The sequence below is a fragment of the Dama dama genome, chromosome 4 (assembly GCF_033118175.1).
Source record: "Dama dama isolate Ldn47 chromosome 4, ASM3311817v1, whole genome shotgun sequence".
Classification (NCBI taxonomy): domain Eukaryota; kingdom Metazoa; phylum Chordata; class Mammalia; order Artiodactyla; family Cervidae; genus Dama; species Dama dama.
The window spans coordinates 67,807,136-67,948,393 of NC_083684.1; the positions used below are offsets into that span (position 1 = coordinate 67,807,136).

At 43.9% G+C, this 141,258-nt stretch overlaps 7 protein-coding genes and 1 pseudogene across 23 annotated transcripts in view; 6 read left to right on the forward strand and 2 right to left on the reverse strand.

Moving 5' to 3' along the window:
* The window catches only part of LOC133051836 (cationic amino acid transporter 3-like), a 5,641-nt gene extending 3,894 nt beyond the window's left edge, over nt 1-1,747 (forward strand). Inside the window, exons 6-11 of the mRNA XM_061136486.1 lie at nt 20-159; nt 260-362; nt 541-740; nt 941-1,107; nt 1,378-1,486; nt 1,653-1,747. Coding sequence (XP_060992469.1) covers nt 20-159; nt 260-362; nt 541-740; nt 941-1,107; nt 1,378-1,486; nt 1,653-1,747 — 814 coding nt within the window. The remainder of the gene's footprint in view (nt 1-19; nt 160-259; nt 363-540; nt 741-940; nt 1,108-1,377; nt 1,487-1,652) is intronic.
* Nucleotides 1,748-6,220: 4,473 nt separating this feature from the next.
* On the forward strand, nt 6,221-7,395 carry LOC133051842 (interleukin enhancer-binding factor 2-like; annotated as a pseudogene).
* A 6,334-nt stretch (nt 7,396-13,729) lies between these two features.
* LOC133055210 (cationic amino acid transporter 3-like) lies at nt 13,730-20,055 on the forward strand. The gene is made up of 11 exons (XM_061140637.1): nt 13,730-14,099; nt 14,687-14,845; nt 15,915-16,092; nt 16,293-16,405; nt 16,770-16,992; nt 17,172-17,311; nt 18,577-18,679; nt 18,851-19,047; nt 19,249-19,415; nt 19,687-19,795; nt 19,961-20,055. Exons 1-11 carry the CDS (start codon nt 13,730-13,732, stop codon nt 20,053-20,055), a joined length of 1,854 nt encoding a protein of 617 aa, XP_060996620.1.
* An 11,758-nt stretch (nt 20,056-31,813) lies between these two features.
* LOC133054846 (cationic amino acid transporter 3-like) lies at nt 31,814-69,283 on the forward strand. 5 transcript variants are annotated; one of them, XM_061140180.1, is made up of 19 exons: nt 31,814-31,949; nt 40,324-40,431; nt 42,147-42,283; nt 43,286-43,684; nt 44,687-44,845; nt 46,215-46,392; nt 46,596-46,708; nt 46,866-47,088; nt 47,239-47,378; nt 47,480-47,582; nt 61,918-62,117; nt 62,301-62,467; nt 62,739-62,847; nt 63,010-63,492; nt 67,327-67,465; nt 67,673-68,058; nt 68,254-68,423; nt 68,695-68,803; nt 68,971-69,283. In XM_061140180.1, the coding sequence occupies exons 3-14, from the start codon at nt 42,241-42,243 to the stop codon at nt 63,105-63,107; spliced, it is 1,932 nt and encodes a 643-aa protein (XP_060996163.1). In that variant the 5' UTR covers nt 31,814-31,949; nt 40,324-40,431; nt 42,147-42,240; the 3' UTR covers nt 63,108-63,492; nt 67,327-67,465; nt 67,673-68,058; nt 68,254-68,423; nt 68,695-68,803; nt 68,971-69,283. The 5 variants fall into 5 exon arrangements, with proteins under 5 accessions (XP_060996163.1, XP_060996160.1, XP_060996161.1 ...); XM_061140177.1 differs by lacking the exon at nt 42,147-42,283 and having other exon boundaries at nt 62,240-62,467; XM_061140178.1 differs by lacking the exon at nt 42,147-42,283 and having other exon boundaries at nt 43,289-43,684; nt 62,240-62,467.
* LOC133051849 (small ribosomal subunit protein eS28-like) lies at nt 35,153-35,470 on the reverse strand. The gene has a single exon (XM_061136507.1). The coding sequence runs from the start codon at nt 35,442-35,444 to the stop codon at nt 35,235-35,237; it is 210 nt and encodes a 69-aa protein (XP_060992490.1). The 5' UTR covers nt 35,445-35,470; the 3' UTR covers nt 35,153-35,234.
* Nucleotides 37,139-39,457, reverse strand: LOC133051858 (protein mono-ADP-ribosyltransferase PARP16-like). The gene has a single exon (XM_061136516.1). The coding sequence runs from the start codon at nt 39,453-39,455 to the stop codon at nt 38,487-38,489; it is 969 nt and encodes a 322-aa protein (XP_060992499.1). The 5' UTR covers nt 39,456-39,457; the 3' UTR covers nt 37,139-38,486.
* A 23,953-nt stretch (nt 69,284-93,236) lies between the features above and the next one.
* On the forward strand, nt 93,237-113,834 carry LOC133054848 (cationic amino acid transporter 3-like). Of its 13 annotated transcripts, none has more exons than XM_061140183.1 (15): nt 93,241-93,419; nt 97,274-97,351; nt 101,441-101,576; nt 106,621-106,725; nt 106,951-107,353; nt 108,819-108,977; nt 110,558-110,735; nt 111,146-111,258; nt 111,410-111,632; nt 111,800-111,939; nt 112,044-112,146; nt 112,335-112,534; nt 112,730-112,896; nt 113,169-113,277; nt 113,445-113,834. In XM_061140183.1, the coding sequence occupies exons 5-15, from the start codon at nt 106,981-106,983 to the stop codon at nt 113,546-113,548; spliced, it is 1,869 nt and encodes a 622-aa protein (XP_060996166.1). In that variant the 5' UTR covers nt 93,241-93,419; nt 97,274-97,351; nt 101,441-101,576; nt 106,621-106,725; nt 106,951-106,980; the 3' UTR covers nt 113,549-113,834. The 13 variants fall into 13 exon arrangements, with proteins under 13 accessions (XP_060996177.1, XP_060996176.1, XP_060996166.1 ...); XM_061140187.1 differs by lacking the exon at nt 93,241-93,419 and adding an exon at nt 96,995-97,058; XM_061140186.1 differs by lacking the exon at nt 101,441-101,576.
* Nucleotides 113,835-124,436: 10,602 nt separating this feature from the next.
* Nucleotides 124,437-130,286, forward strand: LOC133051864 (cationic amino acid transporter 3-like). The gene is made up of 11 exons (XM_061136530.1): nt 124,437-124,806; nt 125,388-125,546; nt 127,273-127,450; nt 127,656-127,758; nt 127,937-128,160; nt 128,330-128,535; nt 128,637-128,739; nt 128,935-129,134; nt 129,332-129,495; nt 129,767-129,875; nt 130,043-130,286. Exons 1-11 carry the CDS (start codon nt 124,437-124,439, stop codon nt 130,129-130,131), a joined length of 1,905 nt encoding a protein of 634 aa, XP_060992513.1. The 3' UTR covers nt 130,132-130,286.
* Nucleotides 130,287-141,258: the final 10,972 nt, after the last annotated feature.

A 141,258-nucleotide genomic window follows, 5' to 3' on the forward strand; every position in this document is an offset into this window, starting at 1 on the left:
TCTCCACTTTCTCTCCCAGCCTCCTGGGTGACATGTTCCCCATGTCTCAGTTAATCCATGCAATGGCAGAGGATGGGCTCCTTTTCCGGGGACTTGCCCGAGTCTATGGTCACACAAAAATCCCCATTATGGCCATCATGTATTCTGGAAGCCTTGCAGGTGAATAAACAAAGCTCACTCCTTCCTTGATCTGTTTCCCTTATGTGCAGATCCAGTGGTTTCTCAATCCCACCCCCTCCGTTTTTGTCCCCCATTCTAGCGATCATGGCATTACTCTTTGGGTTCAGTGACATTGTAAACCTAATGGCAGTTGTGTCCCTGCTCGCTTACTCCATGGTGTCCTTCTCGGGCCTTGTTCTCAGGTGAGACCCCCCTACACCTTGATCAGGGGGCTTGGGGTCATGGGGACGATGGGGAGGTCATCCTGGTCTCTGTCATGCTGCCTTCTGATTGTTCAAGAGAGGAAAGAAATGGAATAGACAACCTGATGTTGTGTGAATGGGGACTGCTGTTAATACTGCCTTTAAACCTCAAATTCAGGTACCAGCCAGATCAGAATTTAGGTAAGAATGAGAAAACAAAAGAGAAAATTGAGATGAAGTTTGGAGTTGAAGGAAGTCCTTTGGACTCTGAACCTGAAGCAAGAACCTCAAACATTCTAAAGAGTCTCTGGTTCCCTACCAGCACCTTCCCCACCCGGAAATCTGGCCAGATTGTCTATGGATGTGCCTTCCTGCTTGGTGAGCAGTGGGGTTTCCCTTTATTCATATTCTGAAATTGACTGGATGGAGTGAGAGTGTGTATTTTGTCAGCTGAGGAGTCTGGGAGATATGATGGCCCTTCCTGATGTTGGTGGTTTCAGGGAGGGGCTGTGACCCGAGGTCCTGACATCTTTGTCTTCTGGAGTCCAGCCTGTTCTCCTCCACCTTGACCCTTACAGTTCTCCTGCTGACCATCCTGAGCCTGATCCTGGCCCAGTGGCCCAGACGTGTGTTCTCTGGAGACCCCATGCTCACAACAGTGGCTGTGCTGCTGCTGCTGCTCATCACTGGGGTCACGGTCATCATCTGGAGGCAGCCCCAGGACCCCTCTCCTCTTATGTTCAGGGTAGGTGACCTATGTGTTCAAAGTGTCCACCTTGAGTGAAGCAGGTCTGTGTGCTTTAGGTCTAAACATCCTTCGCTGGACCAGGGAAGAAGGGGAGTTGCTGAAACCAATGGACTCTTCCCTGATCCACACTCAGTGCTTTAGAAACCAGGCTCAATAGGCACTGACCACACAGCCTGAATTGGACTGAACTTGTCCCGCCCATGTGGGGAAGGGTCTCCCTTTCAGACGTCTGGGCTGTGTTCAGGGATGAACTGACTCTGCCCACAGGTCCCTGCTCTGCCTGTCCTCCCACTGATGAGCATCTTTCTGAACATTTACCTGATGATGCAGATGAGCACTTGGACCTGGACCCTCTTTGGCATCTGGAATGCCGTTGGTGAGTGACTGTCTGCGATAAAGAGGCTTCTTGAGTGACTGAACCCAATCTTCTTCTAGCCACCTCTCCCCTAAACTGTGTCAGATGCCATAATAGGAGGATTACTGGGCATTCATAAGTGAGGAGAGCCCCTGTTTTTCTTCTTACTGTCTCATTTCCCTACTAGAATTTGCCATATATTTTGGATATGGGATCCGACACAGCTTGGAGGAGAACAATGAGCCACAGTCACCAGCCTCCACTTCCCAGACTCCGGACTAAAACGCCCCTAGTGATGAAGCATCTTAGCCACAGGAAATAGATGTGTGGAACCCCTCCATGCCCTGGAGGTATCTGCTGGTTCAAGGTGCACTTTGAGCCTCGATGGACTGTGAAGGTGGAAAGCATTTAGTATAAATATTTAGTATTTATTGCCAGTGGGCAAAATGACTTTGCTATTGTATAATTTTTAAGCAAACGTTTTAAAGCTTAGTATGCATACAGAAGATTGCATGCTTCATAAGTGTGTAGTAAGATGAATCTTCACAAAGAAAGTACTATGATGTAACTGTCAATTAGAGGAAGAAATAAAATATTAGCCGACACATAAGAAGCACCTTCTTGTACTTATTTCCAATAAGAACATAGAGATTGCCCCATGGGAAGGAAACTCAGGTAACTATGTATTATGTCAAGAGTTATACTTTGGGGGCTTTCCTGATGGTCCAGTAGTCAAGACTCTGGGCTCCCAATGCAGGGAGCATGGTTTCGAGCCCTAGTCAGGGAACTAAGATTCCACATGCCACAGCTAAGACCCAGCACAGCCAAATAAAGAACCAAGTAAGATTTTTAAAAAGAGTTACATGTAAACATTAGCACATGAATAGGCTAGAAATAAAAGAAAGGGAACAGATATTTTGTGCAAATACTAACAATAGAAACTAGGGTGGCTATATTGCTATCAGACAAATTAGATTTTAATCCAAAGAATAGCAATAGATAAAGTTGATCTTTTCATAATGATAAAGAGAAATGATGATTTTGGTATTCTCTCCCAACCTTGTTGAGACAAAGTGTAACATAGTGTAAATGGTTGGTTTTCTTTACATTTCTATCCCAGGGTCCTCGGGTCACACAGTAGTGTTGATGAAGAAAACGTCTTAATTGGAAAAGAAAACTTCCAGGATTGTCAGAAGTGGGGGGAAGGGGTCATATGTAATGGTTGGTTGATAAATGGTTCCAGTGGGGTTGAACTAAAACCTAGAAAGTAAAACTAGAAAGACAGGACAGAAAGTTGCTGCTGCAGAACAGAATGCTTGAAATTGAGATTACTGTCATGCAAGAAGTTGGTATTAATGGAGCAGAGGATTGTTTGTGGGAACAACTGAAGTAGAGTGAAGGAGGGATGGAGGTCAAGAAATCAAGTACAAGTTATTAGATGAATTTAAACAAAGATGGAGGAGAATGAATAGAATTAGGAAAATCACTACCTTGCAAGTTCTATTGAAATTACTGACTCAGGAAGCAATGAATGGAGAACGAGACTGTCAGGTGAAACTTTGATGGAAAAGTTGATATCACCTGATTGTGTTGACCCCTTACTGATGTGGGACAACCAGATATCACGTGATGCCCAATGTACCATGATAGGCAATCCAGAACACTTCCCATACAATAGTCCTGATGAAAAGTTGACTCAGAATTAATCAAGTCTCTACATCAACTGCTTTCCAGGTGGCCCAGTGGTCAAGAATCTGCCTGCAATGCAGGAGACCCAGTTTTGATTCCTGTATCAGGAAGATCCCATGGAGGAGGAAAAGGCAACCCACTCCAGTATTCTTGCCTGGAGAATCCCATGGACAGAGGAGCCTGGCGGGCTACAGGCCATGGGGTTGCAAAGAGTTGGACACAACTGACTGACTAAGCATGCATGCCTGCACCCTGGATCACCTAGGAGCTCAGAGCAGACATTAGGGATAGATTCACATTTCAGCTGAAAACCTGGTCACCCAGGGACTTCCTCATTGCAAGGGAGCACAGGTTGAATCCCTGGTTGGGGAACCCACATGCCTCACAGACAGCACCTCCCCCACCAAAAGAAAATCAGCCAAACCAGAATGTGGGTAATTCTCCAGGAAAGAAAACGATGCACTTTCTGTAACAATTAAATGATATGACCCAAAGTGGAGAGTTCATACAGGCATGTGAAAGTGTTAGTTTCTCAGTTGTGTCTGACCCTTTGCAGCCCCATGGACTGTAGCCCACCAGGCTCCTCTGTCCATGGGATTCTCCAGGCAAGAATAGTGGAGTGGGTTGCCATGCCCTCCTCCACGGGATCCTCTTGACCCAGGGATCAAACCTGTCCTCCTGCATTGCAAGTGGATAATTTACTCTCTGAGATACCAGGGAAGTCTTGGAGATATTACTGATTTGGTTCTACAGAGTTGACATAAAAGAAAGTCACAATTTTTTTTTTTCAGTTTCCCAGTGAACATAAAGGTTATGCTTATACTACACTGCAGTCTAGTCAGTGTGCTTAGAATTCTGTCTGAAAAACCCCAATATACCTACTGTAAGCCACTCCTTTGCCCATTTCTGTTTGCTCATCCCTGTTTTTCTTAGACCTTAATCATAAAGATGAGATCATTAGGCAACATTTAACTTCCTGCTTTTCTAATTACACACAACACCTCACCTAACCTGCTGATTCCTGGATTATAAGGAGTAAGAATGAAGAATTAAGTAGTTTAAGAATGACTGACTCTCTAGCCCTAGGTTCCCCTTAGTAAATTTGTAGGTGGACCACAAGGGGAAGAAAACCTCCAGTTGCAGGTGGATCTCCCAAGTCAGATAGTGTCCCAGGGAAGACGGGGAGAAGTCAGCAGGCTTGTAGCAATGGAGAAATGAGAGGGAATCTGACCTCCTGCCTAAAGGATTAACTGAGGCATTTAATCATCTTCCCTTTAGAGATTCCCTTGTGCCTCAGCTGGTAAAGAATCTACCTGCAGTGTGGGAGACTTGGGTTCCATCCTTGGGTTGGGAAGATCCCCTGGAGAAGGGAAAGGCTACCCACTCCAGTATTCTGGCCTGGAGAATTCCATGGACTGTGTAGTCCATGAGGCCGCAAAGAGTCAGACACGACTGAGAGACTTTCACTTAAAGATTGTCATGGCTGCGCAGAACCGGCAAGGACACAAGTTCACCTTCTCCTGAGACAGCTGGCTTTTCTGGAATAAAGCATCTTTTTTTCTCTGCAGAAGCTTGTTCCTTGCTTTATTGTCTGTTGAGTGGCAAGCGGCTGAACCAGCAATCAATTACAAATCTAACTGCTGGGCTAGAATAGCCAATGAATCCATGCTGGTCACCATGTTTCTGAGTTGACACACCCAGCGTGAGTCCTCTATCTTCACGCACAATGATTAAACGTGGCAATTTATAGTTAGGATGGCCTACTGCTGGAGCCTGGGCTACTGCAGATGTTAAAGCATTGATAGCCTGTTTTCCTTCTCTCATTCATTCAGCTGGGTCTGGTTGGGTAGAGTTTAGTAGCACATAGAGAGGGCGGGCAATGCAGGGATATCTTCGTACTCATTCTCTCAGTATCTGGTTAGACTTAGAAATCCCCCGAGTGATCGGGGACTGAGAAAGCCAGGGTTCCCTTAATTCTTTCAGAATCAATCAGCATTCTTCCTTAGATATGAAACAGCCTGAATATTTCACAACTGATGAGCAGAACTGCAGTTTGTCTGTGGAGGTATTATGTCTCTTAGAGGCTTATTTTTGTAATGGATAATGTCTAAACTCTCCACAACAGCTTAAGACACTTCATTCCACCTTGCATTGTTGGCTTTAAGAAAATTTGCAGTATTGTAAATCAACTATAACTCAATTAAAAAAAAAAGTTTTTGTAAGAGTCAATCACTACATTTAATTCCATTTTGATGGTCTGTGCCCAGTGTTTTGACTTTCTAGGTGGCTCAAGTGGCTAAGAAGCTGCCTGCTGATTCAGGAGATGAAAGAGACATGGACTTGATCCCTGGGTTGGGAAAGATCCCTCTGAGTAAAAAAATGGCAACTCACGCCACTGTTCTTACCCGAAAAGTCCCATGGACAGAGAAGCCTGGTGGGCTACAGTCCATGGAGTCTCAAAGACTCAGACATGACTGAACACACACACACATGCCCAGTGTTTTAGCATGAGAGTCTCTTGATACAGACCAGAATCTAGCCAACCCTTCACCAGTACCTCTGTCCCCTTACCACTCCACTTCCTGCTCTGATGTTTTCCTTCCTCAAGAGAAAAGCTCATGACCACTTACATTATTTCCCTTCCCTGCCATGGTGCTCAGCTCTCCCAACAAACAGAACTCCTTGAAGAAGTGGACAAGAAGGACACCTTCCCCTTTATCCTCTTCATCCCTTTGTGCAAGGCTGGATGCAGATGTGAAGCTTGTTAAATGCTTTTGTTGCTTGAATTAACAGCAGAGATTTTAAGCCCCCACATTCTGGTTGGCACACAGCTGGACTTGGGAGTTCCCCCACACTGGAGTCTCTCAGGTCATGTGCAGAATGTGAAAGGCTGAGTTGTGTAAGAGGAATGGGAAGGAGGAGGGTTGAGTGTGGTTCCCGGGTTAACAGCCCCTACTTCTCAGGATCCTTGATGATCAAATGAATTCGTGTTCATAGAAATAAGCAATAAACAATCTATAATAAGAATAGGAAAGAGGGCCTCCATTGTTCGGGATCTAGGACACCATGAGGGGTGACAGAAGTAGAGGTCATGGCGGGCACTTTGGTTCCAGAGGAGGCCTAGAAGGATGGTTCAGGCCCTTTGTGCCACATATTCTGTTTGACCTCTATTTGTGTGAAATGGCTTTTCCCCGGGTCAAGCCAGCCCCTGATGAAACTTCCTTCAGTGAGGCCTTGCTGAAGAGGAATCAGGACCTTGCTCCTAATTCTGCTGAACAGGCCTCTATCCTTTCCCTGGGGACAAAGATAAACAATGTGATTGACAATTTGACTGTGGCTCCAGGGACATTTGAAGTGTAAACTGAAGAAGCCCGACAAGTCAGACCATATAAAAAGGGAACGATGACTACAGGACACGATGTGGCTGACCTGGTGGTGATCCTAAAGATTTTGCCAACATTGGAAGCTGTTGCTGCACTAGGAAACAAGGTCGTGGAGAGCCCAAGAGCACTGGATCCTTCTGAAGTTTTGACCATGCTGACAAATGAAACTGGCTTTGAAATCAGCTCTTCTGATGCTACAGTGAAGATTCTCATTACAACAGTGCCACCAAACCTCCGAAAACTGGACCCAGAACTCCACTTGGATATCAAGGTGTTACAGAGTGCCTTAGCAGCCATCCGATATTCCCGCTGGTTTGAGGAAAATGCTTCTCAGTCCACAGTTAAAGTTCTCATCAGACTGCTGAAGGACCTGAGGATTCGTTTATCCTGGCTTTGAGCCCTTCACTCCTTGGATACTTGACCTACTTGGACACTATGTGGTGATGAACAATCCCACCAGACAGCCTTTGGCCCTAAATGTGGCATACAGACGATGCTTGCAGATTCTGGCTGCAGGACTGTTCCTGCCAGGGTCGGTGGGTATCACAGACCCCTGTGAGAGAGGCAACTTCAGAGTACACACAGTCATGACTCTGGAACAGCAGGATATGATCTGCTACACAGCTCAGACTCTGGTCCGAATCCTCTCACATGGTGGCTTTAGGAAGATCCTTGGCCAGGAGGGTGATGCCCAGCTATCTTGCTTCTGAATTATCTACCTGGAATGGAGTGATAGTGACACCATCAGGAAAGGCTTATGAGAACCCACCAGAGAAGAAGGAAGGAGAGGAAGAGGAGGAGAATACAGAAGAGCCACCTCAAGGAGAGGAAGAGGAAAGCATGGAGACTCAGGAGTAACCTCCTTATCTCTTCACCGCCCCCTTTCTGTCCCAGGGGGAAGACTGGAGCCTAAGCTGACTGCTACTGGGCTTTATGTGGTGGCATTTCTGAGGAAGTAAGGGAGATAGGAAGGAAGATTTTTAAAGAAAGACTATAGAAGGAAGTGTCATTCCACTGGGTTCTGAAACTCTTAGTAATCAGAAGTCTCCCGTTTATGACCTGTGCCATCCATCTACAGTGAAGCAAGATACTAACTTTTCTTCCTAATATTCTAGAATCCCCAGCTCCTGAAACCTCTCTCAGCCAGTACTTTGTTGTTGAAATGTTGTGAACTGTTAGTGTTTGGATTTTTTTTCCTAAGAAAAAAGATTAAAGTACTTCCTAGTGAAAGGTCACGCTGACCGCAGACGGCAAAGCGCCAGCCGGAAAATGCTGACGGAGAAGCCCCCACCGGAAAGTCCCGGATAAGACATCCACCAATCAACAGCCCGTTGCCAGTCAGAATGATGGACGCGAAGGTACCAAGACTCCGTCCAATCAAAAACTGACATGAGACTGAAAAGTCCAATCAGCACCCTAGAGCCCGATTCTAACCATATATGGAAAGGTCCCGCCACTTCCGCATCCGCCAGGCTATATAAGTGTTGCCCCGCTTCCCGCAGGTTGCAGACTCCCGCTTTCCCCCCTGCCTTCTCCTGGGAACTCTGCCTGGGAGCTATTGCCCAATAAAGCCTCTTAACACTCTGGCACTCTCTTCACTTGCCGCGGCATTTTTACACCTAGTAGGAAAAAAAAAGAATAGGAAAGAGTTTTCTTTGAGTCAAATTGAGGTCTATAGGAAGGGAGAGAGTGTCCCGATAGCTCTGAGGAACTGCTCTGCTGAAGGGTAGTGTCCAGCATCATCTTACACCTCATCCAAACAAAGAACTCACAACATGATGGGGTTCATTTCTTCAAGGTTTTGAAAGAGAGAGACTTATCCATTGCTGTACTTTTGGTTTTCTGGTCTTTATCATTGTCGAAAGAAATTCCTTGTTCAACAGCCTATATAAATTCACAGAAAGATCATTAAAGCACCCTTGCTCCATCAAAAAAAAAAAAAGAAAGAAAAGAGAGAGAGAGAGAGAGAGAGACTTAGTACAGAGACAGCAAGACAGCAGTTCCCTGGTGTCTGGGAAGGGAACCTTATCTCACAGGGAGTGTTAATACGGACGCCATAAGAAGGGAGTTGCTCATTCTTATCTTCAAAACAGATGTTCTTTACCTCAATAGTTAAAGCAGATGAGCTGTGAGGGTCAGACAGGCTGTCTTAGTTCACAAACAGTTCAGGCTAAGCCATGGATAAGCCAAAATGACTTCCCCATTTCTCAATATGTTTTCATCTTCTCCATCACAAGCAGACAAAAATCTTAGAAGTTTGTGATCCAGCAATTCTACCTCTGAGGATATACTTGAAAGAATTGAGAGCATACCCTGGAAGAGACATTTGTAAACTCCTGTGCATTGCAGCATTATTCGTAATAACTAAAACATGAAAGCAAGCCAAATGCTCATTGACCAAGAAATGGATAAGCCAAATGTGCTGTATACCCGTACGAGAATATTCTTCAGTGTTAAAAAGGAAAGGAAAGCAACCTAGATGCCCATCAGCAGATGAATGGATAAGGAAGCTGTGGTACATATACACCATGGAATATTACTCAGCCATTAAAAAGAATTCATTTGAACCAGTCCTAATGAGATGGATGAAGCTGGAGCCCCTTATACAGAGTGAAGTAAGCCAGAAAGATAAAGAACATTACAGCATACTAACACATATATATGGAATTTAGAAAGGTGATAACGATAACCCTATATGCAAAACAGAAAAAGAGACACAGAAATACAGAACAGACTTTTGAACTCTGTGGGAGAATGTGAGGGTGGGATATTTCAAAAGAACAGCATGTATACTATCTATGGTGAAACAGATCACCAGTCCAGGTGGGATGCATGAGACAAGTGCTCGGACCTGGTGCACTGGGAAGACCCAGAGGAATCGGGTGGAGAGGGAGGTGGGAGCAGGGATCGGGATGGGGAATACATGTAAATCCATGGCTGATTCATATCAATGTATGACAAAACCCACTGAAATGTTGTGAAGTGATTGGCCTCCAACTAATAAAAAAAAAAAAAAAATGTTAAAAAAAAAAAAAAGGAAAGGAATTCTAGCACATGCTATGACAGAGAAGAACTGAGTGGATATTCTACTAAGTGATATAAATTTCACAGGAAAGGACACATGTTGCATCATTCCACTTAACTGAGGAACCTAGGGTGGTCAGACTCATAGAGAAAGAAAGTAGAATGGTGAATGTCAGGAACTGGGAAAGGAGAAGGGGGAATTATTGATGAATGGGTACAGAGTTGAAGTTTTGCCAGATGAAAAGAGTCCTGGAGTTTGGCTGCACAAAATTTGAAGGTATTTGACATGGCTGAACTGGAAACTTAAAGATGGCTATAATGGTCAATTTTATGTTGTGGGTATTTTACCGCACACACACACAAACCCTCTCAGGACCTCCCCCTGAGGGTAACCACAGAGGAGTCAAGGCTGATAGCAACACGGCAGATGCTCCCCACCCACCCAGCTCCATCTCCACCCCAACAACCCAGGGATAAGGACTGTCTTCTGTGCTCAGGACTTTCCGCTTCGGTTCTTGGAGATGTCTCAGCTCCAGCCCCGCATGGCTTAACCTCAGCCTCCCTGACTGACCCAGTGCTCCAGGCTCTGCTCCAAGGATCCAGTAAGTCTCGGGTCACCCTCTCCTGTAGGAGACTGGGAGCTGAGTTCACATCCTCCCAAAGAGACCTTTGCAACCCCAGAGTGCAGGAGGTCAGCCTGGCTCCTGACTGAGGATGGAGAGACCCATTTTCTAGATGAAAGTGTCTGTGCTGTGTGTGTGAGTGTGTGTGTGTAAGGAAAGGTAGGGGAGATGGATCAGTGCTCTGAGGCTCAAGACAATTTTTACTCATGTTCAAATAATATTAGAGGGTACTTACGTGAAGAGTCGGATACGACTGAGCGACTAGGCACACAACACAAACACAACCCTTGTATAGGTCTTATGATGTGGACCACTGATTTCAGTCTCCTGTATACTGCTGGCCCTTTGGATCTATGGGCTTTTGTTCTGCTGACTTTGGGGCAACTGTAAGGGACTTGAACATCCACAGATTTTGGTAAACGTGGAGATGAAGACATGGTGACATATTCAGTCATTTTGGGGTTTGCTGCAACCAGTAATTGTGAAGCTGGTTCTGTTATTTATCATGGGCAGCAATTTATTTAAATGATGGTAAAATACATATAATGTAAATTTGGCCAACTTAATACATATGGAGTTGAATAATGTTAAGTATATCTACATTTTTATGTAGCCAATCTCTAAAACATTTTAAAACTGTGCCCTCATTTAACAATAACTTCCTAATTCGCCTTCACCCCAGGCCCTGCTGCTGCTGCTGCTGCTGCTGCTAAGTCACTTCAGTCATGTCCGACTCTGTGCGACCCCATAGACGGCAGCCCACCAGGCTCCTCCGTCCATGGGATTTTCCAGGCAAGAGTACTGGAGTGGGTTGCCATTGCCTTCTCCAACCCCAGGCCCTGGCCAATCACTATCCTGCATTTGTCTCCATGGCTTTGACTCCTCCTTTGATTTTACAGAAATGAAATCACACATTATTTGTATATTGGTGAATGGCTTATGTCACTTAGCATAATGTCCTCAAGGCTCCTCCATGTTGTTGCATGGGTCAGAAGTTTCTGCTTTTTAAAAGCTGAATAATATTCCACTGTATGCACAGACCACAATTGTGTTTATCCATTCCTTCATGGGTGAATATTTGGGTTGCTCCCAACTTTTATCTACTGTGAATAATGCTGCTATAAACATGAGAATGCAAATATCTCTTTGAGACTCTATTTTCAGTTTTGGGGGATGTATACCCAGATGTGCAATTACTGGATCACATGGTAAATCCACCATTAGTGTCTTGAGGAACTCTCATATTTTATCCATAGCAACTTCACCATTTTACATTTCTACTAACAGTTCCCAGAGATTCATTAGTAGCATTTGACAAAGAAGAAAACAGAGGTCCAGAGAAGTAAACAACTTGTTCAGAGGTAGTGGAGAAGGCAAGATTCTAATCATAGTTTCCTGGATTTTTGAGTACTTGCTCTCAACCAAAATGTGACATTGGACTTTTGAATATCATTAGGCAGAGACCCCCTCAAAATAACTGGTGGTCACTGTGTCAGCCTAGTCCTGCAGAGCTGTGTAATGAGGAAATATTTCAGGCCCCAAAGAAGCAGCAAAACAGAGTCCTGTCATTTTTGATTCAGAATGAAGTTTAGTACCCCCTTCCCTCTAGGCACTTGGGAGTTGTAGGGAAAGAGCAAATTAGCCAAGATGGCACGGTCAGTCTCACTCACCCCAAGCCCTCCCGCTCTTGCCACATGTTTTGCAAATAGTGATTATGTAACAGCAGAGATTACTTATAGCACTGCACATGCCTGTCACAAGGTACTCGATTGGCCACCAGTGGCTTTTGTTCTGTAAGTATATATATAAGCTCCCCCTGGAAAGCCCTGGAGGTTGTGTTCTGCTATGGCAGTGTTATGTCCACATTAGGGCTATGTTACATGATGTTATGGCTGCTGCATCAGCCAGGAGAGAACAAACACGTCTGCAGTTCCTACGGCTCCTTGCGTCTTCTTCCGGCTTTCCTGCTCCTGCCTTGCCTACCCTGGGTTCATCAAAGAGTGTGCACAGTGGGATACAGTGAGACAACTGGAGCTGGGAGCAGGTTCAGCAAGACAGGAAGCCAGTCTGGTTTGATGCTTTCACTGAACGGGGCTACACCTCCTACAAATTCCGTCTCCTTCTGCCTGGACTCAGAGTTCTAATTTCTTTTCACACTGCAGGCAGTGAAGTATAAAGCTACCAGGTTTCAGCATCCTTGACAACACAATGTATGGAGTCTGAGCTCTCTGATTACTCAGAGAGTCACGGCACACTTATAAAGGAAGGGAGGGAAAAATTATAGCAACAACAATAATAAATTTTCCCCAGTTCTGTAGAAGAAAAGAGGGTAATGAGTGGTGTAAAGCTTGTGCAAAGTCAGATAAGCTAATACAGAGCAGAGCTGGATTTGAACCAGCTGATGTGGTTGATTTCAATTCAGAAACCAGCATTCTTATCCACTTGTGCGAGTGTGCGTTGTGCATGTTAAGTCACCTCAGTCACGTCCGACTCTGCAACCCCATGGACTGTAGCCCTCCAGTCTCCCCTGTCCAATTCCCTGTGTGTGCATGTGTGTGTGTTAATCACTCAGTCGTGTCCAACCCCATGGACAGGATCTCTCCAGGTTCGTCTGTCAATGGGATTCTCCAGGTAAGAGTACTGGAGTGAGTTTCCATTCCCTCCTCCAGGGGATCTTCCCAACCTAGGGATTGAACCCAGGTCTCCTGCATTTCAGGCAGATTCTTGACCATCTGAGCCACCGGAGGAGCCTGGTCTGTCATTGAACTCATACCAATTAAGCATCTACTGTGTGCCTGGCACTGGGTTTGAGGCTTTTGCTTCTGTAGGGGTGGAAAACTTATCTTTCTAGGTTTGTTGGCTGGTCTAAATAACTAAATTGACATAAGACAGATTAATACATTTACAGAAGCCCCTTAAAAAACTCTGAGGCTCAAAAGCACTCAGGCATTTAAGGCTTAAATGCTCCCCTTGGCTAAGGAGAAGGGGGCCCGGATCTGGGGCTTCAAGGAGGAGGAAGACAACCCAAAGGAGGATGGGAAGAGCGAGTGCCTAATGAACAAATGTTTGCTCCTCCAGGCGGGTATGTTTTCCTGAAATTAAAGTTCTCTCCGGTGATAGCTCTCTTCCTGGCATAGGCAGTATAATCTACATTATTTTGAGCAGTTAAGGGAGAGGCAAGGAGCTTCTCCTGAGTCTGCTTGGTCTTAATCATCTTTAGCTCAAAACAGTCCACTTGCCAAAAGAGCACATTTAGAGGAGATTAAAAAAAGAAAAAAACAAAACAAAACAAAACACCACTCCCCCTCAGTTCTATTCAAGCAACGCTTCCAGTAACTTTGAAACATATTAAATGCCTGATTTATGTTTGAAAAACCAAAGCTCAGAGGTGGAGAACTTGGCCCATGTGTCCTTGTACCGCCTGACCCTCATCACTCCATTGCTCCGTGGAATTGGACTCCCAGGGCCGAGGGCGGATGGACCTCCTTGATGACTTTGTGTCTTGTTTGCTCAGCAGATCCTAACGTCCTCAACTCCCCTCTAGGATGCTGCGTCAGTATGTTCGCCAGTTTCGTCAGGGGCTGGTCCGCAAGTGGCCACTGGAGCCCCGGGAGGAGTCTGAGAGTCGCAGAGCTCCTCTGAGCACCTTCGACCTGGTGATCTTGGGTGTGTGCAGGACTCTGGGAGCCGGCGTGTACGTCCTGATTGGTGTCATGATCCTGCTCATAGCTGGACCAGCGATCGTCATCTCCTTTTTGGTGGTCGCCCTGTCTTCAGTGTTGTCTGGACTCTGCTATACCGAATTTTGGTCCTATGTACCACGCTCCGGTTCTGTGTATCTTTACAGCGTCGTTGCCATGGGAAAACTGTGCGCCTTCCTCATTGGCTGGAACGTCTTGCTGTATTTAATGGCTGGTGAGATGATGGGGAGGGGAATGATGTGGAGCTTAAGATCAGGAAACTAGGAGGGTAACTGGAGTCTTCACTCATTCATGAACACTGTTATGGAGCTTGTAGAGGGAAGCTCCAGAAAGCCACACAGCTTTGCTGTACTGAGCTATCCTGTTTTTTTTGTTGTTGTTGTTGTTTTTTTTTTTTGTTTTTAAACATGGGCCGAGAACCCAGAGAAAGGGAACTGTAGGGGGTGGGTGAGAGGGAGGCAGTTCCCACAGGCTTCTCCCCTCACCATATGGAAGTCTTTGCTCAGCTGTTGCCTTCATGGGATTTTCCTTTACCACTTGATTTAAAATTTCAGTCCTAATCTCTCAGCCCTCCTGGTCCCACTTCCAAGAAAAGTGTTCTTTTCTTGCATAACTTTGATCTCCTCCTAACATTAAATAGTTGACCTATTTTTTGAATCATCTGATTCTTCTCTCCCCAATCCCATGCAAAGAAACTACCTGAGAGTGAGTATTTTGTCTATTTTTCCCCTAAATACATCCCAGGGTGCACTGTAGGGGTTTAATTATTGTCCATTAATCTCCCTTCTTCTGCGTCTGCAGCCGCTTCCTGCGTGACCAGGGCTTGGAGCTATGCCTTTGACAGCCTCATTGGGAACCACATCTCTCAGGCGTTAGAGAGAACTTTCTCTCCACACATGCCCTCTTTCCTGGCCCCATACCCAGACTTCATTGCCCTGGGCCTGGTACTGCTGATGACTGGTGAGAAGGGGTCAGACATAGGATGGGAAGAGTGGGGTTTGGAGGGGGAACTGGTGTGGGAAAGTTTTGGGTTGGCAGAAGGTAGAATTAGGACTGGAAAGAAGGATCGGGGTTATGAGTAAGGGTGGCAAGGCACATAGACCATTGCTTTCCCACCCTGGCACCCTTGACAGTGTGTGATGTTTCATCTTTTGGTGTTGAGGGCTGTCCTGAACTTCACATTGTAGGGTTATTTTTTGTTTGTTTGTTTTATAAATCATAGTCGAATGTTGAGTTGCATCCCCAGCCTTACTCGCTAGATACTGGTGCTAAATTGTGATCATCAGAATGTCTCCAGACATTCTCAAATGTCCCTTGAGTGACAAAACCACCCCTGCCCAGAATCATTTACTTAGAGTGACAAATTTCTTCCTCTGTGTTCAGATCAGATTTTTTTTTTAAATTGAGAGGCTATTCTCATAGCATAAAACTGATTTATTGTCTTTCCCAGTTTTATTGAGATATAATTGACTTAAAACATTGTATATGTTTAAGGTGTACCAAGTGATGATTTGACAGACGTGTGTTGTGAGATGACTGGCACAGTAGGAAATTAGCCATTTTAAAGTGCTTGTGTCTGCATGGGTGCTCAGTCATTTCAGTTATGTGCAACTCCTTGCGACTCCATGGACTGCAGCCCATCAGGTTCCTCTGGCCATGGGATTCTCCAGGCAAGAATACTGGAGTCGGTTGTCATGCCCTCCTCCAGGGGATCTTCCCAATCCAGGGATTGAACCTGCATCTTCTTCTCCTGTATTGCCGGCAGATTCTTTACTGCTGAGTCACCAGGGAAGGCCCTTAAAGTGTAGCATCCAGAGGGACTTAGTACCTTCACAGTGTGGCAACCATCATCTCCGTCTAGTTCCAAACATGTTCATCTCCCCAAAAGGAAACCCTGTACCCATTGAACAGTCACAATCCACCCATCCACCCCACCCCCACCACCCTCAACGCCTGGACACCCCTGGCCTGCTTTCTGTGTCTATGGATTTAATTACATTGGATGTTTCATATTCCATCTTTCCCACAGGACTACTGGTTCTGGGAGCTCGAGTGACAACCCTGATTATCAAAGTGTCCACAGGCTTGAACCTTTTTGTTCCCATCTTCATGATCCTCTCGGGCTTCATTAAGGGAGACCTGCACAACTGGCAGCTCACAGAACAGGACTACAGAGCTAACATATCTGGATCCAGCAGCACCTTTAGGTCAGGAGGGTCCTCTTGGTAATACATGGGTGGTGGTGGTGCAGAGCTGGGGACATGGTGGGGACTGAGGACATCTGGGCTGATGGATCCAGATGATGGGGATCCTGGAGCCCAGGACTTGTGATGTGAAGGGAGGAGCCCAGTAGAAATGGCTGAACTCACTTCACCCATGTTCTTCCTCTTTCCTTCTCTCACCATAGCTTGGGCCCTCTGGGTTCTGGAGGGTTTGTGCCCTTTGGCTTCGAAGGGATTCTCCAAGGAGCAGCTATACTTTTCACCTCCTATTTTGGTGTTCATGGCATGGTCACTGCAGGTAACATGGTCATTATGTGTCCCATCAGAGCTGTGGCCGCTGGTTGGGCTGCCCCTGGGCACAGGGGTTGGTAGAAGGTAAGACCCTGATGCTGAGAAAGATTGAGGGCATAGGAGAAGGGGGCGACAGAGGATGAGATGGTTGGATGGCATCACTGACTCAATGGACATGAGTTTGAGGAAACTCAGGGAGATGGTGAAGGATAGGGAGGCCTGGCGTGCTGTAGTCCATGGGGTTGCAAAGAGTCATACATGACTGAGTAACTAAACAACAAAAGCCTGCTTTTGGACTTGCAAGAGGAAAGGGGATTTTCTGCTTTCATTCCAGTATCTTTCCTGACCCAGGACTTCCTCCTCTCCTGCAGGGAAGGAAGCCCCAAATCCTCAGTGTTCCATCCCCTTGAGCATGGTGATCTCCATCTTCATTGGCTTTCTGGCGTACTCTGGAGTTTCAGCGGCGCTCACCCTCATGGTGCCCTACTACCAGATTTACCCTTACAGCCCCTTACCACAGGCTTTCCTCCAGGTCGGATGGGACCCGGCTGCATATGTCATGGCTGTTGTCTTACTGTGTACCCTTTTATACAGGTCAGTGTCCTGGTTTTCTCCCCATCTACCATCAGATGCTCAGGTACCCCAGCCCTTGGGGTTGAGAGACAAGATGAAGGATATCATGTAGACCGGAACCGTGTAGACTAGGAACTGAGGGTGCCCTGGTCTCTCCTGCTTCTGCACATCCTCACACATCTTTCCATTTTCTCTTCCAGCTTCCTATGCGCCATGGTCTCCATGTTTCAGTTGACCTGCACAATGGCAGCTGAAGGGCTCCTTTTCCGAGTTCTTGCCCGGATCCACACCCGTACTGGCACCCCCATCATGGCCATCTTGGCTTCCGGAACTCTTACAGGTGAATAAAGGAAGCCTTTTCTTTCCTTTTTAAAAAAATAATTCTGTATACTTATTTTAAATGATTGATGATTGTTTTACAAAATTGGTTTGATATCTGTCGTACATCAACATGAACCAGGCATAGGTATACCTATGAACCTTCCCTCTTGAGTCTGCCTCCCACCTCTCACCCCTCGAGGTTATTATAGAGCCCCAGTTCGAGTTCCCTGAGTCATACAGAAAATTTCCATTGGCTGTCTATTTTGCATACATTCGTGTATATGCGTCCATGCTACCCTCTACTCATTTCACCCTCTCCATCTCTCCTGCCTTTTGTCCGTCAGTCTCTTTTCTATGTCTGCACCTCCATGGCTGCCCTGTGAATAGGTTCATCAGTACCATCTTTCTAGGCCATATATATGCATTAATATATGATGTTTGTTCTTCTCTTTCTGACTTACTTTGCTCTGAATAATAGGCTCTAGGTTCATCCTCCTCCTTAGAACTGACTCAAATGCGTTCCTTTTTTATGACTGAATAGTATTAAAAAGCAGAGACATTACTTTGCCAACAAAGGTCTGTCTAGTCAAGGCTATGGTTTTCCCAGTAGTCATGTATGGATGTGAGAGTTGGATGATGAAGAAAGCTGAGTGCTGAAGAATTGATGCTTTTGAACTGTGGTGTTGGAGAAGACTCTTGAGAGTTCCTTGGACTTCAAGGAGATCCAACCAGTCCATCCTAAAGGAGATCAGTCCTGGGTGTTCATTGGAAGGACTGATGTTGAAGCTGAAACCCCAATACTTTGGCCACCTCATGCAAAGAGTTGACTCATTGGAAAAGACCCTGATGCTGGGAGAGACTGGGGGCAGGAGGAGAAGGGGATGACAGAGAATGAGATGGCTGGATGGCATCATTGACTCGATGGACATGAGTTTGAGTAAACTCTGAGAGTTGGTGATGGACAGGGAGGCCTGGCGTGTTGCGATCCATGGGGTCGCAAAGAATCGGACACAACTGAGCAACTGAACTGAACTGAAATGAGTATTCCATTGTATATGTATATTCCACAGCTTCTTTATCCATTCATCCATCAATGGGTCATTCTTTCCTATGACCAATTTCTTTCTTTTTTTTTTTTTTTAATTAGTTGGAGGCTAATTACTTCACAACATTTCAGTGGGTTTTGTCATACATTGATATGAATCAGCCATAGATTTACACACCAATTTCTTTAACATGAATGTTTCCAGGGACTTCTCATTCCCTCCCCAACCCTCATTCTAGGGTTCACAGCATCACTCCTAGGGATCCTTGATCTGGTGAAACTCATGTCAGCCGGTGTCCTGCCTGCTTACACCCTTGTGGCGGTTTCTGTCCTTGTCCTCAGGTGAGACCCACTAACCTTGGCTGAGAGCCTTGGACTCTTGGCGGTGATCCTCTTCTACCTTCTTGCTGCCTTCTATATGTCTCACTAGGCTTAAGGCAAGAAAAGGTTATACTGTCTGATGTGGAATGGGTAGGGACTGCTGTGAATACTGCCCTGATATCCCTCTTTCAGGTACCAACCAGACCAGAATTTAAGCAAGAAGCAGAAAACAGAGAAGGGAAATGAGATTTCTGACCTTGAAGCAAGTCCTTCAGAACCTGTACCTGAAACAGGACCCTTAAGGATTCTAAAGAGTCTGTGGTTCCCTACCAGCACCACTCCCACCAAGATATCTGGGCAGATTGTCTATGGATGTGCCTCTCTGCTTGGTGAGCAGTGGGATTTCTCTTTGGTCATACTTTGAAATTGACAAGATAGGTTGGGATTCTGTGTCTTTGGCAGTTGAGAAGGGGTCTTGGAGATATTATGGCCCTTCCTGAGGTGGGCAGCCTGGGGAGGGGTGTGACCCCAGGTCCTGACACCTTTGTCGTCTGGGTCCAGCCTGTTCTTCTCCACCTTGACCCTTGCAGTTCTCCTGCTGTCCATCCTGAGCCTGATCCTGGCCCAGTGGCCCAGCCAGGTGTTCTCTGGAGACCCCGTGCTCACAACAGTGGTGCTGCTGCTGCTGCTGCTCATCACTGGGGTCACGGTCATCATGTGGAGGCAGCCCCAGAGCCCCTCTCCTCTTCTGTTCAGGGTAGGTGACCTTACGTGCCCAGAGTGTCCACCTTGAGTGAATGAAGCCTGCGTGCTTGAGGTTTAAACATCTTTGTTGGACCAGGGAGTAAAGAGAGTTGCTAAAACCAATGAACCCTTCCCAGATCCACACTCACTGCTTTACAGACCCAATCTGGGCAGGCACTGAACACACAGCCTGAGTAAGACTGGAGCCTTCCCACAACCATGGGGCAGGGTCTCCCTTTCAGACGTCTGGACTGTGTTCAGGGATGAACTGACTCTGCCCACAGATCCCTGCTCTGCCTGTCCTGCCACTGGTGAGCATCTTTGTGAACATTTACTTGATGATGCAGATAACCTCTGAGACCTGGATCTTATTTGGCATCTGGATGACAATTGGTAAGAGGCTTTTTTGGGTGAAGAGTCCTCTTGAGTGACCGAATCCAATCCTCTTCCTAGAAGCCCTCCCCAAAACTGTCAGATGCCGTAACAGGAAGCCTACTGGGCATTTGTAGGTGACGAGAGCACCTACTTTCCCTTCTCACTGTCTCATTTCCTTGCTAGGATCTGTCATATACTTAGGATATGGGATCCGACACAGCCTGGCAGGGAACAATCATCAACGGCCACCAGCCTCCACCCCCCAGACTCTGGATTAAAACATCCCCAGTGCTGATTCTGCCTAACCCAAGGAAATTGATGCTATGTGGACTCCCTCCATTCCCTGGAGGTATCTTCTGGTTTAAGAGGCACTTTGAGCTTCTGTGGAATGTGAACATGTGTTGCATTTATTGCCCTGTTTTTATTGCCATTGGATGTTGTATATTTTTAAAGCAAACTTTTAAAAGCGTAATAGACATACTTAAGAGTGCATGCTTTCTAAGTGTGCAGCAAAATGACTTTTCACAACAAAATTACCACAGTGTAGCCAGTAACCAGAGGAAGAAATAAAATATTAACCAGACATGTGAAAAACAACTTTTTGTGACTCTTCCCAGCAAGAACACAGAGACTGCCATTTAGGAAGGAAACACAGGTAACTACGTATTTTGTCAAGACTTACACTTTAAACATTACAACACAAACAGACTGGAAGTAAATGTGCAAATAGTCACACAAGAAAGTCAGGGTAGCTGTATTACTATCCAAGTAGACTTTGAGAAAAAGAGAAATAATACAAATAAAGTGAATTATTTCACCATGAAAAGAGAAATGATTATATTTCTATTTTCTCCCAGCTTTACTGAGACAGTGTAACATTGTGTAAATGATTGTTTTTCATTAACTTTCTATCTCAGACTCTTATAGTAACTCAGTTGAGCTGATGAAGAAAAGTTCTTAATTAAAAAAAAAAAACAACAACCAAACCAAAACTCCTACATTGCCAGAGGTGGGGAAATGGGGTCATAGGTAATTGCTGGCTGATAAATGGTTACTGATGGGTGTAACTAAAAGGTAAGAAGTTAAAAGTATAACTAAAAGAGAATTTTTAGTGTAAGAAAAAGTTAGTAACTTTTAGTGTAATGGAAAAAAAGAGTGCAACCAAAGTGTAACTAAAAGGTAAGAAGTTATCTTGGAAAGACAAGACAAAAAGATGTTGCTACAGAACAGAATGCTCAAAATCAAGATTATGGACATTCAAGAAGCTGGTAAGAATGAAATAGAGGATTGTTTGTGGGAATGAACAACTGAAGTAGAGTGAAGGGAGGATAGATGTCAAGAAACCAAATACAAGTTATTAGATGAATCTAAGAATAAATGGAGGATGATGAATAGAATTTGGAAAATCACTACCTTGCAAGAGCTAATGAAATTACAGGCTTAGATGCAATTAATGGAGACTGCACCTTTTGGGTAAAACTTTGATAGAACAGGTTGACACCACCTGGTTATCATTCTTCCTTATTGATGTGGGACAACCAGATCTCATGTGATACCCAATGTGCTGTAAGAGGCAATACACAACACTGCCCATAAAGTAGTCCTGAAGAAAATCTGGATCAGAATTAATCACGTCTTTAGATCAACTACAAGCTCATAGCAGACATAGGGATCCATTCACATTTCAACTGAAAACTTCATCAGCCAGGGACTTCTCTGGAGACTGTGGGTAGGGATGGGAGGGAGAGGGGGTGTTGAGGAAACAGGTTCCATCCCTGGTCGGGTAACCCACATGCCAAATGAAGCAGCCAAAACTAAAAGTCAGCCAGATCACAATGTGGGTAATTCTCCAGGAAAGCAAAACGGTACACTTCTGTAACAATCAAATGATATAATCCACAGTGGAGAGTTAATACGAGCATACCTTGGAGATATTGCTGGCTTGGTTCTACAAAGTTGACATAAAAGAGAGTCAGACAGTTTTTTGTCTGTTTGTTTCCCAGTGCACATAAAAGTTATGCTCACACGACACTGTAGTCTATTCGGTGTGCAATAGATTTCTGTCCCCTCCCCCAACAAAAACTAATATACATACTCTAAGCTCCTTGGCCCTTTTCTGTTCACCTTCTTAGACCTTAATCATAAAGATGAGATCATTACGAACCATTTAACTTAGCTCCTGATTTCTGCTTTCCTAAATATACACAGGGGCTTCCCAGGGGGCTCAGTGGTAAAGAATCCACTTGCCCATGCAGGAGATACAGAAGACATGGGTTTGATCCCTGAGTTGGGAAGATCCTCTGGAGAAGGAAATGGCAACCCACTCCAGTATTCTTACCTGAAAAATCCCACAGACAGAGGAGCCTGATGGGCTACAGTCCACAAGGTCATGGAGAGTCAGACATGAGTGAGATACGCATGCAAATATATGCAACACCTTAACTAAACTGTTGATTCCTCGTCTGGCCTAGAAGGAATAAGAATGAAGAATTAAGTAGTTAAAGTGACTTACCTGGCTCCGGTGGTGAAGACCCCATGCTCCCAATGCAGGGGGCATGGCTTCAGTCCTGGGTCATGGAACAAAGAAATCGAGTGCTGCAGGTTGTTGCCAAAAAAAGAAAAAGAAAAAGAATTAAGTAGTTTAAGAATGACTACCCCTAGCTTCCTCTTGGTAAATTTGCAAGTGGACCACAAGGGCAAGAGAACCTCCAGTTGCAGGTGGATCACACAAGCAAGACAACGTCCCAGGGAAGACAGAGGGAAATCAGCAGGCATGCAGTAATGGGGAAATGACAGGGAATCTGACCTCCGGCCTTAATGATTCACTGAGCTTTTTTTCCCTTTAAAGATTCTCATGGCTGAGGAAAACTGGCATGGACACAAGTCCACCTTCTCCCCAGATTGCTGGCTTTTCTGAATAAAGCATCTCTCTTCTCTACAGAATCTTGCCCCTTGAGTTATTGTTGGTCAAGAAGCAAGTGGCCAAACCAGCTATCGATTACAAAACTAACTGCAGACTAGAGTAGGGAATGGCTCAACGGAAGTCGGCAAGCCTTCGAATTTATATGCCCAGGGCGACTCCTCTATCTTCATGCACAATGATGAAACATGGAAATTTATACGTAGGATGAAGTAATGCTGGAGCCTGGGTGAATGCAGATGTTAAAGCATTGGTAGCCTTTTCTCCTTCTGACTTTCATTCAATTGGGTCTGGTTGGGTAGAGTTTAGCAATGCATAGAGAGTGTGGGCAATGCAGAAACACCTAGGCACCTAATTCTCCCAAAGTCTGGTTTGACGTAGAAATCCCCTGAATTTTCGGGAAGTGAGAAAGCCAGGGTTCCCTTAATTGTTTCAGAATCAATCAACAATCTTCCTTAGATATGAAATGACCTAAATATTTCACTGTTTTCACAATTTTGAATTGTTGTGTTGGAGAAGACCCTTGATAGTCCCTTGAACTGCAAAGAGATCATACCAGTCAATCCTAAAGGAAATCAATCGTGAATATTCACTGGAAGGACTGATGCTAAAGCTCCAATACAGTGGCCACCTGATGCAAAGAACTGACTCACTGAAAAAGACCCTGATACTGGGAAAGATGGAAGGCATGAGGAGAAGGGGACGACAGAAGATGAGATGGTTGGATGGCATCACCGACTTGATGGACATGAGTTTGAGCAAGTTCTGGGGATTGGTGATGGACAGGGAAGCCTAGCATGCTGCAGTCCATGGGGTTGTAAAGAGTCAGACACGAGTGAGCAACTGAACTGCAGTATTTCACAACTGGTGAGCAGAATTGCAATTTCTCCTTGGAGGCATTATGCCCCCTAGAGGCTAATTGCTGTGACAGATGGACACTGTCTAAACCCTCGACAACACCTTAAATCACTTTATTCCACCCTGTGTAGTTGGATTTTTGAAAAAAAAAAAAAAATTATTTACAGTATTATGAGTCAACTATATTTCAACTAAAACAAAGAAGTTAATATAAGAGTCAACTACTACATTTAAGCCCTGTTTTTTTTTGTTTTTTTTTTTTTTTCAATTTTAAATAGAAACCTTTATTTACAATGATGTCCAAAATGATCAAAGGAGTCATAGCTTACCACTCAACTGTCTCATAAGTTAGCCCATGTGGTTTGAATTCTCTGCAGTGTAAAGCACGATTTTTATTTTTTACAAACATTTAATGTAAACTTGTTTTAAAGTGAATTCATTCTCAATACTGTAAGTCAATTCCTGAGAATTTAAATCTTGCTCTCAGAATGACATTTCCATTTTCTTCAAAAGAGAGAGAGAGAAAGAAAACACCCTGCTCATGATTACACAGTCTGCCTTGGAGCTGAACAGCAGCTCCTGCTCTTCTGCAGAAGGGGACAGTTCATCTGTCCGAGCGGCTTTACTACTATGAATTTCCCACTTGCCAACAAATGCATGGTTAAGCCCTCTTCTGATGGTCTGTGTCCAGGGTCTTATCTTAGGGGTTACTTGATAGATTTCAGAATCTAGTCAACCCTTCACCACTGCCCCATCCCACTCCCTTCACCTCTCCACTTCCCGCTCCCTGGTTTTCCTTCCTGAAGACTGGAGCTACTTACTTCTTATATCCCATTTCCCTCCTTGCTTGTATGCTAAGCAAACAGAATTCCTTGAAGAAGAAGACAAGGAGGACACCTTCCCATTTATCCTCGTCCACCCCTTTGTGTGAGGCTGGACGCAAGTGCGATGCTGATTCAATGCTTGTGCTCTTGAATTAACATCAGATGTTAAATTCCCTTCCTCCTGGTTGGGGTCCAGCTGGCCTTGGGGTCTGCCCACACTGGAGAGTCTCAGGCCATGTGCAGACTTGTGGGGAGTTGAGAAGTGTAAGAGGACTGGGAGGGAGCAGGGTCTGAGTGGGGCCCCCAGTTGCACAGTCCCTACTTCTCAGGGTTCTTGGTGATCAAAAATTCAAGCAGCCAAAGAAATAATCAATAAACAATCTATAATGGGAATAGGGAAGCATTTCGTTTGAGCCAAATTGAGGATTATACTCTAGAGACAGATGCTCAGATAACTCTGAGGAACTGCTTTCTTGAAACATCTTTTTCAATACAGTCTTATACCTTGTCCGATCAAAGAGCAAACATCATGCATGACAGGGTGCACTCCTTCAAGAGATAAACTTATTACACAGGCAGTGATACGACAGGACCCTGGTGTCTAGGAAGGGAACTTTACCTTCTAGGGCATGGACCTGTGAGAAGACAGTTGCTCATCCTTATCTTCAAAACAGGTTTTCTTTTCTTTTCTTTTTTTTAATTAGTTGATTTATTTTAATTGGAGCCTAATTACTTTACAATATCGAAGTGGTTTTTGTCAAACATTGACATGAATCAGCCACGGGCGCACATGTGTTTCCCATCCAGAATCCCCCTCCCACCTCCCTTCCCATCCCATCCCCCAGGCTCATCCCAGTGCACGAGCCCTGAGCACCTTGTCTCATTCATCAAACCTGGACTGGTGATCCGCTTCACATATGATAATATACACGTTTCAATGCTATCCTCTCAAATCATCCCACCCTCACTTTCTCCCACAGAGTCCAAACAACTGTTCTTTACATCTGTGTCTCTTTTGCTGTCTCGCATATAGGGTCATTGTTACCATCTTTCTAAATTCCATATATATACGTTAGTATACTGTATTGGTGTTTTTCTTTCTGACTTACTTCACTCTGTATAATAGGCTCCAGTTTCATCCACCTCATTAGAACTGATTCAAATGCATTCTTTTTAATGGCTGAATAATATTCCATGGTGTATATGTAGCACAGCTTTCTTATCCATTTGTCTGCCGATGGACATCTAGGTTGCTTCCATGTCCTGTCTATTGTAAACAGTGCTGTGATGAACACTGGGGTACACGTGTCTCTTTCAATTCTGGTTTCCTCGGTGTGTATGCCCAAGTGTGGGATTGCTGGGTCATATGGCAGTTCTATTTCCAGTGTTTTAAGGAAGCTCCACACTGTTCTCTGTAGTGGCTGTACTAGTTTGCATTCCCACCAACAGTGTAAGAGGGTTCCCTTTTCTCCGCAACCTCTCCAGCATTTATTGTTTGCAGGCTTTTTGATAACAGCCATTCTGAAAAGGGTGAGGTGATTCTTCATTATGGTTTTGATTTACATTTCTCTGATAATGAGTGATGTTGAGCATCTGTGCATGTGTTTGTTAGCCCTCTGTATGTCTTCTTTGGAGAAATGTCTGTTTAGTACTTTGGCCCATTTTTTGATTGGGTCATTTATTTTTCTGGAATTGAGCTGCAGGAGCTGCTTGTATATTTTTGAGATTATTTTTTTATCAGTTACTTCATTTGTTATTCTTTTCTCCCATTCTGAAGGCTGTCTTTTCACCTTACTTATGGTTTCCTTCTTTGTGCAAAAGCTTTTAAGTTTAATTAGGTCCCATTTGTTTATTTTTTCTTTTATTTCCATTACTCTGGGAGGTGGGTCATAGAGGATCCTGCTGTGATTTATGTCAGAGAGTGTTTTGCCTATGTTTTCCTCTAGGAGTTTTGTAGTTTCTGGTCTTACATTTAGATCTTTAATCCATTTTGAGTTTATTTTTGTGTATGGTGTTAGAAAGTGTTCTAGTTTCATTCTTTTACAAGTGGTTGACCAGTTTTCCCAGCACCACTTGTTAAAGGTTTTCTTTTTCCTCTGTATATTCTTGCCTCCTTTGTCAAAGATAAGGTGTCCATAGGTGTGTGGATTTATCTCTGGGCTTTCTATTTTGTTCCATTGATCTATATTTCTGTCTTTGTGCCAGCACCATACTGTCTTGATGACTGTGGCTTTGTAGTAGAGCCTGAAGTCAGGGAGGTTGATTCTTCCAGTTTCATTCTTCTTTCTGAGGATTGCTTTGGCTAGTCAAGGTTTTTTGCATTATCATACAAATTGTGAAATTATTTGTTCTAGTTCTGTGAAAAATAACATTGGTAGCTTGATAGGGATTGCATTGAATGTATAGATCGCTTTGGGTAGTATACTCATTTTCACTATATTGATTCTTGCAATCCATGAACATGGTATATTTTTCCGTTATTTGTCTCCTCTTTGATTTCTTTCATCAGTGTTTTATAGTTTTCTGTTTATAGGTCTTTTCTTTCTTTAGGTAGACTTATTCACCCCACTCCAGTACTCTTGCCTGGAAAATCCCATAGATGGAGGAGCCTGGTAGGCTGCAGTCCAATGCGTCGCGAAGAGTCGGACACGACTGAGCGACTTCACTTTCACTTTTCACCTTTATGCATTGGAGAAGGAAATGGCAACCCACTCCAGCCTTCTTGCCTGGAGAATCCCAGGGATGGGGTCGCACAGAGTCGGACACGACTGAAGTGACTTAGCAGTAACAGTAGCATTCCTAAGTATTTTATTCTTTTCATTGCAATGGTGAATGGAATTGTTTCCTTAATTTCTCTTTCTGTTTTCTCATTGTTAGTGTTTAGGAATGCAAGGGATTTCTGTGTGTTAATTTTATATCCTGCAAATTTACTATGTTCATTGATTAGCTCTAGTAATTTTTTGGTAGAATCTTTAGGATTTTCTATGTAGAGGATCATGTCATCTGCAAACAGTGAGGGTTTTACTTCTTCTTTTCCAATCTGGATTCCTTCTATTTCTTTTTCTTCTCTGATTGCTGTGGCTAAAACTTCCAAAACTATGTTGAATAGTAGTGGTGAGAGTGGGCACTTGTCTTGTTCCTGACTTTAGGGGAAATGCTTTCAATTTTTCACTGTTGAGGATAATATTTGCTGTGCGTTTATCATATATGGCTTGTATTATGTTGAGGTATGTTCCTTCTATGCCTGCTTTCTGGAGGGTTTTTAATCATAAATGGATGTTGAATTTTATCAAAGGCTTTCTCTACATCTGTTGAGATAAACATATGGCTTTTATCTTTCCATTTTTTAATGTGGTGTATCACGTTGATTGATTTGTGGATATTAAAGTTTCCTTGTATCCCTGGGACTAAGACCACTTGGTCATGATGTATGATCTTTTTAATATGTTGTTGGATTCTGTTTGCTAGAATTTTGTTAAGGATTTTTGCATCTATGTTCATCAGTGATATTGGCCTGTGGTTTTCTTTTTTTTGTGGCATCTTTGTCTGGTTTTGGTGTTAAGGTGATGGTGGCCTCATAGAATGAGTTTGGAAGTTTACCTTCTTCTGCAATTTTCTGGAAGAGTTTGAGTAGGATAGGTGTTATCTCTTCTTTAAATTTTTCATAGAATTCAGCTGTGAAGTGGTCTGGTCCTGGGCTTTTGTTTGCTGGAAGATTTCTCATTACAGTTTCGATTTCTGTGCTTGTGATGGGTCTGTTAAGATTTTCTATTTCTTCCTGGTTCAGTTTTGGAAAGTTGTACTTTTCTAAGAATTTGTCCATTTCTTCCAAGTTGTCCATTTTATTGGCATATAGTTGCTGATAGTAGTCTCTTATGATCCTTTGTATTTCTGTGTTGTCTGTTGTGACTTCTCCATTTTCATTTCTAATTTTGTTCATTTGATTCTTCTCCCTTTGTTTCTTGATGAGTCTGGCTAATGGTTTGTCTATTTTATTTATCTTCCCAAAGAACCAGTTTTTAGCTTTGTTGATTTTGGCTATGATCTCCTTTTTCTCTTTCCCATTTATTTCTGCCCTAATTTTTATATCTTTCTTTCTACTAACCCTGGGGTGCTTCGTTTCTTCCCTTTTTAGTTGCTTTAGGTGTAGAGCTGGGTTATTTATTTGACTTTTCTCTTGTTTCTTGAGGTAAGCTTGTATTGCTATGAACCTTCCCCTTATCACTGAGTCCCATAGGTTTGGGGTGTTGTGTTTTCATTTTCATTCATTTCTATGCATATTTTGATTTTTTAAAAATTTTTTATGTAATTTGTTGGTTATTCAGAAGCGTGTTGTTTAGCTTCCATATGTTTGCATTTTTAAAAGTTATTTTCCCTGTAGTTGACATCTAATCTTACCACACTGTGATCAGAAATGATGCTTGGAATGATTTCAATTTTTTTGAATTTACCAAGGCTAGATTTATGGCCCAGGATCTGATCCATCCTCTAGAAGTTTCTGTGTGCACTTGAGAAAAGGGTGAAATTCATTGTTTTGGTGTGAAATGTCCTATAGATATCAATTAGGTAACTGGTCCATTGTGTCATTTAAGGTTTGTGTTTCCTTGTTAATTTTCTGTTTAGTTGATCTATCCACAAGTGTCAGTGGGGTATTAAAGTCTCCCACTATTATTGTGTTACTGTTAATTTCTCCTTTCATACTTGTTAGCATTTGCATTACATATTGTGGTGCTCCTATATTGGGTGCATATATATTTATAATTGTTACATCTTCTTCTTGGATTGACCCTTTGATCATTATATAGTGTCCTTCTTTGTCTCTTTTCATGGCCTTTATTTCAAAGTCTATTTTATCTGATATGAGTTTTGTGACTCCTGCTTTCTTTTGGTCTCCATCTATGCGAAATATCTTTTTCCAGCCCTTCACTTTAAGTCTGTATGTGTCCCTTGTTTTGAGGTGGGTCTCTTATAGACAGTATATATAGGGGTCTTGTTTTTGTATCCAGCCAGCCAGTCTTTGTTTTTGGTTGGGGGCATTCAACACATTTACATTTAAGTTAATTATTGATAAGTATGATCCCACTGCCATTTACTTTGTTGTTTTGGGTTCGAGTTTATGCACCCTTTCTATGTTTCCTGTCTAGAGAATATCCTTTAGCACTTGTTGAAGAGCTGGTTTGGTGGAGCTGAATTCTCTCAGCTTTTGCTTGTCTGTAAAGCTTTTGATTTGTCCTTCACACTTGAATGAGATCCTTGCTGGGTACAATCATCTGGGTTGTAGGTTTTTCTCTTTCATCACTTTAAGTATGTCCTACCATTCCCTTCTGGCCTGAAGAGTTTCTATCAAATGATCAGCTGTTATCCTTATGGGAATCCCTTTGTGTGTTATTTTTTGTTTTTCATTTGCTTCTTTTAATATTTCAAAACAGAGTTTCTTTACCTCAAGGGTAAAGCAGATGTGCTTTGAGGGTCTGACAGGCTATCTTTGTTTACACAAAGTTCTGGCTACACCACAGATAAGCCAAACTGACTTCCCCACATCTCAGTATGTTAACATTTTCTCCATCACAGAATATAAAATATCTTAGACACATATGATCCTGCAATTCTACCTCAGGATAAACCCAGAAGAGTTGAAACCACACTTGGGGAGAGACGTGTACACTCGTGTTCATAGCACCATTATTCACAGTAATTAAGACATGAAAGCAACCCAAGTGCCTACTGACCAAAGCATGCTTAAGCCAATGTGGTAGGTACCAATAACAGAGTATATTCAGCATTTAAAAAGAAGAGAATATAATACATGCTACAAAATGGATACACCTAGTGGACATTATACAAAATAAAATAAGGCTGACAAGAGAGGACAAATGTTAGATGATTCCACTGAAATGAAGTGGTCAGAGTGGTCAGATTCATAGGGAGAAAGTAGAATGGTGATTACCAGCAACTGGGAAAGAAGAAAGGGGGAATTGTTGTTGAATGTGTCCAGAGTTTCTGTTTTGCCAGAGGAAAAGAATCCTGGAGTTTGGTTACACAAAATGTGAATGTACTTAACATCGAACTGGGGCAGGTCATTGACCTCCATGTCCTCTACCTGCCTTCTGTCTGTGGTAAAAGCTTAGCCAAAGAATCAGTTTAATCCAAGAAGTGAGAGCATGCAGAAACAAAGGAAAACAGTTAAAAGAGAACAAATAATAATAATAATATGGTGACTAAGCATAGTCACGGGCCTTTAGTTCCTTCTCAAGGGCTACAGACAATATTGTGAGAGCATGTAGAGACAGACATTTCCACCAGCTGTAAGAAGTTAACTAACTGATGACCAGAGTGTAGCCATGACAACAGCTGCCCCAATTCTGAGAACTTGCCTCAAGGAAATGGGGACAAGCTGACGTTGTTACTGAAGATTAACTGTACCTAAAAAAATCAAGACAACGCTGGTCAGCTCACTGATGACCACTTTCAAGATGACTGTCAGAGTGAACTGTGCTGTTTCTGAATGTATCCCCCTCTCTGAGTCTATAATAGCTTTTGTGATGTGCTCAGTCATTTCTGACTCTTTTTAAACCCATGGACTCTAACCCACCAGGCTCCTCTGTCCATGGGATTCTCCAGGCAAGAATACTGGAGGGCATTGCCATGCCCTCCTCCAGGGACTCTCCCAACCTAGAGTTTGAACCCAGGGCTTCTGCATTCCAGGCAGATTCTTCACTGTTTGAACCACCAGGGAAACCCAAGGATATTGGAGTGGGTAGCCTATTCCTTCTCCAGGTGATCTACCTGACCCAGAAATCGAAGTGGAATCTCCTGCACTGCAGGTGGAATCTTTACCAGTTGAGCTACCAGAGAAACCCATTAAAGCTGTTACTGTCTGCTTGTTGGGGTGGGCAGGGGAGTTGACCTTTGACAGTAGTATACCCCCCCCCCCCCCAATTGCTGGCATCCAAAATAAAGCAAACTTTTGTTTCACCAACCTGGCCTCCTTAATGGCTTTTGAGGAGCCAGCAGCCAGACTCTGTTTTTGGTTATGACACAACTGAACTGATTACTTAAAGATGGTTAAAATGGTCAATTTCCTGTTATTTGTATATTGATGGTGGTTTAGTCGCTAAGTCATGTCCGACTCTTGCGATCCCATGGACTCTATCCTGCCAACTCCTCTGTGTATGGGATTCTCCAGGTGAGAATACTGGAGTAGGTAGCCTACCCCTTCTCCAGTGGATCTTCCCAACCCAGGAATCGAACCTAGTCTCCTGCATTGCAGGCAGGTTCTTTACCGACTGTGCAATGAGGGAGATGTTATTTGTATGTTATCCCAGTTAAAAACATCTTTGAAAATCCCTTGATGGTAACCACAGAAGTGTTAAGAGCTGAGAGGAACTTTGCATAAGCTTCCGGTCCTCCCAGCCTCCTCCCCACCCCAACTACCCAGGGGCTAAGGGTTGTCTTCTGTGCCCAGGGACTTCCCTCTTTGGTTTTGGACACACATCAGCTCCTGCCCTGCGTAACTTAACCTCAGCCTCCCTGACTGCCCCAGTGCTCCAGGCTCTGCTCCAAGGATCCAGTAAGTCTCGGATCACCCTCTTCCTTAGGAGACTGGGCGCTGAGTTCACATCCTCCCAAAGAGCCTTGTGCAATCCCGAGTGTAGGGGGACTCAGCGCAGCTCCAGCCTGAGGGTGGATAGACCTGTTTTCCAGATGAAAGTAGAAAGAGCTGGGAGCTGTTGTGTTTGTGTGAGAAGAGAAGGGGCTGGGAGAGATTGGATCTGTGTCCAAAGGCTCTTAGACCGGTTTTAGACTGATGGTCACTCAACACTCAGAGGACCCTCACATAGAGTTTGTGATACGGGTACCACTGCCTTCAGTCTCCTGTCTCCTGTCTGCCCTCCATGTCTGCTGTTGCCTCCTCTAGGAGCTGAGCATTCTGCTGAGGACGACTCAGTGGTGTTTCGTGTTAAGTTACCTTGGAGTTTTGTACAATCAGCAACTCTGTGAAGCTGGCTCCTCTGTTTATCACTGGCATCATTTTTGTTTTAAATTGTGGTAAAATACACATAAATTTGCCATCGTCACCATTTTTAAATGAACCGTTCAGCAATTTTTGGTAAATTTACTAGCTGTGGCACCAATTTGCAGAACTCTTTTCGTCTTGTAAAACTGAAACCAGGTTCTCATTTAACAATGACGCCCTATTTTTCCTCTCACCCAGGCCCTAGTAAACCACCATTCTATTTCTGTCTCTGTAAATTTAACTATATGAGGTACTTCATGGAAGTGGAATCATACAGTATTTGTCTTTTGGAGACTGGCTTTTTATCATTTAACATATTGTCTTCAAGTTTCTTGTCCACAAGGGTATTGTCCCTGTTATAGCATGGGTCGGAATTTCCTGTCGTTTTATTCCTGAATAATATTCCTCTGTAGGCACAGATCACTTTCTGTTCATCCATTTCTCTTGGATGGCCATTTGGGTTGCTTTCATCTTTCAGCTCTTGTGAACAATGCTGCTACAAACATGGGTGTGCAAATGTCTCCTGTGACCTCACTTTCAGTTCTTTTGGGTGTACGCTCAGAAGTGGTATTGCCCAACCATGATGGTAATTTCAGTTTTGGTTTTTTGGAGGAACAACCATACTTTATGCATAGCAACTGCACCATTTTGTGTTCCTAATGACATGGCTCAAAGGTTCATCAGCAGCATTTGACGAAGAAGGAAACACAGGTCCAGAGAAGTATGTGACTTGATGAAAGGCAGAAAGGCGTTCGTGGGGCCAAGATCCTAATCATAGCTTCCTGACTCTTTGAATGCTTACCCTCAGCTATAATGCTCAACTTGGACCTTATAGTAACATGAACAGAAGCCCCCTGACCTTAACTCATGTTCACTGAGTCAGCCTAGCCCTGCAGAGCAGTGTAATGGGGAGACATTCTATGTCCCAAAGGATTGAAAACACAGTCTCTCGTTTCTGATTCAGAATGAAGATTAGTCCTCCCTCCCTCCAGGCACTTGGGAGGCCATCTATTTTTCCTTTTTTTCCCCAAAAAATTTAATAATATTTTATTTTTTAAATTTTTACAATTTTTTTAGTTGGAGGATAATTGTTTTATAATATTGTGTTGGTTTCTGCCTACAACAAGGAGGCTCAGTCATAATTATATATATATCCCCATCCCTCTAGGTCATCACGGAGCTCCAGACTGAGCTCCCCGTGTTATACAGTGGCTTCCCACGAGCTATCTGTTTCACACATAATTCTGTATAAATGTCAGTGCTACTTTCTCAGTTTGTCCCACCCTCTCCTCCCTCACCTGTGTCCACAATCTGTTCTCTACATCTGCCTCTCCAGTCCTTCCCTACAAATAGGTTCATCAGTCCTATTTTTTTAGATTCCATGTATATGTATGATATACAATACCTGTTTTTCTCTTTCTGAGTTTCTTCACTCTGTATAACAGACTCTAGGTTTATTTACCTCACTACAAGTAACTCACATCCATTCCTTTTTATGGCTGAGTAATACTTCATTGCATATATGTACCACATCTTCTTTACCCATTCATCTGTCTGTAGACATCTAGGTTGCTTCCATGTCTCACCTGTTGTAAACAGGGCTGCAATGAACATCCGGGTACATGTATCTTTGTGATTTGGTTTGATTTGACTTTGAGTTTCTCAGGGTTTATGCCCAGCAGTGGATTGCAGGTCATATGGTAGTTTCATTCCTAGTTTGTTAAGGAATGTCCATCCTGTTCTCCATAGTGGCTGTGTCAGTTTACTTTCCCACCAAGAGTGCAGTAGAGTTCCCTTCTCTCCACATCCTCTCAAGCATCTATTGTTTGTAGATTTTCCAATAGTGACCATTCTGACTGCTGTGAGGTGATAGCTCACTGACATGTGGACACAGTGGGGGAAGGAGAGGGTTGAACAAACTGGGGGATTAGGATTGACATGTATACACTACATGTGCAAAACAGATAGCTAATAGGAACCTGCTCAGAGCACAGGAACCTCAGCTTGTAGCCCTGTGGTGCCCTAGAGGGTTGGGATGGGGGATGGGGTGGGAGGGAGGCCCAAGAGGGAGGGGACATATGAATACATAAAGCTGTTCACTGGGCTTCCTTCCCATGTGGCTCAGCAGTAAAGGATCTACCTGCCAATGCAGGAGATGCCAGTTTGATCCCTGGGTTGGGAAGATTCCTTGGGGTAGGAAATAACAACCCACTCCAGTATTTTTGCCTGGAGAATCCCATGGACAGAACAGCCTGGAGGGCTACAGTTCATGGGGTGGAACAGAGTCAGACACAACTGAGCAACTAAACAGCAACAAAGCTGATTCACTTCTTTATATAGCAGAAACTATCACAACATCATAAAGCAATACCCCATGGCTGATTCATGTCAATGTATGGCAAAAACCACTACAATATTGTAAAGTAATTAGCCTCCAATTAAAATAAATATTTTTTTTAAATTAAAAAGTAGAACACTCAAATAAATAAAATCATAAAGGAGGAGATATTATAAATGGTACTTTAAATATACACAGTCTTATAAGAAACTACTATGAAAAACTATATGCCAACAAATTGGGTAACCTAGAAGAAACAGACCAAATTTTTAGAAACATCCAACATATCAAGACAAAATCAGGATAAAATAAATAATATGGATAACAAACAAGGAGGTTAAATCTCTCAACACAGAAAAGATAGTTTAACTGGCAAATTTTACAAAACATTTGATTTTTTTTTTTTTTTTTTTTTACATACGATATAAACGCTTTATTAACAGCAGATAATCCTGGTGGGCCACGGCATCAACCCAGACATCCAGCACCCAGTCACAAGTTCAGTGCAGCCTCCGAGCCTCTCGCTCTGACTCCAACAGGGTGAGCACGTCGCCCTCGCGCACGGGGCCTTTCACGTTTCGGATGATGGAGCGGCTCGTGTCGTCCATGAATTCTACGCGCACCTGCGTGCACTGTCCCTGCGAACCGGTCCTGCCCAACACCTTGGTGACCCTGGCAAGCTTGATGGGCTGCACACGGCTCGTGTCCATGATGGCGGCGCGGCGGCAGTCGGGTGGAGAGCCAAAACATTTGATTTTTAAAAAACTGTTAAAATATTGGCCACACTAGGTTTTAATTTCTGCACGTGGGCTTTCTCTCTGGTTGTGGTGAGGGGTCTACTCTTTGCTTTGGTGTGCTTGCTTCTTGTAGTGGCTTCTCTTATTGTGGAGCGCAGGCTCAGTAATTGTGGAGCACAGGCTTAGTTGTTCCGTGGCATGTGGGATCTTCCCAGACCAGGAATCAAACCTATATGGCCTGCATTAGCTGGTGGTTTCTCATCCACTGTGCCACCAGGAAAGTCCAAAAAATAAGAATATTAACAAACACGAAAAAACTACATTTATTTCTAGACTCCTTCCTTTTACAAGATAATGGAGAAAACGCATGGTGTGTGTGTGTATGTGTTCCCGAGAGGGTCCCCTCATAATGGAAGAATCTTTGCGGATACTGTGACTGGGAATTTTTTCATCCCCTCCCCAGGTCACATGGTTTTCTCTCAACTCCCCTGTGTTTTAATTTCCATTCTGTCAGGGCTAGCCTGGCTTAGGGATTTGGATTGGTTTCCAAATGCAACCATTGGTTCCAAATGAAATCCACTGGTCCAAGGCACAGTGATGAATTCGTGTCAAAAACAGGATGCAAGGGGGAGGGGGCAGAAGGCAACAGAGAGAGAGTGAGAGGAAGAAGTGTTTCCATCTGAGACAGAAAATAGGCAGGAGGAGGAGGCACAGATGCAAGGACTAACATGCTGAAGACTGGGCTGGGGGCAGGGGTGGGGGTGGGGCAGGTTATCAACTGTGAATCACAGGTCACAGTGAACTTAACATCAATTTAAGATATTCACATATAATGTAAATACAAAGCACCCAAACTCAGTGATGGTTATAGAATTGAGTAATAATTTCAGACACATAAAATGTACATGAAAATGAAAAGGTGTTAGTATTCCAGAGATAGAGGCCAGAGGGCAGGGAAGTTAGGGAAAGGGTGATGATCAGGACACTCACTTGGAAACACAGGGTAAGTGTTGGATGATAAAGGAAATAAAAGAGGAATGTGAGCTTACCTCTGACAGTTACTGCGGTCACCGTGAGATGAATTAAAAACATGGGAAATTATGTTGGAAAGATGAGAGGGTGGGGAGAAAGCAGCAGAGGTGGACCTGAGTGACTCTCTCATGAATCATAACTGGAAGAGAGTGCCTGTCAGTTGGGGTTGTCTACTGGGCATCCCAGGTGGATCAGTGGTAAAGAATCTGCCTGCCAATGCAGGAGACGTGGGTTTGACCCCTGGTATAGGAAGATCCCTTAAAGGAGGAAATGGCGACCCACTCCAGTATTCTTGCCTGGGAAACCCCATGGACAGAGGAACCTGGCAGGTTACAGTCCATGGGGCCACAAAAGAGTCAGACATGACTGAATGACTAAACAACAAGAAAATTCTATACAATATGATATCAGACATGCCATTCTCATGGCTTAAGTCTCTGTCCTTACATTATTTTAAACTCTGTATGTTTTCTTCTATTATATTACAGTTGTTTAAAAAGTCAGATTTTTTTAAAAACCAATGTGGAATTTTTTTCAATATAAGATATGTGGGCTGGATTCCAAATGTCCTGCTGTTGTGAAAGAGGGGAGTGCTGCTTACTGCTAAATCCCTAATGACTATTTTAGATGTCTTATTTTTTAAAATTTAGACTTTCACTTATTGGCTGCTTCAACTTGAGCTATTTTCTTTCTTCCTTTTTTTTTTTTTAATTAGAAAAATATCTTTATTATTTCTGAAATGTTCCAATATTCAATGTAGAAACCATGATAGTGGCCTTTTCACAACTTCACAAATTATAGAAAAATGATTTTCCATCTTCTTTACAGAAATCTCCCCCCATAATCAGGGCTCCATGATGGCTGGGCCTGGCGGGAAGGAGGGGCAGAGAGTAGGGCAGGTAGAACCAGTGCTCTCGGAGCAGTCCGAGGCTCTTCCTGCGCATTTAAAGCTCAGGCCGAGTCCCAGAGACCTGCGGGCCCCGGGAGGGAGGCGTGGCCCCCACACACCTGCAGCACACTGAGGCCAGCCTCTGCTTCAAAGGCCGGCCACCCCCAGAAGGCCTGCAGTGTGGCACTTGCGGCTGACGGGCCACGATCAAGGCAGCTTCGCGAGAAAGAGAGCAGGAGGCAGGCCTGCAGCTCAAATCCTTTTTCTCTAAAGCACGGCCAGGAAAGAGGCTGTGGTCACTGGCCAAATGGGGCTCTAGGTTTAGAAATTTCCCCTTTTAGCTCACAAAAACAAATTGTCAAACAGTTATTTAAAAAAAAATCAGAAAACAAACATTTGGTTCCATTTAGGCTGTAATCAGCAATTGGTAATTTTTAGAAAAAGACGACTCGAGTTGCTCATCGTTTTTATCAGGGCTCTGACTGCTTCCTTTCTCATCCACGGTTGGGTGGAGGGGTTACAGCTGTAGCAGAGGACTATTTGTTGATGTGAGAAAACTGTGAAGAGTGTTTTGCACTCGCATACAAAGGCTGATGGAATTCAAAATGATCCCACCGAGTTTTATGAGAAACAGGACTGTTCCTCTTGGGTGTCTCAAGTCAAAACAAGGCAACTGCCTAGTGATTTATAGTCCCCACTACACATTTTCTGCCTTCCAAGAAGGCGTTAGAGAAGGGCCGATGTCCACCAGAAGCAATTGTAAACACCCCACAGACAGCCTGGACACGTTGTTTTCAAATACAGCAGGACTTTCTCCTTTGGCCCTGGCAAAAAAGCCAACTCCCTCAGACTGTTTAGGAAGGAACAGACAGGAAACCTCCCCCAAAAGCTAAGAGGGGCCAGTGCCCTCCGTCGACAAGAGTGGCGGAGAGCATCGTCAAAGGCAGTTGATACATTTATGGCATATGAAAATTGTTCTGTGGTCCCCAAGTGGCCCCCAGGCTCGACCTGGCTGGATGAGGGGCACAGGAGGTACAGAACGAGTTATCATAAGGCACGGGCTCGAGGTGGCCCCCACACCAGGCCCAGAAAGATTATCTCTTCGGACGATTCCAAAAGTGTTGGAAAGCTGAGGAGTTGATGACACTCACTGTGAGCAGCAGCAGCAGATACAGGGTGATCATGACCGTAAACCAATGGCTGGAGACCCAGGAGAGCTGGCTGGAAGCCCTGTTGGGCTGCTTCTGCGAATACACCAGCAGGTACTTCACACGCAAGAGCTGGTTATTGGTGACCACAAAGTACTTTGGAGGGACATCACCCCCTTCACTGTGCTTGATTCTCGCTCTCCTGCGATGTATCTCCTTGGAATCCTTCTTCTTCGTTTGGCACTTGACGTCTGGATGGTCAATGACCTCGCACATGGCCACGCAGCTAAGGATGGGGCCAAGAAGACTGTGCTGCCACCCGTGGCCATGGGGGCTATAAATGAGGGCCAGGATCAGGTCACTGGTGAGGTAGGTCCCTTCCCCAAACAAGGATGTCTTGTTCAGGTGGCAGTGCAGGCCATTGTGGATGATGGAATGGAAGTTTTCTAGGCGGCTCCCGTGGAAGGCGTAGATGAGGTCGCGTTCTCCTTTGGTCTCATAAAATTTGGCGTTGGCTGGGTTGGAGTACTCGACTTCAAACAGGAAGTCCGGCACGGGGACAGGCGTGTGAGGGGTACCAGTCAGCTTTTGGATCTTTTCAAACTCTGATTTCCCTGCACTGTGGATTGTCAGGACCTTTGAGGATAAAATCCAGCTCATCAGGTCCCAGGTCCATGGGTCTTTTTCTCCTGAAGACTGGAGAAATTCTTTCAGGTTAGGTAACTTGCTGGCATCTGCAAGCAGGGCCTCGAAGTCCTTGCAGTCGTGGCGGGCATAGGACGCGGGGAAGGGCCGCAGGACGGAGTCGCGCTTGTAGCTCCGCAGGGCCGAGGCGAAGAAGCTGCAGCGCAGGTAGGCGGCCAGCACGTCACGGCCTGCCGCCTCCCTGACGGCCGCCCGGCCTGCGGGCTGCATCCCGGGGCGCCGCGCGTTGCCAGGGGAGACGCGCCGAGGTGCCGGGCCGGGGTAGGCAGGGCCAAGCCGGCGGTCAGCGCGGGGCTGGGCCCGCGGACAATGGGCGGCAGGCGGCCGGAGTCCCTCGGCCGGGGCCGAGCTAGGCGGAGAGAGGAGATGACAGGGTGAGAACGCGCTGACGAGTGTCTTCTGCTGGGGCGCCGAAGCACTCGCCGCCCAGGGAGACGGAGGGGTGAGAGGGACTGGCCGAGGCCGCGGGCCGGCGCGAGGGGTGGGCCGCGGGATAATGGGGCCAGAGGCCGGGGAGCCCGGGCTGGGGGAGGGGCTATGACATGGGTGAGACGACAGCGGCCCGACACGCGTCCTCTGAAGCGGCCTGGGGTGGGGGGCACCCCCAGGGGGGACCGCGGTCCGAGCCCGCACCCTGCGCCGGGAGAAGCTGCGGCGCGGCCCGGGCCTTCCTGTCCCGCCTTCGACCCGCGCCGCCTATTTTCATTTTATTGAAGTATAGTTGATTTACAGCGTTGAGATAATCTCTTCTGTACTGCAAAGTGACTCAGATATACATATATATTGATATATTCTTTTCAATGACAGTTTATCACAAGATATTGATTATAGTTCCCTGTGCTATACAGTAGGAGCCTGCCAGGCTCCTCTGTCCATGGGGTTACCCAGGTGAGAATACTGGTGTGGGTTGCAATTCCCTTCTCCAGGAGACCTTCCTGACCCAGAGACCGAACTGGGAACTCCTGCACTGCAGGCAGATTCTTTACGTCTAAGCCTCCAGGGAAGCCCTCATCATATTGTTGAAGCATTTAACCTTTATTGCTCTTGGGGCAGACAATCTTGTCCTCTATCCTCCTAGGTTCTCTGTTTGGAGCCTGCAAAGAAGACACATGAAGCATAGATGAACAGAAGAAAGAACTACATCTACAGCTAGCCTTCGGTTTACATTTCCTGAGGAATGAGGCAGGTGAGGTCTAGGCTATATATTTACAACTAGACTTCTGTTTGCACTTGGAGATGGAAATGACAGGAACAGGGTAAATAGCTAGACTTTGCCTGCTGTGGACATGTTACTATAGCAATCATGGCAGAGACAGAAAGGGGTTAAACCCTGTGTGTGTAAAAGATCAAGAGGTCACATATTTTCTATCTTTAGGGCACCACACATGTGCAAGAGAGTCTCCTTGAGGGAGAAAAAGGAGGGGGTGCCCTCTCATAATAGATGATGTCCAGGCCCTCACAGGCCTGTGTGCTGGAATCCATCTAGGAAAAAAGCTGCACACACCTGTCAGGGAGGGTCCTAGGGCAGGTCAGGTAATTAGCCAAAGGCAAACAAAGTTGGAAAGAACTGCCCTGTGTAGACGATTTAACAGTCTCTTTATTTATTTATTTATTTCTTCATTTATTTTTATTAGTTGGAGGCTAATTACTTGACAATATTGTAGTGGTTTTTGCCGCACATTGATATGAATCATCCATGGATTTACATGTGTTCCCCCTCCCACCTCCCTCCCCATCCCATCCCTCTGGGTCATAGCAGTACACCAGCCCTGAGCACTTGGTTCATGCATTAGACCTGGACTGGTGATCTGTTTCACAGTTGATAATATGCATGTTTCAATGCTATTCTTCAGATCATCCCACCCTCGGCTTCTCCCATAGAGTCCAAAAGTCTGTTCCATACATCTCTGTCTCTTTTTCTGTCTTGCATATAGGGTTATTGTTACCATCTTTCTAAATTCCATATATATGCAAATTGTATATATATTGTATACTGTATTGGTGTTTATCTTTTTGGCTTACTTCACTCTGTATAATGGGCTCCAGTTTCATCCATCTCATTAGAACTGATTTAACAGTTTCTTTACGGGGCTCCTCCTTTGGGAGGACACCCACAGCCTTCCTCTTGGGTGTGAACTCTGCCTGGCTTCTGTCTTAACTAAACAAACTGTTTCCTCTGTGTGCTCCTGCACAAGTGTGCTGTGTCTCCAGTGATGCACTTTTACTATATTTTTAGTTTTTGTCTACTGGAGAAATGCTTTTTTTTTTTTCCTTTTTACTGGGGACTAGAGCCAGGAGAACCATGTTTCTAGTTTCTAGCCCCCGATGGACTGGCAACTAGGAGTCTTGGTTTTCATCCAGGCTATTCGAGCCCAAATCTCAGGCAGAGAACTAAGCCAGTGCTCACGGCTGTCTCTCTCTCCCTCCGATATCATTTGGGGCTGAAACCCAGGATTTTAAGGTAAACTGCAGGTCTCCCCAAACTTCTGTTTGGAGAATTCTGACTCTTTCTCTCTAGCAGGAGAACTTGCTCTCATTCTCTGCTTTGTTCTTTTTCCAAGACCTGCAGGGGTTAATCGAGGTCCACTCCATGAAGGAGCCCCAGTTATCTTTTTCTTGCCCCTCTCCCCATTTCCCTCATTCTACCTAAACGACAACCCCCAGCCTGTCCCTCACCCAAGCAGAGCTTCCTTATCAACTTTGGGAGAATCACACCCGGAATCAAGGCTCAGCACCTACCACCACTGTCAGCAAATTGCTCCCACTTTGTTGTAGCTGTTGTTTAGTCGCTAAGTCATGTGCAACTCTTTTTGACCCTGTGGACTGTAGCCTGCCAGGCTCCTCTGTCCATGGGATTCTCCAGGCAAGGATACTGGAGTGGGTTTCCATTCCCTTCTCCAGGGCATCTTCTCCAACCAGGGATCGAATATCGGTCTCCTTCACTGCAGGCGGATTCTTTACTTTCTGATTCCCCAGGGAAGCTCAACCAGGGAGGATGCCCTTCAAAAGCCAGATGGGCCAAGAAAAGGAAAACTCAGGTTTGCTTTAACAATGTCTAGCCTTTATTTAACTTGGGGGATGGAAAGAGGCCTAAAACTTGGTCTCTAGATTATAATGCTATCTTACAATTAGATCTTTGTTGCCACAAAGTGGGAAAATGGACTGAGGTTAACTCTCCTGGCATTCTAAATGACCCCCTTCTAACTACTCCCAGCTCTCAGGGGGAACCCAAGCTTCCCCCACACTTGTTGTTTCATCGCTCAGTCTTGTCTGACTCTTTGCAATCCCCTTGACCGTAGACTGCCAGGCTCCAGGTTCCGTTACTGCTTCAGATTCTGTAATATTAAGACACTGTATTTGTAAAAAGAAAAATTGCTAACCATCATATGACAACATATGTTTGCCACAGACGTACAATATTTTTTTAAAAAATGCTGTATATTGAGGCACAATAAGTGGATGTATGTTTGTGCTTGTACATGTACATTCGAGCAGTTAAGGGAGAGACAGAAAGTGTTTACTGAGTCTGCGGGTCTTAATTGCCTTCAGCTCAAGACAATCCAGGGATTTCCCAGAGGTCTCAGTGGTAGAGTCCACCTGCTTCTGCAGGAGACACAGGAGACTCAGGTTTGATCCATGGATGAGGAAGATCCCCTGGCAGAGATCATGGCAACACACTCCAGCATTCTTGCCTGGAGAATCCCATGACAGGGGAGCCTGGCGGGCTACAGTCCACAGGGTCTCAAGGAGTCAGACAGGACTGAGCACAGACACACACCAAACAACACACACCAAGTGGCATATTTTGGGGGAGACCTAATCCTCTCCACTTCACTTCTCTTTCAAAAGCCTTTCCAGTAACTTTGAAACATGTTAAAAGATTTCTATGTGTTTGAAGAAACCAAAGCTCAGAGATGGAGACCTTGTCCCAAGTGTCCTTTTACCACCTGCCCCTCATCGTTGCACTGCTCCGTGGACTTGGACTCCCAGGGCCAACGGCACGTGGACCTTGCTGATGGCTTCATGTCTTGTTTCCTCAGCAGATCACAGCTCCTCAACTCCATCTAGGATGCGGTGTCAGGATCTCTACCAGTTCGGTCAGAAGCTGGTCCGCAGGCGGCCCCTGGAGCCCACTGAGGATTCTCAGAGTCCCACGGCTCCTCTGAACATCCTGAAACTGGTGGCCTTCGGTGTGGCCAGCACCCTGGGGGCTGGCGTATACATCCTGGTGGGAGAAGTGGCCATGTTCATTGCTGGACCAGCGATCATCATCTCCTTCTTGGTGGCAGCCCTGTCTTCTGTATTGTCTGGGCTCTGCTATGCTGAATTTGGGACACAGGTCTCGTGGACTGGTTCTGCATATCTCTACAGCTACATCAGCATGGGAGAATTGTGGGCATTCATCACTGCCTGGAACCTCATACTGTCCTATGTCGTTGGTGAGGGGATGGGTCGGGGGTAGGTGTGGGGCTGAAGTTCGGGAGACCAGGAGCAGGCGTTTGGGTCTTCGATCATGCATGAGAACTTGGTCATCCACTCTGTGAGGGGAGGAGGGGAATAACATAAGGAAAAGTCCACAACTTCATTCTTTTCGGCTCTCCCATCTCCTTAAGAGATGGACCAAGAACCTAGATGGAAAGGGAACTGTGGGGAGTGGGTGAGAGGGAGGCATGGTCCACAGGCTCATCCCCTCACTATACTGAAGTCTGCTTAGCGGTTGCCTTCAGAGTTTCCATTAGCATTTGAACTAAAATTTTAATCCTCATCGCCCAGACAACTTGCTCCCACTTTCCTCGTTTGTTGCACAACTTTGATCTCCCACAAACATTAAATAGTTGACCTATTTTAGAATTATCTGGGTCTATTTTCCCCACCCGATGAAAAGAAACTCTTTGAGATTTGATATTTTGTGTTTTTTCCCCAACATACATGACTTTGTGTATTTGTTGTTGTTTGGTCACTAAATTATGTCCGAGTCTTTGCAACCCCATGGGCTATAGCACACCAGGCTCCTCTGTCCTCCACTATCTCCTGGAGTTTGCTTAAGCTCATGTTCACTGAGTCAGTGATGCTGTCCAACCATCTCATCCTCTGAGGCCCCCTTCTCCTTTTACCTTCAACCTTTCCCATGTTGGACACTTTCTGACCTGGGGGGCTCCTCTTCTGGCATTATAACTTTTTGCCTTTTCATGCTGTCCTTGGGATCCTCCTGGCAAGAATACTGGAGTAGGTTGACATTTCCTTCTCCAGTGGCCCACGTTTTGTCAGAACTCTTCACTGTGACCCGTCTGTCTTGAGTGGTCCTGCATGGGATGGCCCATAGTTTTATTGAACTATGCTAGCCCATCACCATGACAAGGCTGTGATCCATGAAGAGGTCTTGGCGTGTAGGGGGTCCAAATTATATTTGTCAATGAACGTTCCTTCTTATTCTGCTGCAGGCACAGGCAGTGTTGCCAGGGCCTGGAGCGTTGCCTTCGACAGCCTGATTGGGAACCACATCTTTCAGGCCTTACAGGGAACTTTCTCCCCATATATGCCCTACTACCTGGCCAAGTATCCGGACTTTGTCGCTTTGTCCCTGGTGCTGTTGCTCACAGGTGAGACAGGGATCCAAGTTAGGGTGGGAAGACTGGGATGTGGGGCAGCGGGGGAACTAGGGTAGGAAAGGCTTGAGGTGGCAGAACTGTGGGAACTACAAACTAGGGTCTGTGATAGACAGAAAGTCGAGACATAGATGGTTGTTTCCCACGCTTGGCATTGCTGACCTTCTAGGCTGAAACAGCCTTTGGTGTTGGGAGCTGTCCTATGCACTGCAGGATTTTCTTAGGATTTTCTTTGTCAGTTGTGTAGCCTCTTTGAACTTTATTCACTAAACACCTGTGACTCATATCTCCCAAACTGTGACATTCAGGATGTCTCCAGACGTTGCCAAATGTCCCCTGGGGACCCAAATGACCCCCAGCTGAGAATCATTTACTTAGGAATGACAACTTTCTTCCTCTGTATTGAGACTTCTTTCAATTGGGAGGAAATTAGCATAGCATAAAATTAGCCATTTTATTATTTTTCCTTAGCCTTATTGATATATAAGTGACATACAACATTATATCAACTCAAGGTGAACATCATGATTATTTGAGAGATGTGTATATTATGTGATTGGAGTAGGAAATGGCAAGCCACTCCAGTAGTCATGCCTGGAAAATTTCATGGACAGAGGAGCCTGGCAGGCTACAGTCCATGGGGTCTCAAAGGGTAAGAGCCCATATTATATGATAATGGCCACAGTAAGAAACTAACCATGTTAAAGTATGTTAAAGTATGCAATTCAGTGACACTTAGGACATTCAAGATGTATAATGATCACCTTCTTCTAGCTTCAGGTATTTTCATCACAGCATAAGGAAACCCGGTACCCACTGAGCAGTGACAGTCCATCCATCTTAATCTAGTTCAGTTCAGTTCAGTTCAGTCACTCAGCCGTGTCTGACTCTTTGCGACCCCATGAATCGCAGCACACCAGGCCTCCCTGTCCATCACCAACTCCCGGAGTTTACTCAAACTCATACCCATCGAGTCGGTGATGCCATCCAGCCATCTCATCCTCTGTCATCCCCTTTTCCTCCCGCCCTCAATCCCTCCCAGCATCAGGGTCTTTTCCAATGAGTCAACTCTTCACATGAGGTGGCCAAAGTATTGGAGCTTCAGCTTCAGCATCAGTCCTTCCAATAAACACCCAGGACTGATCTCGTTTAGGATGGACTGCTTAGATGTCCTCGCAGTCCAAGGGACTCTTAGGAGTCTTCTCCAACACCATAGTTCAAAATCATCAATTTTTCGGCACTCAGCTTTCCTCACAGTCCAATCTCACAGCCCTCTAACTCTTGGTAACCACTAGTCTGCTTTCTATGTCTGTGTATTTGATTTGGTTATCTTGGAATGTCTCACATTCCATCTTTCCCACAGGAGTACTGGTTCTGGGAGCTCGTGAGTCAGTCCTGGTTGGAACAATATCCACAGGCATCAACTTTTTGGTTCTCAGCTTCATCATCATCTCTGGCTTCATTAAGGGAGACCTGCACAACTGGGAGCTCACGGAACAGGACTACACATTGAACACGTCTGAATCCGGTGACATCTATAGGTCAGGAGGGTGCTCTGGTCCTTGTCATGCTTGTGGGGGCTGGTGCAGAGCTGGGAATCTGGTGGGGTCTAAAGAGATCTGGGCTGGTGGATCCGGATAACAAGGTCGTGGAGCCCAGGGCTTGAGGTATTAACTGTGAAGTCCGGTAGAGATGACTGAACACACTTCCCTCATGGTCTTTCCTGCTTCTTCTCTCACTGTAGCTTGGGCCCTCTGGGTTCTGGAGGGTTTGTGCCCTTCCACTATGATGGAATTCTCCACGGAGCAGCTCTATGTTTCTACTCGTTTGTGGGTTTTGATGACATTGTCACTAAAGGTAACATGGTCACCCTGTGTCCCATCAGGAAATTGGGCTGCCCTTGGGCATAGGGGTTGATAGAAGATTTTTTAACACTCTGAAGTTCAAGAGGAGAGTGGATTTTGTGCTGCACCATCAGTGTTTTCCTAACCCGAGATGTTCACCCACCCTGCAGGGGAAGAAGCCCCAGATCCTCACCGCTCCATCCCCATCAGCATCGTGACCACGGTCTTCTTCTGCTTTTTGGCGTATTTTGGTGTCTCGGCGACTCTCACCCTCATGGTGCCCTACTACCAGATTCAGCCTGACAGCCCCTTTCCACAGGCTTTCCTCCATGTTGGGTGGGGCCCTGCCAGATATGTCGTGGCTGTTGGCATCCTCTGTTTTCTTTTATACAGGTCAGTGTCAAGGCTTTCTCTCCGCGAACTGTCAGATGCTCAGGTGTTTCAGCCCTTGGGATTGAGAGATGAGAGGTAGACCAGGGAGACAGAGCCCTGGTCTCTCCTGCTTCTCAACATCCCCACCCGTGTTCCCACCATGTCTTCCAGACTGCAGAGCTCCTTGTTCCCCGTGCCTCAGGTGACCCAGGAAATGGCCGAGGATGGGCTCCTTTTCCGAGGACTTGCCCGGACCCATGCCCGCACGAAGACGCCCATCATGGCCACTGTGTCCTCTGGAATTCTCGCAGGTGAGCCTCAGAACACACTTCTCCTTGGATACTGTCTTTATCTGGATACGCCCAGTGGTTTCTCACTGCCGGCGCCCACCTCATTCGCGCCCTCATTCTAGGGACCATGGCATTGCTCTTTGAGTTCAGTAATCTGGTGGACCTCATGTCGATTGGACACCTGCTGGTTTACTCCTTGGTGGCGTTTTTTGTCCTTGTCCTCAGGTGAGACTCCACTGCACCCTGACTGTGGCTCTTACGTTCCTAAAGACTGAATGGCAGTTCATCCTCTTCAGCATTTTTTTTTTTTAATATTTATTTTAATTGGACGCTAATTACTTTACAATATTGTAGTGTTTTTGCCATACACTGACATGAATCCACCATGGGTGTATATGTGTTTCCCATCCTGAACCCCTCTCCCACCTCCCTCCCCATCCCATCCCTTCGGGTCATCCCAGTGCACTGGCCCTGGGCACCCTGTCTCATGCATCGAACCTCGACTGGTGATCTGTTTCATATATGATAATATACATGTTTCAATGCTATTCTCTCAGATCATCCCACCCTCGCCTTTTCCCAGAGTCCAAAAGACTGTTCTATACATCTGTGTCTCTTTTGCTTTCTCGCATGAAGGGTTATCCTTGATATCTTCCTAAATTCCATATACATGTGCTAGTATACTGTGTTTGTACTTTTCTTTCTGGCTTATTTCACTCTGTATAATAGGCTTCAGCTTCACCCACCTCATTAGAACTGATTCAAATGTATTCTATTTAACGGCTGAGTAACATTCCATTGTGTATATGTACCACAGCTTTCTTATTCATTCGTCTGCTGATGGACATCTAGGTTACTTCCATGTCCTGGTTATTATAAACAGTGCTTCAATGAACCCTGGGGTACATGTGTATCTTTCAATTCTGGTTTCCTTGGTGTGTATGCCCAGCAGTGGGACTGCTGGGTCATATGGCAGTTCTATATCCAGGTTTTTAAGGAATCTCCACACTGTTCTCCATAGTGGCTGTACTAGTTTGCATTCCCACCAACAGTGTAAGAGGGTTCCCTTTTCTCTGCACCCTCTCCAGCATTTATTGTTTAATTTTTGGAGAGCAGCCAATCTGACCGGCAGGAGATGGTACCTCAATGTGGTGTTGATTTGCATTTCTCTGATAATGTGTGATGTTCCACATCTTTTCATGTATTCGTTAGCCATCTGTATGTCTTCTTTGGAGAAATGTCTGTTTAGTGCTCTGTCCCATTTTTTGATTGAGTCATTTATTTTTCTGGAACTGAGCCCCAGGAGCTGCTTGTATATTTTTGAGATTAATTCTTTGTCAGTTGCTTCACTTGCTATTCTTATCTCCCATCCTGAAGACTGTCTTTTCATCTTGCTTACAGTTTCCTTCGTTGTACAAATGCTTTTAAGTTTAATTAGGTCCCATTTGTTTATTTTTGTATTTATTTCCTTTACTGTGGGAGGAGGGTCATAGAGGATCCTGCTGAGATTTATGACAGAATCTGTTTTTCCTATTTTTCCTCTAGGAGTTTTATAGTTTCTGGGCTTCCATTTAGATGGTTAATCCATTTTGAGTTTATTTTTGTGTATGTTGTTACAAAGTGTCCTAGTTTCATTCTTTTACAAGTGGTTGACCAGTTTTCCCAGAACCACTTGTTAGAGATTGTCTTTTTTCTTTTGCATATTCTTGCTTCCTTTGTCAAAGATAAGGTGTCCATAGGTGCGTGGATTTATCTCTGGGCTTTCTATTTTGTTCCATTGATCTATAATTCTGTTTTTGTGTCAGTACCATACTGTCTTGATGACTGTAGCTGTGTAGTAGAGCCTGAAGTGAGGCAGGTTGGTTCCTCTAAATCCATTCTTCTTTCCCAAGATTGCTTTGGCTATTCGAGGTTTTTTGTATCTCCATACAAATTGTGAAATTATTTGTTCCAGTTCTGTGAAAAATACCACTGGTAGCTTGATAGGGATTGCATTGAATGTACAGATTGCTTTGGGTAGTATACTCATTTTCACGATATTGATTCTTGCAATCCATGATCATGGTATATTTCTCCATCTATTTGTGTCCTCTTTGATTTCTTTCATCAGTGTTTTATAGTTTTCTATATATAGGTTTTTTTGTTTCTTTAGGTAGACTTATTCCTAAGTATTTTATTCTTTTCGTTGCAATGGTGAATGGTATTGTTTCCTTAATTTCTCTTTCTGTTTTCTCATTGTTAGTATATAGGAATGCAAGTGATTTCTGTGTGTTAATTTTATATCTTGCAACATTACTATATTCATTGATTAGCTCTAGCAATTTTCTGGTGGAGTCTTTAGGGTTTTCTATGTAGAGGATCATGTCATCTGCAAACAGTAAGACTTTTACTTCTTCTTTTCCAATCTGTATTCTTCTTATTTCTTTTTCTGCTATGATTGCCACGGCCAAAGCTTGCAAAACTATGTTAAACGGTAGTGGTGAGATTTGGCACCCTTGCCTTGTTTCTGACTTTAGGGGAAATGCTTTCAATTTTTCACTATTGTGGATAATGTTTCCTGTGGGTTTGTCATATATAGCTTTTTATTATGCTGAGGTATGTTCCTTCTATGCCTGTTTTCTGCAGGGTTTTGTTTTTTTTTTTTTTAAATCATAAATGGATGTTGAATTTTGTCTAAGGCTTTCTCTACATCTATTGAGATCATCATATGTATTTTATCTTTCAATTTGTTAATGTGGTGTATTACATTGATTGATTTGTGGATATTAAAGAATCCTTGCATTCCTGGGATAAAGCCCACTTGGTCATGATGTATGATCTTTTTACTATGTTGTTGGATTCTGTTCACTAGAATTTTGTTAAAGATTTTTGCATCTATGTTCATCAGTGATATTGGCCTGTAGTTTTCTTTTCTTTTCTTCTTCTTCTTCTTCTTTTTTTTTTTTTTTGTGGCATCTTTGTCTGGTTTTGGTATTAGGGTGATGGTGGCCTCTTAGAATGAGTTTGGAAGTTTACCTCCCTCTGCAATACTCTGGAAGAGTTTGAGGTGGATATGTGTTAGGTCTTCTCTAAATTTTTGGTAGAATTCAGCTGTGAAGCCGTCTGTTCCTGGGCTTTTGTTTGCTGGAATATTTCTGATTACAGTTTCTATTTCCATGCTTGTGTTAGGTCTGTTAAGATTTTCTGTTTCTTCTGGTTCAGTTTTGGAAAGTTGTACTTCTCTAAGAATTTGTCCATTTCTTCCAAGTTGTCCATTTTATTGGCATATAGTTGCTGATAATAGTCTCTTATCATCCTTTGTATTTCTGTGTTGTCTGTTGTGATTTCTCCATTTTCATTTCTAATTTTGTTGATTTGAGTCTTCCCCCTTTGTTTCTTGATGAAACATTCTGGCTAATGTTTTGTCAATGTTATTTATCTTCTCAGAGAACCAGCTTTTCGCTTTGTTGATTTCTGCTATGGTCTCTTTTGTTTCTTTTACATATATTTCTGCCCTAATTTTTAAGATTTTTTCCTTCTACTTACCCTGGGGTTCTTAATTTCTTCCTTTTCTAGTTGCTTTAGGTGTAGAGTTAGGTTATTTGTTTGACTTTTTTTCTTGTTTCTTGAGGTAAGCCTGTATTGCTATGAGCTTTCCCCTTAGCACAGTTTTTACAGTGTCCCATAGGTGTTGGGTTGTTGTGTTTTAATTTTTTGTTTCTATGCATATTTTGATTCCTTGTTTGATTTCTTCTGTGACTTATTGGTTATTCAGAAGCGTGTTGTTTGGGCTCCATATGTTGGAATTTTTAATAGTTTTTTCCCTGTAATTGACATCTAAATTTACTGTATTGTGATCAGAAACGATGCTTGGAATGATTTCAATTTTCTTTAAATTTACCAAGCCTAGATTTATGGCCCAGGATGCGATCTGTCCTGGAGAAGGTTCCGTGTGCACTTGAGAAAAAGGTGAAATTCATTGTTTTCGAGTGAAATGTCCTATAGATATCAATTAGGTATAACTTGTCCATTGTGTCATTTAAAGTTGTGTTTCCTTGTTAAATTTCTGTTTAGTTGATCTATCCATAGGTGTGAGTGGGGTACTGAAGTCTCCCACTATTATTGTGTTATTGTTAATTTCCCCTTGCATACTTGCTATCATTTGTCTTACATATTGTGGTGCTCCTATGTTGGTGCATATATATTTATAATTTTATATCTTCTTCTTGCATTGATTCTTTGATCATTATGTAGTGTCCTTCTTTGTGTGTTTCACAGCCTTTGTTTTAAAGTTTGTTTTATCTGATATGAGTATTGCTACTCCTGCTTTTTTTGGTCTCCATTTGTGTGAAATATCTTTTTCCAGCTCTTCACTTTCAGACTGTATGTGTCCCTTGTTTTGAGGTGCGCCTCTTGTAGACAGCATTTATAGAGGTCTTGTTTTTGAATCCATTCAGCCAGTCTTTGTCTTTTGGTTGGGGCATTGAACCCACTTACATTTAAGGTAATTATTGATAAGTATGATCCTGTTGCCATTTACTTTGTTGATTCAGGTTTGAGTTTATACACCCTTTCTGTGTTTCCTGTCTAGAGAAGATCCTTTAGCATTTATTGACGAGCTGGTTTGGTGGAGCTGAATTCTCTCAGCTTTTGCTTGTCTGTAAAGCTTTTGATTTCTCCTTCATATTTGAATGAGATCCTTGCTTGGTACAGTAATCCGGGTTGTAGGTTTTTCTCTTTCAACATGTTAAGTATGTCCTGCCATTCCCTTCTGGCCTGAAGAGTTTCTATTGAAAGATCAGCCGCTATCCTTATGGGAATCCTCTTGTGTTTTATTTGTTGTTTTTCCCTTGCTGCTTTTAATATTTGTTCTTTGTTTTTGATCTTTGTTAATTTGATTAATATGTGTCTTGGTGTGTTTCACCTTGGATTTATTCTGTTTGGGACTCTCTGGGTTTCTTGGACTTGTGTGACTATTTCCTTCCCCATTTTAGGGAAATTTTCAGCTATTATCTCCTCGAGTATTTTTTCATGGCCTTTCTTTTTTGTCTTCTTCTTCTGGGATTCCCATGATTTGAATGTTGGGGTGTTTCACATCGTCCCTGAGGTTGTCCTCGGGACCTGAGGGTGTTTTAGTTCTTTTTAATTCTTTTTCTTTTTTCCTCTCTGCTTCATTTATTTCTACCATTCTATCTTCTACCTCACTATGCTATCTTCTGCCTCCATTATTCTGCTGTTGGTTCCCTCCAGGGTGTTTTTGATCTCAATTATTGCATTATTCATTATAATTGGCTCTTTTTTTATTTCTTCTAGGTCCTTGTTAAACATTTCTTGCATCTTCTTGATCCTTGTCTCCAGGCTTTTTATCTGTAACTCCATTTTGCTTTAAAGATTTTGGATCATTTTTACTATCATTATTCTGAATTCCTTTTTAGGTAGACTCCCTCTCTCCTCCTCTTTTGTTTGGTTTGGTGGGCATTTATCATGTTCCTTTACCTGCTGAGTATTTCTCTGCCTTTTTTTTCTTTCTTTTTTTTTTATAGTCACTGCCCATGAGTGCCCAGCTCTTGTACAAGTTTGTTTTCTGATCACTTGTGTGTATGCATGGTTGGTGAGCTTCGCCTCAGCCCATCTATATCCCAGAACCTTGTTTTCCTCACTTGTAAAATGATGTTAATAACTGGCTGTTTATTTTGTGGATTCAATGACATATCAATAATTTATATAAAGTGGTAGTACACTGCCTAGTATATATCAAAGCTTCCAAAATGCTTCCTATAAATGGAGACTGTATTGAGCTGCCACACTCAGGGTCACTTTCTAAAACAGTTCTTCCACAATGTTACTACCCCTAATTGAGGACCTAAAACAATGTAGATCTCTCTACCTGGTTTCAATATATTCCCCATCCTATTGAAAGCAGAGTTCAAAGTGATATTTGTACACTTCTGTTCACAGCAGCATTATTCACAGTAGCCAAAAGGTATAAGTAACCCAAGGGTTCATTTTGGGAATATATATATATATATATATATATATATATATATATATGCATACATATATATCTCATACATACAATGGAATAGTATTTAATTTTAAAAATCAAGGAAATTCTAGGATGTCTCTGGTAGTCCAGTGGTTAAGACTCAGTGCTTCCACTGTTAGGAGGTGCCATTCCTGGTTGGTTAAGATACTGAATGCTGTGTGGTCAAAAAAGAACCCCAAAGAATTTATAGATTATTACAATGAATAATGTGGCAAAAAAAGGGGGGGGAGAGGGAAATTCTGACACCTGCTTCAACATGAAAGCAGGTTCAGGCTCAGTGAAATAGTGTAATAAGTCAGTCACAAAAGGAACATGATTCCAATTACATGAGGAACCTGAACAGTCAAATTTATAGAGAGAGTAAAAGAGTGGTTGCCAGAGGCCGGGGCAGGGTAGGGCCAGGGCTGTTTAAAGGGTAAAGAATTCCAGCTTCCTACAGTTGAATTCAGAAGATGGTAGCACAGCAGAGTAAATGTACATAACTATACACTTAAAAATGAATGGTAAATTTCTTGTCATATTTTATCAAATAAAACATCAGATATTCCTTGGACCTCCCTGGCGGTCCAGTGGTTATAAGTATGAGCTTCAGTGAAGGGGGCACAGGTTCTATCCTGGTCAAGGAACTAAAATCCCACATGTCACGTGGTGGGGCCAGAAATATTAAAAAAACTGAACATTCCCCATCCTAGTTACCAACACTACTTTCCACTTGTCTGTTTGTTGTTTTTTTTTTCCCCAATTCAGTTAGGCTGCTTTCTTCACTGCACTCAGGAAAACGTCCACTGCCTCCTGGGTCCTTGCCCCATGCTATCCTCTCTGGAAAGCTCTTTTATCACCACCCAGCGGTTTTCAAAAGGTCGCTTGTGCTTTCTCCAAAAGATGTCCTCCTTTTTGGATCTAAACAGGAGTCACCTCCTACTTGCCATCGCTACTCCTTCAGCCCACAGTCCGCTCCCTTTTCTGCACTCCACAGAGGAGTCTACATAAGGCTTGTCTTAACTGAGTCTCTCCAAGCACATCATCTAAGTCCTGGACCTTCACAGGTAGGATCTCACGGGTGTCCACATACCCGACTAGCAGTAGCTCGGCATACGAGAATCGAGACGGAGGGAGGCCATCTCACACTGAGTGGCTTCCCTGGAGCAGTGTGTAATCTCACGAAAGCTTTCAATGTCAAATTACAAGTGAGGGTAGGCGCCCGACGCAGCAAAACTGTGGGCCCTTCGAGATCCTTAAAGGGGAGTCCTGCAACGTGCGCAGCTCTTAAACCTCCGCGACACGTTCCCACACTTCTTACAAGAGAAAGGCGAGAGAGGGGATGGAAGCCGCCTGCTTTGTGCAGGAAGAAAGTCTCCAGGGTCTCCAAGGCGTCCACAGGGCTGGCTCGGCTTCAAAGAGGGCAAAGAACCGTTAAAAAGTTGTGCTTCCGGCTCCAGCGCCCGCGCCTACCCGAAGGGTGAAGGGGGAGCCTCGGTACTGAGGGTAGCAAGGCACAATTTCCTTCGCCTTGGATGCTCAGAGGGTGCGCTGACGCGCGTAACACAGAAGTGAAAGGCCGGTTCCCTCAGGTAGTAGACCTCCTCGCCCTCACCGGAGGAAGTTCCGGCCGGACGCCTTTTACCCAAGCTTTCTGGTTCCTCCTGAGCTCTATGCTCCCTGCGTTCTGGTGCCCTAACTGCCATGGCTGCTTAGATTCAATCCTCCCTGCCTAGCCTGAGTTTTGCCGCAACTCGCCGGGGGTCGGCTCCGGCCTGGGTGCCCTTTTCTTAAAGACCCTTTCCCTACGGGTCCCCATCAGGGCCAATTGACGTTCTCCGAGGAGGCAAGAGCTCCAGGGACTGGCAGGTCCCGAATCCCGTCGCAGCCAGTCTCTGCCTTTTCATCTTGTTTAGATTGCTGTGTTTGGGGGGGCCTTTTGGTATTCTGGCAGTTTGTGGCACCTCCACAGGTTCCTCCCTGTGGATTGGGTTGGACGAGCTGCTTGTCAAGATTTCCTGGTTAGAGAAGCTTGCATCCGTGTTCTGGTGGATGGAGCTGGATTTTTTCTCTCTGGAGTGCAATGAATTGTCCAGTAGTGAGTTTTGTGATGTCTGTGGGTTTGGTGTGCCTTTGGGCAGCCTGTATATTGAAGCTCAGGGCTATGTTCCTGCATTGCTGGAGAATGTGCGTGGTATGCCTTGCTCTGGAACTTGTTGGCTCTTGGGTGATGCTTGGTTTCAGTGTAGGTATGGAAGCTTTTGGAAGATCTCTTATCAATTAATGTTCCCTGGAGTCAGGAGTTCTCTGGTGTTCTCAGGTTTTGGGCTTAAGCCTCCTGCCTCTGGTTTTCAGTCTTATTCTTACAGTAGCCTTGAGACTTCTCCATCCATACAGCACTGATGATAAAACTTCTAGGTTAATCGTGAAAAGATTCTCCACAGCAAGGGACACCTAGAGAAGTTCACATAGTTACATGGAGAAGAGAAGACGGAGGACGGAGATAGAGGTGAACAGGAGGAGAAGAGGGGGAATCAAAAGGGGAGAGAGCAATCTAGCCAGTTATCAATTCCTTGTGTGCTCTCCACAGTCTGGAACCCTCAGAGAGGCTCATGGAGTTGGGTTGAGAAGAGAAGGTGGAGGGAGGAGATAGAGGTGACCTGGGGGAGAAAAGGGAGAGTCAAAAGGGGGAGAGAGTAATCTAGCCAGTAATCACACTCCTCAGTAAAAATGGGTACTGAAGATTGTATTCTTAAATGTACAAAATTGATAACAAATACCATAAAACAAAGATTAAAAATCTTGAGTAGAGGTTAGACTCTTAAAAATACAAAAATATAACAAAAAAAATCACAAAAAGTATAGGAAATATATATGAAGTTTGCTTTAAAAATAGGGTCTTTTTCCAAAAGAAAGCAGGAGTCGCAATACTCATATCAGATAAAATAGACTTTCAAATAAAGGCTGTGAAAAGAGACAAAGAAGGACACTACATAATGATCAAAGGATCAATCCAAGAAGAAGATGTAACAATTATAAATATATATGCACCCAACATAGGAGCACCACAATATATACGGCAAACACTAACGAGTATGAAAGAGGAAATTAATAGTAACACAATAATAGTGGGAGACTTTAATACCCCACTCACAACTATGGATAGATCAACTAAACAGAAAATTAACAAGGAAACACAAACCTTAAATGACACAATGGACCAGATAGACCTAATTGATATCTATAGGACATTTCACCCCAAAACAATCAACTTCACCTTTTTCTCAAGTGCACACGGAACATTCTCCAGAATAGATCACATCCTGGGTCATAAATCTAGTCTTGGAAAATTCAAAAAAATTGAAATCATTCCAGACATCTTTTCTGACCACAGTGCAGTAAGATTAGATCTCAATTACAGGAAGAAAATTGTTAAAAATTCAAACACATGGAGGCTAAATAACACGCTTCTGAATAACCAACAAATCATAGAAGAAATCAAAAAAGAAATCAAAATATGTATAGAAACGAATGAAAATGAAAACACAACAACCCAAAACCTATGGGACACTGTAAAAGCAGTGCTAAGGGGAAGGTTCATAGCATTACAGACTTACATCAAGAAACAAGAAAAAAGCCAAATAAATAACCTAACTCTACACCTAAAGCAATTAGAGAAGGAAGAAATGAAGAACCCCAGGGTTAGCAGAAGGAAAGAAATCTTAAAAATTAAGGCAGAAATAAATGCAATAGAAACTAAAGAGACCATAGCAAAAATCAACAAAGCTAAAAGCTGGTTTTTTGAAAAAATAAACAAAATTGACAAACCATTAACAAGACTCATTAAGAAACAAAGAGAGAAGAACCAAATTAGCAAAATTAGAAATGAAAATGGAGAGATCACAACAGACAACACTGAAATACAAAGGATCATAAGAGACTACTACCAGCAGCTCTATGCCAATAAAATGGACAACTTGGATGAAATGGACAAATTCTTAGAAAAGTATAACTTTCCAAAACTGAATCAGGAAGAAATAGAAGATCTTAACAGACCCATCACAAGCAAGGAAATCGAAACTGTCATCAAAAATCTTCCAGCAAACAAAAGCCCAGGACCAGATGGCTTCACAGCTGAATTCTACCCAAAATTTAGAGAAGAGCTAACACCTATCTTACTCAAACTCTTCCAGAAAATTGCAGAAGAAGGTAAACTTCCAAACTCATTCTATGAGGCCACCATCACCCTAATTCCAAAACCAGACAAAGTTGCCACAAAAAAAGAAAACTACAGGCCAATATCACTGATGAACATAGATGCAAAAATCCTTAACAAAATTCTAGTGAACAGAATCCAACACCATATTAAAAAAATCATACACCACGACCAAGTGGGCTTTATCCCAGGAATGCAAGGATTCTTCAATATCCGCAAATCAATCAATGTAATACACCACATTAACAAGTTGAAAGATAAAAACCATATGATTATCTCAATAGATGCAGAGAAAGCCTTTGACAAAATTCAACACTCATTTATGATTAAAACTCTCCAAAAAGCAGGAATAGAAGGAGCATACCTCAACATAATAAAAGCTATATATGACAAACCCACAGCAAGCATCACCCTCAATGGTGAAAAATTGAAAGCATTTCCCCTGAAATCAGGAACAAGACAAGGATGCCCACTCTCACCACTACTATTCAACATAGTGTTGGAAGTTTTGGCCACAGCAATCAGAGCAGAAAAAGAAGTAAAAGGAATCCAGATAGGAAAAGAAGAAGTGAAACTCTCACTGTTTGCAGATGACATGATCCTCTACACAGAAAACCCTAAAGACTCTACTAGAAAATTACTAGAGCTAATCAATGAATATAGTAAAGTTGCAGGATATAAAATTAATACACAGAAATCCCTTGCATTCCTATATACTAACAATGAAAAAACAGAAAGAGAAATTAAGGAAACAATACCATTCACCATTGCAACAAAAAGAATAAAATACTTAGGAGTATATCTACCTAAAGAAACAAAAGACTTATACATAGAAAACTATAAAACACTGATGAAAGAAATCAAAGAGGACACAAACAGATGGAGAAACATACCGTGTTCATGGATTGGAAGAATCAATATTGTCAAAATGGCTATTCTACCCAAAGCAGTCTATAGATTCAATGCAATCCCTATCAAGCTACCAATGGTATTTTTCACAGAACTAGAACAAATAATTTCACAATTTGTATGGAAATACAAAAAACCTCAAATAGCCAAAGTAATCTTGAGAAAGAAGAATGGAACTGGAGGAATCAACCTGCCTGACTTCAGACTCTACTACAAAGCCACAGTCATCAAGACAGTATGGTACTGGCACAAAGACAGAAATATAGATCAATGGAAGAGAATAGAAAGCCCAGAGATAAATCCACGAACCTATGGACACCTTATCTTCGACAAAGGAGGCAAGGATATACAATGGAAAAAAGACAACCTCTTTAACAAGTGGTGCTGGGAAAACTGGTCAACCACTTGTAAAAGAATGAAACTAGAACACTTTCTAACACCATACACAAAAATAAACTCAAAATGGATTAAAGATCTAAATGTAAGACCAGAAACTATAAAACTCCTAGAGGAGAACATAGGCAAAACACTCTCCGACATAAATCAAAGCAAGATCCTCTATGACCCACCTCCCAGAATATTGGAAATAAAAGCAAAACTAAACAAATGGGACCTAATGAAACTTAAAAGCTTTTGCACTACAAAGGAAACTATAAGTAAGGTGAAAAGACAGCCCTCAGATTGGGAGAAAATAATAGCAAACAAAGCAACTGACAAAGAATTAATCTCAAAAATATACAAGCAACTCCTGAAGCTCAATTCCAGAAAAATAAATGACCCAATAAAAAAATGGGTCAAAGAACTAAACAGACATTTCTCCAAAGAAGACATACAGATGGCTAACAAACACATGAAAAGATGCTCAACATCACTCATTATTAGAGAAATGCAAATCAAAACCACAATGAGGTACCATTACACGCCAGTCAGGATGGCTGCTGTCCAAAAGTCTATAAGCAATAAATGCTGGAGAGGGTGTGGAGAAAAGGGAACCCTCTTACACTGTTGGTGGGAATGCAAACTAGTACAGCCGCTATGGAAAACAGTGTGGAGATTTCTTAAAAAACTGGAAATAGAACTGCCATATGACCCAGCAATCCCACTTCTGGGCATACACACTGAGGAAACCAGATCTGAAAGAAACACGTGCACCCCAATGTTCATCGCAGCACTGTTTATAATAGCCAGGACATGGAAGCAACCTAGATGCCCATCAGCAGATGAATGGATAAGGAAGCTGTGGTACATATACACCATGGAATATTACTCAGCCATTAAAAAGAATTCATTTGAACCAGTCCTAATGAGATGGATGAAGCTGGAGCCCATTATACAGAGTGAAGTAAGCCAGAAAGATAAAGAACATTACAGCATACTAACACATATATATGAAATTTAGAAAGATGGTAACGATAACCCTATATGCAAAACAGAAAAAGAGACACAGAAATACAGAACAGACTTTTGAACTCTCTGCGAGAAGGCGAGGGTGGGATGTTTCGAGAGGAATCGGGTGGAGAGGGAGGTGGGAGGGGGGATTGGGATGGGGAAGACGTGTAAATCCATGGCTGATTCATATCAATGTATGACAAAACCCACTGAAATGTTGTGAAGTAATTAGCCTCCAACTAATAAAAAAATTAAAAAAAAAAATAGGGTCTTTTTTTTTTTTCAAGGTAATAGTAGGTTATAGAAATGAAAATTAGAGGAGTAACAGAGGACTTTTAAAAAGGGAAAAAAATAAAAAGAATTATAATATTAAAAATATATTTAGGTTTTTCTGTGGAGCTGTTGCAGGCAGTGTAGGGTCAGTTCAGTTTCAGGTAGTTCCTTGTTTCAGCTTATATTTCTCAAGATATATAGGCCCCTTCCAATGTAGTCGGTGTTAATTACAGGGATTTTAATCTGTTGCACCTGTCACTTCCCTCTGTTTACTTGGCTTCTTCTGTTTGCAGGTCTCTTCAGTGTCTAATTTCCGCCCTGACATGGGGCAAAGGTGGTCACTTATTTAGGCTCACTTGTTCAGTCGTGCTGTGGGGAGGGAGGGGCACTGCAAACAAACATCACTTGCATGTGGGGAGTGCGCGCAGTGTCTCGGCCACACTGGGTTTGCCCCCGCTCATGGCATGTGTGCTTTCCCAGTCTACACTCCTTAGGCTCCAGGTTGCTCTGCAGGGAGCGGGCCCTGGGTTGCCTGCACTTCCCAGGTCTAAGCTGCTCAGGTTCAGGTTTTCAGGCACTCCACAGAGGCACAGACTCGGTTGTGCTTGCCTTTTGTGCCCTTCACTTTCAGAGCAGCTCAGGCAAGCAGGTGCTTGGCAAGAGCACTCTCCCCAGGTGTGGTGCATCTTATCACCACCCGGGTCCCAGCCGCTTGGTTTCCAGGGAACGCCCATCTCCAGGGTGCCATATGTCTCTTCTGGGGGGCTGATCTCTGGCTGCAACCCTCCCAATGGATGTCAACCACACAGAATCTCAGGAAGTCTTGGTTAGAAACTGGAAGCCTGTTTGCAGTTTGGTATGGGATGCCCTCTCTGGGGCTGAGATTGCCCCTTTCTGGCTCTGGTTCCCCGCCCCCACCTCCTGCCTGCTTGTCTCTGGCAGGGAATGGGCCGGTCCACAGCCTGCTATCTCTCCTCTGGTATTCGCTCAGTCCTTTGTTCTGTGAGCGGGTGGCAGTGCCTTAGGTTAGGGCTTTGCGCAGGATAGTTCTTGCTCTCTCTTTTCTCTTTTTCCATCCTCTCTCTGGCTATCCTACAGTTTAGGTTGCTGTCTCACGTTAGCTCCCTCAGATTGCCCTCAATGCATTCAGGTCCGGTTCTTACCCTAAGCAATGCAGCCTGCACCTCCCCGTTCAGCCCCCACTTGCTGGTGGTGGATGCGAGCATTTGGGGTACTTCTTCACTGGGAGTTGCTGTTAGGGACATAATCTGTGGGTTTTATTTGTTTATTTTTCCTCCTGGTTATGTTGCCCTCTGAGATTCCAAAACTCCCCACAGGCCCGATGGTGAGAGGGTTTCCTGGTGTTTGGAAACTTCTCTTTTAAGAATCCCTTCCCAGGACCAATATCTGTCCCTGACTATTTTGTCTCACTTTTTATTTTTTATATTTTGTCCTACCTCCTTTCAAACACAACGGGCTGCTTTTCTGGGTGGCTGATGTCCTCTGCCAGCGTTCAGAAGTTGCTTTGTGGAGTTTGCTCAGTGTTCAAATGTTCTTTTGATGAATTTGTGGGGGAGAAAGTGGTCACCCCATCCTATTCCTCTGCCATCTTAACCTCACCACCCCTCCCACCCACCCCCGCCCCCGCTCCTCACTCTTTAGCCTTCTAAACACCTGCTCTGCTTAAGGCAGGAAAATGGTGCATTAGGCTGCCCTTTTTTGAATGAGTAGGGACTGCTGTTAATATTCCTATTATATCTCTAATTCAGGTACCAGCCAGACTGGAATTTAAGCAAGAATGAGAAAATAGAAGACAAAATTCAGATGAAGCCTCTAGTTAAGAAAAATCCTTTGGAATCTGAACCTGAAGCAGGAACCTCAAAGACTCTAACGAGTCTGTGGTTGCCTATCAGCACCACCCCCACCCAGAAATCTGGCCAGATTGTCTATGGATGTGCCTTCCTGCTTGGTGAGCGCTGAGACTTCTCTTTGGTCATATTTTGAAATTGACAGGATGGAGTGAGTGTGTCTATTTTGTCAGTGGAGGAGTCTTGCAGATATCATGGCCCTTCCTGATGTTGGTGGTTTCAGGGAAGGATGTGACCCGAGGTCCTGACGTCTTTGTCTTCTGGGTGCTCCTTGACCCTTGCAGTTCTCCTGCTGACCATCCTGAGCCTGATCCTGGCCCAGTGGCCCAGCCAGGTGTTCTCTGGAGACCCTGTGCTCACAACAGTGGCTGTGCTGCTGCTGTTGCTCATCACTGGGGTCACGATCATCATCTGGAGGCAGCCCCAGGACCCCTCTCCTCTTCCATTCAGGGTAAGTGAGCTTATGTGCCCGAAGTGTCCACCTTGAGTGAATGAAGTCTCTGTCCTTTGATGGCAAAATATCCTTTCCTGGACAGAGAATGAGGGGAGTTACTGAAACCAATGGACTCTTCCCTGATTCACACTCAGGGCTTTGCATACACAATCTCAGTAGGCCCTGAATGCACAGCCTGAGGAGGACAGGAGTCTCCCACCCACATGGGATAGGGTCTCCCTTTCAGACATCTGGGCTGTGTCCAGGGATGAACTGACTCTGCCCACAGGTTCCTGCTCTGCCTGTCCTCCCACTGGTCAGCATCTTCGTGAATGTTTACCTGATGATGCAGACGACCTCTGGGACCTGGGCCCTGTTTGGCATCTGGAATGCCATTGGTAAGTTGCTTTCTGGGATAAAGAGGTTTCTTGAATGACTGAACCCAACATCTTCCTACTATTTCTCCCCACACTGTATCAGACGCCATAAGAGGTCTACTGGGCAGTTGTAAGTGAGTGGAGCACCTACATTTTCTTCTTATTGTCTCATCTCCCTACTAGGATTTCTCATATACTTTGGATATGGGATCCGACACAGCCTGGCAGGGAGCAATCATCAACAGCCACCGGCCACCAGCCTCCACCTCCCAGACTCTTGACAAAAGCATCCCGGTGCTGAGTCATCTTACCCACAGGAAGTAGATGCTGCATGGAATCCCTCCATGCCCAGGAAGATCTGCTGGTTCAAGGGACACCTGAGCCTCCGTGGAGTGTGAAGGTGGAGGCATCTAAAGCCCTGTGTTTATTGCTAGTGGACAAAGTGACTGGACCATTGTGCAATTTTCAGTAAACTTTTAAAAGCATACTATACATACTTCTAAGTACATGCTTCATAAGTGTGCAGCAAGATGAATTTTCACAAATTACCACAATGTAACCAGCAAGTAGAGGAAGAAATAAATTATTAATGGGCACATTAGAAGCACCTTTTTGTACTTATTTTTAACAAGAACACAAAGACTGCCCCACTGGAAGGAAACTCAGGTGAGGACGTATTATGTGAAGAGTTATACTCCAGGGACTTCCCTGGCAGTCCAGTGGCTAAGACTCCACACTCCCAGTGCACGAGGCATGGGTTCTATCCCTGGTTGGGGAACAAAGACCCTGCATGCCCTATGGTGTAGCCAAAAAAAAAAAAAAAATTGGTTTAAGAATGACTGACTTTCCTCCCCTAGCTTCCCCTTAGTAAACATGCAGGTGGACCACACGGGCAAGAGAATCTCCGGTTTCAGGTGGGTCACTCGAGCAAGACAGTGTCCCGGGGAAAATAGGAAGTCAACAGCCTTGTGGCAATGGAGAAATGACAGTGAATCTGACTTCATGTCTTACCAATTAACTGAGATTATTTCCCTTTAAAGATGGCCATGGCTGAGCAGAACTGTCATGGATGCAAGTCCATGTTTTCCCCAGATCACTGGTTTTCTGAATAAAGCATCTTTCTTGTCTACGAAAGCTTGCCCCTTGATTTATTGTCTGTTGAACAGCAGATGGCTGAACCTGCCTTCTGTTACAAATCTAACTCAGAGTCCAGAATAGCCAATGGGCCCATATGGGTCACCATGTCTCTGAGTTAATATGCTCAGAGCGAATCTTCTATCTTCAAGTGCAAAGAGTGAAAATGGTAATTTATAGTTAGGATGGCCTGATGCTGGAGCCTGGGCTATTACAGATTTTAAAGCTTTTATACCTTTACTACTTAGATCATTTGTTCAATGGGGTCTGGTTGGATAGACTTTATTAAGGCATAGAGAGATTGGACAATGTGGGGAAAACTAGATACCGACTTTCTGTAAAATCTCGTTGTTGTTCAGTCGTCAAGTCATGTCCTACTCTCTGTGACACCATGGACTGCAGCATGCCGGGCTTCCAAGTCCTACACTATCTCCCAGAATTTGCTCAAACTGATGTTCACTTGGTCGGAAACCCCCTGAGAGATTTCTTTATTCTGGGAATGAGAAATCCAGGATTCCCTTAATTCTTGCAGAATCAATCAGTAAGCCTGTCTTAGTGATTTGTGTGTTTGCTCAGTCGAGTCTCATCATTTGCGACCCTATGGACTATAGCCCATCAGGCTCCCCTGTCCATGGGATTCTCCAGGCAAGAATACTGGAGTGGGTTGCCATATCCTCCAGGGGATCTTCCCAACCCAGGGATCAAACTGGTGTCTCCTGCTTGGCAGGCGGATTCTTCACCACTGAGCCACCTGGGAAGCCCATGAGAAGGGAGTTACTTATCCTTATCCTCAAAATAGATGTTCTTTACCCGAGGGGTTAAAGTAGATGAGCTATGAGGGTTGGACAATGCAGCCTTGGTTCACACACAGTTCAGGCTGAACCATGTATAAGCCAAATTGACCTCCCCTCAATATGTGAACATTTTCTCCATCACCAACATATAAAAATCTTAGAACCCCATGATCTAGCAATTCTACCTCTGAAGATATACCCAGAAGAATTGAAAGTACACTCTGGAAGAGATATTTGTACACCCACGTTCACAGCAGCATTATTCACAATAACTGAAGCATGAGAGCAATCCACGTGCCCACTGACTGAGAAATAGATGAACCGATGTGGCAAGCACAAATAATAGAGTATTATTTACCACTAAAAAGGAAGTGAATTCTAACACATACTACAACATGAAGAAACCTTGTGGACATTCTTTTAAGTGACATAAACCTGACAGAAAGGGCAAATATTCTGTGATTCCCCTTAAATGGAGTATCTGGAGTGGTCACATTCATCAAGACAGAGAGGAGAAGGGTAATTTCCAGGAATCGGTGGAGGAGAAATAGCTCAGCTGGAATTCCATCACCTCCACCAGCTTTGTTTGTAATGATGCTTCCTATGGCCCACTTCACTTCACACTCCAAGATGTCTGGCTCACATCATTGTGGTTGTCTGGGTCATTAAGATCTTTTTGGTATAGTTCTTCTCTGTATTCTTGTCACCTCTTCTTAATATCTTTTGTTTCTGTTAGGTTCATACTGTTTCTGTCCTTTATTGTGCCCACCCATTTTTGCATGAAATGTTCCCTTGGTATCTCTAGTTTTCTTGGAGAGATCTCTAGTCTTTCCCATTCTATTGTTTTCCTTTTTTTTTTTTTTGCATTGATCACTTAGGAAGGCTTTCTAATCGCTCCTTGTTATTCTTTGGAACTCTGCATTCAGATGGATATTATCTTTCCTTTTCTCCTTTGCCTTTCTCTTCTTCTCTAAGTTAGTTCTAAGGCCTCCTCAGACAACCTTTTTGCCTTTTTGCATTTCCTTTTCTTGGGGATAGTTTTGATCATGGCTGTGAAAGTGCTGTACTTAGTATGCCAGCAAATTTGGAAAACTCAGCAGTGACCAGAGGACTGGAAAAGATCAGTTTTCATTTCAATACCAAAGAAAGGCATTTCCAAAGAATGTTCAAACTACCGCACAATTGCACTCATCTCCCATGTTAGCAAAGTAATGCTCAAAATACTCCAAGCTAGGCTTCAACAGTACGTGAAATGAGAACTTCCAGATGTTGAAGCTGGGAATCTGGGGGTTGAAGAGATCTTGGGCTTCCCTGGTGGCTCAGAGAGTAAAGAACCCGCCTGCAATGCAGGAGCTACTGCTGCTGCTAAGTCGCTTCAGTCGTGTCCGACTGTGTGCAACCCCATAGACAGCAGCGCACCAGTCTCCCCATCCCTGGGATTCTCCAGGCAATAACACTGGAGTGGGTTGCCATTTCCTTCTCCAATGCATGAAAGTGAAAGGGAAGTCGCCCAGTCGTGTCCCACTCATAGCGACCCCATGGACTGTAGCCTACCAGGCTCCTCTGTGTATGGGATTTTCCAGGCAAGTGTACTGTGGTGGGGTGCCATTGCCTTCTCCAGAGATGCAGGAGACCAGGGTTCAATTCCTGGGTCTTCCTGATCCCCTGAAGAAGAGAATGGCACCCCACTCTAGTATTCTTGCCTGGAATATCCCATTCACAGAGGATCCTGTTGGGCTACAGTCCATGGGTTTGAAGTCGGACACAACTGAGAAACTAACCTAAAGAAACCTGGCCTAATGGATCCAGGTGGAGGGGGTCCTGGGGCCCAAGATTTGTCATATTAAGGGAGGAGTCCAGTATACATGGCTGAACACACCTCACCCACATTCTTTCTTGCTGCTTCTCTCGCCATAGCTTGGGCTTTCTGCGTTCTGGAAGGATTGTGCCTTTTGGCCTTGATGGGGTTCTCTGAGGAGCAGCATTATGTTTCTACATGTTTCTTGGTTTTGATTCCATTGTCACTACAGGTAACAAGGTCACCCTGTGTCCCATCCAGGGTGTGGGCACGGATTGGGCTGACATGAGCATAGGGGTTTCTTTTGGAGGTTCAATAGGAAAGCGGATTTTGTACTTTTACTATGGTGTGTTTCCTGACCCAGTATTTCCTCCAATCCTGCAGGGGAAAGAGCCCAAAATCCTCAGCGGTCCATCCCCATCAGCATCGTGGTCTCTGTCTTGATCTGCTTTTTTGTTTATTTTGGTGTCTCGGCGGCACTCACCCTCATGGTGCCCTACTACCAGATTCACCCTGACAGCCCCTTTCTACAGGGTTTTCTCTATGTTGGGTGGGGCCCTGCCAGATATGTTGTGGGTGTTGGCATCCTCTGTGCTCTTTCATCCAGGTGAGTGTCATGGCTTTCTCCTCACTGACTGTCAGATGCTCGGGTATCCCAGCCCTGGGGATTGAGAGACAGGAGGAAGGACACATTACCCCATATAGACAAGGGAGCAGATGCCCTGGTCTCTCCTGCTTCTGCACGTTCTCACTCCTCTCTGTTTTCTTTTCCAGCCTCCTGAACACCATGTTTGCCATGTCTGGTTGATCTACACAATGGCAGAGGACGGGCTTCTTTTCCGATTTCTTGCCCGGATCAACGCCCGTACACGCACCCACATCACAGTCATCATGATTTCTGGAAAACTTGCAGGTAGATAAACAAAACCCACTCCCTTTGGATTATCTTCCTTGGCTTGCATATTTCCAGCTGTTTCTCACTCAATCCCCCCCACCTTGTTTGTGCCCTCCATCTAGGGGTCTTGGCGTTACTCTTCCATTTCACTGATCTGATGGATCTCATGTCACTTCGGTCCCTGCTTGCTAACTTGGTGGTTGATTTTTCTGTCTTTGTGCTCAGGTGAGACTCTACTCCACCCTGACTGGGGGTCTTTGACTTGTGGTGATTGATGGGGGCTAATCATCTCTGCCTTCATGCTGCCTTCCAAGTGTCCTGCTCTGCTTTTGTGGGAAAAAAGATGGATTTAGCTGTGTGATGTTGGGTGAGTAGGGACTGCTGGTCATGTTGTCATCATACCTCTAATTCCGGTATCACTCAGACCAGAATTTAAGCAAGAACCAAATAACAGAGGAAGAAACTGAGATGGAGCTTGTAGTCAAAGAAAGTTCTTTGGACTCTACTTGAAGGCAGAACCTCAAGTATTCTAAAGAGTCTGTGGTTCCCTCCCAGCACCATCCCCACCCAGAAATCTGGCCAGATTGTCTATGGATGTGCCTTCCTGCTTGGTAAGCAGTGGGACTTCTCTTTGGTGATATTCTGAAATTGCCAGGATGGGTAGGCATGTATATTTGTCTGTTGAGGGGTCTTGGAGATACGATGTCCGTTCCTGATGTGGGCAGCCTGGGGAGGGGTATGACCCGAGGTCCTGATGTGTTTGTCTTCTGGGTCCAGCCTGTTCTCCTCCACCTTGACCCCTGCAGTTCTCCTGCTGACCATCCTGAGCCTGATCCTGGCCCAGTGGCCCAGCCAGGTGTTCTCTGGAGACCCCGTGCTCACAACAGTGGCTGTGCTGCTGCTGCTGCTGCTCATCACTGGGGTCACAGTCATCACCTGGAGGCAACTCCAGAGCCCCACTGCTCTTCACTTCAGGGTAGGTGACCTCATGTGTCCAAAGTGTCCACCGTGAGTGAAGGAGGTCTGCATGATTTAGGTCTAAGCTTCCCTTGCTGGAGCAGGGAAGAATTGGAGTTGCTGAAACCTGTGGATCCTTCCCTGACCCAACTCAGTGCTTTACATACACTATCTAAGTAGGCACTGAACACACAGCCTGAATTGCACTGAACTTGTCCCACCCACATGGGATAGGGTCTCCCTTTTAGATGCCTAGGGTGTGTCCAGGGATGAGTTGACTTTACCCACAGGTCCCTGCTCTGCCTGTCCTCCCAGTGGTGAGCATGTTTGTGAACATTTACCTGATGGTGCACATGACCACTTGGACCTGGGTCCTATTTGGCGTCTGGATGGGGATTGGTAAGTGACTTTCTGGAGTAAAGAGGCCTCTTGTGTGACTGAACCCAGTCTTCTTCCTACCGCCTCTCACCTAAACTGTGCCAGATGCCATAATGAGAGGCCCCTTGGGCATTTATAAGTGAAGAGAGTGCATGCTTTTACTTCTCATCGTCTCATTTCGCTACTAGGATTTGCCATATACTTTGGATATGGGATCCGACACAAGTTGGAGGAGAACAGTGAGCAAACACAGCAGCCTCCACCTCCCAAATGCTGAACAAAAACATCCCTGGTGCTGAGTCATCTTAACCACAGGAGAGAGATGCTGTGTGGAACCCCTCTATACCCTGTAGGATCTGCTGATTTGAGGGACACTGTGAGCCTCTATGGACTGTGAAGGCAGAATGCATTTACAGCCGAGTATTTAGTGCTAGTGGACAAAGTGACTTTAATGCTGCAAATGCTGAAGGAAACATTTAAAAGCATAATACACATCCAGAAAAGAGGGTTTTCATGAAAAATGTACAAAAATGTAACCAGAAACCAGAGGAAGAAATAAAATATTAACTTGCATATAAGTAGTGTCTTCTTGTGCCTGTTTCCAGGGAAAACACATAGATTGTCACATGGAAAGGAAACACAGGTAATCATATATTGTGACAAGAGCTGTACTTCAGGGGGTTTCCCTGGCAGTCCAGTGGTTAAGACTTGCCTTCTAATGCAGGGGATGCTAGCTCGATCTCTGGTTATGGGACTTGGATCCCATATGCCTCATGGCCAAAAAAACAAAACATAAAGCAGAAGAAAACACCAATACAGTATACTAACGCATATATATGGAATTTAGAGAGATGGTAACGATAACCCTATATGCAAGACAGAAAAAGAGACACAGATGTATAGAACAGACTTTTAGACTGTGTGCGAGAAGGCGAGGGTGGGATGATCTGAGAGATTAGCATTGAAACATATATATTATCAATTGTGAAACAGATCACCAGTCCAGGTTTGATGCATGAGACAAGCGCTCAGGGCTGGTGCACTGGATGACCCAGAGAGATGGGATGGGGAGGGAGGTGGGAGGGGTGTTCAGGATGGGGAACACATGTAAATCCATGGCTGATTCATATCAATGTATGGCAAAAACTAGTACAATATTTTTTTTTTAATTTTTTTTTTATTATTATTATTATTTTTTTCCAGTGGGTTTTGTCATACATTGATATGAATCAACCATGGATTTACATGTATTCCCAATCCCGATCCCCCCTCCCACCTCCCTCTCCACCCGATTCCTCTGGGTCTTCCCAGTGCACCAGGCCGGAGCACTTGTCTCGTGCATCCCACCTGGGCTGGTGATCTGTTTCACCATAGATAGTATACATGCTGTTCTTTTGAAATATCCCACCCTCACATTCTCCCACAAAGTTCAAAAGTCTGTTCTGTATTTCTGTGTCTCTTTTTCTGTTCTGCATATGGGGTTATCGTTATCACCTTTCTAAATTCCATATACATGTGTCAGTATGCTGTAATGTTCTTTATCTTTCTGGCTTACTTCACTCTGTATAATGGGCTCCAGCTTCATCCATCTCATTAGGACTGGTTCAAATGAATTCTTTTTAATGGCTGAGTAATATTCCATGGTGTATATGTACCACAGCTTCCTTATCCATTCATCTGCTGATGGGCATCTAGGTTGCTTCCATGTCCTGGCTATTATAAACAGTGCTGCGATGAACACTGGGGTGCACGTGTCTCTTTCAGATCTGGTTTCCTCAGTGTGTATGCCCAGAAGTGGGATTGCTGGGTCATATGGCAGTTCTATGTCCAGTTTTTTAAGAAATCTCCACACTGTTTTCCATAGCGGCTGTACTAGTTTGCATTCCCACCAACAGTGTAAGAGGGTTCCCTTTTCTCCACACCCTCTCCAGCATTTATTGCTTGTAGACTTTTGGATAGCAGCCATCCTGGCTGGCGTGTAATGGTACCTCATTGTGGTTTTGATTTGCATTTCTCTAATAATGAGTGATGTTGAGCATCTTTTCATGTGTTTGTTAGCCATCTGTATGTCTTCTTTGGAGAACTGTCTGTTTAGTTCTTTGGCCCATTTTTTGATTGGGTCATTTATTTTTCTGGAATTGAGCTGCAGGAGTTGCTTGTATATTTTTGAGATTAATCCTTTGTCTGTTGCTTTGTTTGCTATTATTTTCTCCCAATCTGAGGGCTGTCTTTTCACCTTACTTATAGTTTCCTTTGTAGTGCAAAAGCTTTTAAGTTTCATTAGGTCCCATTTGTTTAGTTTTGCTTTTATTTCCAATATTCTGGGAGGTGGGTCATAGAGGATCTTGCTTTGATTTATGTCGGAGAGTGTTTTGCCTATGTTCTCCTCTAGGAGTTTTATAGTTTCTGGTCTTACATTTAGATCTTTAATCCATTTTGAGTTTATTTTTGTGTATGGTGTTAGAAAGTGTTCTAGTTTCATTCTTTTACAAGTGGTTGACCAGTTTTCCCAGCACCACTTGTTAAAGAGGTTGTCTTTTTTCCATTGTATATCCTTGCCTCCTTTGTCAAAGATAAGGTGTCCATAGGTTCGTGGATTTATCTCTGGGCTTTCTATTCTGTTCCATTGATCTATATTTCTGTCTTTGTGCCAGTACCATACTGTCTTGATGACTGTGGCTTTGTAGTAGAGTCTGAAGTCAGGCAGGTTGATTCCTCCAGTTCCATTCTTCTTTCTCAAGATTACTTTGGCTATTCGAGGTTTTTTGTATTTCCATACAAATTGTGAAATTCTTTGGTCTAGTTCTGTGAAAAATACCGTTGGTAGCTTGATAGGGATTGCATTGAATCTATAGACTGCTTTGGGTAGAATAGCCATTTTGACAATATTAATTCTTCCAATCCATGAACACGGTATGTTTCTCCATCTGTTTGTGTCCTCTTTGATTTCTTTCATCAGTGTTTTATAGTTTTCTATGTATAGGTCCTTTGTTTCTTTAGGTAGATATACTCCTAAGTATTTTATTCTTTTTGTTGCAATGGTGAATGGTATTGTTTCCTTAATTTCTCTGTCTGTTTTTTCATTGTTAGTATATAGGAATGCAAGGGATTTCTGTGTGTTAATTTTATACCCTGCAACTTTACTATATTCATTGATTAGCTCTAGTAATTTTCTGGTAGAATCTTTAGGGTTTTCTATGTAGAGGATCATGTCATCTGCAAACAGTGAGAGTTTTACTTCTTCTTTTCCTATCTGGATTCCTTTTACTTCTTTTTCTGCTCTGATTGCTGTGGCCAGCACTTCCAACACTATGTTGAATAGTAGTGGTGAGAGTGGGCATCCTTGTCTTGTTCCTGATTTCAGGGGAAATGCCTTCAATTTTTCACCATTGAGGGTGATGCTTGCTGTGGGTTTGTCATATATAGCTTTTATTATGTTGAGGTATGTTCCTTCTATTCCTGCTTTTTGGAGAGTTTTAATCATAAATGAGTGTTGAATTTTGTCAAAGGCTTTCTCTGCATCTATTGAGATAATCATATGGTTTTTATCTTTCAATTTGTTAATGTGGTGTATTACATTGATTGATTTGCGGATATTAAAGAATCCTTGCATTCCTGGGATAAAGCCCACTTGGTCATGGTGTATGATTTTTTTAATATGTTGTTGGATTCTGTTTGCTAGAATTTTGTTAAGGATTTTTGCATCTATGTTCATCAGTGATATTGGCCTGTAGTTTTCTTTTTTTGTGGCATCTTTGTCTGGTTTTGGAATTAGGGTGATGGTGGCCTCATAGAATGAGTTTGGAAGCTTACCTTCTTCTGCAATTTTCTGGAAGAGTTTGAGTAAGATAGGTGTTAGCTCTTCTCTAAATTTTTGGTAGAATTCAGCTGTGAAGCCATCTGGTCCTGGGCTTTTGTTTGCTGGAAGATTTTTGATGACAGTTTCGATTCCCTTGCTTGTGATGGGTCTGTTAAGATCTTGTATTTCTTCCTGGTTCAGTTTTGGAAAGTTATACTTTTCTAAGAATTCGTCCATTTCATCCAAGTTGTCCATTTTATTGGCATAGAGCTGCTGGTAGTAGTCTCTTATGATCCTTTGTATTTCAGTGTTGTCTGTTGTGATCTCTCCATTTTCATTTCTAATTTTGTTAATTTGGTTTTTCTCTCTTTGTTTCTTAATGAGTCTTGCTAATGGTTTGTCAATTTTGTTTACTTTTTCAAAAAACCAGCTTTTAGCTTTGTTGATTTTTGCTATGGTCTCTTTAGTTTCTTTTGCATTTATTTCTGCCCTGATTTTTAAGATTTCTTTCCTTCTGCTAACTCTGGGGTTCTTCATTTCTTCCTTCTCTAATTGCTTTAGGTGTAGAGTTAGGTTATTTAATTGGTTTTTTTCCTGTTTCTTGATGTAAGCCTGTAATGCTATGAACCTTCCCCTTAGCACTGCTTTTACAGTGTCCCATAGGTTTTGGGTTGTTGTGTTTTCATTTTCATTCATTTCTATACATATTTTGATTTCTTTTTTGATTTCTTCTATGATTTGTTGGTTATTCAGAAGCGTGTTATTTAGCCTCCATATGTTTGAAGTTTTAACAATTTTTTCCCTGTAATTGAGATCTAATCTTACTGCACTGTGGTCAGAAAAGATGACTGGAATGATTTCAATTTTTTTGAATTTTCCAAGACCAGATTTATGGCCCAGGATGTGATCTATTCTGGAGAATGTTCCGTGTGCACTTGAGAAAAAGGTGAAGTTGATTGTTTTGGGGTGAAATGTCCTATAGATATCAATTAGGTCTATCTGGTCCATTGTGTCATTTAAGGTTTGTGTTTCCTTGTTAATTTTCTGTTTAGTTGATCTATCCATAGTTGTGAGTGGGGTATTAAAGTCTCCCACTATTATTGTGTTACTATTAATTTCCTCTTTCATACTTGTTAGCGTTTGCCGTACATATTGCGGTGCTCCTATGTTGGGTGCATATATATTTATAATTGTTATATCTTCTTTTTTGATTGATCCTTTGATCATTATGTAGTGTCCTTCTTTGTCTCTTTTCACTTCCTTTATTTGAAAGTCTATTTTATCTGATATGAGTATTGCGACTCCTGCTTTCTTTTGGTCTCCGTTTGCATGAAATATTTTTTTCCAGCCCTTCACTTTTAGTCTGTATGTGTCTCTTGTTTTGAGGTGGGTCTCTTGTAGACAGCATATATAGGGGTCTTGTTTTTGTATCCATTCAGCCAATCTTTGTCTTTTGGTTGGGGCATTCAACCCATTTACATTTAGGGTAATTATTGATAGGTGTGGTCCCGTTGCCATTTACTTTGTTGTTTTGGGTTCACATTTATAAAACTTTTCTGCATTTCCTGTCTAGAGAAGATCCTTTAGCATTTGTTGAAGAGCTGGTTTGGTGGTGCTGAATTCTCTCAGCTTTTGCTTATCTGTAAAGCTTTTGAATTCTCCTTCATATCTGAATGAGATCCTTGCTGGATACAGTAATCTAGGTTGTAGGTTATTCTCTTTCATTACTTTCAGTACGTCCTGCCATTCCCTTCTGGCCTGGAGGGTTTCTATTGATAGATCAGCTGTTATCCTTATGGGAATCCCTTTGTGTGTTATTTGTTGTTTTTCCCTTGCTGCTTTTAATATTTGTTCTTTGTGTTTGATCTTTGTTAATTTGATTAATATGTGTCTTGGGGTGTTTCGCCTTGGGTTTATCCTGTTTGGGACTCTCTGGGTTTCTTGGATTTGGGTGGCTATTTCCTTCCCCATTTTAGGGAAGTTTTCAGCTATTATCTCCTCGAGTATTTTCTCATGGCCCTTCTTTTTGTCTTCTTCTTCTGGAACTCCTATGATTCGAATGTTGGGGCGTTTCACAGTGTCCCAGAGGTCCCTGAGGTTGTCCTCATTTCTTTTGATCCTTTTTTCTTTTTTCCTCTCTGCTTCATTTATTTCCACCATTTTATCTTCTACCTCACTTATCCTATCTTCTGCCTCCGTTATTCTACTCTTGGTTCCCTCCAAAGTGTTTTTGATCTCATTCATTGCATTATTCATTTGTAATTGACTCTTTTTTATTTCTTCTAGGTCTTTATTAAACAGTTCTTGAATCTTTTCAATCTTTGTTTCCAGGCTATTTATCTGTAACTCCATTTTGTTTTCAAGATTTTGGATCATTTTTATTATCATTATTCTAAATTCTTTTTCAGGTAGATTCCCTATCTCCTCCTCTTTTGTTTGACTTGGTGGGCATTTTTCATGTTCCTTTACCTGTTGGGTATTTCTTTGCCTTTTCATCTTGTTTAGATTGCTGTATCTGGAGTGGGCTTTCTGTATTCTGGAGGTCTGTGGTTCCTTTTTGTTGTGGAGGATTAACCCAGTGGGTGGGGTTAGACGATTGGCTTGTCAAGGTTTCCTGGTTAGGGAAGCTTGCATCAGTGTTCTGGTGCGTGGAACTTGATTTCTACTCTTTGGAGAGCAATGGAGTGCCCAGTAGTGAGTTTTGAGATGGGTCTATGTGTTAGGTGTGACCTTGGGCAGCCTGTATGTTGATGTTCAGGGCTATGTTCCTGCGTTGCTGGAGAATTTGCGTGGTATGTCTTGCTCTGAAACTTATTGGCTCTTGTGTGGTGGTTGGTTTCAGTGTAGGTATGGAGGCTTTTGGACAGTCACTTATTACTTAAAGTTCCTTGTAGTCAGGAGTTTTCTGGTGTTCTCAGGTTTTGGGCTTAAGTCTCCTGCCTCTGGATTTCAGTTTTATTCTTCCTGTAGTCTCAGGACTTCTCCAACTATGCAGCCCTCCTTTCGAAGACAATGGGCTGCTTTTCTGGGCGCCTGATGACCTCAGCAAGCGATCAGAAGTTGTTTTGCGAAGTTTGCTCTGCGTTCAGTTATTCTTTTGATGAATTTGTAGGAGAGAAAGTGGTCTCCCCGTCCTACTCCTCCGCCATCTTCTAGTACAATATTGTAAAGTAATTAGATTCCAACTAATATAAATAAGTGGGGGAAAAAAAAGAAAAACAAACAAAAAGCAGAAGCAATAAAGACTTTAAAAATATTTTTTAAATCTTAAAAAAAAAAAAAAAAAGAGTTGCACTTTAGGGAATTTCCTGGAGGGCCAGGATTTAGGATGCAGCACTTTCACAGCCATGGATGGCCAGGGTTCATTCCCTGGTTGGGGAACTAAGATCCTACAACTGTGCAGTGTGCCAAAAAATAAGAAAAAACAAACAAACATAAATGCAAATTTTTAAAAAGACTTGCATTTTAAATATGAGAAAGCAGATGGGTTGGAAGCAGAAGGATAAGAAGAGATACATTGTGCAAATAGTAACAAGAAAAACACAGAGCCATATTAATATCAGATGAAGGAGAATTTAAGAAAAAGTGAATAATAGTACATAAAATGGATTATTTTATGGAGGAAGAGAAGTGGTCATTTTCATCTTTCCCCCCAGCTTTACTGAGACATATATAACACTGTGTAATAAGCACTTTACTTTTCTGTCACAGACTCTTAGAATTACATAGTAGAGTTGATGGGGAAAGGTTCTTTAATTGGAAAAATAAAAACCCTTCATTGCCAGAGGTGAGGAAAGAGGGTGGGAAGTAATGGTTGGTTGATGAATGGTTATGGCTGGGTGGAACTAAAAGGAAGTGAAACTAGAGAAGTAAGAATAAAAAGGTGTTACAGAAGAAAATAATGCTTGAAACTGAGATTATCGACAAGGAAGACATTGGTAATCATGAAGTAGAGGACTGTTTGTGGGAATGAGCAACTGAAGTAGAGAGAAGGGTGGATGGAGGTCAAGAAATGAGCAGCGAAGTTGCTAAATGAATTTAAAAATAGAAGAATTGAACAGGAAAATTCTGCATGTTCACCGTCCTGCAAGGTCTACTGAAATACAGGCTTAGGAAACAATGGAGACTGAAACTGTCGGGTGAAACTCTGATGGAAGAGGCTGATATCACCTGGTCGCTGTTCTTCCCTTACCACTGGGGGACAACCAGGTATCCCATGTCACCTCGTGTGCTGTAACAGGCAACACAGAACACCGCCCGGAACACAGCCCTGATGAAAAGTTGAGTCCGAAAGTCATCAAGCCTCTAGATCAACTGCAGCTTATCGTGAACATAAGGGATAGATTCACATTTCCACTGAAAACACAATCAGCCAAAACCAGAATGTTGACAATTCCCCAGGTTAGAAGAATGGTCCAGAATTTATACCAATTAAGTGGTATGACCCACAGCCATAAAAAGGAATGCATTTGACTCAGTTCTAAAGAGGTGGATGAACTTAGAGCCTTCAATACAGAGTGAAGTTAGTCGGAAAGAAAAGAACAAATATCCTACATTAACGCATATGTATGGAATCTAGAGAGATGGTGGCACTGATGAACCTATCTGTAGGGCAGCAATAGAGCTGCAGACATAGAGAACAGACTTGTGGGCACAGTGGGGAAGGAGAGGGTGGGATGCATTGAGACAGGAGCATTGAGTCATTTCCATTACCACGTGTAACACAGATCGCCAATGGGAAGGTGCTCTATAACACAGGCAGCTCAGACCCAGTGCTCTGTGACAACCTAGAGGGATGGGTGGGGTGGGAGGTGAGGGAGGTGACGTATGTGTACCTATGGCTGATTCATGGCGATGTATGGCAGAAACCAATAAGCCATGGAAAAGCAATTATCCTCCAATTAAAAGTTTTTGTTTAAAAAGTGTGTGAAATGGATTCCAGATAAACTGTCTCCAATGCCCCCTGTTCTTACAGTGGGGAGTGCTCTTTCCTTCTAAGTCTCTGATGCTTATTTTAGCTCCTGGCACATAGTAATCTCCATGGCAACATTCAATGCCTGACCTCTGTCCACTACTTCCTTTACTGGCCACACATTTTATTCAGTAGCAACATCATATTGTGGAAACTTTGCTGCTCTTGGAACAGAAACACTTCCCCCCTTTATCCTCTTAGGTTTTTTGATTGGAGCGTGCAAAAAAGACACAGAAAAGGCAAATTACCAGGAGGAAGGATTATATACAGGAGACAACAAAAGTATAACTTGCTAAATGATTAAAGTTACAGGCTTCTGTACCTATCTTCATAGAGGGGTGTAGGGGATAAAAAGCTTTTATGGGAAGAACAAATGGATTTATTTGGGAAAGACAAATAAGAAAGCAGAGATGAGACGCTTGGTAATAATGTTTGTCTCTGCAGGTGTGAGTGGTCTTTCCAGCTTCTTCAGGCTAGAAAACTCTGAGAAAGCAAAATTTTTTTAATTTTTAAATGTATTTGTTTTTAACTGGAGGATAATTGCCTTACAACTTTGTGTTGGTTTCTGCCATACATCCACATGAATCAGCCCTGGGTAGAACTGTGTCCCCTCCCTCTTGAGGCTCCCTCCCACCTCCCACTCCATCCCACCCCTCTAGGTGTCTCAGAGCATCATGTTTGAGCTCCCTGCGTCATACGGCAAATTTCCACTGGCCATCTGCTTTACACATGGTCATGGGTATGTCTCCATGCTACTCTCTCAATGCGTCCCACCCTCTCCTTCCCCCACTGTGTCCACAATTATTGTCATAGTTTTACTCATTGTTGGACTCTTGGGAGCTGTTGGGAGCAGCCTCTCCCCAGAGAGGGACTTTCTGACAGCGGTACTTACCAGAACTTTCTGCTTTGAGTCTGATAAGGGAGGCTTCGAGAAGGCTTCTTTCTGCATCCGTCGCATCTCCAATGTCTTCTTTTAAAGTGCTGAGCCTGTGCTCTAGAGACCCTGTGCCACAGCAGAAGCCTGTGACCTTAGAGTCGGAGCTCCCCAACAAGAGAAGCCTGAACACCACGGCTAGAGAGCAGCGCCCCCCACCCCCCGCCCCCATCCTGCAAATGGAGAAAGCCCCCGCAGCACGAAGACCCCGCCCCGCCAAAAAGAAATATAGAAGTGGCTCAGACGGTGAAGACTCCGCCTGCAGTGCAGGAGACCCTGGTGCAAACACAGGGTTTGGAGAGATCCCCTGGAGAAGGAGATGGCTACCCACTCCAGTACTCTTGCCTGCAGAATCCCATGGACAGAGGCGCCTGACAGGCCACAGTCCATGGACTCACAAAGAGTCAGACTCGACTGAATGACTAATACTAGACTTTTTTTTTTTTTTTAACCAACTTTGGTTAAGTGCATCCTCAGTCAACCAACTAAAACTTTCCGAAATAGGTTAAGCCTCTTTCATCTTGTGTGGCTGTTTTGTTTTGTTTTGTTTTTCCTTTTAACTTCAGCCAGTTCAGTTCAGTTCAGTCTCTCAGTCATGTCCGACTTCTTGCGACCCCATGAATCGCAGCACGCCAGGCCTCCCTGTCCATCACAAACTCCCGGAGTTTACTCAAATTCATGCCCATCAAGTCGGTGATGCCATCCAGGAATCTCATCCTCTGTCACCCCCTTCTCCTCCTGCCCCCAGTCCCTCCCAGCATCAGGGTCTTTTCCAATGAGTCAACTCTTCGCATGAGGTGGCCAAAGTACTGGAGTTTCAGCTTCAGCATCAGTCCTTCCAATGAACACCCAGGACTGATCTCCTTTAGGATGGACTGGTTGGATCTCCTTGCAGTCCAAGGGACTTACAATATTATAAATCAACTATACTTCAATGCTAAAAAAAGAAGCAAATATGAGAGCCCATCAAGTACTGCATTTATGTCTCCTTTTGCTGGTTTGTGCCCAGTGTTTTAACATGTGGGTCACTTGACATGAGTCAGAATCTAGTCAACACTTCACTGGCATCCTCCAAAGCTGCAACATTGCCCCCCACTCTCGGGGTTTCCTTCCAGGAGGAGCAGGGCTCCTGATCTCTTGCATCGCTTTCCTTCTCCATCTCTGTGCTCAGCTCTCCCAGCAAACAGAGCTCCCTGAATAAGCAGACCAAGTCACATTCCCTTTACCCTCTTCCACTCTTTTGTGCAAGGCTGGGTGCAGGCGCGATGCTGGTTCCATGTTTGTGTTGCTTGAATTAACATCAGAGGCTTTAAGTGCCCCTTCTCCTGGTTGGGGTCCAGCTGGGCTTGTGTGTCCCCCTGCACTGGGGTGTCTCAGGTCATGTGCAGACAGTGGGGAGTCCAGCAAGAGGACTGGGAGGGAGTAGGGTTGTAAGTAGGTTCCCAAGTCTTACACCTCATACATCTCATGGTTCCTTATGATCAAGTGAGTTCAAGTGTCCATGGAAAGAATCAATAGACAATCTAACAGGAATAAAAGAGTTTTATTTGAGCCAAGCTGAGCACTATAGCCCAGGAGGCAGCCTCTTAAATAACTCTGAAGAACTGCTCTGGTTTTCTTTTTTTGGCCCTGTTGCATGGCATGCGGGAGGAGGGGAGTGTGCAGGGTCCTTAGTTCAAACCAGGGATCGAACCCATGCCCACTGCAGTGAACACACAGAGTACTGCCAGGGAATTCTCAGAACTGTCCCACTGAAGCATGGCTTCCAGCACAGTCTTATGCCTCATCCAAACAGAGAACATGCATCACACACCACAGGGTGTATTCCTTCAAGTTTCAGAAAGACCGACTTGGTACGTAGACAGTGAGACAGCAGGACGCTGGTGTCTCAGCTCCAGCCCCGCATGGCTTAATCTCAGCCTCCCTGACTGACCCGGTGCTCCAGGCTCTGCTCCAAGGATCCAGTTAAGTCTCGGGTCACCCTCTTCTGTAGGAGACTCAGAGCTGAGTTCACATCCTCCCAAAGAGACCTCTGCAACCCCAGAGTGGAGGGGGTCAGCCCGGCTCCAGCCTGAGGATGCAGAGACCCGTTTTACAGATGAAAGCAGGAGCTGGGAGCTCTTGTGTTTTGTGTGAGAATCAGTGGTGGAGGGGGAGGGGGGGGGCGCGGGAGAGGAGGTTGGATCAGTGCCTGGAGGTTCTTGGGTGTGTGCTAAGTCACTTCAATCATGTCTGACTCTTTGTGACCCTATGGACTGTAGCCCGCCAGACTCTTCTGTCCGTGGAGATTCTCCAGGCAAGAATACTGGAGTGGGTTGCCATTTTCTCCTCCAGGGGATCTTCCCAACCCAGGGATTGAACCAGCGACTCTTATGTCTCCTGCATTGGCAGGCAGGCTCTTTATCATTCACTTTTTTTTGGACTGGTGCTCAAGCAATAGTGAAGATTGTCCTTATACAGGGCTTATATATGGGCCTGTATATATATATATGGGCCACCCACTTCAGTCTCTTGTACACCATCTGCCTTTTGAATCTATGGGTTCCTCATCTGCTGATATGAGGGAACTGTAAAGGACTTGCGTGTCAGCAGATGTTTGTGTCTGGAGGGGATGATGACAGCTTGTTGTTGTTCAGTCACTCAGTCATGTCCGGCTCTTCACGACCCCATGGACTGTAGCACATGAGGCTTCCCTGTCCTTCACCATCTCCCGAGTTTGCTCAAGTTAATGCTATGTTGATTTATATTAAATCACCTTAGAGTTTTTACACCCAGCAACTCTTTGAAGCTGGTCTCTATTATTTATCATTGGCAACAACAACAACAACAACAACAAGGTAGTAAAATATACATGATATAATATTTACCATCATAACCTTTTTTTGAAAAATTCAACCCCAACACCCACATGATTCACAGGATCTTTAACAGGGATCAAATGCAGGTCCATGGTGATGAAAGTTCTCACTCTGAGCCACTGGACTGCCAGGGAATCCCCATCTAAATCAGTTTTAAGTGTACAGTTCAGTAATGTTAAGTATATTTACTTTGCTGTCCAGCCAATATGAAGAGCTCTTTTGTATCTTGTAAAATGGGAACCGTGTCCCATTTAACAATACCTCCCCATTTTCCCCCTAACCCCAGCCCCTGGCAAACCACCATTCTACTTTCTGTCTCTATGGCTTTGACACCTCTCGATACTTCATAGAAGTGGAATCATACAATATTTGTATAGTGGCGAGTGTCTTAAGGGTGGCTGAGATGGTAAAGAATCTGCCTGCAATGCAGGAGATCTGGGTTAGGATGATCCCCTGGAGGAGGGGATGGCAACCCACTCCAGTATTCTTGCCTGGAAAATCCACATGGACAGAAGAGTCAGAGGGGTTGCAAAGACATGACTGAGCAACTAGCACACACAGACAAGGGAGTGACAGGAAGCTTTTCCCAAGCTTTCTGGGTCTTAATTACCTCTAGCTCATAAAGAATCCATGAGCCAAAGTGGCACATTTGGGAAGACATTCTCGTCCCCCTCATTTCTCTTCAAGCAAATCTTCGAGTAACCTTGAAACATTAAAAATCTTCTTTATGTTTGAAGAAACCAAAGCTCACACAGAGAGAACTTGCCCAATGAGTCCTTTTACCACCTGCTCCCATCCCTCCATTGCTCCGTGGAATTGAGCTTCCAGGGTCAAGGGCAGATGGACATCCTTGATGACTTTGTGCCTTGCTTTCTCAGCAGATCGTAGCCTCCTCAACTATGTCTACGATGCTGGGTCACTATCTATGCCAGTTTGGTCAGAAGCTGGTCTGCAGGAAACCACAATTCAGGGAGAAACCTGAGAGTCCCGAGACCCATCCTCCGAACACCCTGGACCTGGTGGTGATGGGTTTGGACAACATGTTGGGAGCTGGCATATACATCCTGACTGGAGGAGTGGCCAAATACGTAGCTGGAGCAGCAATCATCCTTTTCTTACTGGTGGCCGGCCTGACTACTGTGTTTTCTGGGCTCTGCTATGTCGAGTTGGCAGCTGGAGTAGAGAGACCCGGTACTGTGTATTTCATCAGCTATGTCACAATGGGACAACTGTATGCTTTCATTACTGGCTGGAACCTCTTACTGTATTTAATTATTGGTGAGATGATGGAGAGGGGGGAGAAGTGGGTCTTAAGATGGAAAAAGTAGGAGAGATGACTGGGGGCTTCACTCACTGATCAGAACTTTGTTATCCACTTTCAGGGCAGAGTTGGGAGAGGGGTAATGGTGGCAGGAAAACTGCACAACCTCATTGCACACAGGTCTATCCTGCTTTCCTTAAATGATGGACTGAGAGACCAGAGGAAAGGAACTGTAGGGAGTGGGTGAGAGGGAGGCAAGTCCCTAGGCTCATCCCCTGACCACAGTGAAGTCTTTGCTCAGCTGTTGCTTTCATGGATTTTCCCTTGACCTCAACTTAAAAGTCAATTCTGATCTAGTCCCTCCTAGTTCCATTTAGCTGTGTTTCTTTGTTTTCCATCACTTCTATCTCCTAGCATGTTAAATAGTTGGCCATTTTGTGAATCACCTGGGTCTCCCCTGTCCACCCCATGAGAAGAATCTCTTTGAGATCAGGTGTTCTTTTGCTCACCTCCTGCCCCAAATATCTCACATGGCACATAATAAGGGTTCAGTTTCTGTCTGCTTATAAGTGAGGGGAGCACTACTTTCCCCTCATCATCTCATTTCCCTTCTAGGATTTGCCATATACTTTGGATATGGGATCCGACACAGCCTGGACGAGAACAATGGGACATAGCCACCAGCCTCCACTTCCCAGACTTAACAGAATCATCCCTAGTGATGAATTGTCATAACCACAGGAGAGAGATGCTGTGTGGAATCCCTCCATGCACTGGAGGATCTGCTGGTTCAAGGGACACTGTGAGTCTCTATGGAGCATGAAGGTGGATGCATCATTGCCAGTGGACAAAGTGACTTGAATGTTTTAAATGCTGAAGTTTACATTTAAAAGCATAATACACATCCAGAAAAGTGCATTTTCATGTGGAATGTACAAAAACGTAACCAGAAACCAGAGGAAGAAATGAAATATTCATTTGAACACAAGCATTGCCTCCTTGTGCCTGTTTGCATTGGAAGTACATAAATTGTCACTTGGGAAGGAAACACAGGTTACCATATATTGCGACAAGAAAGTGAAAGTCACTCAGTCATTTCCAACTCTTTGTGACCCCATGGGCTATATAGTCCCCGGAATTCTCCAGGCCAGAATACTGGAGTGGGTAGCCTTTCCCTTCTCCAGGGGATCTTCCCAACCCAGGGATCAAACCCAGGTCTCCTGCATTGCAGGTGGGTTCTTCACCAGCTGAGCCACCAGGGAAGGCCAAGAATACTGGAGTGCGTAGCCTACCCCTTCTCCAGGGGATCTTCCTGAGCCAGGAATCGAACCGGGGTCTCCTGCATTACAGGCAGATTCTTTACTAACTGAGCTATGGGGGAAGCCCATATTGTGACAAAGAGTTGCACTTCAGGGGGCTTTCCTGGCAATCCAGTGGTTAATACCTTGCCTTCCTATGCAGGGGGTGCCTGTTCTATCCCTGGTTAGGTAACTAAGATCCCACATGCCTCAAAACATAAAACAGAAGCATAAAGACTTTAAAAATGGTCCACATAAAAAAATATACATATATATTTTAAAAAAAGGAAAAAGAGTTGCACTTAAGGTAGTCCCTGGATGTCTAGGAGTTAAGACTCAGCGTTTTCATTGCCTTGGCCAGGGTTCTATCCCTGCTTGGGGAACTAAGATTCTAAAAACTGTGCAATGTGGCCAAAAAATAAGAAAAAAAAGATTAAAAATGAATTTAGAAGAAAGAATTTCATTTTCTTAAATTGAAAATCTAATCGGCTTTATTCAACAACTCATGAATTTAAACATGTGCTCATACTCCCTTTTTTTTCTGACAGAGCTTATAAAGTGTTCATATTATTTTTTCTTTATATATTTGATAGAATTTAGTCAGAGAAGTCATCTCAGCCTGGGTTTTGCTTTGTGGGAGTATGTTCCTGTTATAAGGCAACTCAGATATTTTTTTAGAAAAAAGAGTTGCAGTTTAAACGTGAGAAAAGAGATAGGCTGGAAGTAGAAGGAAAGGAACAGATACTCTGTGCAAAGAGTAACCCAAGAAAGCTAGCATAGCAATATTAATATCAGACAAAGTAGATTTTAAGAAAAAGAGCATAATAACAGATAAAGTGGGCTATTTTACAGTGAGAAAGATAATCAGTCATTTTCATCTTTTCCTCCAGCTTCAATGAGATATAGAATCACACTGTGTAATAAACACTTTACTTTTCTGTCACAGAGTCTTAGAATTACACAGTACAGTTGATGAGGAAAAGTTCTTAATTGAAAAAGAAAAAGAAAAAAAAAAACCTCCTGTATTGCCACGGGTGGGTGAAGGGGATGGGAAGTAGTGGTTGGTTGATAAATGGTTACAGTTGAGTGGAACTAAAAGATGGCAAGTGAAACTGGAAAGTGAAAATAAAAAGGTGTTGCTGCAGAACAGAATGCTTGAAATTGAGATTATAGACATCGAAGATGTTGGTAATAATGAAGTGGAAGACTGTTTGTGGGAATGAGCAACTGAAGTAGAGTGAAGGAGAGCTGGAGGTCAAGATATTGAGTAGCAAAGTTATTAAATGAATTTTAAAATAGATGGAGGAGGATGCACAGAATTAGGCAAAGTCACCATCTTGCAAGTTATAATAAATCAGATTTAGGACACAATTAATGTGACTGATTCTGTTAGGTGAAACTCTGATGGAAGAAGCTGACATCCCCTGATCACTGTTCTTCCCTTACCGCTGGGGGACAACCAGGTATCCCGTGTTACCCCATGTGCTGTAACAGGCAACACAGAACACCACCCGGAACACAGCCCTGATGAAAAGCTGAGTCAGAAAGTCATCAAGCCTCTGGATCAACTACAGCTCATCATGAACAAAAGGGACAGATTCACATTTCCACTGAAAACACAATCAACCAAAACCAGCCTGTTGACAATTCCCCAGGGCAGAAGAATGGTCCCCTTTTTATACCAATTAAATGACATGACCCACGGATAAAAAGGAATGCATTTGACTCAGTTCTAATGAGGTGGATGAACTTAGAGCCTTTAATACAGAGTGAAGTAAGTCAGAAAGAGAGTAGATATCATATATTAACACATATGTATGGAATCTAGAAAGATGGTTCTGATGAACACACCTGTAGGGCAGCAATAGAGCTGCAGACATAGAGAACAGACTTGTGGACACAGTGCGGGAAGGAGAGGGTGGGACGAATTGGGAGAGGAGCATTGAGACACAGCCATCACCACGTGTGAAAGAGATCGCCAGTGGGAAGCTGCTCTATAACACAGGGAGCTCAGACCCAGTGCTCTGTGACAACCTAGAGGGGTACATGGGGTGGGAGGTGAGGGAGGAGGCCCAAGAGGAAGGGGGACATACATGTACCTATGGCTGATCCATGGCGATGTATGGCGGAAACCAACATAACATTGTAAAGCAATTATCCTCCAATTAAAAATAAATAAATTTAAATATAATTAAATAAATAAATGATATGACCCAAAGTGAAGAGCTAATACAGGCATATCTCAGAGATGTTGCTAGTTTGGTTTTAGAAGGCCACAGTAAAGAGAACATGGTAATAAAGAGAGTCACACAAGTTTTAGTTTTCCAGGGCGTGTAAAAGTTGTGTTTACACTACAGTGTAGTCTATTTAGTGTCCAAAAGGACAATGTACACTCCTTAACTTAAAAGCACTTGGGTTTACATGTGTTCCACAGCCCAATCCCCCCTCCATGGCTGATTCATGTCAATGCATGGCAAAAACCACTACAATACTGTAAAGTAATTAGCCTCCGACTAATAAAAATAATCATGTCAATGTATGACAAAAACTACTACAATATTGTAAAGGAATTAGCCTCCAACTAATAAAAATAAATGGAAAAAATGAAAAAAATATATATACAAAATTTAAAAAAAAATAAATAAAAACACTTGGGACTTCACTGTCGGTCCAATGGCTATGCCTCTGCACTCATAATGCAGGGGGCCCAGGTTCGATCCCTGGTCAGGGAACTAGATTCCACATGCCACAACTAAGACCTGGCACAGTCAAATAAATAAACAAAAATAAAATTTTAAAAAAGTATTTTATTACCAAAAAACAAATGCTGGGATATCCCTTGTGGTTCAGTGACTAAGACACCTTGCTCCCACTGCAGGTGGCCTGGGTCTGATCCCTGGTGAGGGAACTAGATCCCACATGTCACAACTAAGATCAAAGATCCTGAATGCCACAAGTAAGACCCAGGACAGCCCAAAAAACAAGCTAACAACCATCTGATAACCTAGGGTTGCCGCAAACCTTCAATTTGTGAAAAATGCAGTATCTTCAAAGGGCAGAAAAGTGAGGTATGCCTGCCCATGTGTATGTGTTGTTTATTCACTATGTCACATCTGACTGTGACTCCATGGGCTGTAGTCCTTCAGGCTCCTCTGTCCTCCACCATCTCCCAGAGTTTGCTCAAATTCATGTCCACTGAACATATACATGTGTATGTATGTATACATATTAAAACTTGTATATGTATAATTAACTGGAGAAGGAAATGTCAACCCACTCCTGTAATCTTGCCTGGGAAATCCCATGGGCCAGGGAGCCTGGTGGGGGGTCACAGTCCATGGGGTTGCAGAGAGTCAGACTTGACTGAGCCACTGAGCATGCACGCACGCATAAAAACAAACACAGTAGAGTGAGGAACACGAAACATGTTAGAATGGTTGCCTCTGGTGGGAAAGACAGTGAGAGAAAGAAACTGGAATTCTCTTAGGCCACCTCTAGTGCAGCGTCACGACTAAGAGGGAACTTGCGGGTGGGGAGTACACATTGAGAAGAGGGCTGGAAAATGGGGAGGTGAAGCCCACCCACTGTTCTGAAGCTCCTGTGTGGATGAGAAGTGACAAAATCTCAGCACATCAACTATACTTCACCGCTCCCAGCCCCCCCCAAAAAAACACAAAAAACGCCAAAACGTCAGCACTGTAGACACACAAATGTAGGATGTCTTTGTGAGACAGGTGCGCAGGGCTATCGGTGTCTACCTGCAAGAGTGTCGTGCTCAGGTCTGACCCATGCTACAGAGTAGACTGCATCACCAACTCAATGGACACGAATTTGAGCAACCTCTTGGAGATGGGGGGCACTCTGGGAGATAGTGGAGACAGAGGAATCTGGTGGGTTACAGACCCTGGGGTCGCAGAGTTGGACACGACCTAGCAACTGAACAACAGCAGCAAGTACAACATCCTACACGTCAAAGTACATGATCTGTTGATCAGGCCTTTCTGTATTCGTAGATGCCAAACATCAGGGAGAGGGGTTAGTAGGAAGGAATCAGGAGCCTGAGAACTCTTTGGAAGATTTTATGGCGTTGCCATTATCTTTGGGGGGGGGGGGGCATGCCCCACAGCTTGTGGGATCTTAGTTCCCCACCCAGGATTGAGCCTTGGCCCTTAGCAGTAGACACTGGGAGTCCTAACCTCTGGACCGTCAGGGAAGTCCCTTCCAGTGTCTTAAGAAAACTGGGCGGGGTGGAGAACAAAAGAGAAAAGAAAGAGAGAAGTTGGGAGACTGGAGATATATTAGTGGCCATCAGATATAAAATAATAGGGAGGTGAACATAGTATAGGAACTAGAAAAACAAGCCAACACTGACTAATTTTTTAAAAATATTTGTCCATTTATTTGATTGTGCTGGGTCTTGGTTGTGACACATGGGATCTAGTTCCCTGACCAGGGATTGAACCCAGGCCCCCTGCATTGGGAGCACATTGTTTTAGCCACTTGATCACCAGTGAAGTCTCATGACTAAATCTTATTAGCTGAACAATACTGAAGAAAAAAAAAAAAAAAAAAAAACAGAAACAAAATCAAAACAAAGAAGCAGGAAAAAAGAAGATAACTCTCTTTACTAGTCTTATTATATAGTTATTTTTTATCAAGGCATAAATTATGAAAAATAAAATGCACATATTTTATTTAAAATTTGTTTCTCCAGTTTCATTGAGATGTAATTGACATATAACATTGTGTAAGTTTAAGATGTACAGCATGTTGATTGGATATAATTATATATGATATTTCATGGTACTCATCACCAGACAAATCATCTATACCTGACTACATGCTAATGGGAGCTACCCAAGGTGGTACTGGCGATAAAGAACCTGCCTGCCAATGCAGGAGATATAAGAGACTTGGGTTCGACCCCTGGATCAGGAAGGTCTCCTGGAGGAGGAAATGGCAACCCACTCCAGTATTCTTGCCTGGAGAATCCCATGGACACTGGAGCTTGGTGGGCTACAGTCCATGGGGTCCCAAAGAGTCAGACATGACTGAGCAGGCACACACATGCTAATGAGCTGCACCAGAATTGGGAGTTCTTTCATATAATGCTGTAAATGAGTAAAACAAAAATGAACCCGACTTTTCTAGGGTTGGTGATTCATACCATAGGGGTTTGAAAAGATTTGATTATGGCCGTGCTGCAGAAGAAGCATATCTGTTTTAAGATGTGGTCTAGAACACAAGCTAAAAGGAAAAGGGAATCAATGAATCTTCAAATGGAACACAATTTTACTAACAAGGTGTTAGCTTAAGTGAAAAATTTCGTGGAATAAGTATGACACCTATAGAGGCGTTTAAAAAAAATTACATGTTTTATTTGGCTGTGCCAGGTCCTAGCTGTGGCATGCAGGACCTGTACTTGTGACATGTGGCATCTCGTTCCCCAGCCAGAGACTGAACCCAGGCCCTCCACATTGGGAACATGGGGTCTTAGCCACTGGACTACCAGGGAAATCCCTAAAGGGAATATTTTACCTCCCTTGGTTCCCAGGATGAGCAGTTCTTGGAATGGAATTCCAGAATCCAATAATGTTGTTAGCTGAAGGGCAATTTTGCTTTTTTTTTTTTACCTTTGGCTCAGAAAAAAATGCAATGTATTAGACATGCATGGTTTGTACCCAACAATTAGGCTGGATTTAACAATCTTTATGGAGATAGACATAGAGGTAGGTGATTACTCGGCTTCAGTGTATCGTTTGTAGTCCAGGTGAGATCATCCATAATAGAATCTGAGATGTTTCAGGGGCTTCGATAGTGGTTCATTGATAAAGAATCTGCCTGCAATGCAAGAGGCCTGGGTCTGACCCTTGGTTGGGAAGATCCCTGGGAGAAGGGAATGGCTACCCACTCCAGTATTCTTGCCTGGAGATTCCCATGGACAGAGGAGCCTGGTGGGTTACAGTCCATGGGGTCGCATGCTGCAGGATGTGGCCAGAAAAAGAAAAAAAGAAGAAGAATTAAGTAGTTTAAGAATGCTTGACTCTCTGCCCCTAGCTTCCTCTTGGTAAATTTGCAAGTGGACCACAAGGGCAAGAGAACCTCCAGTTGCGGGTCAGTCACTTGAGCAAGACAATATTCCAGGGAAGACAGAGGGAAGTCAGCTGGCTTGCAGCAATGGAAGAATGACAGAGAATCTGACCTCCCACCTTAATAATTAACTGAGACTGTTTCCCTTTAAAGATTGTTTTGGCTGAGGAGATGGCTATAAGTCCACCTTCTCCCCAGATCGCTAGCTTTTCTGAATAAAGCATCTTTCTTCCGTACGGAAGCCTGTCCCTTGATTTATCATCTGTTGAGTGGTAAGTGGCCAAACCTACCATCAGTTACAGATCTAACTGCTGGGCTAGGATAGCCAATTGGTCAGTGCTGGTCACCATGCCTCTGAGTTAATATACCCCAGGTGAGTCCTCTATCTTCATGCATGAAGATTAAACTTGGTAATTTATAGTTAGGATGGCTTACTGTGGAGCCTGGGCTAATGCAGATGTTAAAGCATTGATAGCCTTTTCTGTTTATTAATTCAGTTGGGTCTGGTTGGGTAGAGTTTAGTAATGCAAAGAGAGCATGGGCAACGCAGGGACATCTAGGCACCTAATCCTCCTGATGTCTGGTTAGACGTAGAAATCCCCCGAGTGATCAGGAGCTGAGAAAGCCAGGGTTCCCTTAATTCTTTCAGAATCAATCAACATTCTTCCTTAGATATGAAGCGGCCTAAATATTTCACAACTTGTGAGCAGAACTGCAGTTTGTCTGTGGAGGTATTACGTCACTTAGAGGTTAATTCCTGTAACAGAGGGATAGTATCTAAACTCTCCACAACAGCTTAAAGTGAAAGTGATAAAACTCAGGGCGCCTGCATTGTAGGCCGACTGTTCACCTTCTGAGCCACCAGGGAATCCCCCACTTTGTGTGGTTGCCTTAAAAAAAAATTTACAATATTGCAAGTCAACTATACTTCAATTTAAAAAAAAAAGTTAAGTAAGACTCAGCTATTACATTTAAGTTCTGTTTTGATGGACTGTGTCCTGGGTCTTATCTTATGGGTCACTTGATGGATTTCAGAATCTAGTCAACCCTTCACCAGGACCCCCACCCTCTTCACTGCTCCACCTCCTTTTGCCAGGTTTTCCTTCCTGAAGACTAGAGCTCCTTATCTCATATCTCCTGTTTTCCTTCTCTGCCTGTGCGCTCAGCTCTCCCAGCAAACAGAGCTCCTGGAAGAAGGGGACCAAGTCACATCCCCTTCCAGGCCTTTGTGCAAGGCTGGATGCAGGCACCAGGCTTGTTAAATGCTTTTGTTGCTTGAATTCACCTCAGAGATCTTAAGCTCCCCTTCTCCTGGTTGGGGCTCAGCTGGCCTTGGGGTCCCCCCACACTGGAGTGTCTCAGGGAGGTGCAGACTGTGGGGAGCTTAGTGTGTAAGAGGGCTGGGAGGGAGCAGGGTCTGAGTGGGGCCCCCAGTTTTACATCCCTTCTTAGGGCCCTTGAGATCCATGAATTCAAGTGTCCAAAGAAATAATCAATAAACCATGTATAATGGGAGTACGAAAGGGTTTTGTTTGAACCAAACTGAGGACTGTACTCTGGGAGACAGATGCTCAGATAGTTCTGAGGAACTGCTTCACTGAAGCAAGAGTTTTCAGCTCAGTCTTATACATTATCCAAACAAAGAACATACATCAAACATGCCAGGGTGTATTCCTTCAAGGCTCCAAAAAAGACAGACTTAGTACATAGTGAGACAACGGGACCCTGGTGTCAGAGAAGGGCACTGTCTCTTCCAGGGAGTGTTAACACAGATGCTATGAGAACAGCGTTGTTCATCCTTATCTTCAGAACAGATTTCTTTTACCTCAATGGTTAAAGCAGATGTGCTGTGAGGGTTGGGCAGGCTGTCTTAGTTCACACACAGTTCAGGCGGAATCGTGTATAAGACACGTATTGACTTCTCCATTCCTCAATATGTGAACATCTTCTCCATTACAAGCAGCTAAAAATCTTAGAACCATATGATCCAGCAATTCTATCTCTGAGGATATACCCAGAAGAGTTGAAGCCACACTCAGGAAGAGACATGTGTCCACTCATGTCCACTCACAGCACCATTATTCACAGTAACTAAGACATGAAAGCAACCAAGAGCCCATTGACCAAAGGATGGTGAAGCCAGTGTGGTAGGTACCAATAACAGAGTATATTCAGCATTTAAAGAGAAGGGAGTATAACATGCTACAACATGGATGGACCTAGTGGATATCACAGTCCGTAAAATAAACCTGATAGTAAAGGACAAATTTTGGATGATTCCACTGAAATGAAGAACCTGGAGTAGTCAGATTCATCGAGACAGAAAATAGAAAGGTGATTGCCAAGAACTGGGAAAGGATAAAGGGGGATTTGTTGTTGTTGTTGTTGAATGTGTAGTTTCTGTTTGCCAGAGGAAAAATGTACTAGAGTTTGGTTGCACAAAATGTGAATGTACTTAGCATGGAAATGGGGTAGGACCCTAGGGTCCTTGACCCCTATGTCCTCTGCCTGCCTTCTGTCTGTGGGATAAGCTTAGCCAAAGAATCAGCTTAATCCAAGAAGTGAGAGTATGCAGAAACAAAGGACAACAGTCAAAAGAGAACAAATAATAATAATGTGGTGACGAGGCATAGTCACAGACCTTTAGTTCCTCCTCAAGGGCTACAGACAGTATTCTGAGAGTGTGTGGAGATGGACATTTCCACCAGCTGCAAGAGAGTAATTAGCTGATGACTGGACTGTAGCCATGACAACAGCTGCCCCAGTTCTGAGAAACGGCCTCAAGGAAACAGAAACAAACTGATCTTGTGACTGGAGAGTAACTGTACCTAAAACAATCAAGATGCTGCTGGTCCAACCACTGATGACCAAGTTCAAGATGACTGTCAGAGCTGACAGTGCTGTTTCTCCATGTAGCCCCCTCCCTCTGTTCATAAACCTCTTACCTGCCTGTTGGGGTGGGAGGGGAGTCGACCTTGGGCAGGAGTGTAACCCTTCCGCCCCCCCACTGCCGGCATCCAAAATAAAGCAAACTTTCCTTCCACCAACCTGGCCTCCTGAATGGCTTTTGAGCAGCCGGCAGCCAGACTTTGCTTTCAGTTACAAAATGACTGAACTGAATACCTAAAGACGGTTAAAATTTCCTGTTATGTGTATGTTACCCCAGGTAAAAACATCTTAGAAAATCTCACAACGGTAACCACAGAACTGTTCAGTGCTGACGGGAACTTTGCACAAGCTTCCGGTCCTCTCAGCCCCATCCCCACCCCAGTTACCCAGGGTTAAGCGTTGTCTTCTGTGCTCAAGGGCTCCCCTCTTTGAATTTTGGACAACCATCAGCTCCAGCCCTTAACCTCGCCTCAGTAGCACCTTAACCTCAGGCTTCCTGACTGCCCCAGTGCTCCAGGCTCTGCTCCAAGGATCCAGTAAGTCTCGGGTCACCCTCTTCTGTAGGAGACTGGGCGGTGAGTTCACATCCTCCCAAAGAGACCTCTGCAACCGCAGAGTGCAGGGGGGGGGGGGTGGGGGGTGAGCCCGGCCTCTGACTGAGGGTGGAGAGCCCCGTTTTCCAGATGAAAGTAGAAGGAGCTGGGAACTGTTGTGTTTGTGTGAGAAGAGGAGGGGCTGGGAGAGATTGGATCAATGTCCAGAGGCTCTTGGACTGGTTTTAGACTGATGCTCACTCAACACTCAGAGGACCCTCACATAGAGTTTGTGATACGGGTACCACTGCCTTCAGTCTCCTGTCTCCTGTCTGCCCTCCGTGTCTGCTGATGCCTCCTCTAGGAGCATTCCACTGAGGACGACTCAGTGGTGTTTTGTGTTGAATTACCTTGGAGTTTTGTACACTCAGCAACTCTGTGAAGCTGGCTCTCCGGTTTATCCTCGGCATAAAATTTTAAAAACTGATGAAATACACATAAATTGGCCATCTTCACCATTTTTAAATGAACCTTCAGCAGTACTGGGTAAATTTACGGCAACTGTGTAACCAGTTCGCAGAACTCTTTTTGTCTTGTAAACTGAAACCGTGTCTGCATTTAACGATGCCTCCCCGTTTTCCCCCTCACCCAGCACCTAGCAAACCAGCATTCTACTTTCTGTCTTTGTAAATTTGACTGTATTAGCTACTTCAAAGAAGTATTTGTCTTTTGGTGACTGGCTTATATCACTTAGCATATTGTCCAAGTTTCCTCTATGTTATAGCATGGGTCAGAATTTCCCATATTTTTAAGGCTGAATAATATTCCATTGTAGGTATAGAGCACATTGTATTCATCCATTTTTCTTTTTTTTATTTTATTTTTTTCCCATTTATATTTATTAGTTGGAGGCTAATTACTTTACAATATTGTAGTGGTTTTTGCCATACATTGACATGACTCAGCCATGGATTTACATGTTTTCCCCTTCCGGATGCCCCCTCCTGCCTCCCTCTCCATCCCATCTCTCTGGGACTTCCCAGTGCACCAGCCGTGAGCACTTGTCTCATGCATCCAACCTGAGCTGGTGATCTGTTTCATCCTTGACAGTATACTTGTTTCAATGCTAGTCTCTCAGAACATCCCACCCTCACCTTCTCCCACAGAGTCTAAAAGTCTGTTCTGTACATCTGTGTCTCTTTTTCTGTTTTGCATATAGGGTTATCGTTACCATCTTTATCCATTTTTCGTGGATGGCCATTTGGGTTGCTTTCATCTCTCAGCTAATCTGAATAATACCACCATGAACACTGGTGTGCAAACGTCTCCTATGACCTCACTTTCAGTTCTTTTGGGTGTACACTCAGAAGTGGGACTGCCCAACCATGATGATAATTTCAATTTTGGTTTTTTGGAGGAACCACCATACTTTATCCACAGCAACGGCACCATTTTATGTTCCTAACGACAGGGCTCAAAGGTTCATCAGCAGCGTTTGACCAAGAAGGAAACGCAGGTCCAGAGAAGTACATGACTTGTTCAAGGGCAGAGAGGTGGGGCCAAGATCCTAATCATAGCTTCCTGACTCTGAATGCTTACCCTCAACCATGATGCTCAACTCGGACCTTAGAGAAACATGGATAGAAGCCCCCTGCCCTTAACTCGTGTTCACTGAGTCAGCCTGGCCCTTACACTGGCAGAGCAAGTGTAAGGGGGAGACATTCTATGTCCCAAAGGATAGAAACTAGAGTCTGTTATTTCTGATTCAGAATGAAGATTAGTCCTTCATTAGTTCTAATGAAGATTAGGCACATGGGAGGTCAGTCTGGTTTTTCTTCTTTTTCGATATTCAATAATAATTAACTAGAATTTTTTTTTCTCTTTCATTGGAGGATAATTGCTTTACAATTTTGTGTTGATTTCTGCTGTACAATAAAGTCAATCAGTCCTAATTATAAATATACTTTCTTCCTGTTGAGCCTCCCTCCTGCTTCTGATCCCATGTGTCTACATCCCCACAGAGAACCAGGCTGAGCTCCCTGAATTGTGCAGAGGCTTCCCACTAACTCCGCTTTACACATGGAGTGTGTACGTGTCAGTGATACTCTGTCAATTCATCCACGCTCTCCTCCCCCGCTGTATCCACAAGTCCAATCTCTATGAGTCCATCTCAATTCTGGCCCTGCAGATAGGTTCATCTGTACCATTTTTCTAGATTGCATATATATATATATATATATATATATGCACATTAATATACAATATTTGCTTTTCTCTTTCTGACTTACTTCACTCTTTATATCAGGTTCTAGGTTCATCCACCTCACTACAACTGACTCAAATTCTTTCCTTTTTATGGCTGAGTAATGCGTGCTGCAATTCATGGGGTCTCGAAGAGTTGAACACGACTGAGCGACTGAACTGAACTGAACTGAATACTTCATTGCATATATGAACCACATCCTCTCTATCCATGCATCTGTCTAAGGACTTCTGGGTTGCTTCCATGTCCTGCCTATTGTAAATAGGGCTGCAACGAACGTCAGGGTACATGTGTCTTTTGAATTATAGTTTTCTCAGGGTTTATGTCCAGCAGCGGGATTGCTGGGTCATATGGTAGTTTTATTCCTAGTTTGTTAAGGAATGTCCATCCTGTTCTCCATTGTGGCTTCATTAATTTACAATCCCACCAACAGTGCAGTAGAGTTCCCTTCTCTCCACATCCTATCTAACATTTATTGTTTGCAGATTTTCCGATGGTGTCCATTCTGACTTCTGTGAGGTGATAGCTCACTGGACCAAGTGGGGGAAGGGGAGGGTTGAACAAATTGGGGGATTAGGATTGACATGTATACACTACATGTGCAAAACTGATAGTTAACAGCAACCTGCATAGAGCACAGGAATGTCAACTTCTAGCTCTGTGGTGCCCTAGAGGGTTGGGATGGGGCGGGGTGGGAGGGAGGCCCAGCAGGGAGGGGACAGATGTATATATATAGCTATTCACTGGGCTTCCTTCCCTTGTGGCTCAGCGGTAAAGAATTTGCCTGCCAATGCAGGAGACACAGGTTTGAGCCCTGGATCAGGAAGATCCCCACGATTAGGAAATGGCAACCCATTCCAGTATTCTTGCCTGGCGAACCCCATGAGCAGAGGAGCTGGCAGGCTACAGCCCGTGGAGTGGCAGAGTCAGACACGACTGAGCGGCTAAACAACAACAAAGCCGATTCACTTATTTGTGTCACAGAAACTAGCACGACATTGTAAAGCAATTATACGCCAATAAAAAATCAAAAAAGAGAACACTCATATAAGTAAAATCAGAAATTAAAGAGGAGATATTATAAATAGTACCTCAAATATACAGTCTTATACACATTCCTTATACTATGAAAAAGTATATGCCAACAAATTGGATAAACTGGAAGGAAAAATAAACAATCTGAATAAACCAATAACAAGAAAGGAAGTTGAATCAGTGATAAGAAACCTCTCAACACAGAAAAGATAGTTTCATTGGTGAATTCTACAAAACATTTGATTTAAAAAAATTTTTTAAACAATTTTGGCTGCATTAGGTTTTTGTTGCCGCGGGAGGACTTTCTCTCTAGTTGCAGTGATCCGGGGCTACTCTTCATTTTGGTAAGCATGCTTTTCCTTGCAGTTGCTGCTGTTTTTGTTTAGTCTCTCAGTCTTATCTGGATCTTTGCAACCCCATGGACGGCAGCACGCCAGATTTCCCTGTCCTTCACTGTATCCCGGAGTTTGCTCAAAGTCATGTCAATTGAATCAGTGATGTGATCCAACCATCTCATCCTCTGTCTCCCCCTTCTCCTCCTGCCCTCATTCTTTCCCAGCATCAGGGTCTTTTCCAGTGAGTCGGCTCTTCACTTCAGGTGACCAAAGAATTGGAGCTTCAGCATCAGCATCAGCAGGTAGATTCTCATCCACTTACACCACCAGGGAAGTCCAAAAAACTAATAGATTCTCATCCACTTACACCACCAGGGAAGTCCAAAAAACTAAGAATTTTAAAAGACTACATGTATTTCTAGACCCCTTCCTTTTCTAAGATAATGGAGAAAACCTGTGTTGTCACTGTGTACACTGACAGTGTGTACACTTTCAAGGGTCCCTTCATAATGGAAGAATCTTTGATGATACCAAGATTGGGAATTTTTTCATTCTCTTCTCATGCCGCATGATTTTCTTTCAACTCCCCTCTGACTTAGTTTCCGTTCTGTCAGGGCTAGCCTGGCTTAGGGATTTGGACGATTTCCAAATGCAACCAAGGCAGGAAATCTACTGGTCCAAGGCACAGTGATGAATTCATGTCAAAAACAGGATGTATGGAGGGAGGGGGCAGAAGGCAAGAGAGAGAGAGTGAGATGAAGAAGTGTTTCCATCTGAGATAGAAAAGAGGCAGGAAGTGAAGTGAAGTGAAATGAAGTTGCTCGGTCGTGTCCGACTCTTTGTGACCCTGTGGACTGTAGCCAACCAGGCTCCTCCATCCATGGGATTTTCCAAGCAAGAGTAATGGAGTGGGTCGCCATTTCCTTCTCCAGGGGAATTTTCTGACCCAGGGATCGAACCCAGGTCTCCCGGATTGTAGGCAGACGCTTTACCATCTGAGCCACTAGGGAAGTCCAAAAGAGGCAGGAAGAGGAGGCAAAGACAGCAGGATTAATATACTAAAGACTGGCAGTTAGGGGGTGGGAGCAGATTATCAATAGTGAACTACAGGTTATCATGAATGCAACATCAGTTTAAAATATTCATATATAATGTATACGCAAAGCACCCAAACTCAGCCATGGTTATAGAATTGAGCAGTAATTTCAGATACTTCAGGAAGTACATGAAAAAGAAAAGGTGTTAATATTTGAGGGATAGAGGTCAGAAGACTGGGAAATTTAGGGGAGGGGTGATGATCAGGATACTCACCTTGAAATACAGGGTGGCTGTTCAATGAGACAGGAAAAAGAAAAGTAATGTGAGCATATCTGTGATATCTCAGTCACCGTGAGATGAATTAAAAACATGAGAAATTATACTGAAAAGATGAGAGGGTGGGGAGAAAGCAGCAGAGGTGGACCTGAGGGACTCTCATGAATCATAACAGGATGGGAGTGCCTGACAACCAAGGTTGTCTACTGGGCTGGGCTTCCCTGATGGCTTGGTGGTGAGAAGCCACTGCAGGAGAAGGTGGTAAGCCAATGCAGGCGGTAAGAAGCCAGTTGGTCTCCTGTCAATGCAGGAGACATGGGCTTGATCCCTGGGGTAGAAAGATTCCCTAAAGCAGAAAATGGCAACCCACTCTAGTATTCTTGGCTGGGAAATCCCATGGACAGAGGAGCCTGGCAGGCAACAGTCCATGAGGTAGGAAAGATTCAGACACAACTGGGTGACTAAAAAACAACAAAATCAACAAAACTCTGTATGATGTGATACCAAACATGCCATTCTCAAGGCTTAAGTGTCTGTCTTTACATTATATTAAACTCTGTTTGTTTTCCTCTATTATAATTGTGTGAAAAGTCAGACTCTTAAAAAAATGGAAGTTTTTTCAACATATGTATGTGGACTTGATTCCAAATGTCCTTCTGTTGTTAAAGAGGGGAGTGCTCCTTACTTCTAAATCCCCAATGCCTATTTTAGATGTGTGTACTTTTTAAAGTTTATACTCTCACTTGTTTGGCTGCCTCAACTTGAATTATTATTTTTTAAATTTATTGAAGTATATTTGATTCACAGTGTTGTGTTAATTTCTTCTGTAGAGCAAAGTGACTTGGTAATACATATGTATTGATATCTTCCTCTTCATTTTCTTTTCCATGACTGTTTATCACAAGATATTGATTATAGTTCCCTGTGTTATACAGTAGGACCTTGTTGTTTATCTATTCTATATACAATAGTTTGCACATGCTAATCCCAAACTCCCAATCCTTCCTTTACCCTCTCTCTTGGCCATCATAAGTCTAGTCTCTATATCTGTGAGTCTGTTTCTGTTTCATAGATAGGTTCATCTGGATCGTATTTGAGACTCCACTTATAAGTGACACCATACAGTATTTGTCTTTCTCTTTCTGATTTACTTCACTAAGTATGATAATCTCTAGGCCCATCCATGCTGCTGCAAGTGGCATCGTTTCATTTTTCATGGCCGAGTAGTATTCCATTGTTTGTCTATCTGTCTTTATGTCTGAATATATATATTTGTTATAGTTGAGTTGCTAAGTTCTGTCTGGCTCTTTTGCGACCCCATGGACTGTAGTTAGCCAGGTTCCTCTGTCCATGGAATTTCCCAGGCAAGAATACTGGAGTGGGTTGTCATTTCCTTCTCCAGGAGATCTTCTTGACCAAAGGATTGAACCTGCACCTCCTGCATCAGCAGGCAAATTCTTCACCACTAAATATTTACATATATATATATAACATCTATCACATATATATATATATGTGTGATCACATCTATCATATATATATGATATATATATATCACATCTTGTTTATCCATTGATCTGTTGATGAGGTTTAGGTTGTTTCCATGCCTTTGCTCTTGTATATAGTGTTGCTATGAACATACGGATGCCTGTATCTTTTTGAATTATAGTTTTGTCTGGGTATACAGTCAGAAGTGGGATTACTGGATCCTATATCAACTCAAGTTTTAATTTTTTGAGGACGCCTTATACTGTTTTCCATAATGGCTGCAGCATTTTACATTCCCACCAATAGTGTAAGAGGGTTCCCTTTACTCCACACCCTCTTCAAAACTTATTATTTGTAAACTTTTTGAGCAGCATGAGGTGGTACCTCATCGTCGTTTGGATTTGCATTTCTCCAACAATTATGAATGATGGCCATTTTTTCCTGTGTGAGTTGGCCGTGTTTTAGATGTCTGGTTTAGTGCCCATTTTAGGGTGTCTTTTGGCAATGTTAACTGGATGAATTCTGTACACTGCTTCTTTTCCTTGGCCACATATTTTATTAGTGAAAGTGTTCATTGTTCAATTGTGTCTAACTCTTTGTGACTCCATGGATTATAGCCCATCAGGATCCTCTGTCCACGGGCTTCTCCAGGCAAGAACACTGGAGCAGGTTGCTGTTCCCTCCTGCAGGGGATCTTCCCTACCCAGGGATCGAATCCACATTTCTTATGTCTCCTGCATGGCAGGCAGATTCTGTACTGTCTCAGTCACCAGGGAAGCTCACATCATCTTGTTGAAGCATTTAAACTTTACCGCTGTTGGGACAGAATATCTTATCCTCTATCCTCTTAGGTTCTTTGTCTGGAGTCTGCAAAGTAGACACACAAAGGGTAGATGAGCAGGAGAACGAACTAGATTTACAACTAGCCTTCTGTTTACATTTCGTAAGAAAGGAGGCCAGTGGGCTCTAGGCTAGATATTTACAATCAGCCTTCTGTTCCCACTTGGAGATGGAAATGGCAGGAACAGAGTAAAGAGCTGGACTTTGCCTGCTGTGGAAACGGTAATTTAACAGTCACGGCAGGGACAGAGAGGGGCTAAACCCTGTGTGTGTAAAAGATCAAGAGGCCACATATTTTCTATCTTGAGGGCACTGCACACGCACAGAAATTCTCCTTGGGGGGCAAAAAGATGGGGGCGCCATCCCATAATCGGTGATGTCCAGGCTCCCACAGGCCTGTGTGCTGGAATCCATCTAGGAAAAAAGCTGAGCACACTTGTGGAGAAGGTGCTAGGGCAGGGCAGGTAATTAGCCAAAGGCAAACAAAGACAGGAAGAACTACCCTGTACAGAAGATTTAACAGTCTCTTTATGGGGCTCCTCCTCCTTCGGGAGGACGCCCACAGCCTTCCTCTTGGGTGTGAACACTGCCTGGCTTCTGTCTTAACCAAACAAACCTCTGTGTGCTCCCCGACGAGTGTGCTGTGTCTTCAGTAATACACGTTTATCATATTTTTAGTTTTTGCTTCCTGGTGAAATACATTTTTTACTGGAGGCAAAAGCCAGGAAAACCTTGTTTCTGGTTTCTAGCTGCTGGTGGACTAGAGATCAAGATTCCTGATTTTTCACCCAGGCCACCCAGGTCCAATTCCTGGGCAGAGAACCAAGCCACTCCTCATGGTTGTCTCTCTCCAAGATCATTGATGCTGAAGCCCGGGATTTCAAGGTGAACTGCAGGTCTCCCCAAACTGCTGGCTGGGGACTTCTGCCTTTCTCTCTCCCTCGAGAACTTGCTTACTCTCCCTCTCTGCTCTGTTCTCTTTCCAAGACCCACAGGGCTGAATCTAGGTCCATTCAGTGAAGGAGCCCTAGTTGTGTTTCTCTCTCTCCTCTCCTCTTTCTCTTGTTCTGCCTGAACTACTAGTCCCGGCATGCCCCTCGCCCAAGCAGTGCTTCCTCATCAGCTTCCGAGAAACACGCCGGGAATCAGAGCTGGGCGCCTGCCGCCACCAGCAGCAAATTGCTCCCTGCTATGTTGTTGTTCAGTTGCTCAGGCGTGTCTAAGTCTTGCGACCCCAAGGACTATAGCCAGCCAGGCTCCAAGGTCTCTTGCTCCTCCAGATTCTTCTGTACTTTTAAGATACTGTATTTGTAAAAAGAAAAAAAGGTTAACAATCATTTGCCATCACATGGTTGCCACAAACCTTCAATTTATAAGAAAAGGCAGTATCTTTGAGGCACAATCTTTGAGTGTATGTTTGTGCTTGTACATGTATATGTATCTGTACAGATTTAAAATATAAGTATAATTAAAGCACAAATATGTATTTATATAAAACGCACAAATATGCATTTATACAAAAGCTGTGTATTGAAATATATATTTGAATATTCACTCTTTGTCTGAAATTCAGTTTATGTAGGTGTTTTGTATTTTTATTTATTAAATCTCTCACTTCTTGCTGTCTGTGTATACTCTCTGCATTCTATTCGCTTCTTAGAAGGGTGTTAGTCACTTGGGGTTAGATGCCACCCTAATAGCACAGGTATAGGAATAAGAAGGTAGTCAGTTAGCACCATGCAGTCAGGGTTGTTATTATCTTGAGGTGCTGGAAGGAAAATTGTAAGGTTAAGACGATTATATCAAGCCAAAGTGACACTGGGTGAAGGGAGTTACCGCACCTCCTAAGAGGCCAGTTGGCTCAAAACAGTGTCGAGTACGACAGAATTTAAAGATTCAGTTGGGTGAGCAACAGAAATAGGCAGAGACCATAGTTACGAATTCTTCAGGCAGCAGGACACCATCTGGAAGGGAACCTTATCTTTTCATGGATGCCATAAGAAAGGAGTTGTTCATCCTTATTTTCAAAACAGACGTTCTTTATCTCAATGGTTAGGACAGATTATCTGTGAGAGTCAGACAGGCTGTCTTAGTTCACACAAAGTTCAAGCTGAACCACAAATAAGCCAAAATGACTTCCCCATTCCTCAATCAGTTCAGTTCAGTCGCTCAGTCATGTCTGACTCTTTGTGACCCCATGAACCGCAGCACGCCAGGCCTCCCTGTCCAGCACCAACTCCCAGAGTCCACCCAAATCCATGTCCATCGAGTCAGTGATGCTATCCAACCATCTCATCCTCTGTCATCCACTTCTCCTCCTGCCCTCAGTCTTTCCCAGCATCAGGGTCTTTTCAAATGAGTCAGCTCTTTGCATCAGGTGGCAAAAGGATTGGAGTTTCAGCTTCAACATCAGTCCTTCCAATGAACACCCAGGACTGATCTCCTTTAGGATGGACTGGTTGGACCTCCTTGTAGTCCAAGGGACTCTCAAAGTCTTCTCCAACACAATAGTTCAAAAGCATCCATTTTTTGGTGCTCAGCTTTCTTTATAGTCTGACTCTCACATCCATACCTGACCATTGGAAAAACCATAGCCTTGACCAGATGGACCTTTGTTGGCAAAGTAATGTCTCTGCTTTTTAATATGCTGTCTAGGTTAGTCATAACTTTCCTTCCAAGGTGTAAGCGTCTTTTAATTTCATGGCTGCAATCACCATCTGCAGTGATTTGGGAGCCCAGACAAATAAAGTCAGCCACTGTTTCCAATGTTTCCCCATCTATTTGCCATGAAGTGATGGGACTGGATGCCATAATCTTAGTTTTCTGAATGTTGAGCTTTAAGCAAACTTCTTCACTCTCCTCTTTCACTTTCTTCAAGAGGCTCTTTAATTCTTCTTCACTTTCTGCCATAAAAGTGGTGTCATCTGCATATCTGAGGTTAATGATATTTCTCCCGGCAATCTTGATTCCAGCTTGTGCTTTATCCAGTCCAGTGTTTCTCATGATGTACTCTGCATATAAGTTAAGAAAGCAGGGTGATAATATATAGCCTTGACGTACTCCTTTTCCTATTTGGAACCAGTCTGTTGTTCCATGTCCAGTTCTAACTGTTGCTTCCTGACCTGCATACAGGTTTCTCAAGAGGCAGGTCAGGTGGTCTGGTATGACCATCTCCTTCAGAATTTTCCACAGTTGATTGTGATCCACACAGTCAAAGGCTTTGGCATAGCCAATAAAACAGAAATAGATGTTTTTGCTTTTTCGATGATCAAGTGGATGTTGGCAATTTGATCTCTGGTTCCTCTGCCTTTTCTAAAACCAGCTTGAACATCTGGAAGTTCATGGTTCACGTATTGCTGAAGCCTGGCTTGGGGAATTTTAAGCATTACTTTACTAGCGTGTGAGATGAGTGCAGTTATGTGGTAGCTTGAGCCTTCTTTGGCATTGCCTTTCTTTGGGGTTGGAATGAAAACTGACCTTTTCCAGTCCTGTGGACACTGCTGAGTTTTCCAGACTTGCCGTCATATTGAGTGTAGCACTTTCACAGCATCGTCTTTCAGGATTTGAAGTAGCTCAACTGGAATTCCATCATCTCCACTAGCTTTGTTTGTAGTGATACTTCCTAAGGCCCACTTGACTTCACATTCCAGGATGTCTGGCTCTAGGTGAGTGATCACACCATTGTGATTATCTAGGCCATGAAGATCTTTTTTGTACAGTTCTTCTGTGTATTCTTGCCACCTCTTCTTAATATCTTCTGCTTCTGTTAGGTCCATACCATTTCTGTCTTTTATTGAGCCCATCTTTTCATGAAATGTTCCCTTGGTATCTCTAATTTTCTTGAAGATATCTCTAGTCTCTCCCATTCTATTGTTTTCTTTTATTTCATTGCATTGATCGCTGAGGAAGTCTTTCTTATCTCCTTGCTATTCTTTGGAACTCTGCATTCAGATGGGAATATCTTTCCTTTTCTCCTTTGCTTTTCACTTCCCCTTTTTTTCACAGCTTTTTGTAAGGCCTCCTCAGTCAGCCGTTTTGCTTTTTAGCATTTCTTTTTCTTGGGGATGGTCTTGATCCCTGTCTCCTGTACAGTGTCACAAACCTCCATCCATATTTCATCAGGCACTCTATCAGATCTAATCCCTTCAATCTATTTCTCACTTCCACTGTATAATCCTCAATATGTGAACATTTCCTCCATCACAAGCACATAAAAATCTTAAAATCATATGGTCCAGCAATTCTACTTCTGAATATATACCCAGAAGAGTTGGGAAGCAGCACACTCTGGAAGACATATCTGTAAAAAAAAAAAAAAAAAAAGACACATCTGTATACCCGTGTTCATAGCAGGATTATTCAGAATAGCTAAAGCATGAAAGAAACCCAAGTGTACACTGACCAAGAAATGGATTAACCAATTGTGGTATGTATTCATAATACTATAGCGTATTCAGCTCAGTTCAGTTCAGTCACTCAGTCGTGTTCGACTCTTTGCAACCCCATGAATCGCAGCAGGCCAGGCCTCCCTGTCCAGCACCAACTCCCGGAGTTTACTCAAACTTATGACCATCGAGTTGGTGATGCCATCCAGCCATCTCATCCTCTCTCATCCCCTTCTCCTCCTGCCCCCAATCCCTCCCAGTATCAGGGTCTTTTCCAATGAGTCAGCTCTTCGCATGAGGTGGCCAAAGCATTGGAGTTTCAGCTTCAGCATCAGTCCTTCCAATGAACACCCAGGACTGATCTCGTTTAGGATGGACTGGTTGGACCTCCTTGCAGTCCAAGGGACTCTTAAGAGTCCTCTCCAACACCACAGTTCAAAAGCATCAATTCTTCGGCGTTCAGCTTTCTTCACAGTCCAACTCTCACATCCATACATGACCACTGGAAAAACCATAGCCTTGACTAGATGGACCTTTGTTGGCAAAGTAATGTCTCTGCTTTTTAATATGTTATCTAGGTTGGTCATAACTTTCCTTCCAAGGAGTAAATGTCTTTTAATTTCATGGCTGCAATCACCATCTGCAGTGATTTGGGAGCCCAAAAAAATGAAGTCTGACACTGTTTCCACTGTTTCCCCATCTATTTGCCATGAAGTGATGGGACCAGATGCCATGATCTTAGTTTTCTGAATGTTGAGCTTTAAACCAACTTTTTCACTCTCCTTATCACATTCATCAAGAGGCTTTTTAGTTCCTCTTCACTTTCTGCCATAAGGGTGGTGTCATCTGCATATCTGAGGTTATTGATATTTCTCCTGGCTATCTTGATTCCAGCTTGTGCTTCTTCCAGCCCAGCGTTTCTCATGATATACTCTGCATATAAGTTAAATAAGCAGGGTGACAATATACAGCCTTGATGTACTCCTTTTTCTTATTCAGAATTAAAAAGGAAGGGAATGCTAACCCATGCTACAACAAGGATGAATTCTGTTGACGTTATACTAAGTAAAACCTGACAAAAAAAAGAAGTATTGTATGAGCCCACATGAAGGCAGAACCTAGAGTGGTCCCAAAGAGTTGGACATGACTGAAGCAACTTAGCACTAGCTCTGGAGTGGTCAGGCTCAGAGAGGCAGAGGGTATAATGGTGGTTGCCAAGACTGGTGGAGAAGAAAGGAAGAATTTTTTTGTACGGGTACAGTTTCAATTTTACAAGATGAAGAAAGTTCTACAGTTTGGTTGCCCAAAATGTAAAATGTTCTTAACTAAACTACACACTTTAAAAAGGTTAAAATAGTTAATTTTACATTCTGAGTATTACAACATAATTAAAAAAAAAAAAAAAACAGAAAACAAAAACCTCTCAGAAGCACCCCCTGAGGTAACCACAGAAGAATCATGGGCTGATAGCAACACTGCAGATGCTCCCTGCCCGCCCCCACCTCCATCCCCACCACAGCAAAAAGTTATCTTCTTTTTCACAGGGACTCACCCTTCAGTTTTTAGAGATGTCTCAGCTCCAGCCCCACACGGCTTAACCTCAGCCTCCCTGACAGCCCCAGTGCTCCAGGCTCTGCTCCAAGGATCCAGTAAGTCTTGGGTCACCCTCTTCTGTAGGAGACTGGGCACTGAATTCACATACTCCCAAAGAGACCTCTGCAACCCCAGACGGCAGAGGGGTCAGCCCGGCTTCAGCCTAAGGGTGGAGAGACCCATTTTCCAGATGAAATTCAAAGGAGCTGCGAGCTGTTGTGCCTGTGTCAGAAGAAGTGGGGGGTTCATCATCTTGATGGCTTTGCATCTTGTTTCCTCAGCAGATCGTAGCCTCCTGACCTCCGTCTAGGATGCTACTTCAGTATGCTCGCCAATTTGGTCAGAAGCTGGTGCGCAGGCGGCCACTGGGGCCCAGAGAGGAGACTGAGCATCACACGGTTGGTTGTCTGAACACCCTAGACCTGGTGGTCATAGGTGTGCGCAGGATGCTGGGAGCTGGCGTGCACATCCTGGTTGGTGCAGTGGCCAAGTACATCGCTGGACCAGCGATCATCCTCTCCTTCTTGGTGGCCGCCCTGTCTTCTCTTTTGTCTGGGCTCTGCTATGTAGAGTTTGGGGCCCGGGTACCATGCTCTGGTTCTATGTATCTCTACAGCTATAGCATCATGGGCCAGGTGTATGGTTTCATCATTGGCTGGAATCGCATACTGTCCTTAACTGTTGGTGAGATACTGGGGTAGAGGAAGGGGTGGGGCTTCAGATCAAGAAGTGAAGAGAGATGAATGGGATCTTTGCTCATTCACAAGCAGATGTTATCCACCTTGCAGGGTGGTGCTGTCCTCAGTCACTGCAGTCGTGTCCGACTCTGCGACCCCATGGACTATAGCTCTCTAGGCTCCGCTATCCTTGGGATTTTGTCAGGCAAGAATACTGGAGTGGGTTGCTATGCCCTCCTCCTGGGATAGAGCCCCACCTTATTGGGGGGAGATGGGTAATAGCGACAGAAAAACTCTACAACTTCATCCTACTCAGTTCGATGACGTTGTTGATGTTCAGTTGCTAAATTGTGTCTGACTCTTTGTCACCCCAGGAACCGCAGCATGCCAGGTTTCCCTTCAATCCTACTTTCCTTAAAAGATGAGACTAAGAACCTTGAGGGCTTCCCAGGTGGCTCAGTGGCAAAAAATCTGACTGCCAGTGCAGGAGACGTGGGTTTGATCCCTGGGTGGGGAAGATCCCCTGGAGGAGGAAGTGGCAACCCCCTCCAGTATTCTTGCCTGCATAATTCCATGGACAGAGGAGCCTGGTGTGCTGCAGTCCATAGTGTCACAAAGAGTTGGACACGACTTAAGGGCTAAACAACAGCGACAACAAATCACCCTGAAGGAAAGGGAACTGTAGGGAGTGGGTGTGTGTGTGTTAGTTGCTCAGTCATGTCCGACTCTTTCCGATCCCATGGACTGTAGCCCTCTCAGCTCCTCTATCCATGGAATTCTCCAGGCAGGAATACTGGAGTGAGTTGCCATCTCCTTTTCCCAAGGATCTTCCCAAGCAAGGGATCAAACGCATGTCTCCTGCATGGCAGGCAGTTTCTTTACCATCTGAAGCACCCACTACACAGAGAGTGGGTGAAAGTGAAGTCGCTCAGTCGTGTCCGATTCATAGCGACCCCATGGACTGCAGCCTACCAGGCTTCTCTGTCCATGGGATTTTCCAGGCAAGAGTGCTGGAGTGGGTTGCCATTTCCTTCTCCAGGGGGTCTTCCCGACCCAGGGATGGAACCCGGATCTCCCGCATTGTTGGTAGACGCTTTACTGTCTGAGCCATCAGGGAAGGCAAATTCATCAGCCTCATCTCCTCATCGTAGTGAAGACTTTGGTTAGCTGCTGACTTCCTGGGATTTTTCCCGACACTCTGATTTAAAATGTCAATTAAGATCCTACCATCCTGGTCCCACTTCCCTGTGTTTTTTGCTCATGTTCTATAACTTTGATCTCCTAGCATATCAAAGAGTTGACCTATGTTGTGAATCATCTGGGTCTGCTCTCCCCACCTGATGAGAAGAAACTCTTTGAATCCCTAAATATTAGGGTTTTGTTGTTGTTGTTGTTGTTGTTCACTCCTCTCCCTAAATCATAGCGGCTCAATTTCTGTTTGCTCATAAACATCCCTTCTTCTGCTGCTGTAGGCACTGCCTGTATAGCCCGGGCCTGGAGCTACACCTTCGACAGCCTGATTGGGAACCACATCTCTCAGGCGTTAGAGGAAACTTTCTCTCCATATATGCCCTACTACCTGGCCAAGTACCCAGACGTTTTTGCTCTGGGCCTGGTGCTGCTGCTCACGGGTGAGTCAGGGGTCAGGGTTAGGATGGGAAGAGTGAGATGTGGAAGGGGAGGTGGGTTGGGAAAGCCTCAGGGTTCCTGAATGGTGGGGGAATTAGGACTGGGAAGGAGGGTTTGGAATAAGAAAGAGAGGAAAGCAAGACAAAGACCATTTTTTTTCCCTACCCTTGGACTATTGAAAATTTGAGCTGGATCATTCTTTGGGGTAGAGGTAATAGGTGGCTCAGATAGTAAAGAACCTGCCTGCGATGTGGGAGACCAGGGTTCCATCCCTGGGTCCAGAAGATCACCTGGAGAAGGGAATGGTTACCCACTCCAGTATTGTTGCCTGGAGAATGCCACGGACAGAGGAGCCTGGTGGGCTACAGTCCATGGGGTCACAAAGAGTCAGACACGACTGAAGGACTAATAGTTTTGTTCTTTGGGGTGGGGGGCTGTCCGTGCATTTCAGTTTGTTTGTTTGTTTGTTTTAATCATTTTGGGGGAATTCCCTGGTGGTCCAGTGGTTAGACTCTGTGCTTTCACTAATAAAGGTGCAGGTTCAATCCCTGGTTGGGAAAATAAGATCCCGCCTGGCAAGTGGGTCACCCCCTCCCCCCCAAAAAAAAGATCATTGTTGAATATTGAGTAGCAACACTGAACTTTATGTACTACACACCAGTGATGCCCAGCCCTCCAAACCGTATCAATCACAATGTTTCCAGACAATGCCGGAAGTCCCCTGTGGGATAAAGTTACCCCAGCTGAAAATCAAAGTTGTTTTTTTCTTCCTGGCCGCACTGGGTCTCCTTGTGCAGCCTTCGGGCTCTTCATTGCTCTGCTTGGGCTCAGCAGTTGCGGCATGGAACGTGGGATCTTAGTCCCCTGACCAGGGATCAAACTCATACCCTCTGCAATGCAAGGCAGTTCTCAACCTCTGCACCACCAGGGAAGTACCAAAGATTTTATAAAATTATTTTTTATTATTTTTTACTTTATTATTTTATTGGAATATAACTATTTTACAATGTTGTGTTAGTTTCTGCTGGACATCGTTGTGAATCAGTCATATGTACACATATATCTCCTTCCTTTTGAGGATATCTCCCACGCCACAAAGATTGTTTTTAACTGAGAGGAAACTTTTCCAGTTTACTGAGATATAATTGACATACAACATTGTATAAGTTTAAGATGATTTGATAGACATGTATATTGTGAGATGATGGCCACAATAAGAAATTAACCACCTGAAAGTGTAAAATTTGGAGGCATTTAATACATTCTCAATGTTGTGTAACCATCACCTCCTTCCATTTCCAAACATGTTCTTCACAAAAAAAGGAAGCTCCATACCCACTGAGCAGTCACTGTTTGTCTGTCCGCCACCCGTAACCACCAGTCCTAGGCAAAAATGTGTTTGCTTTCTGTCTCTATGGATTTAGTTATTTATCTGGCCTCACTATGAGGCATGCAGAACTTCCCCAACCAGGGATCAAACCTGTGCCCCTGCCATGGAAACTTGGAGTATTAACGCCTGGACCACCAGGGGAGTCCTGGATTTAGTTATTTGGGAAGTTTTATTTTCCATTTTCCCCCACAGGACTACTGGTTCTGGGAGTTCATGTGTTGCCCCAGGTTAACAAAGTGTTCATGGGCATCAACATTTCGGTTCTCGGCTTCATCATCATCTCCGGCATCATCAAGGGAGACCTGCACAACTGGAAGCTCACAGAACAGGACTACACATTGAACACATCTGAATCCAAGGACATTTATAGGTTAGCAGGATGTCCTTGACCTTAGTAACGCATGGTGTGAGAAAGGGTACCCATCTGGGAATCTGGGGTTTGAAGAGATCTCGGGCTTCCCTGGTTGCTCAGATGGTAAAGAATCCACCTGCAATGCAGGCGACCAGGTTTCAGTCCCTGAGTCTTCCTGATCCTCTGGAGAAGAGAATGGCTAACCACTCCAGTATTCTTGCCTGGAACATTCCACAGAGAGAGGAGCCTGGTGGGCTACAGTCTATGAGTTTAAAGTCAGACACAACTGAGAAACTAACCTAAAAGGTCCAGGTGGAGGTGGTCCTGAGCCCAGGACATGTCATAGTAAGGGAGGAGTCATATTAAGCCAGTACACATGGCTGAACACAGCTCACCCACGGTCTTTCTTGCTTTTTCTCTCACCATAGCTTGGGCCCTCTGGGTTCTGGAGGGTTTGTGCCTTTTGGCCTTGATGGGATTCTCCAAGGAGCAGCTCTATGTTTCTACATGTTTATTGGTTTTGATTCCATTGTCACTACAGGTAACATGGTCACCCTGTGTCCCATCCAGGGTGTGGGCACGGATTGGGCTGACATGAGCATAGGGGTTTCTTTTGGAGGTTCAATAGAAAGCGGATTTTGTGCTTTTACTATGCTGTGTTTCCTGACCCAATATTTCCTCCAATCCTGCAGGGGAAAAAGCCCAAAATCCTCAGCGGTCCATCCCCATCAGCATCGTGGTCTCTGTCTTGATCTGCTTTTTGGCGTATTTTGGTGTCTCGGCGGCACTCACCCTCATGGTGCCCTACTACCAGATTCACCCTGACAGCCCCTTTCTACAGGCTTTTCTCTATGTTGGGTGGGGCCCTGCCAGATACATCGTGGGTGTTGGCATCCTCTGTGCTCTTTCATCCAGGTGAGTGTCATGGCTTTCTCCTCATTGACTGTTAGATGCTCGGGTATCCCAGCCCTGGGAATTGAGAGACAGGAGGAAGGACACATTACCCCATGTAGACAAGGGAGCAGATGCCCTGGTCTCTCCTGCTTCTGCACATTCTCACTCCTCTCTGTTTTCTTTTCCAGCCTCCTGAACACCATGTTCGCCATGTCTTGGTTGATCTACACAATGGCAGAGGATGGGCTTCTTTTCCGATTTCTTGCCCGGATCAATGCCCGTACACGCACCCACATCACGGTCATCATAATTTCTGGAAAACTTGCAGGTAGATGAACAAAACCCACTCCCTTTCGATTATCTTCCTTGGCTTGCATATTTCCAGCTGTTTCTCACTCAATCCCCCCCACCTTGTTTGTGCCCTCCATCTAGGGGTCTTGGCGTTACTCTTCCATTTCACTGATCTGATGGATCTCATGTCACTTCGGTCCCTGCTTGCTAACTTGGTGGTCGATTTTTCTGTCCTTGTGCTCAGGTGAGACTCTACTCCACCCTGACTGGGGGTCTTTGACTTGTGGTGATTGATGGGGGCTAATCCTCTCTGCCTTCATGCTGCCTTCCAAATGTCCTGCTCTGCTTTTGTGGGAAAAAAGATGGATTTAGCTGTGTGATGTTGGGTGAGTAGGGACTGCTGGTCATGTTGTCATCATACCTCTAATTCAGGTATCACTCAGACCAGAAGTTAAGCAAGAACCAAAGAACAGAGGAAGAAACTGAGATGGAGCTTGTAGTCAAAGAAAGTTCTTTGGACTCTGTACTTGAAGGCAGAACCTCAAGGATTCTAAAGAGTCTGTGGTTCCCTCCCAGCACCATCCCCACCCAGAAATCTGGCCAGATTGTCTATGGATGTGCCTTCCTGCTTGGTGAGCAGTGGGACTTCTCTTTGGTGATATTCTGAAATTGCCAGGATGGGTAGGCATGTATATTTGTCTGTTGAGGGGTCTTGGAGATACGATGTCCGTTCCTGATGTGGGCAGCCTGGGGAGGGGTATGACCCGAGGTTCTGACGTCATTGTCTTCTGGGTCCAGCCTGTTCTCCTCCACCTTGACCCTTGCAGTTCTCCTGCTGACCATCCTGAGCCTGATCCTGGCCCAGTGGCCCAGCCAGGTGTTCTCTGGAGACCCCGTGCTCACAACAGTGGCTGTGCTGCTGCTGCTGCTCATCACTGGGGTCACAGTCATCATCTGGAGGCAGCCCCAGAGCCCCACTGCTCTTCACTTCATGGTAGGTGACCTCATGTGTCCAAAGTGTCCACCTTGAGTGAAGGAGGTCCGCATGATTTAGGTCTAAGCATCCTTTTCTGGACCAGGGAAGAAGGGGAGTTGCTGAAACCTGTGGATCCTTCCCTGATCCACACTCAGTGCTTTACATACTCTATCTAAGTAGGCACTGAACACACAGCCTGAATTGCACTGAACTTGTCCCACCCACATGGGATAGGGTCTCCCTTTTAGATGACTAGGGTGTGTCCAGGGATGAATTGACTCTTCCCACAGGTCCCTGCTCTGCCTGTCCTCCCACTGGTGAGCATGTTTGTGAACATTTACCTGATGGTGCACATGACCACTTGGACCTGGGTCCTATTTGGCGTCTGGATGGGGATTGGTAAGTGACTTTCTGTAATAAGGAGGCCTCTTGTGTGACTGAACCCAGTCCTCTTCCTACTGCCTCTCCCCTAAACTGTGTCAGATGCCATAATAGGAGGTCCCTTGGGCATTTATAAGTGAGGAGAGTACCTGCTTTTACCTCTCATAGTCTCATTTCCCTACTAGGATTTGCCATATATTTTGGATATGGGATCCGACACAAGTTGGAGGGGAACAGTGAGCAACACAGCAGCCTCCACCTCCCAAATGCTGGACAAAAACATCCCTAGTGATGAATCATCTTAACCACAGGGGAGAGGTGCTGTGTGGAACCCCTCTATGCCCTGGAGGATCTGCTGATTCGAGGGGCACTGTGAGCCTCTATGGACTGTGAAGGCAGAATGCATTTACAGCTGTGTATTTATTGCTAGGGGACAAAATGATTGTAATGCTGAAAATGCTGAAGGAAGGCTTTAAAAGCATAATAAACATCCAGAAAAGAGGATTTTCATGAAAAAATGTACAGAAATGTAACCAGAAACCAGAGGAAGAAATAAAATATTAACTTGCACATAAGCAGTGTCTTCTTGTGCCTGTTTCCAGTGAAAACACACAAATTGTCACATGGGAAGGAGACACGGGTAACCATATATTGTGACAAGAGCTGTACTTCAGGGGGTTTCCCTGGCAGTCCAGTGGTTAAGACTTGCCTTCTAATTCAGGGGGTGCCGGTTCAACCCCTGGTCATGGGGCTAAGATCCCACATGCCTCACAGCCAAAAAACTAAAACATAAAGCAGAAACAGTAAAGGCTTTAAAATGGTCCACATTTTTTTTTTTTTTTTTTATTAGTTGGAGGCTAATTACTTCACAACATTTCAGTGGGTTTTGTCATACATTGACATGAATCAGCCATAGATTTACACGTATTCCCCATCCCGATCCCCCCTCCCACCTCCCTCTCCACCCGATTCCTCTGGGTCTTCCCAGTGCACCAGGCCCGAGCACTTGTCTCATGCATCCCACCCGGGCTGGTGATCTGTTTCACCATAGATAATATACACGCTGTTCTTTCAAAACATCCCACCCTCACCTTCTCCCACAGAGTTCAAAAGTCTGTTCTGTATTTCTGTGTCTCTTTTTCTGTTTTGCATATAGGGTTATTGTTACCATCTTTCTAAATTCCATATATATGTGTTAGTATGCTGTAATGTTCTTTACCTTTCTGGCTTACTTCACTCTGTATAAGGGGCTCCAGTTTCATCCATCTCATTAGGACTGATTCAAATGAATTCTTTTTAACGGCTGAGTAATATTCCGTGGTGTATATGTACCACAGCTTCCTTATCCATTCATCTGCTGATGGGCATCTAGGTTGCTTCCATGTCCTGGCTATTATAAACAGTGCTGTGATGAACATTGGGGTACACTTGTCTCTTTCAGATCTGGTTTCCTCAGTGTGTATGCCCAGAAGTGGGATTGCTGGGTCATATGGCAGTTCTATTTCCAGTTTTTTAAGAAATCTCCACACTGTTTTCCATAGCGGCTGTACTAGTTTGCATTCCCACCAACAGTGTAAGAGGGTTCCCTTTTCTCCACACCCTCTCCAGCATTTATTGCTTGTAGGCTTTTGGATAGCAGCCATCCTGACTGGCATGTAATGGTATCTCATTGTGGTTTTGATTTGCATTTCTCTAATAATGAGTGATGTTGAGCATCTTTTCATGTGTTTGTTAGCCATCTGTATGTCTTCTTTGGAGAAATGTCTGTTTAGTTCTTTGACCCATTTTTTGATTGGGTCATTTATTTTTCTGGAATTGAGCTGCAGGAGTTGCTTGTATATTTTTGAGATTAATCCTTTGTCTGTTGCTTCATTTGCTATTATTTTCTCCCAATCTGAGGGCTGTCTTTTGACCTTACTTATAGTTTCCTTTGTAGTGCAAAAGCTTTTAAGTTTCATTAGGTCCCATTTGTTTAGTTTTCCTTTTATTTCCAATATTCTGGGAGGTGGGTCATAGAGGATCGTGCTTTGATTTATGTCGGAGAGTGTTTTGCCTATGTTCTCCTCTAGGAGTTTTATAGTTTCTGGTCTTACATTTAGATCTTTAATCCATTTTGAGTTTATTTTTGTGTATGGTGTTAGAAAGTGTTCTAGTTTCATTCTTTTACAAGTGGTTGGCCAGTTTTCCGAGCACCACTTGTTAAAGAGGTTGTCTTTTTTCCATTGTATATCCTTGCCTCCTTTGTCAAAGATAAGGCGTCCATAGGTTCGTGGATTTATCTCTGGGCTTTCTATTCTCTTCCATTGATCTATATTTCTGTCTTTGTGCCAGTACCATACTGTCTTGATGACTGTGGCTTTGTAGTAGAGTCTGAAGTCAGGCAGGTTGATTCCTCCAGTTCCATTCTTCTTTCTCAAGATTACTTTGGCTATTTGAGGTTTTTTGTATTTCCATACAAATTGTGAAATTATTTGTTCTAGTTCTGTGAAAAATACCATTGGTAGCTTGATAGGGATTGCACTGAATCTATAGTTTGCTTTGGGTAGAATAGCCATTTTGACAATATTGATTCTTCCAATCCATGAACACGGTATGTTTCTCCATCTGTTTGTGTCCTCTTTGATTTCTGTCATCAGTTTTTATAGTTTTCTATGTATAGGTCTTTTGTTTCTTTAGGTAGATATACTCCTAAGTATTTTATTCTTTTTGTTGCAATGGTGAATGGTATTGTTTCCTTAATTTCTCTTTCTGTTTTTTCATTGTTAGTGTATAGGAATGCAAGGGATTTCTGTGTGTTAATTTTATATCCTGCAACTTTACTATATTCATTGATTAGCTCTAGTAATTTTCTGGTAGAGTCTTTAGGGTTTTCTATGTAGAGGATCATGTCATCTGCAAACAGTGAGAGTTTCACTTCTTCTTTTCCTATCTGGATTCCTTTTACTTCTTTTTCTGCTCTGATTGCTGTGGCCAAAACTTCCAACACTATGTTGAATAGTAGTGGTGAGAGTGGGCACCCTTGTCTTGTTCCTGATTTCAGGGTAAATGCTTTCAATTTTTCACCATTGAGGGTGATGCTTGCCGTGGGTTTGTCATATATAGCTTTTATTATGTTGAGGTATGTTCCTTCTATTCCTGCTTTTTGGAGAGTTTTAATCATAAATGAGTGTTGAATTTTGTCAAAGGCTTTCTCTGCATCTATTGAGATAATCATATGGTTTTTATCTTTCAATTTGTTAATGTGGTGTATTACATTGATTGATTTGTGGATATTAAAGAATCCTTGCATTCCTGGTCAACATTTTTTAAAAAAAAATCTCTAAAAAGAAACAGTTGAACTTTACGGACTTCCCTGGAGGTCCAGGATTTAGGACCCTGTCCTTTCACAGCCATGGCCAGGGTTCAATCCCCAGTTGGGGAACTAAGATTTTGCAAACTATGCAGTGTGGCCAAAAAACAAAGGAAAAAAAAAAGAACATAAATGTGAATTTTAAAAAAGAGTTGTATTTTAAACATGAGAAAGCAGATGGGTTGGAAGCAGAAGGAAAGGAAGAGATATATTGTGCAAACAGTAACACAAGAAAGATGCATAGCCATATTAGTATCAGATGAAAGAGATTTTAAGAAAAAGAGAATAATAATAGATACATTGAATTATTTTACTGAGAAAGAAAAATGATCATTTTCATCTTCTCCCCCAGCTTTACTGAGATATATATCACATTGTGTAATAAGCACTTTACTTTTCTGTCAGGGACTCTTAGAGTTAGATAGTACAGTGGAGGAGGAAAAGTTCTTTAATTGAAAAAATAAAAACCTTGCATTGCCAGAGGTAAGGAAGGAGGGTGGGAAGTAATGGTTGGTTGATGAATGGTTACGGTTGTGTGAAAGTCGCTCAGTCATGTTCAACTCTTTGCAACCCCAAGGGATTCTCCAGGCCAGAATACTGGAGTGGGTAGCCTTTCCCTTCTCCAGGGGATCTTCTTATCCCAGGGATCAAACCCAGGTCTCCTGCATTGCAGGCGGATTATTTACCAGCTGAGCCACAAGGTTATGGTTATGGTAGGGTGGAACTAAAAGATAGGAAGTGAAGCTAGAGATGTAAAAATAAAAAGCTGTTACTGAAGAAAATAATGCTTGAAACTGAGATTATGGACATGGAAGACATTTGTAATCATTAAGAAGAGGACTGTTTGTGGGAATGAGCAACTGCAGTAGAGAGAAGGGGGGATGGAGGTCAAGAAACTGAGCAGGAAAGTTGTTAAATGCATTTTTACAAAAATAGAAGAGGATGAACAGAATTAGGAAAATTCTGCAGGTTCACCATCCTGCAAGGTCTACTGAAATACAGGCTTGGGAAAAAATGCAGACTGAAACTGTCGGGTGAAACTCTGATGGAAGAGGCTGACATCACCTGATCGCTGTTCTTCCCTTACCGCTGGGGGACAACCAGGTATCCCGTGTCACCCAGTGTGCTGTTATAGGCAACACAGAACACCGCCCGGAACACAGCCCTGATGAAAAGCTGAATGAGGAAGTCATCAGGCCTCTAGATCAACTACAGCTCATCGTGAACATAAGGGATAGATTCACATTTCCAGTGAGAACATAATCAGCCAAAACCAGAATGTTGACAATTGCCCAGGGCAGAAGAATGGTCCAGTATTTATACCAGTTAAATAGTATGATCCACAGCCATAAAAAGGAATGCATTTGACTCAGTTCTAAAGAGGTGGATGAACTTAGAGCCTTTAATACAGAGTGAAGTAAGTCGGAAAGAAAAGAACAAATATCCTACATTAACGCATATGTATGGAATCTAGAAAGAAGGTGGCACTGATGAACCTATCTGTAGGGCAGCAATAGAGCTGCAGACATAGAGAACAGACTTGTGGACACAGTGGGGAAGGAGACGGTGGGACGCATTGAGACAGGAGCGTTGAGTCATTTCCGTTACCACGTGTAACACAGATCGCCAATGGGAAGGTGCTCTATAACCCAGGCAGCTCAGACCCAGTGCTCTGTGACGACCTAGAGGGGTGGATGGGGTGGGAGGTGAGGGAGGAGGCTCAAGAGGGAAGGGACGTACGTGTACCTATGGCTGATTCATGGCGATGTATGGAGGAAACCAATAAGCCATGGTAAAGCAATTCTCCTCCAATTAAAAATTTTTGTTAAAAATGTGTGTGAAATGGATTCCAGATAAACTGTCTCCAATGCCCCCTGTTGTTAAAGTGGGGAGTGCTCTTTCCTTCTAAGTCTCTGATGCCTATTTTAGCTCCTGGCACATAGTCGTCTCCATGGCAACGTTCAATGCCTGACCTCTGTCCACTACTTCCTTTACTGGCCACATATTTTATTCAGTAGCAACGTCATATTGTGGAAACTTCATTGCTCTTGGAACAGAAACGCTTCCCCGCTTTATCCTCTTAGGTTTTTTGATTGGAGCATGCAAAAAAGACACAGAAAAGGCAAATTACCAGGAGGAAGGATTATACACAGGAGACAAAAGAAGTATAACTTGCTAAATGATTAAAGTTACAGGCTTCTGTACCTAACTTAGAGGGATGCAGGGAGAAAAGGCTTTTATGGGAAGAACAAATGGGTTTCTTTGGGAAAGACAAATAAAGTAAGAAACCAGAGATGAGACGCTTTGTAATAATGTTTGTCTCTGCAGGTGAGAGTGGTCTTTGCAGCTTCTTCAGGCTAAAATCTCTGAGAGAGCGAAATTTCTAAAAAATTTAAATGTCTCTGTTTTTAGTTGGAGGATAATTGCCTTACAACTTTGTCTTGGTTTCTGCCATACATCCACATGAATCAGCCATGGGTAGACCTGTGTCCCGTCCGTCTTGAGTCTCCCTCCCACCTCCCACCCCATCCCACCCCTCTAGGTGTCACAGAGCATCAGGTTTGAGCTCCCTGTGTCATACGGGAAATTTCCATTGGCCATCTGCTTTACACATGGTCACGTGTATGTCTCCATGCTACTCTCTCAATGCGTCCCACCCTCTCCTTCCCCCACTGTGTCCACAATTATTGTCATAGTTTTACTTGCCATCCTCCTCTTGGGAGCAGCCTTTCCCCAGAGAGGGACTTTCTGGAAGTGGTACTCAGCAGAACTTTCTGCTTTGAGTCTGATAAGGGAGACGCTGAGAAGGTTTCTTTGTGCATCCATTGCATCTCCAATGTCTTCTTTTAAAGTAATCCTCCTGACTACTGAGCCTGTGCTCTAGAGCCCCTGTGCCACAGCTGAAGCCTGTGACCCTAGTGTCCGTGCTCCCCAACAAGAGAAGCCTGAGCACGCAGCTAGAGAGCAGCCCCTACCCCATCCTGCAAATGGAGAAGGCTCCCGCAGCACGAAGACCCTGCCCCACCAAGAAGAAATACAGAAGTGGCTCAGACGGTCAAGACTCCGCCTGCAATGCAGGAGACCCTGGTGCAAACACAGAGTTGGGAGGGTCCACTGGAGAAGGAAATGGCTACCCACTCCAGTCTCCTTGCCTGGAGAATCCCATGGACTGAGGAGCCCGTCCATGGGTTCACAAAGAGTTGGACACGACTGAGCACCTAACATTACACTTTTCCTACCAACTTTGGGGTTTCAAGTGTGTCCTCACTCGACCAAGTAAAATTTTCTGGAATAGGTTAAGCCATTTCATCTTGTGTGGCTGTTTGTTTGTTTGTTTGTTTTAATTTACAATATTGTAAATCAACTATACTTTAATGTTAAAAAAAAAAAGTTAATGTGTGAGTCAGTCAAGCAATGCATTTATGTCTCCTTTTGCTCTCTGATAGCTCAGCTGGTAAAGAATCTGCCTGCAATGCAGGAGACCCCGGTTTGATTCCTGACTCAGGAAGATCCACTGGGAATGGATAGGCTACTCACTCCAGTATTCTTGGGCTTCTCTGGCGGTTCAGCTGGTAAAGAATCCACCTGCAATGCAGGAGACCTGGGTTCAATCCCTGGGTTGGGTAGATCCCCTGGAGAAGGGAAAGGCTTCCCACTCCAGTATTTGGCTTGGAGAATTCCATGGACTGTTTAGCCCATAGGGTCACAAAGAGTCAGACACTACTAAGTGATTTTCACTTCACTTCACTTCACTCTGCTGTTTTGTGCCCAGTGTTTTAGCATGTGGGTCACTTAACTTGGGTCAGAATCTAGTCAACACTTCACTGGCATCCTCCAAAGCTGCAACATTGCCCCCCACTCTCGGGGTTTCCTTCCAGGAGGAGCAGAGCTCCTGATCTCTTGCATCGCTTTCCTTCTCCATCTCTGTGCTCAGCTCTCCCAGCAAACAGAGCTGCCTGACTAAGCAGACCAAGTCACATCCCGTTTACCCTCTTCCACTCTTTTGTGCAAGGCTGGGTGCAGGCGCGATGCTGGTTCCATGTTTGTGTTGCTTGAATTAACATCAGAGGCTTTAAGTGCCCCTTCTCCTGGTTGGGGTCCAGCTGGGCTTGTGTGTCCCCCTGCACTGGGGTGTCTCAGGTCATGTGCAGACAGTGGGGAGTCCAGCAAGAGGACTGGGAGGGAGTAGGGTTGTAAGTAGGGTCCCAAGTCTTACAGCTCATACATCTCATGGTTCCTTATGATCAAATGAGTTCAAGTGTCCATGGAAAGAATCAATAGACAATCTAACAGGAATAAAAGAGTTTTATTTGAGCCAAGCTGAGCACTATAGCCCAGGAGGCAGCCTCTTAAATAACTCTGAAGAACTGCTCTGGTTTTCTTTTTTTGGCCCTGCTGCATGGCATGCGGGAGGAGGGGAGTGTGCAGGGTCCTTGGTTCAAACCAGGGATCGAACCCATGCCCACTGCAGAGGACGCACAGAGGGCTGCCAGGGAATTCTCAGAACTGTCCCACTGAAGCATGGCTTCCAGCACAGTCTTATGCCTCATCCAAACAGAGAACATACATCACACACCACAGGCTGTATTCCTCAAGTGTCAAAAAGACCGACTTAGTACATAAACAGCGAGACAGCAGGACCATGGTGTCTGGGAAGGGAAGCTTTTCTTGGAGGGAGTGTTAATATGGATGCCATTAGAAGGGAGTTACTCATTCTTATCTTCAAACCAGATGCTCTTTACCTCAGTGGTTAAAGTAGATGAGCTGTGAGGGTTAGACAGGCTGTCTTAGTTCACACACAGTTCAAGATGAACCATGTATAAGCTAAAAGACTTCCCCATTCCTCAATATGTGAACATTTTCTCCATCACAAGCAGATAAAAATCTTAGAACCTTATGATCTAGTAATTCTACCTGTGAGGATATGCCAAAAAGAACTGAAAGTGCACCCATGGTCATAGCAGCATTTTTCACAATAATTAAAACATGAAAGCCACCCAAGTGCCCACTGACCAAAGAATGGATGAGCCAATGTGATATGTACGAATAATAGAGTATTATTCAGCACTAGAAGGGAAGGGAATTCTAACACATGATGGATGCACCTTGTAGATACCATACTCAGTAAAATAAGCGTGACTACACTTGGGAACTCTTGTGTGATTCCATTTAAGTGAAGTCCCTAGAGTCATCAGATTCATAGAGACAGAAAGTAGAATGGTGATTGCCAGGAACTGGAAAAGGAAAAAGAAGGAACTGTTGTGTAATGGGAACAGAGATTCAGTGTTGCCAGGTGAAAAATGCTCTGGAATTTGGTTGCACAAAATATGAATATGCCTAACACGACTGAAGGGCTTTCCAAGTGGCACTAGCGGTAAAGAACCCGGGTGCCCACGCAGGAGAGGTACGAGACCTGGATTCAATCCCTGGGTTGGGAAGATCTCCCGGGGGAGGAAATGGCAACCCACCCCAGTATTCTCACCTAGAGAGTCCCACGGGCAGAGGAGCGTGGCAGGGTTGCAAAGAGTCGGACACGACTCATGCGACTTAGCGCACACACATACACACCATGACTGAACTGGACACTTAACATGAATTAAATGGTAAATTTTGTTATGCGACTTTACTACAACAAAGAAAACATCTCAGGGCCTTCCCTGCTGGTAGAGAATCTGCTTGTCAATGCGGGGGACTCAGGTTCGATCCCTGATCCAGGAAGATTCAACATGCCGTAGAGCAATTAAACCTGTGCCCACAGTTCCTGAGCCCGTTCTCTAGAGCCAGGAGCCACGGCTACTGAGGCCACATGCCGCAGCTGATGAAGCCCGCCCCAGAGCCTCTGCTGCACAAGAGAAGTCACAGCCGTGAGACGGTCCTGCACCGCCTCAGAGAGCAGTCCCCACTCGAGCAACTAGAGAAAGCCTGCGCGCAGCCACAAAGACCAAGCACAACCATCAGTAGTCTAACTAATTAATAAAAACTCATCTTAACTACTTAAAAACAAACAAAACCCTCTCAGAACCTCCCCCAAGGGTAACCACAGAGGAGTCAAGGCTGATAGCAACACAGCAGATGCTCCCCGCCCACCCAGCTCCATCTCCACCCCAACAACCCAGGGGTGAGGACTGTCTTCTGTGCTCAGGACTCCCCACTTCGGTCCTTGGAGATGTCTCAGCTCCAGCCCCACACGGCTTAACCTCAGCCTCCATGACTGACCAGTGCTCCAGGCTCCGCTCCAAGGATCAGTAAGTCTCTGGTCACCCTCTTCTGTAGGAAACTGGGCGTTGAGTTCATATCCTCCCAAAGAGACCTCTGCAACCCCAGAGTGGAGGGGGTCAGCCTGGCTCCAGCCTGAGGATGGAGAGACCCATTTTACAGATAAAAATAGAAGCTGGGGGTGCTTGTGTTTTGTGTGAGAATCAGTGGTGGTGCGGCGGGGAGTGGGGTTGGGGGAGAGGTTGGATCAGTGCCTGGAGGTTTTTGTGTGTGTCTAAGTCACTTCAGTCATGTCTGACTCTTTGCGACCCTATGGACTGTAGCCTGCCAGGCTCCTTTGTCCGTGGACATTCTCCAGGCAAGAATACTGGAGTGTGTTACCATTACCTCCTCCAAGGGATCTTCCCAACCCAGGGATTGAGCCAGCGTCTCCTACGTCTCCTGCATTGGCAGGCAGGCTCTTTATCACTCGCTTGTTTTTTTTTTTTTTTTTTTTTGGACTGGTACTCAAGCAGTAGTGAAGATTGTCCTTATGCAGGGCTTATGATATTTGGGCCACCCACTTCAGTCTCTTGTACACCATCTGCCTTTTGAATCTATGGGTTCCTTACCTGCTGATAGGAGGGAACTGTAAAGGACTTGCGTGTCAGCAGATGTTGGTGTCTGGAGGGGATGATGGTAGCTTGTTGTTGTTCAGTCACTCAGTCATGTCCGGCTCTTCACGACACTATGGATGTAGCACATGAGGCTTCCCTGTCCTTCACCATCTCCCGAGTTTGCTCAAGTTAATGCTATGTTGATTTGTATTAAATGACCTTAGGTTTTTACACCCAGCAACTCTTTGAAGCTGGTCTCTATTATTTATGATTGGCAACAACAACAGTAATGTTAAGTATATTTACTTTGCTGTCCAGCCAATATGAAGAGCTCTTTTGTATCATGTAAAATGGAAACTGCGCCCCATTTAGCAATACCTCCCCATTTTCCCTTTAACTCCAGCCCCTGGCAAACCACCATTCTACTTTCTGTCTCTATGGCTTTGACTCTTCTTGATACTTCATAGAGGTGGAATCATACAATATTTGTATAGTGGCGAGTGTCTTAAGGGTGGCTCAGATGGTAAAGAATCTGCCTGCAGTGCAGGAGATCTGGGTTCAATCTCTGGGTTGAGACGATCCCCTGGAGGAGGGCATGGCAACCCACTCCAGTATTCTTGCCTGGAAATCCCCACGGACAGAAGAGTCAGAGGTGTTGCAAAGACGTAACTAATACACACAGACAAGGAGTGACAGGAAGCTTTCTCCACGCTTTCTGGGTCTTAATTACCTCTAGCTCATAAAGAATCCATGAGCCAAAGTGGCACATCTGGGAAGACATTTCTCATCCCCCTCACTTCTCTTCAAGCAAATCTTCAAATAAGCTTGAAACATTAAAAATCTTTATGTTTGAAGAAACCAGAGCTCACACAGAGAGAACTTTCCCCATGTGTCCTTTTACCACCTGCTCCCATCACTCCATTCTTTCATGGAATTGAGCTTCCAGGGTCAAGGGTAGATGGGCATCCTTGATGACTTTGTGCCTTGCTTTCTCAGCAGATATAACTATGTCTACGATGCTGGGTCAGTATCTATGCCAGTTTGGTCAGAAGCTGGTCCGCAGGAAGCCACAGTTCAGGGAGAAACCTGAGAGTCCCGAGACCCGTCCTCTGAACACCCTGGACCTGGTGGTGATAGGTTTGGACAACATGTTGGGAGCTGGCATATACATCCTGACTGGAGGAGTGGCCAAATACGTAGCTGGACCAGCAATCATCCTTTTCTTACTGGTGGCCGGCCTGACTACTGTGTTGTCTGGGCTCTGCTATGTTGAGTTGGCAGCTGGAGTAGAGAGACCCGGTACTGTGTATTTCATCAGCTATGTCATGATGGGACAACTGTACACCTTCATCACTGGCTGGAACCTCTTACTGTATTTAATTATTGGTGAGATGATGGAGAGGGGAGAGAAGTGGGCCTTAAGATGGAGAAAGTAGGAGAGATGACTGGGGGCTTCACTCACTGATCAGAACTTTGTTATCCACCTTTGGGGCAGAGTTGGGAGAGGGGTAATGGTGGCAGGAAAACTGTACAACCTCATTGCATGCAGGTCTATCCTGCTTTCCTTAAATGATGGACGGAGAAACCAGAGGAAAGGAGCTGTAAGGAGTGGCTGAGAGGGAGGCAAGTCCCTAGGCTCATCCCCTGACCACAGTGAAGTGTTTGCTCAGTTGTTGCCTTCCTGGATTTTCCCTTACAGCTCAACTTAAAAATTCAACTCTGATCAAGTCCCTCCTAGTCTCCTTTACCTGTGTTTCTTTGTTTTCCATCACTTCTATCTCCTAGCATGTTAAATAGTTGACCTTTTTGTGAATCAACAGGGTCTCCCCTGTCCACCCCATGAGAAGAAACTCTTCAAGATCAGGTGTTTTTTTTTTGCTCACCTCCTGCCCCAAATATCTCACATGGCACATAATAAGGGTTCAGTTTCTGTCTGCTTGTAAACAGTCCTCCTTCTGTTGCTGCAGCCACTGCCTGTATAGCCCGGGCCTGGAGCTCCACCTTTGACAGCCTGATTGGGAACCACATCTCTGAGGCATTAGGGGGAACTTTCTCTCTGCAAATGCCCTACTTCCTGGCCTCATTTCCAGACTTTCTTGCCCTGGGCCTGGTGCTGCTGCTCACAGGTGAGAAGGGACCAGAGACAGAAAGGGAAGAGTGGGGTATGGAGGGGGAGCTGGCATGGGGAAGGCTTGGGATGGCAGAAAGGTGGGGAATTAGGACTGGGAAAAAAGGGTTTGGAATAAGAAAGAGAGGAAGGCAGAGAGTAATTTTTCCTGCCCTTGGACTACTGGTAATTTACGTTGGATCATTCTCTAGTGTGGGATGCTGTCCTGTGCATTTTTTGTTTTATTAAAGAATTGTTTTGGGGGGAATTCCCCAGTGGTTCAATGGTTAGGAGACTGTGCTTTCACTACTGAAGTTTTCGGCTCAATCCCTTGTCAGGGAACTAAGATCCCTCATGCCAAGGGGGATACCCGCCCCCCCCCCCCCCCAAATAATCATTGTTGGATGTTGAGTAGCATCTATGATCTTTATGTACTACGTACCAGTGACACCCAACCCCCAAAGTGTGACAACTGGGATGTCAACAGACAGGGCCAATGTCCCTTGGAGCACAAAATCGCCCCAGCTGGGAATCATTTACCTAGACCAACAAGTTTCTTCCTCTGTACTGAGATCAAAGCTGTGTGTGTGTGTTTTAGCTGAGAGGAAATTCATGTAAATTTAACCATTTTATTGTTTTTCCCAGCTTTATTGAAATATAATTCACTTCATGGCAAATAGATGGGGAAAGAATGGAAACAGTGAGACACTTTATTTTCTTGGGTTCTCAAATCACTGTGGATGGGGACTGCAGCCATGAAATTAAAAGACACATGCTCCTTGGAAGGAAAACTGTGACAAACCTAGACAGTATATTAAAAAGCAGAGGTATCACTGCTGACAAAGGTCCATCTAGTCAAAGCTATGGTTTTTCCAGTAGTCATGTACAGATGTGAGAGCTGGACCATAAAGAAGGCCGAGTACCAAAGAATTGAGGCTTTTGATTGTAGTGCTGGAGAAGACTCTTGAGAATCTCTTGGGCTGCAAGGAGATCCAATCAGTCCATCCTAAAGGAAATCAGTCCTGAATATTCATTGGAAGAACTGATGCTGAAACAGAAGCTCCAATACTTTGGCCACCTGATGAGAAGAATTGACTCACTAGAAAAGACCCTGATGTTGAGAAAGACTGAGGGCAGGATTAGAAAGGGACGGCAGAGGATGAGATGGTTGGATGGCCTCATTGACTCAGTGGAGATGAGTTTGAGCAAACTGTGGGAGATAGTGAAGGACAGGGGAGCCTTGCGTGCTGCAGTCCACGGGGTCACATAGAGTCAGACATGACTGCGTGACTGACCCACAACAACAACTGACACACAGCATTGTAAAAGATTAAGATGATTTGATAGACATGGATATTGTGAGATGATGGTCACAGTAAGAAAATATCCATCTGCAAGTGTCCAATTCGGTGGCATTTAGTACATCCCCAGTGCGGTGTAACCAACACCCCATCCAGTACATACATTTTCATAACAACAAAAGGAAACCCTGTACCCTCTGAGCAGTCACTGTCCATCTGTCCACAACCACCAACAGCCAGCACTGGGCACCCACTAGTCTTCTTTCTGTCCCTCTGGATTTAGTTATTTATTTCTCTAGCCTCACTGCAATGCATGGGAAATTTCCCAGACTAAGGATTGAGCCTATGCTCCCTGTAGTGGAAGCTCAGGGTCTTAACCAATGGACTGCGAGGGGAGTCCTGGATTTAGTTATTTTGTTGTCTCATTTTCCATTTTCCCCACAGGACTACTGGCTCTGAGAGTTTATGAGTCAACCCTGATTTACAAAGTGTTCACAGGCTTGAACATTTTGGTTCTCAGCTTCATCATCATCTCTGGCTTCATTAAGGGAGACCTGCACAACTGGAAGCTCACAAAACAGGACTATACATTGGCTGCAGCTGGAGCTGGTGATGCCTCTAGGTTAGGAGGGCACACTTGGTCGTAGTAATGCATGTGTGTGCGATGTGCAGAGTTGGGAATATGCTAGGGACTAATGACACCTGGGCTGATGGTCCAAGCGTGGGGGTCCCTGGAGCCCTGGACTTGTGGTACTAAGGGAGGAGCCCAGTAGAGATGGCCGAACACACCTCACCCACATTCCTCCTCTTTCCTCCTCTCACCATAGCTTGGGCCTTCTGGGTTCTGGAGGGTTTGTGCCTTTTGACTTTGATGGAATTCTCCAGGGAGCAGCTACATGTTTCTATGCATTTGTGGGTTTTGCTGGCATTGTCAGTGCAGGTAACATGGGCCTCGTGTGTCCCATAAGGGGTTTGGGAACAGAATGGGCTGCCCTTGGGCACAGGGGTGGGTAAATGTTTAGGTTGCTTTTGAAGCTTGAAGGGTAAAGTGGATCTGGTGATTTCACCCCAATGTGTTTACTGACCCAATACCTCCTCCCATCCTGAGGGGGAAAAAGCCAGCAACCCTCAGTGGCCCATGCCCTTTGCTGTCATGATCTCCTTCTTCATCTGCTTTTTGGTGTGTTTTGGTGTCTTGGCGGCCCTCACCCTCATGGTGCCCTACTACCTGATTCAGCTCGAGAGCCCCTTGCTGCAGGCCTTCGTCTATGTTGGGTGGGACTCTGCCAAATATGTCATGGCTGTTGGCACCCTCTGCATTCTTTCATACAGGTCAGTGTCATGGTTTTCTCCTCCTCTACTCTCAGATGCTCGGGTATCCCCAGCTCCTGGGACTGAGACATGAGAGAGAAAGACATCTTGCCCCAGGTAGACCAGGGAGCAAAAGCCCTGGTCTCTCCTGCTTCTGCATCTTCTCACACATTCCCATTTTCTCTTCCAGCCTTCTGAGTATCATGTTTATCATGGCTCAGTTGACCTATGCAATGGCAGAGGATGGGCTCCTTTTCCAGGGACTTGCCTGGATCCCTGCCCCCACCGATGCCCCCACCATCATTATCCGCACCACAGATGCCCACATCATTGTCCACACCGTTGCCCCCACAGGAACCCCCATCATGGCCGTCTTGGTTCCTGGAGCTCTTGCAGGTGAACAAACAAAACTCACCCTTTTAAAATCATACTTCTTAACGTGCATTTTTCTAGTGGTTTCTCACTTTCCCCCCACCGTCTTTGCTCCCTCATCCCAGCGGTCATGGCATTACTCTTCGACTTCACTGACCTGGTGGACCTCATGTCATTTCGATCCCTGCTTGCTTACTCCCTGGTGACATTTTCTGTCCTTGTCCTCAGGTGAGACCCCAAGACACCTAAACTTGGGGGACAGTCTTTAACTTGTAAGGGTTGATGGGGAGGTAATCATCTTCTACCTTCATGCTGTCTCGTCAATGCCTGCTACCATTGATTGGGGAAAAAGGGATTAGACAGACTGATGTTGGATCAGCAGTAGGGGCTGTTACTAATATTGCCTTAATATTTCTAACTCAGGTATCAACCAGCCCAGAATGGAAGCAAGAAGGAGAAAACAGAGGAGGAAACTGAGATGGAGCCTGAAGTTGAAGGAGGTCCTTTGGAATCTGAACCTGAAGCAGGAACCTCAAACATTCTAAAGAGTCTGTGGTTCCCTCCCAGCACCATCACTACCTGGAAATCTGGCCAGATTGTCTATGGATGTGCCTCCCTGCTTGGTGAGCAGTGGGACTTCTCTTTGGTCATATTCTGAAATTGACAGGATGGTACTGGAGTGTGTATTTTATCAGTTGAGGAGTCTTGGAAATATGATGGCCCTTTCTGATGTGGGCAGCCTGGGGAGGGATGTGACCCATGGTCCTGACATCTTTGTCTTCTGAGTCCAGCCTGTTCTCCTCCACCTTGACCCTTGCAGTTCTCCTGCTGATAATCCTGAGCCTGATCCTGGCCCAGTGGCACAGCCAGATATTCTCTGGAGACCCCGTGCTCACAACAGTGGCTGTGCTGCTGCTGCTCATTACTAGGGTCACTGTCATCATCTGGAGGCAGCCCCAGGACCCTTCTCCTCTTCCATTCAGGGTAGGTGACCTTATGTGCCCAAAGTGTCCACCCTGAGTGAAGGAGGTCTGCATGCTTTAGGTCTAAACATCTTTTGCTGGACCACAGAAGAAGGGGATTTGCTGAAACTAATGGACCCTTCCCTGATCCACACTCAGTGCTTTAGAAACTCAGTCTCACTAAGCACTGAGCACACAGTCTGAGAAGAACTGGAGGTTTCCTGCCCACATGGGGTAGATCTCCCTTTCAGACATCTGGGGTGTGTTCAGGAAGGAACTGCCTTTGCTCACAGGTCCCTGCTTTGCCTGCCCTCTTCCTGGTGAGCAGCTTTGTGAATGCTTACTTGATGATACAGATGACCACGGAGACCTGGGTCAAATTTGGCATCTGGATGGCAATTGGTGAGTGGTTTTCTGGGTTACAGAGGCTTCTTGAGTGATGTAGCCCAATATTCTTCCTACTATCCCTCTCCTAAACTGTGTCAGACACCATAAGAATAGGCCTATTGGGCATTTGTAAGTGAGCAGAGCACCTACTTTCCCTTCTCACTGTCTCATCTCCCTACTAGGATTTGCCATATACTTTGGATATGGGATCCGACACAGCCTGGGGGAGAGCAATGATCAACAGCCAGCAGCCTCCACTTTCCAGACTTAACAGAAACATCCCTAGTGATGAATTGTCTCAACCACAGGACATGAATGTTGTGTGGAATCCCTCCATGCACTGGAGGATCTGCTGGTTCTAGGGGCACTGTGAGCCTCTATGGACTGTGAAGGCAGAATGCATTTACAGCCGTGTATTTATTGCTAGTGGACAAAGTGACTTTAATGCTGTAAATGCTGACTGAAACATTTAAAAGCATAATACACATCCAGAAAAGTGAATTTTCATGAAAAATGTACAAAAATGTAACCAGAAACCAGAGGAAGAAATAAAATATTAACTTCAACATAAGCACTGCCTCCTTGTGCCTGTTTCCAGTGAAAACACATAAATTGTCACATGGGAAGGAAACACAGATAACCATATATTGTGACAAGAAAGTGAAAGTCGCTCATTGTTTCCAACTCTTTGTGACCCCAAGGACGATACAGTCCATGAATCCTCCAAGCCAGCATCCTGGAGTGCACAGCCTTTCCCTTCTCCAGTGGATCTTCCCAACCCAGGGATCGAACCCAGGTCTCCCACATTGCAGGCAGATTCTTTACCAGTTGAACCACCAGGGAAGCCCAATATACTAGAGTGGGTAGACTATCCCTTCTCCAGCGGATCTTCCTGAGCCAGGTATCGAATCAGGGTCTCCTGCATTGCAGGCAGATTATTTACCAACTGAGCTACCAGGGAAGCCCATATTATGACAAGAGTTGCACTTTAGGGGGCTTCCTGGCAGTCCAGTGGTTAAGTCCTGGCCTTCCTATGCAGGGGGTGCCTGTTTGATACCTGGTTGTAGAACTAAGATCCCACACGCCTCATGGCCAAAAAACCAGGTCATAAAATGGAAGCAATAAACACTTTTAAATTGGTCCAAATAAAAAAAAAATATATTAAAAATGAAAGAAAAAGAGCTACACTTAAGGTATTCCCTGGAGGTCCAGGAGTTAGGACTCCATGCTTTCACTGCCATGGCCAGGGTTCAGTCCCCAGTCGGGGAACTAAGATTCTAAAAACTGTACAATGTGGCCAAAAAATAAGAAAAAGAGATTAAAAATGAATTTAAAAGAATTTCACTTTAAAAAAACCCGAAAATTTAATCAGCTTTATTGACCAACTCATGACTTCAAACATGTTCTCATACTCCTTTTTTTTTCTAACAGAGCTTATAAAGTGTCCATATTATTTTTTCTTTAAATGTTTGATAGAATTTAAGCAGAGAAGTCATCTGAGCCTGAGCTTTGCTTTGTGGGAGGATTTATAATTACCAATTCACGTCCCTGTTATATGGCAACTCAGATCTTTCTTCAGAAAAAAGAGCTGCAATTTAAACATGAGAAAAGAGATAGGTTGGAAGTGGAAGAAAAGGAACAGATACATTATGCAAACAATAACAAAGTAAGCTATCATAGCAATATTAATATCAGACAAAATAGATTTTAGGGAAAAGAGCATAATAACAGATAAAGTGGGTTATTTTACAGTGAGAAAGAGAGTCGGTCATTTTCATCTTTTCCTCCAGCTTCGCTGAGTTGTAGAATCACACTGTGTAGTAAGCACTTTACTTTTCTGTCACAGACCCTTAGAGTTACACAGTAGAGTTGATGAGGAAAAGTTCTTAAATGAAAAACAAAAACAAAACAAAGCCTCCTGCATTGCCAGAGGTGGGTGAAGGGGATGGGAAGTAGTGGTTGATTGATAAATGGTTACAGTTCAGTGGAACTTAAGGATGGGACGTGAAATGGGGAAGTCAAAATAAAAAGGTGTTGCTGCAGAACAGAATGCTTGAAATTGAGATTATAGACATTGAAGATGTTGGTATTAATGAAATGGAGGATTGTTTGTGGGAAATGGCAACTGAAGTAGAGTGAAGGAGAGCTGGAGGTCAAGATATTGAGTAGCAAAGTTATTCAGTACAGTTCTGTCGCTCAGTCGTGTCGAACTCTGCGACCCCATGGACTGCAGCACTCCAGGCCTCCCTGTCCATCACCAACTCCCGGAGTTTACTCACACTCATGTCCATCCAGTCGGTGATGCCATCCAACCATCTCTTCCTCTGTCATCCCCTTCTCCTCCTGCCTTCAATCTTTCCCAGCATCAGGGTCTTTTCAAATGAGTCAGTTCTTCACATCAGGTGGCCAAAGTATTGTCATTAAAACAAACCAAAGTTATTAAATGGATTTAAAAACAGATGGAGGAGGATGAACAGAATTAGGCAAAGTCACTGTCTTGCAAGTTTTAATGAAATCAGATTTAGGACACAATTAATGTGACTGATTCTGTCAGGTGAAACTCTGATGTACGAGGCTGACATCACCTGATCGCTGTTCTTCCCTTACCGTTGGGGGACAACCAGGTATCCCGTGTTACTCCGTATGCTGTAACAGGCAACACAGAACACTGCCCGGAACACAGTCCTGATGAAAAGCTGAGTCAGAAAGTCATCAAGCCTCTAGACCAAGTGCAGCTCATCGTGAACATAAGGGACAGGTTCACATTTCGGGTGAAAACACAATCAACCAAAACCAGAATGTAGACAATTCTCCAGGGCAGAAAAATGGTCCACTTTTTATTTCGGTTAAATGGTATGACCCACAGCCATAAAAAGGAACGCATTTGACTCAGTTCTAATGAGGTGGATAGATGGACCTAGAGCCTTTAATACAGAGTGAAGCAAGTCAGAGAATAAATATTATACATTAACACATATGTATGGAGTCTAGAAAGATGGTGGTACTGAAAAACCTATTTGTAGGGCAGCAAAAGAGATGCAGACATAGAGAACAGACTTGTGGACAGAGTGGGGAAAGGAGAGGGTGGGACAAATTGAGAGATGTTGAAACATTTCCATTACCATGTGCAAAATAGATAGCTAATGGGAAGTTGGTCTATAACACAGGGAGCTCAAACCCAGTGCTCTGTGACAACCTAGAGCAGTGGATGGGGTGGGAGGTGGGAGGGGAGGCCCAAGAGGGGCGGAACATACGTGTACTTATGGCTGATTCATGGCGATGTATGGCGGAAACCAGCATAATATTGTAAAGCAATTATCTTCCAATTAAAAATAAATAAATTTAAATATAAATAAACAAATAAAAGATATGACCCAAAGTGAAGAGCCAATACAGGCATGTCTCAGAGATGTTGAGTCCATGGGGTCGTAAAGAGTCAGATACGACTGAGCAACTGAATTGCAGTTATTTTACAACTGGTGAGCAGAATTGCAATTTCTCCTTGGAGGCATTATGCCCCCTAGAGGCTAATTGCTGTGACAGTTGGACAGTGTCTAAACTCTCGACAACACCTTAAACCACTTTATTCCACCCTGTGTAGCTGGATTTTTGAAAAAAAAAAAAAAATTTTACGGTATCATGAGTCAACTATACTTCAATTAAAACAAAGAAGTTAATGTAAGAGTCAACTACTACATTTAAGCCCTGTTTTGATGGTCTGTGTCCAGGGTCTTATCTTAGGGGTTACTTGATAGATTTCAGAATCTAGTCAACCCTTCATCAGTACCCCACCCCACTCCCTTCACCTCTCCCCTTCCCGCTCCCTGGTTTTCCTTCCTGAAGACTGGAGCTCCTTACCTCTTACATCCCGTTTCCCTCCTTGCCTGTGTGCTCAGCAAACAGAACTCCTTGAAGAAGAAGACAAGGAGGACACCTTCCCATTTACCCTCTTCCACCCCTTTGTGTGAGGCTGGACGCAAGTGCGATGATGATTCAATGCTTGTGCTGCTTGAATTAACATCAGATGTTAAATTCCCTTCCTCCTGGTTGGGGTCCAGCTGGGCTTGGGGTCTGCCCACAATGGCAAGTCTCAGGTCATGTGCAGACTTGTGGGGAGTTGAGAAGTGTAAGAGGACTGGGAGGGAGCAGGGTCTTAGTGGGGCCCCCAGTTGCACAGCCCCTACTTCTCAGGGTCCTTGGTGATCAAAAATTCAAGCAGCCAAAGAAATAATCAATAAACAATCTATAATGGGAATAGGGAAGCATTTTGTTTGAGCCAAATTGAGGATTATACTCTAGAAACAGATGCTCAGATAACTCTGAGGAACTGCTTTCTTGAAACATCTTTTTCAATACAGTCTTATACCTTGTCTGAGCAAAGAGCAAACATCATGCATGACAGGGTGCCCTCCTTCAAGATTTCAAGAGACAAACATAGTACACAGATAGTGAGACGACAGGACCCTGGTGTCTAGGAAGGGAACTTTACTTTCTAGGGCTTGGACCTGTGAGAAGACAGTTGCTCATCCTTATCTTCAAAACAGATTTTCTCTTTTTTAAATTAGTTTATTTATTTTAATTGGAGGCTAATTACTTCACAATATTGTAGTGGTTTTTACCAAACATTAACATGAATCAGCCACAGGCACAAATGTGTTCCCCATCCAGAACCCCCTCCCACCTCCCTCCTCATCGCATCCCCCAGGGTCATCCCAGTGCTCCAGCCCTGAGCACCCTGTCTCATTCATCAAACCTGGACCGGCGATCCACTTCACATATGATAATATACACGTTTCAATGCTATCCTCTCAAATCATCCCACCCTCACCTTCTCCCACAGAGTCTAAACAACTGTTCTTTACATCTGTGTCTCTTTTTGCTGTCTCGCATATAAGGTCATCGTTACCATCTTCCTAAATTCCATATATATGGGTTAGTATACTGTATTGGTGTTTTCTTTCTAACTTACTTCACTTTGTATAATAAGCTCCAGTTTCATCCACCTCATTAGAGCTGATTCAAATGCATTCTTTTAAGGGCTGAGTAATATTCCACTGTGTATATATATACCACAGATTTCTTAGCCATTAGTCTACCGATGGACATTTAGGTTGCTTCCATGTCCTGGCTATTGTAAACAGTGCTGCGATGAACATTGGGGTACACGTGTCTCTTTCAATTCTGGTTTCCACGGTGTGTATGCCAAGAAGTGGGCTGGCCGGGTCATAGTGCAGTTTTATTTCCAGTGTTTTAAGGAATCTCCACAGTGTTCTCCATGGTGGCTGTACTAGTTTGCATTTCCACCAACAGTGTAAGAGGGTTCCCTTTTCTCTGCACCCTCTCCAGCATTTACTGTTTGTAGACTTTTTGATAGCAGCCATTCTGACCGGTGTGAGATGCTACCTCATTGTGGTTTTGATTTGCATTTCTCTGATAATGAGTGATGGTGAGCATCTTTTTATATGTTTATTAGCCATCTGCATGTCTTCTTTGGAGAAATGTCTGTTTAGCTCTTTGGTCCATTTTTTGATTGGGTCGTTATTTTTCTGGAATTGAGCTACAGGAGCTGCTTGTATATTTTTGAGATTAATTCTTTGTCAGTAGCATCATTTGTTATTCTTTTCTCCCATTCTGAAGGCTGTCTTTTCACCTTGCTTATGATTTCCTTCATTGTGCAGAAGATTTTAAGTTTAGTTAGGTCCCATTTGTTTATCTTTGCTTTTATTTCCATTACTCTGGGAGGTGGGTCATAGAGGATCCTGCCTGTGACTTATGTCAGAGAAGGTTTTGCCTATGTTTTCCTCTAGGAGTTTTATAGTTTCTGGTCTTACATTTAGATTTTTAATCCATTTTGAGTTTATTTTTGTATATGGTGTTAGAAAGTGTTCTAGTTTCATTCTTTTACAAGTGGTTGACCTGTTTTCCAACACCACTTGTTAAAGAGATCGTCTTTTCTCCATTGTATATTCTTGCCTCCTTTGACAAAGACAAGGTGTCCATAAGTGTGTGGATTTATCTCTGGGCTTTCTATTTTGTTCCATTGATCTATAAGTCTGTATTTGTGCCAGTACCATACTGTCTTGATGGCTGTAGCTTTGTAGTAGAGTCTGAAGTCAGGCAGGTTGATTCCTCCAGTTCCATTCTTCTTTCTCAAGATTGCTTTGGCTATTTGAGGCTTTTTGTATTTCCATACAAATTGTGAAATCATTTGTTCTAGGTGTCTGAAAAACACCCTTGGTAGCTTGATAGGGCTTGCATTGAATCTATAGATTGCTTTGGGTAGTATACTCATTTTCAGTATATTGATTCTGCGAATCCATGAACATGGTATATTTCTCCATCTATTTGTGTCAGCTTTGATTTCTTTCATCGGTGTTTTATAGTTTTCTATATATAGGTTTTTTTGTTTCTTTAGGAAGACTTATTCCTAAGTATTTTATTCTTCTCGTTGCAATGGTGAATGGAATTGTTTCCTTAATTTTTTTTTTTTTCTGTTTTCTCATTGTTAGTGTATAGGAATGCAAGGGATTTCTATGTGTTAATTTTATATCCTGAAACTTTACTATATCCACTGGTTAGCTCTAGTAATTTTCTGGTGGAGTCTTTAGGGTTTTCTATGTAGAGGATCATGTCATCTGCAAACAGTGAGACTTTTACTTCTTTTCCAATCTGGATTCCTTTTATTTCTTTTTCTTCTCTGATTGCTGTGGCTAAAACTTCCAAAACTATGTTGGATAGTAGTGGTGAGAGTGGGCACCTGTCTTGTTCCTGACTTTAGGGGAAATGCTCTCAATTTTTCCCCATTTAGGATAATGTTTGCTGTGGGTTTATAATATATGGCTTTTATTATATTGAGGTATGTTCCTTCTACTCCTGCTTTCTGGAGGATTTTTTTTTTTCTCATAAATGGATGTTGAATTTTATCAAAGGCTTTCTCTCCATCTATTGAGATAATCATATGGTTTTTAATCTTTCAATTTGTTAATGTGGTGTATCACATTGATTGATTTGCAGATATTAAAGAATCCTTGCATCCTTGGGGTAAAGCCCACTTGGTCATGATGTATGATCTTTTTAATATGTTGTTGAATTCTGTTTGCTGAATTTTGTTAAGGATTTTTGCATCTATGTTCATCAGTGATATTGGCCTGTAGTGTTCTTTTTTTCTTTTTTTTGTGGCATCTCTGCCTGGTTTTGGTATTAGGGTAGTGGTGGCCTCATAGAATGAGTTTCTAAGTTTACCTTCCTCTGCAATTTTCAGGAAGAGTTTGAGTAGGGTAGGTGTTAGCTCTTCTTTAATTTTTGGTAGAATTCAGCTGTGAAGCTGTCTGGTGCTGGGCTTTTGTTTGCTGCAAGATTTCTTATTACAGTTTCAACTTCCATGCTTGTGATGGGTCTTTTAAGATTTTCTATTTCTTCCTGGTTCAGTTTTGGAAAGTTTCATTTTCTAAGAATTTTTCCATTTCTTCCAAGTTGTCCATTTTATTGGCATATAGTATTCTCTAATGATCCTTTGTATTTCTGTGTTGTCTGCTGTGATTTCTCCATTTTCATTTCTAATTTTTGTTGTTTTGATTCTTCTCCCTTTGTTTCTTGATGAGTCTGGCTAATGCTTTGTCTATTTTATTTATCTTCTCAAAGAACCAGCTTTTAGCTTTGTTGATTTTGGCTATGATCTCCTTTGTTTCTTTTTCATTTATTTCTGCCCTAATTTTTATGATTTCTTTCCTTCTATTAACCCTGGGGTTCTTTGTTCCTTCCTTTTCTAGTTGTTTTAGGTGCAAAGCTAGGTTATTTATTTGGTTTTTCTCTTGTTTCTTGAAGTAAGCTTGTATTGTTATGAACCTTCTCCTTAGCACTGAGTTCCATAGGTTTTGGGTTGTTGTGTTTTCATTATCATTTGTATCTATGCATATTTTTATCTCTTTTTAAATTTTTTCTGTGATTTGCTGGTTCTTCAGAAGCGTGTTGTTTAGCCTCCATATGTTTGTATTTTTAACATTTTTTTTCATGTAGTCTTACTTCATTAGGATCAGAAAAAATGCTTGAAATGATTTCAATTTTTTTGAATTTACCAAGGCTAGATTTATGGCCCAGGCTCTGATCTATCCTCGAGAAGGTTCTGTGTGCACTTGAGAACAGGGTGAAATTCATTGTTTTGGGGTCAAATGTTCTATAGATATCAATTAGGTCTAACTGGTCCATTGTATCATTTACAATTTGCTTCCTTGCTAATTTTCTGTTCAGTTGATCTATCCATAGCTGTAAGTGGGGTATTAAAGTATCCCACTATTATTGTATTATTGTGTTACTGTTAATTTCCCCTTTCATACTTGTAAGCATTTGACTTACATATTGTGGTGCTCCTATGTTGGGTGCAAGTGCATTTTTAATTGTTATATCTTCTTTTTGGATTGACCCTTATATCATTATGTAGTGTCGTTTTTTGACTCTTTTCATGGCCTTTATTTCAAAGTCTATTTTATCTGATATGAATATCGCTACTCCTACTTTCTTTTGGTCTCCATTTATGTGAAATATCTTTTTCTAGCCTTTCACTTTCAGTCTGTATGTGTCCCTTGTTTTGAGGTGGGTCTCTTGTTGACAGCATATATAGGGGTCTTGTTTTTGTATCCATTCAGCCAGTGTTTGTCTTTTGGCTGGGGCATTCAACCCATTTACACTTAAGGTAATTATTTATAAGTATGATCCCGTTGCCATTTACTTTGTTGTTTTGGGTTTGAGATTATAAACTGTTTCCGTGTTTCCTGTCTAGAGAAGATCCTTTAGCATTTGTTGAAGAGCTGCTTTGGTGGAGCTGAATTCTCTCAGCTTTTGCTTGTCTGTAAAGCTTTTGATTTCTCCTTCATATTTGAATGATATCCTTGCTGGGTACAGTCATTTGGGTTGTAGGTTTTTCTCTTACACCACTTTAAATATGTCCTGCCATTCCCTTCTGGCCTGAAGAGTTTCTATTGAAAGATCAGCTGTTATCCTTATGGGAATCCCCTTGTGTGTTATTTGTTGTTTTTCCCTTTCTGCTTTTAATATTTCAAAGCAGTTTTCTTTACCTCAAGGTTAAAGCAGATGTGTTTTGAGGGTCTGACAGGCTGTTTTTGTTTACACAAAGTTCAGGCTGAACCACAAATAAGCCAAACTGTGTTCCCCATATCTCAGTATGTGAACATTTTCTCCATCACAGAATATAAATTATCTTAAAAACATATGACCCTGCAATTCTCCAGCCGAGGATAAACCCAGAAGAGTTGAAATCACACTTGGGGAGAGACATGTGTACACTCGAGTTTACAGCACCATTATTCACAGTAACTAAGACATGAAAGCAACCCAAGGGCCTATTGACCCTTGGTTAAGCCAATGTGATGGCAGAAAGTGAAGAGGAACTAAAAAGCCTCTTGATGAAAGTGAAAGAGGAGAGTGAAAAAGTTGGCTTAAAGCTTAACATTCAGAAAACTAAAATCATGACATCTGGTCCCATCACCTCATGGGAAATAGATGGGGAAACATTGGAAACAGGATCAGATTTTATTTTTTTGGGCTCCAAAATCCCTGCAGACGGTGATTGCAGCCATGAAATTAAAAGACACTTACTCTCTGGAAGGAAAGTTATGACCAACCTAGATAGCATATTAAAAAGCAGAGACATTACTTTGCCAACAAAGGTCCATCTGGTCAAGGCTATGGTTTTTCCAGTGGTCATGTATGGATGTGAGAGTTGGACTGTGAAGAAAGCTGAGAGCCGAAAAGTTGATGCTTTTGAACTGTGGTGTTGGAGAATACTCTTGAGAGTCCCTTGGACTGCAAGGAGATCCAATCAGTCCATCCTAAAGGAGATCAGTCCTGGGTGTTCACTGGAAGGACTGATGCTGAAGCTGAAACTCCCGTACTTTGACCACCTCATGCGAAGAGTTGACTCATTGGAAAAGACCCTGATGCTGGGAAGGATTGGGGGCAGGAGGAGAAGGGGATGACAGAGGATGAGATGGCTGGATGGCATCACCAACTCGATGGGCATGAGTTTGAGCAAACTCCGGGAGTTGGTGATGGACAGGGAGGCCTGGCGTGCTGCGATTCATGGGGTCGCAAAGAATCGGACACGACTGAGTGACTGAACTGAACTGAACTAAGCCAATGTGGTAGATACCAATAACAGTGTATATTCAACATTTAAAAAGAAGAGAATATAATACATGCTACAACATGGATACACCTAGTGGACATTATACAAAGTAAAATAAGGCTGACAAGAGAGGACAAATACAGGATGATTCCACTGTAATGAAGTGGTCAGAGTGATCAGATTCATAGGGAGAAAGTAGAATGGTGTTGCCAGGAACTGGGAAAGGAGAAAAAAGGAACTGTTGTTGAATGTGTACAGAGTTTCTGTTTTGCCAGAGGAAAAAATATCCTGGGGTTTGGTCGCACAAAATGTGAATCTACTTAACGTGGAAGTGGGGCAGGTCATTGACCCCCACGTCCTCTGCCTGCCTTCTGTCTGTGGTAAAAGCTTAGCCAAAGAATAAGTTTAATCCAAGAAGTGAGAGCATGCAGAAACAAAGGAAAACAGTCAAAGGAGAAAAAATAATAATAATAATATGGTGACTAAGCATAATCAAGGACCTTTAGTTCCTTCTCAAGGGCTACAGACGATATTGTGAGAGCATGTAGAGACAGACATTTCCACCAGCTGTAAGAAGTTAACTAACGGATAGCCAGAGTGTAGCCATGACAACAGCTGCCCCAATTCTGAGAACTTGCCTCAAGGAAATGGGGACAAGCTGACGTTGTTACTGAAGATTAACTGTACCTAAAAAAATCAAGACAACGCTGGTCAGCTCACTGATGACCACTTTCAAGATGACCGTCAGAGTGAACTGTGCTGTTTCTGAATGTATCCCCCTCTCTGAGTCTATAAAAGCTTTTGTGATGTGCTCAGTCATTTCTGACTCTTTTCAAACCCATGGACTCTAACCCACCAGGCTCCTCTGTCCATGGGATTCTCCAGGCAAGAATACTGGAGGGCATTGCCATGCCCTCCTCCAGGGAATCTCCCAACCTAGGGTTTGAACCCAGGGCTTCTGCATTCCAGGCAGATTCTTCCCTGTTTGAGCCACCAGGGAAACCCAAGGATATTGGAGTGGGTAGGCTATTCCTTCTCCAGGCGATCTACCTGACCCAGAAATGGAAGTGGTATCCCCTGCACTGCGGGTGGAATCTTTACCAGTTGAGCTACCAGGGAAAACCATTAAAGCTGTTACTGTCTGCTTGTTGGGGTGGGTGGGCAGGGGAGTTGACCTTTGGCAGTCGTATAACCCCCCACCCCCCATTGCTGGCATCCAAAATAAAGCAAACTTTTCTTCCACCAACCTGGCCTCCT

Bases quoted from the DNA above. Each gene is read 5' to 3' on its own strand.
- LOC133055210 (XM_061140637.1), top strand. From the start codon at position 13,730: ATGCTGCGTCAGTATGTTCGCCAGTTTCGTCAGGGGCTGGTCCGCAAG. The intron at 17,312-18,576 runs GTGAATAAAGGA...CCCTCATTCTAG, and splicing joins GGCTTCCGGAACTCTTACAG to GGTTCACAGCATCACTCCTA. The intron at 19,048-19,248 runs GTGAGCAGTGGG...TGACCCTTGCAG, and splicing joins TGGATGTGCCTCTCTGCTTG to TTCTCCTGCTGTCCATCCTG.
- LOC133051849 (XM_061136507.1), bottom strand. From the start codon at position 35,444: ATGGACACGAGCCGTGTGCAGCCCATCAAGCTTGCCAGGGTCACCAAG.
- LOC133051858 (XM_061136516.1), bottom strand. From the start codon at position 39,455: ATGCAGCCCGCAGGCCGGGCGGCCGTCAGGGAGGCGGCAGGCCGTGAC.
- LOC133054846 (XM_061140176.1), top strand. From the start codon at position 42,241: ATGCCCTTCAAAAGCCAGATGGGCCAAGAAAAGGAAAACTCAG. The intron at 42,284-43,285 runs GTTTGCTTTAAC...TTGTTTCCTCAG, and splicing joins CCAAGAAAAGGAAAACTCAG to CAGATCACAGCTCCTCAACT. The intron at 62,848-63,009 runs GTAAGTTGCTTT...TCTCCCTACTAG, and splicing joins TGGCATCTGGAATGCCATTG to GATTTCTCATATACTTTGGA.
- LOC133054848 (XM_061140183.1), top strand. From the start codon at position 106,981: ATGCTACTTCAGTATGCTCGCCAATTTGGTCAGAAGCTGGTGCGCAGG. The intron at 110,736-111,145 runs GTTAGCAGGATG...CTCTCACCATAG, and splicing joins GAATCCAAGGACATTTATAG to CTTGGGCCCTCTGGGTTCTG. The intron at 111,940-112,043 runs GTAGATGAACAA...CCCTCCATCTAG, and splicing joins AATTTCTGGAAAACTTGCAG to GGGTCTTGGCGTTACTCTTC.
- LOC133051864 (XM_061136530.1), top strand. From the start codon at position 124,437: ATGCTGGGTCAGTATCTATGCCAGTTTGGTCAGAAGCTGGTCCGCAGG. The intron at 128,740-128,934 runs GTGAGACCCCAA...TTTCTAACTCAG, and splicing joins TTTTCTGTCCTTGTCCTCAG to GTATCAACCAGCCCAGAATG. The intron at 129,135-129,331 runs GTGAGCAGTGGG...TGACCCTTGCAG, and splicing joins TGGATGTGCCTCCCTGCTTG to TTCTCCTGCTGATAATCCTG.